This window comes from Danaus plexippus, assembly GCF_018135715.1.
Source record: "Danaus plexippus chromosome 16 unlocalized genomic scaffold, MEX_DaPlex mxdp_23, whole genome shotgun sequence".
In the NCBI taxonomy this organism is placed as follows: Eukaryota; Metazoa; Arthropoda; class Insecta; order Lepidoptera; family Nymphalidae; genus Danaus; species Danaus plexippus.
Genome location: NW_026869851.1, coordinates 1,671,961 through 1,780,222, shown reverse-complemented (window position 1 = coordinate 1,780,222; position 108,262 = coordinate 1,671,961). Strand labels below are relative to the sequence as shown.

Sequence of the window (108,262 nt, the reverse complement as noted above, 5' to 3'; positions counted from 1 at the left end):
GATTTTTTTATGGTCAAATTATATTCAATAGCGGTTGATTGATAATGAACAGATTTAGAAAAAATTACGTCTGAATGTGTAGACAGACTTTTTAGATGGCAACTCAGGACGGCTGAGATCCAATGTAAATAATCTATTAAATAAACCAAGATGACAATAATCTTGTCATTAGTTATTATCAAATTAAATTGGCGCAAAAAACACTTCGATCGTGATTTCGGCGTCCTCATTCGCGTAAATGTCATTTTTTATCTAAACGCAAATAAAATAAGAGTGGAGATGGAATGCAAGACATCAACACAATGACTATTCACGATGTCTCAATTTATCACTTGCAACGTTATAACATTACAAGAGCTATAATAAGCTCTGTAACTCCACTGATATTTGTTACTTAAGACAATTTATTGTATTTTAAAATTATGCAACGTTAAAACTTTTACTCTCTTATTTTTTCTCAATTACAATATAAATAGGGTCACTAAGAAAACGCAGCTGGGAAATACAAAATGCATCAAGCCAAAGGCATCTGGTTAGCGTGGGTGATACAGTTAACGTCTAGAACAGAGTATTTGGTGCTGAAACACGTGATTCTTAGAAACGTACGCCATACGAAACTTTTGGTTGGGCTCCAACGTACATATTATTGAAAATAATTACGATCAAGAAGACCAATATATAAATAAATATGTGTGTTTGTCGAAGTGAAGAATAATATGCTGCTTCCTGATAAATAATGAGAATTGTTTTCAGATTCTCGTGATAGATAAAAATCGATAATTTTTTTATTTATCGATTGATAAACAACACTACCATAATAAAAGCGCTACTGGTTTTGAATGTGCTTGGGAGATTTGATTAATTAATATAAATAATGTATATAACGTTAAGATAGGTAGGTATTTATCTATTTAACGTATCTAATCTTTCAGCCAGTTTAATGATATAATTAAGGATTTAAACTGCATGATGGATACTTGATAACTAGATAGAATTAAGTTATTCAGAAATATCGGTAAATTTTACTTTAATATTTATATAATAAAATGAATAATCGAAATTCGGTTGTATGTTTTGAGCATGTGACTTTTAAAAACCGTTATAATCATAAAAATCTGATAAATGTCTGCCGGCAACGTCTAGCAAAACAGCCGAATTTTATTTACTCAAAGCGTATTTTAATTCGTTTCGTTTATTTGTGTCTGCAAAATAATGTTTATCTTGATAAATTAAGAGAACGTCCTTTTTTTTTTTATTTAGAAGAGCATGTTTTAAAATATTTTAGAATTTAAATCGATGAGCTAAGGATTTTACGAGGTGTATCTAAAGTGCTCGATAGCGCATTTCACGGTACGGGTATATTACTGGAGATAAAATAAAAATAATGTATCGCTGTTGACTAATTAATTCATGGATAAGCTAAGTAATTTGCATGTCTTTAAGTGTTATTAAAAGCTTTAAGTTATTGTATATACTATATATATATATATATATATATATACACATGCCTTAGCCTGTAGGTATGTTCTAACCACGCCACGTCATCTCAATGATTTATTATATGGTAAACGGTTTGAAAGGTTTTTGGAATATAATTGTTAAAAAATAATCATGAAAATTAATTTCGAGAAATATCGTCGAAATTATTTAGAGTAAAAAAATGTACATTATCTATATATTCCCTTTTATATGATAGTACTTTTAAATTTAATTTTATATTATTTATAATAAATAATCATTTGTCATGCAAAAGGAACATAATGTGGGAGGCTAAGTCAATGTAATCTAAGTCAAGGTTAACAATAATTGATTTATTATTTATAGGTTAGATGGGATCGTTTGACGCCCTCATGAAGTGGCCTTTAGTTTTTAAATGCACGTCATTATCGTTCAAAACGATAGCGTTATCTATTTGTCTTAATATTCCGTGTCAAATGGCGAAACACAATTATGTGTTCAAGCCTTAAGTGATAGTCCTGTATGACATTTAAAATAGAACCATATTTTCTAAAATATAACGTTCAATTCTGATAAGACATGTGTACCAAGCCAAGACTTAAATCGCTCAAATATGTAGCCGGGCTCGCGATGCCAAGAATTTGGTCGAACCAACTTTACATTGCACTTGTTTACCTCGGCAAAAGCTATTTCTGGGTAGTTTGAACAATGCCGACGTACCGTTCGATATAATATTTGCACTATAACGAACTAGTTGTATATGAAATGGCTGGTAGTATTCGTTTTACAGTTAACACTTGATATGCGGCGTTAGGACGAGGATTGTTGTGTCACGGAGAACTTACAGTGTCTCCGTTAGCGTATGTTATTAAAAAAACTAGCAATGTAAAGACAAATAAGAGAATGAAACTGTGATATAATTCAGAACTATTTATAAAATAGGTACTTTAAGTGGACATTTTAAATGGAAAAATATAAATTTAGCTTTTACTTTTGTAAGGCATATGGGCGATAAATATATATTTAGTCTATCCACTGTCAGGCATCTCTGTGTTATCTGTATTGCTTATGAGATTATGGTAAAAAGTTAAGAAGGCATAGATTATGATAAAATAGTAGCATTGGCCGGATATCATAACCTCTCCCCCCACTCCTCTTAAGATTTCCGGTTATCAAAGAAAAGCAGCTGTTATAACTATTTTTAGCTTTTGGCTACGCAACATTTTCTGTGAGAGTTAAGAAACATGCTTCTAAGTAAAACTTAATCAATAATAAAGCTCTTTTTTAAAATTTGATTAATGAATCGCCATTAATAAATTCAAATCTCTCCGTAAGATCAACATTTCCGTGTATATTAACACGTTAATACTTCAACGTCTCCAATGTTAACATACAAAACAGTAGGTATTCTCTAACACGTAATTGGACATAGTGTTTTACGCTCCGTTACTAGACTTAACATAAATCCATTGAATTAATAAGCAGATTGATATCGAGTTTGATTTAGTAGTCGCTCGTAAATCAGTCTGTCCGAGGTTTCCGTTGGCACATACTAATTCCACCAAATTAGTGGCTACACACAATGTAATCAGACTGCCTCAGATTAAATCAATGTGACAACTTAGTGTTTCAAAGAGACAGGTGGATTTTATATATATATATATATATATATATATACTTCAAAGGTTAATAGGTATCACCTACAGGTTACAAAGCATGTTCTTTTATTATTATTTATTTTATTCGATTGATTCTTGTGCTATAAACATTATGGTTTTTAATTTGACTTTGAATTTTCATTTAAGCTGATATTTTATTATTTCGCTTTGGAAAATTTTTAATTAATCTATTTAAAATATTTAATATCATTAACCTTCAGGTTTGTATTTCGATGGAATAATATTGTACCTTTAACGCTAGTTTGTTTAGTCACACTACATACGTAGCGTTTTCGGTTTTTCATTCATAAACTTGTGGTAATTTTGCTATATTGATGAATACTTATTAAAACAATTTAAACATTTTTATTTTATTCATACAATTCTTCATTCTCTGAATAGTTGCAATTACTTTTTTTTTATTTATTATTTTTAAGTATAATAAAATTATAGCTACCTGATTCAAAGCTATATTTGATTACGATTTGAATTTAAATTGTCAACCATTTGGCGGGAAAAAAAAATAATTCGGGGGGAATCGGAACCAAAATATATTCTAATGCTGTTTTAAGGACAACTTGATAATAAATAATAAGGTTCTGTTTATTTTGTGAGTGACGCCATCTTTCCTTGTGCTGTGAACGTTAAACGAAAATATTTATAAAGCCCCAACACTAGGTAATAATTTTTGTATTTTTCCTTGGATATATATATAAGACAAAGTATATGTGTAATATTGATGGTATTTGTTTAATTTGCATTTTATCCTTCCTCTATAATATATTAGTATTAAATAATTCTATAAAAATATGTATATGGATCGTATGAATAATCATATTATTTTTTTATCGCATTCAATTGATTTTATCTTTACATTAGTTATTTTTAGCACAGAATAACAATATGTATAACAAACAACTAAAATCCAAATGCAGGATTGATTGGCCAGTTCATTTCTTTCAAACTTTTCTGTCTTAATGAAACTTTCTTGGACGGAATAAAAAAAAAAAGTGTTACAAAAAGTTTTTATTCTTATTTTAAATGAAAACTCCGCAAGCTTTCGTGGTCGATAACGATCAGCAATGAACAAATAGAGCTGGTGCAAACTTTGGTAAAAAAAAAAAAATTTGGTAAATGTAATTTATGATTCGACTAATAATATAGTATAATGTGTTATCTCGACGCGAAATATTGAGGCGGAATGAGTTATGGGAAATTTTAATTGTTGATAAAAATCTTTAGCCCAATTTATATTTATATAGGTACGTCTTTGAGGATTCGTGGCTACCGGAGTTATTTATTTTTTACGTGGGATGACAAAGGTACGATTAATGGTTTTTTTTTAATATATATAAACACATGCATAATACATGCAAATATGTAGCCTTCATGACATATATACACCTACAATATATATTTCATCGAAGGATTTCTTCGAGGAACTTAATTTTATTATAAAATAACACAGAATAATATATACCAATGCACTGTAATTAAGAACGCTTAAACTTATTACCATCATTACTCACGATTATTGATAATTGCCAGCTACATTATTAAATTAATCATGTATAATTCCAGTCAATAGTGGATATATTTATTCAGGGAGCGGATTAAATAACGGTAGCGTGTACGGACGATATGTAAATATTAAAAATATAGATGTATATAAGGATGAAAAATACGGATGCTTGGCATTTAAAAATAAAACAGGTAATGAATATTCGCTAAACAATACAGATAGTATTATAGCTAATATCAATGTTATGTACACATCAAAATTAAGTAATTAAAACATTTGTAAAGTTTATGTGGTTCTCGATGTCATATACGAATATTGTTGTCGTCTTAATTAGAGACGACTATGCCAGTATTTTTTTTTTAATTCGTGTGTTTTTTTTTTATTTATATGATACCAAGGATTCTTTTATTAAAGTTGGCCAAACTGTTTTCTTGAGAAATCTTTGGAAAAGCTAGAAAATCTTTGGAATCGATATTAATCTATTTTACGTGATATGTTTAGCTTACCCATTACTTCAATCTAGACTTATTATTTTAAATTGACTGGGCATAACGATAAATCTCTAACATAGTTAAACATTTTATGATATCCTATGTGTAAGTAAAAGCCTTATTAATGTATATTAATGTGATCTATAGTCAACAGTTGTATTAGTTGGGAATATACAGACTATAAAATATTCTTTCTTTTTTTTTTGGTAAATCAATGGACGTGTTGTCTGAACATCTCTGTGCGTATCACGGCTAAGGAGATCGGACAAGTAACATACTGAACACAATAAATAATTGAATATCCCCTCATCATTGTCATTCAAGATCACTGGCTAACCGACGCACTCTCAGCTTACACCGCGGTACATCTGATAGTTTGATGGAATCTTTATTATTATTAGATCAGGTTAATTTGATCATTTAACGTGTGATTTAAATTTTATATAAAATTATCATATACTGAATTTGTTATTTCAAAGATTCTCAGTTGAGTGTTGTGTGAATTGTTAAATCAATATGACAATAAGTAGATGTTTCGTATGCATATGCATTATTTATGTTCGTTATTGCCATTTGATTGTAAACTACCAAAATTATAGTAGAAAAGAAAACAGACGTTTTGTTAATTAGGGTATAATGATATTGATAGCGCGGAATTATTGTCAGTTTTTTTTAAGTGTCACAATAATGGGAGCAATTTCAGAGTTGGGTATTTAACAGCATTAACGAAGTTTAATGTTCATTAATCATTTGAACTGTAGTTTAAAATGGTGTAATTATTGAAACTATTATTTTAACAACGAAAGCTTCAAGCGTCCAAGAATTCTTGAATAGTAATACTTAAAGAATATAATTAAAGACTCTTTTCACCCTAATAGTGAAATATAAAATGTACTGAGTTGACTTTTTGTTCTAGCCTTATATAAGAATTAAATTGAAATTTATATATAAATTCAACTACAGACGGGAAAAAATAAGACAAGTGTCTATTTTTGATTGGATACTTCATATTTTTTATAGTAATTCAGTTAATGACGACCTAAATATGATCATGATATAGCGAGCAACAAATGGACACACATTTCATTACAAGTGGCGAGGGTTTAAACTTAAAATAACTAAAATGAATCCTCTGTCAAATCCTGGGACAGATTAAAAAAATCTTTTTATATTTTATAATCTTTATCATAAAGAGTAAATATTGCTTCATGTTAAAAATATTTCGTATTTAGATTTCCATACATCGATATTGTTTATTTAATTTTCTCTTCAATATCAAAGGAGCCATCGAGACAGTCGCATTGTCATAGATTCCACGTACCACAGATCGTGGAAACGCAAACGACCTTATTTACAGACGTCTACATCCGTCTTGAAGACTTTTTCTTATAAATTTCTATAACAATCCCCATATAAAGAGTTTTCATTACGATAATCCACTTTAGAACATGATATCGAATTTAACTTAATTAAGTATTAAGACCTCATTCTGTTTCAGTATCACAAATTTAATGAGCGTGAGTCAGCTGATGAGTGTTTCTCACAAGAAATCCGAGTAACGAGATTGACAATGTTATTTTAAGATCGTTATGCAATGCTGACGTCAACATTTTTTTTTTCAAATGTATTAGGTATGTTATACATAATACTGATGTTTGAAATATTTACGTGTTATCTGTTAAAAGATACAATGAAACCAATAGTATGTTTTTTTAGTATAGATATTCAATAAAATCTATTCAGGCGGTTTAGTAATCGTTTTGACATTAAAAGTGCAATCGAGCTTAAACCTTCCCTGCATCAATTAAAACAGCTGTTAGTTGTATATTATAATATCGACATTTTAATAAATTATTATTTATCGATAAATTTAAATACCAAATTCGTCGTATCAACTGGTTTCATACATTCTTAATTGATCAAACGTTTTATTACAGCTCGATGTGTACGAAGCTTTATCGATGCGGTTTTGCGACCTACCTTAATTGTGGTTGATTATTCTTTCGTCCTAACCGACCTTGTCAAAACTTGCCGACACTCGCCGGCTCGTCTGTTTACGCCGACAATTATTAACATGACTCGATTGGTCCCATACTATTTGCACCTCGAACATTTGGAGGCGTTAATAGCGGTCATTTATACAAACGTTTTTACATATTGACCGTACGCTCTATAACGTTTTTGTAAAATTAATCAACCGCCGTCGTTCATTGTGGTTTGACAGTCAATGAAACTACCGGGTGATATTAACATTATGACATATGGGAATAAACTGTATAGTGGATAAAAGTATTTAATACCTTTGTTAGTTAAAGTTATAAAGTTAAATTATTTCACTTACATTTTTAAATCAGCTGAGGCCAAACAGTTTTGTTACGACATTTTTGTTCTTGGATTTGGATATCACACAATTTATTAATTGTTTTATTTATCTAGCCAACTATGGAGAAACTTTTCAGATATTTTACATTCACGCTAGTTACATTTAGAGGCTCGCAATATTTTTAATACAATTAATCTATGAAAATATTACGTTTATCGCATTATATATAATTTTATAGCATTATCGCCGTATCACCTAAACTATAAATCCTTGTTATCAAAGTGTTGCCATTTAAGGTGCACCTTACTTTCTTTCTCGCGGATACTTTCAAACAACCGTAAGAATTTCCGTTTGAAGCAACGTAATTAAAAGTCGATATTGATAATCGGTTATTTAATATAGGAATTATATTTAAGATAAGCCTTAAATTCTTAATTCGATATTTTAGTTTCGAGTTATTTATTTGCTAAGGCGTTATTTCTTAAGAACCAGAAAACATATTAGCATAACGATAAGCTGTATAACTTATATTTCTTTTATTACAAAAAGATTATATCAACATTTCTACGTGAGAATTCGTTACTAAATATATATTAGTTAAATTTTTTTAATGAATAATTAATTTATACATAATTTATATTGTAATAAATTTAGCAATTATAATTCTAATAATAGATACGGATCTTTGAAACGAAAAATTTTGGGCTGAAATTGTATAAAGTTTTCGTTCAAAATGTTTAGCTAAAGATGGAAGTGAAAGAGAAATAGTTCTAATTGTAGGGCACATTGTGGTCACCGCTATCAGCGGGCTCGGGCTGGTTAGTGGATGGGACTTGTTTTTTTCGCTGTCGAGTGAACATCCGTGTTTGCACTACTTTTTATGTCTCGACGTCTTGTTTTTATTCCGCCTTTACGTCTGCCTGTTTTTCTGAACAGTCTCGATTGACGTCTGTCTTTGGTACTGTTTGCACGCGAACCACTTGTCTGAACAATGCTTAATGCGACGCGTAGCGCGGTAGCCGTTGCGCGTCGCGGATTCATTAGCAAAAAAAAAATGTATATAATTTAATGTCGTACAACGAACCGAATATGGAATTAAATCGCTTCTTTTTTAATAGATTCAGTATATTATATATATTCTTCGGCTTGTCTAACATCGTGTTATGTAACAAAGCTGAATATATAGTATCTGAATAGTGGTAATTGGTGGCTTTGTCTAGGCTAGACAGTCAGCCTCTGTCTAGCCGCTGCGATTTGTGAGCTCACGTTTCGGACGGGCATACTAAGTGCGTTCGACTTGACAGGGATAAAACATCTGCTAGATGTGACATTTAAATTGTTCACGTATCCGGTAATTTACTGTTTTTTGTTCGTTTAATCCGACTTATCAATGTTTTCGCTTAGGTCTCTATAACACTAGCGTTTTTGTTCCGTATAAAATAAAGTCAGTAACTTTTTGTAAATAATTTTATAGCATTATTAAAAATTATACAAATTTATTCAAATTTATAATATACAAAAAAAAAAACATCAACCTCTACGTTAGACAATTTAGCCCAAAATTTATACAGACATACCAATTATCGCGCAATAAAAACGTTTAAAATTTTATGTCCCAAAGTCAAAGTGTTAATTGGTCCGAATAGAATGATTTATACTCTTTCGATTCCTTTTAGAATATAGTTAATACGAGACGTTGATTGTGTTCTAATATACTTCTAGAAGATAGTGGAAATTAAACGTGAACGTGGGCACGTCTAGAACTCTTGATAATTTGTACATCCACAATAGTGTCTCAGATGTCTGTGTACATAGGCCCTACATATGAAGACGTTTGATTGCTTTATGTTGTCTATAGCACAATGGATGAGATGAATTATTGAAGACGATAGCAATAGAGAGAATTATTAAAAAATATATATACTTTAAAATTAATAATATACAATAAAAGTTAGATCGCTGTAAATCGTAAATATCATAACTTAATTATTATTCATGAAACAGAAAAAAATAAGCATAAATAATGCATTACGATTTCATGTAATGATTCATGTTATACATATAATGTTAAATTAATATACATATAATGTAATGATTCATGTCGAACATATAATGTTAAATTAATAAAAGCCAGCATTAAATATCGTTTATAATATAATATAAAAGCGATCCACCAAACCGAACATAAACAGCACAAAAAGAAATGCCAATAAGAAGAGAGCCCTAAAAAAGAGAGTTCCCAGCGCGGCGTAAAAGCGCGTTAAACAAGAAACTGTTACGAGAAAAAAACCGTCTGTGAAATGAAAAATAAAACATCAATCGGAGGCCATTAAAACTTTCTCCCTGCAAGTGCAGGCTGCGAGAGGGCGACCTTGACATCACCAGACTTTTAATTAAAACAACGCGTGCAGCGTTCTGTTAAATAATATTCTTTATAATACAGCTTTTGACATTACGTATCTATGATTAGTTTATATATTGTCTTTTTTTATATAAATTTTTTAATGATTTTTAACCGATAATTTTTTCTGTACCTGTTTAAATTTTGAAAATATTTTTGGTCTGTACTCACGAATTGCTTCAATTATTTCATGTTCTCATTTCGGCTTTGTTTCGGATAATATATTTTAAAAATATACTAATATGTTATTTAGTACTGTTTAATTATATACAACATTAATATAAGAAATTTTTGGAACTCTGTGTTATAAAAAGTGGATGTAAAAATACGGTCACATACATCAATTACACATCCATACATATGTACATACTTCATACATTTATCATCTCGACTATACGTCTGTTTCACTTACCTTTAGTGACTAAAGATAAGAAAAGCAAATAAGATATGAACAATCAGGGCAGCCAGGTAAAGTTGAATTGCAAGAAAATGTATTTAAATGTTCACTCTTCAAAATGTACTTAAAAAGATTTTAAAACCAATATGGCGGCATTACTCTTTAAGAATACATATTATATAAAAATGTAATTATTTAAATATAAGACTTTAGAATATAAAAGGATTTTTTTTGAAAATAGATAAGATTAACAATTCGAGAATAATTAAGTGGCCCTAAAAGATAGTCGGCTTCCGTAATGTGTAATCGATTAAAAGAAAAACAAAAGCTCGATATTTCCAAGTAAATTCAATATTATTTACCTTTTTGTTTAATTTATAAAGACCCCGCGTGTCATGGGGATGTATAAAATACTTTGGCTTTTTAATGCAAATTTACAGTCGCATAAACTTCATATTTTATAGGAATGAGATTGTATAATATTGTATATGAATGACATTGTATAATATTTCTGTGCTCACAGTGTGAACTCAGTAGTAACGTTAGTATGAATTTTATAGTCGGAAACCTTTTAGCTTTATATTTTTACTTTCTATGTAATTTAAATAATTTTAGGATTAAAAGAATTGAACATTGTGACATTGGATATTGACAGTTTGTTTTTTTTACGTATCTGTCTTATTCTATGTCTGCAACGTACGAAAGAATTACAAAGAAACATAAACAGATATTCCATTTTATATTATTAATAAATATAGATATTTTAAATTCAAATAGTTTCTATATTGATTTTGATAAATGATCATAAAGATAAAAAAAAGATTCGTTCTATTTTTTTCCACATAATTTTTTTTAACCACCTTTTTATAAAATTATAATTTAAGATTATTTCGTAAAGTAATTGCTTCATGAAAGGATTAAAGGCTTAAAAGTTTCTTAACTAACCTAACTTCCTTTTACCAACCTTGTAATTAGTTTGAAAGTAAAAAGTAATAAATAAGCGGTTTACATAAAAAAGTAATTTACGTATTATACAAAAAGTTTGTATATCAATGAATATTCTTAAAAAAAAGAAAAGATTATATAGAATATAAAAATAATAAAAAGTAAAATAATCGTAATCTAGACGTATGTTGCGCTTATAATATATGTTACTATATATGAAATTTATAAGTCAATCAGTTAAGTTATAGTTATCAATTTCATTACTTCACACCTTCGATAGTTTAATCCTAAACCATAACCATTAACCGCAAGGTTTAGAAAGGAATAAAATCATTATAACAAAGTTATAGTATAGTTCACACAGATATTGATTCCTTGGTTATGGAAAATATTAATTATTACTCACACTTCAATAATATACAGGTATTTGTCTTCATAGATCATTATGTTTAAAGTAATATTCCAACGTGAAAAAAGCAGTACTTAAACACATGTTCATTAGAGTTTGTATCCATATAAAACGTTTTACAATGACAACAAGCAACACAACACATGGTATATAGATGCGTAATAAAAATGGTTAATAATTGACCCTCTTCTTAAACGAGAGATACCATAGATATAAAAGTATAACCATGTATGAGTTTATTTTTAAATTACGCACTTGAAGCCATAAAGTGTTGTTTAAAATGTGTGCGGGTTCATGTCTTTAATCCAAACACGTGTAGATTTTATAAGAAATGTTGACGGATTCATCTTATTTTTGGAATAGATCTTTCAAATAATACTACGTTTAAACACATTGAGAGTTGTAATATCGCTTACAACTGACTTGCAGTTCACAAAAGAAAGTATACGAAATTGAAGGTCAAGTTGGGGATGTGTTGCGGCGACGTTTCGTCCTTCACACCTGTTGCAGGCGCACAGAGTAACACAGACTCACAGAGTAACAATAATATGTGTTTAGTTTACTTTAAATAAATATAATATATATATTTATATTACAACAAAAATTTTATAGTTTTGATTATATTTATCGTTATATATTTTCATATTATATCTGTAAAAAAATGGTTCATAAGTTTTAATGTAATACACCTAATAGGAAAAGTATTTGTTGTTTAAATTATTATCTATGCGCTTTAATAACGCTACGTGTTAAATTAAGAAATAAAAATGTAATAAACGTATTAAATTTAGCAATTAGACATTTCTTTGTTTATCTGTCAGCGCGGGAAAATTTAGACAGAAGTGGCAGACTGAGGTCAAGTCTCGACTCTGTTTAGTGTTCGTTACACTATATTTAGCATTTGTTTAGGCTGCGGACTTGTTTCAGAGGCGGTAAACTTGTTTTTTTCAGATTAGTAGTTTTCCGAGAAGGCATCGATGAATGAATGAAGCTATTTAATGTTAGCGGAATTCTTGCGTAATTCTAATTCATTGTTTACATTTCAAAACTACAAAGTTTGTTTATTATACTGAATAGAAGTTTAGTGTTTCTGAGTTCTTATATAACGGAATTGATTATAATCAACTGTCTTTTTAAATATAAACTATTTTCTACTTTATTATTATATACTAGTGTAATAAAATAATGATTTTTATTATAAAGTAAATAGTAAAAGGTCTGCTTTACATATGTTACAGTGCGACCGGGTCTCGTTACGGTCTGCTCGTGTTGTGTGAGCCCCGCTTTTGTTAAACCGTTTCCATTTAAAACTACGTACCAACATTATTAGTTATTTATATATTAAACTTATAGCGCTCACCGCAAAAAACTATCTTCAATTATTCTTTATTATATTTTTTATATAATGTTAAATAAAATTTAATCGTTTTGAAAAAAAAGGAGTGAGATTTTTAATTGTTGAAACCATGAAAAAGAAAACTATCATTGAAAACATCGAAAAAAAAATCATGACTTTGGTTAACCTTAAAGCTGCTCTGCCCTGATGAATTTAACATTTATCAAGCGTTCGAGTTAATTATAGGTGTAAGGGTGGGACGAGGGTCTAAGGGGGAGGGGGGCTTGCACAGGAAGCGGCGCAGACAGCGTACTCGCCGCCGACGCATAACTAATGCCCCCGGCGTCACCTGCCGACACGAGGACGCCCCGACCTTTCTCTTGGAGAGAGAGCATCCTCAAAAATTTATGAACTAGACGAAAACCAGATAATCTCGGTTCAGTTTATACATTATAATTTTTTATTAATCTAAGTACCTTAAACTGTTGGCTTATAATGAATCTGTTTTCACTTTTATTTATTCGTCTCTGTATCTTTTCTAATTTTCTTTAACTTTTATAAATTCTTTGCTGATTTTTAATATTCAAATGTTATTTATCTTAAACTTCAAACATATTATTTTATCAGGCAACGCGTAATTACTTTTCTATGTACAAAAAGTTTAGAAAGAGAATCAATAACAAACTATCAATGGCACAAAGCTATTTTTCTCGGATTTTTATTGCTGATTGCTAAGATTATTTTAATAAAAGTATACATTTAAAAGTAACTTCAGTGAAAGGTTTATTTAAAAGATACAAACTTGCCCTCGAATAACTAATTATCTCTGTACCTCCGGTGTTTAATTGGCCGCATCCTGCGTATTAAGTGTGCATAAGGAGCGCGGTTAGGATCTTTACTTCATCATGCGTGAAAGAAACCAGGGGATTACTTTACAGGCAATTTTTTATTTAAGCATTTTGCGCTATTCCATTGTACCGCATGCGAACTAAATTAATTTAATTAAACTAGGTATCGCCGAACGGTTGTTTTCAGTCATATTTTATTTTGAAGGTTAATTCTTAATAGTGAAGTATCTTAGAATAAGAAATGTCATTTTGTTTGACGTTTAGTGACAACAAACATTGAAGAATTAGGTATTTGAAATTGACAGTTGGCATATACATGAAGCACATGTCATAAGTTTGGCATCTTTATTTCAAGTAATTAATGTATTTCAAATATTTTTTTAATATTTATTTTATATATGTATAGAACTTTATGCACATTCTCCGTATAAACTTTAACTGTGCTAATTTGACGTTCATTCGTATCAGTATTTTTTTTTAACTTTTAGTTTTAATATGTAAATTTAAACATACTATGTAATTTTGTTAAAATTCTTCTTATTTAGTTCTTTCGTTAGTAAGTTAAGTTATTTTTCAGTATAGTAATTTGGATTATACGAGTATATTTACTGTATTTTAGAAACCGTTTAATTTCCTGAAAGTTTGTAAAAGAAATTACAATCCGGAGATCGTATGTGTGTTAACCACACACATAACTTAACTGAGAAGTACCTACATAAGTAATTATGTAAACAAATGAAAAAATGATTTCTCAGGACTGCTATGTAATTGCGATAATTTATTTCTTAAATTATTTTATTTGCCACAAAATCCGACATAACTCAAGTCAAGTACATGATTAAAACCTCGAGAACAAAATAACATATAATTTTTTATTTTAAAATTCAATACCAATCGCACATAATTTATGATGTGTTCTCATCACGTACAGGCCGAGATGACTGAAGAGAGTGGTAATATGCACTTATAACGATTTTTTTAGACGTGCGCCAACCGAAACAGCAATCACTAGTCGTCTTTTAAGGAATGATCAATCTGATCATAAATTACATTCGATTTTGCAAATTGCCGGTCATGCATCACGCTGAGTAACTGAAGGCGACGTGGGGTTCGGCTGCATCATCACGATCGTGAATTCAATCGTTTGATTACCAACAATTAAGAACGATGAATCGATCCTGAGATAAATCCGATTGTTTACGAGCTATGAAAACGCTAGTGACGTTCCCGACGAAATAACAACCGATTTATTGGTCAATGGCAACCAAAGTGAGCCGTAAATTCATTGAGTTGTCGACAAATTTAAATATTTTCCAGGATTCGTACCAATTTTTCCTCGTAATTATTGTGTTATGATATTCTTCTTTTATATAAATATTCCGGTATAAAACCTGTTTGCTGCTTCATTTAGACAAACAACTATAAAGAGTTCCTTTTAACTGACCACAACTATTAATAATAGCCATTAGAAGTGAATTCAAAATACACGCGATTCTATCGCTAATGACAGAGAAAAAGTTAACGTGTTCGTTGATTACAGGTGTATTTCCTACACAATTATATTTAGTTTTCCACTGAAACTATTTCGCTGTTTGTTTTTACTTTATATTTAATATCTAATTGTATATTATTATATTATTGTACTTGTAATAAAACAATATTCGTTAAAAAACAAAAGTCGATAAAAATATGTATTTGAAGGTATACAAGTAGAAGAGCAATAAAGAAGTTATTAAAACGTATTCTATAAAGATTACATCATTCTAAAATAATAATAAATATTAAGTGCCTGTAATTGAAAGGTTTAATATTTTTTTTGCTTTGATTAATTAAAATTTTTAATTTATAAAAGGACAAGGAAAACTCAGTCCGAATTGAAAATCATAATTTTGGTTTATTTAAAGTTGTTCGAAATATTAGTTAAATTCGACGTGTTTATAAAACGATGGTGTATGAATGTCTCAGGGAATTTTTAACTTTTTTTTTATATCCACTGGATAGTCTTTGACTGTCAATTGATTGACTACTTTTTATTTAAGTGCTTTTTGAGGTTTCTCAATATTTTTACATGCTGGCTGATGGTTTGTTAACTTGCCCATATCTTGAGAGTGATAATTATAATAGTATGCTATTTTAACGTCGGATGAAAAATATTTATCTGTCTAAAAGTAATATTTGAGATTTCTAAGGTTTTCTACGTCTGATTCTTGTCGGAGTGAAAAGGTAGCGAATTTTATTAAATAACATTAGCGCTGTTTAGTTTTTATGGCAATTCTCACACAAAAGATATAATTTAGTTATATTTACTTATTTTATTTTCTCTTATAAATACAAAACTGTGAGTTATTTTGATGTATTCCAAACATAATATATGTTTGTTTCGTTTGTAAATCAGACCTCTGTACAAACTTAATGACGAGTCTTAGTCTTAATTTTATTTTTTTAGAAACTACATAATCCCGACGTTTCGGCTACTATTCAGCCCGTGATCCCCGTTGCTGAAAAATTCGCGTAGTAGATCCGAAATAATATTAGTTTTATATTAATGAATACTCGCGAAAGTCTTAGTTCTCATTACGAGTATTAGACTTACGTACATACAAACACAACATACATGTACTTAACGTTATTACACAGCGAGTCAACACAAGTGGTAAACACAGCGATAGACGTTTACTATTACACACGGACATTATTTTCAATAAACTCATTAACAGTCACTCTGTGTTTGTGTTGGTCGTGATGAGAACACGCGCTTCGCCATTTTAAGTTTACGATTCGTCTTGTTACTGTTTGTCTGAATCGACTTACAAATAGTTTGTTGTTAACTTAAAAAATATGCGAAAAGTAGTATAATTCTTCATAATATCTATATATCTATATATATAAAAGTTGTGTTGATTACACTATTTATAACTTGAGAACGGCTGTAGGGATATGGTTGAAAATTGGCGGGCATAGGATATTTAATTCTGTTCGATCGAAAAATAAAATCTTAAAAAATTCCAATATCTGATTATTTACGGCCTCTAGGGTGGAATAGAGTTCGCCCGGTCAGCTATAAATATATTACTTATGCCGAAATTAACGCGGACAAAGTCGGGGACAAAAACTAGTATATTACTAAAAATGTTGGCCGTCGGAATTAGACATACGTAACAAAAATTGTAACAAGATTAAAACAAAAGGCAACTTCAAACATGTTTATTTACATCAACTGCTTATATTATAAGAGATATTTATATACATATATAATAAAATATAATACAGTTATATTACAGAGCATTGACGTAGACTTTTGTTAAGTTCATAAAAGAATAATTAATTTTTTATAACAAAAAAAAATGTTCGAAAAAATAAATAGCTATTAGTACGTATTATGCTAGTATAATAAACTTATTCAGATTCCTCTTCATCTTCGGGCTGAAAAGCCTTGGCTGGTGGTTGTAACATCTTGGTGCGTGTCGCGAGGCGGAGTGTGGCAGGTCCGAGGGATTTGGAGATCACCTTGACAGGCTCGCTGGCTGCACCCAAACCAGACTTACCTTCGTTGCTGATCATAGGAATCTGTACAGGAAATAAACTTAACGCAAAGACTATACGGAATTTATTTTTTGGCTACGAGTATGGATATTCGTTATATATATATAATCATACAATTACTGTATAATTTGCGACGTCTAGTCAAACAAACAATCATTGCCGTCTCCGTCCGTGGCGGTACTAAACGATCCAACTAAAACACGTGGCGAGCGTGAAGACATGAAAAAACAGGTAACCAACAGACCATGGAAGGCTGATATGTACTCGTCAATTACATCTAACGATAGACAGTCATTGTCTGGCCGAGAATGGTGAACCTAGATCGCAGGAAGTGCACACTTCCTGTGGCCGCTAGACGTTAATCTATGGGGTCAACATCGTTTACCACAACGATTACATATACGGAATTCTCAATGACAATTTTTACTACTGTGCCATGAATACGAATACCTACATGTTTTAAGTTATTGGCTACATATTGAAAGGTTTGACTTTAAACATTTACGTTCTGTAATTATATTGTGTTATTGCTTGACCGTAATTAACCAGGTAAAGATTTAATTTGAAAAAAAAAAAACTCATTTGCCTCATCTTGTCTTTTAAAATTTTAAATCAGCACACAAATTGGGATAATAACAATAACCCCGAAAGGCTATTGGATACAGAATCGAATAGCTTCATACAAAAATTTAATGTACTTTGTATAAACGAACTTAAAATTGCACGTTGCACCCGAATGGATGCATAAAAAGGCATCTCATAAATGAAATTGCATGAAAAATAAATGCAAAATAAAACCAGATTTGACGAGCTCTTAATTTTGATGGCCGTTTTGTGTGATACCTACGCAAACTTTATTTATACACCGGTGTTAGTCCCATAAAGGAACCGAGAAAGTTAAAAATCTTTATATGGAATTGTTTTATTATTCAGAGCCGACGGTCCAACCTACGGAATATAATTTAAAATTTTTGAGACTCGCCGTTTTCATGCAAACTAAATATGGGCATTAAGCGCATCCTATTGTCAGAGAAGGGTCGAGACATCGCTGATGGTCCCAGGTGCACATAACTTTTGATGTTCCCGATTTTGGTACAGATCTTAATTAATATGAAGTATTTATATTCCTTAACATGGGTCGTCTTGGAGAGTAGACAGTTGCAGTGGACTCAGGTGTAGAGTTTGCTCGTATATGGACAGGTAATAGTATATCGTAAGATTTAATATTTCTTACTTTATCTGTTTCCACAGATGATGCATGATTTTTGTCAGAAACTGACTGCTCTCTTTAGACTGGCTCCATTAGAGTGCTAACGTGCTCTTAATAATCTTTATACAGATCACTAAATAAAAACAACAAATCTTTTCTAATTTCCCTACGCTACGCGGACAACATATCCCTAAGTGTTCATAGACTGCAGCAGACATACGTATAAAAAATTTACCAATTCTCGGACGTCGTAAAATGATAATACTTTGTATCATCTGATGGAAACAAAAGTCGCTGATTTTCCTACAAGACGCACTAAATCATTCAATTTAAATAAATAACTCTGGTCCACCAATTATTTATCTATACTTTGTCATTATAACATTAACCTGGTGCATATAAAACGTACTTACATTTCTTTAAAAAAATATTAACAAGCAATCAATAATCGAATGATTGTTGCGAGTTTTGGTGCCACATTTGTATTATTTACAGCAATATTAATGTGTAAGGAGATATGACGTGATCGTAAGTTCCACAATTTAGCTGTGGCTGGTTCACACAAGGCTTACTGATTAATGTATGCGATAGTAGGAAATGTCTGGCGATGTCCAGAACATGAATAAAACTTAGGGCATCTAAATGACGAGCGAATCGCTGATCGACGACTAGCGAGATAACAACAGCCCTAATGAGCGTACAAATAAAACCAGGATCTTATATTAGTTAATTATAAAGTTATATTTATTTATAAAACCGAGACTGGTTGACGGAACGGTATTTTGCTAAATAACTTAAAATATTTTGAAACAATTAAGCGAGCTCAACCCACATTCTGTACATACCGACCGCCATAAATATCATAATTACTGTAAATTATAGTACAATTTAAAATTATGAAACGTGACCAAATTTTTTTTTTAAAGTTCATTTTAAATGCGACTTCTCATATACTGGAATAGTATTTAAAATTCCGTTGCATTTAAAACGGAAATTATGAGTTGATGCCATTTTTAAATTAAACAAATCGCAGGGAAATTTGAGATTTATCGACATTTGATATAGTAAAGGCGAGATCGAACGGGGACGAGGGTAGGTTATTATGGAGATATTTCAGTCTTGAAGCACGTTCTGTATCGGCGATCGTAAAGGTATAATGACGAGCAATTCGTATGCAGATGGACCATCATCAGAGCCAACAGCCAAGCAAACAGTTAGTGGTGAGTGAGAGGATGGACGGCTAAGTAAACTTATCCAAGTGTGTAGGTAGTTCTTTCAGACAATTTAAGAATATATCTTTTTATTATTTCTATATGCTTTCGACTAGTTTTATTTGGATTTTCGCAGCTTGCAAAATAAAGATCTTCTATAAAAATTTAGCCAATAACTCTTTTGTACTAAATTCTACCGATTAATAAATTTACACTTACTGCTACTGAATGTTATATTACCCTACTTATCTTCCAAAATCTTTTCTTAATATTGGCTACCACTTAGTTTATGAGCGATGGTAGCTATTTACCATTAACTGGGTCGTTTGCACGTCTGTAATTTTATTACTTATAAAAAACATTCTAAATACAGACATCCGAGGCACACGTATGTAGTCGTGAGTGAATGCGTCTAGCTCGTGTTCAGATTATGTCATAAAAAATTAGCGCAATATGTCAATATTAAGCATAAAACACACAAATAAAACAGCGTAAGATTTTTAGCGTGATTATTGTTCTTATTAAATATTATTTCATTAAAAAATTATCTATCATATGGAATTAATGTGCGATTAGTGCTAACTATATCACTTTTTTATACGGTTCTTATGTTTTCAATACAAAATATATGGAAACGAGTCAACTGCATGCTATAAAAAAAAAAAAACAAACACAGATTGTAAATTGAAACGGCTGTAACATTCCGTATGTCACAGAGCTTCGTCTAGTCAGACCGATCAAGAGCACTTTAAATGCCACGGGACAAAACTTGTAAACATGTATTTTTATACGTTGTAACGTAAACTCACTTAAATAATAACAATAAAAGTTAGATAAAACCGTCGATCGAATACGTCGAACGTTTCAAGACGTCGTTCACAGTTTACGCGTCGCCCATGAATATTATATCGATAAAGACAAACTTAAATATTCAATTTAAATGGCTGGACACGGCCTTTAACGGACCAGTTACATGGGATGATTGATGGGAAATTCGACTAAAACTAGCCACCAGTCACATGAATGGTTCCAATCGAAGTTTACTTTAGTTTCCATTGGAATACGGTTTTATTCGTTAGAGTTTGTTGAATGGCCCATGGAGACCATTTATTTTGTTCAAGGAAATAACTACAAATATTGCGTGATATCTAGTTTACTAAGATATAAAAGTCTTAGATCTTCCTTACAACTTTGCAGAAGAAGAATTAGGTTACATATGCACTGGCTAAAAGTAATATTTACTTTTATAAAATATATTCGATATTATATTATTTCCTGTGTGAATGGTCCTTAACAGTATAGTTTTATGTAAGTCCGCGATAGCGTGGCGACTGACTTGAAACATAATACAATTTTATTGAAGGGACGCGAAACGCATTCATAAAAAATACACAAATTGCGTAATATATTTTAATTTATGTGTTTTTAATTACGGCTTTTAATGTGCAATTCCGCTTACATTGTAGCGGACTTTTTCCGCATATATGTATTATTAAGTTCGTTTATATTTTTAAATATTTTGGTTATGTTAGCTTAAGTACGGCAGATAGTTTTTTTTCAATACTAAATATAAATATATATATAAATTACTGCTCATAGGAAATTTTGAAACAGTCTTTTAGGTCACAGGTGGAGGTATGTCTGATAGAAATATTTCAGTTGCAAATAATAACCAAGACTTGCTATAAACTTTCAACTTTTGTGAGATGTATGTATAAACGACGAGTTGCTATGAGTTCTTAAATTATCAGACAAAAAGTCATTCAAAATTTTCTATGATTTCTATTTTACCATTTCCGTTTTCATACTATTATTGCAAAAGCGAAGGATTGTTTTATGTATGTGTATGTTATCTAAAATTACTGAATTGATTCTGATAAAACTTTTGTATTGAGGATACGCCTAAAGCTTGATTGGTTGCTATATAAATTTATTTGTAAGCCGTCACTTGGAAAATAAACTATATTTACATAGCCGTTCCATTTCGCTGTTTTGTTAATTAATAACAATTGAATTATTCTCATTTAAATTCTCGTAAAAATCTTAAAAATATTTCATAAATATATCAAAATATATATTTATTAAAAAATAACCATTCTTCAGATTACGAAAGTTAATGTTTTGGAATTATTTATGTAAGTTTTTATAGAAAAACCGAGTAACATAGCGTTATTTTGTTGCTGTCTCCCTTTATATTAATTTAATTTTATAGTGTCAACTTTAGTGGCAGAATTTAAATTGTCATAGGCATTTTCCTCAAACTCATTCAGTGTGTAGACAGACAGAATGAATATATATATTATAATATTATAATTAAAGCGCTAACGAAATATATCATTGGTAGAGTGAATGTAGGAATATATTAGAATACAAAGAAGCAAAAAATCATATAAAATGCCGAACTTATATTGGTAATAGAATTAATAACATGATTCGCGATGTAAAATATGTGAAGACGTCTCAAGATGTGATGAGTTTGCTAAATGTTATGTGTAACTGACGCTATAAAACGTAAGATATATTATAGCTCAGTATGTTTACTCCGTGTTTTCGTCGCGTCACCAGTCACTACACACGGAGCGTTAACGGTTTTTCATTTAAAAATCTTCGTATATTTATATGGTTATTAAATAAAATTATTATTTTCGGTTTTACTCCGCGTTTTTTATTATTTTACCGACGTACTTCCGACGGACGGACGACGGACCGTTACTTGCAGCCACCGTGGACAGACGAAATGAAAAAAGGGAAAAGCTTCGTATTTAGTGACTATGCATACTTGTGTTAAGCGTACATGATTTAATTCATTTTGACTATAATGCAATTGATAATTTATAATACGTTTGATTGTCTTTATAATTTTAAAACTATGTATATTTATTGCTGAAGTAAAGAAATTAAATTTAAAGAGTGATGCGTCAGTTGAAATGCAGAGGAAGAATCGGTTCTGGCAAAATGATGAGGTGCGTGCAGAAGCTATTATCATCATGACAGCTGGATTTCCAGGTCTAAACTGAAAAGTGGTGTTAAAGTCGGTCGACCTTAGAGGAATGTATGAATCTGGCATTCGAGTAAATTTTCACTTGCAACAAAAATGTCAACAGTCAGTTCACTTCAAACGAATCTTTGATTATTTAATAGTCTCAATGTGGCAGCATCATAACATATCGCGGGATTAGGCGTAGCGCGGACCCCGATAAAAAACCGCTCCAAGTACAGGACTTTCAAAGCGCCGAGAAAAATTGTCGAAAAAGCAAAATTTTCATGGATGTTGAGCTGATCTACATTTTTTTCTGGCTTAATTTAATATCACTTATTGTTTTGATGAAAATCGCGAAAACAACGTTTGTGGGACTCAGCCTAGATTTTTTCACACAAGTTTCACATTTCATTTATAACAGAATTTCGAAACAGAGTGCACTTTTCAACGAAGTATGAGATTTTGTCATCTTGCATGTCTAGATTGATCGGATAAATTTTGCCAAAAGGATTAATATCGATTGAAAGGACGCGTTGTAAAAATATTAACTGTCTGCTGTCTGGTGTAAATTGTCCGAAATTATGACAAGACGTAACAATGTAGCGAGTATATTTCGGTCATACAATACACTTAAATTGTTGCTTACGAGAAGCACAAAAAGTGCAGCAGAATATTGGATTGAACGAAGCGCAAATCGAAGGCGTCGGAGCGGTGTGATGTAAACGATTAGTCAAATTTTTAGTATTTTATTTTTCTACCATTCCAGACGGCAAAGTGCGTTCCGTTGAGAATAAAAAAAGGGGAGTATTTTGATACCTCGCATTTTTGAACACCCAAAATAAAGTTTATTGTCAGCGGCCGTGGGATGTAGTGTGTTTTTTGTATAGGTAATGTTAACCCGGACAGGTCAATTCTTATATAAAATTGCCATCATTTCGTTTTGTTCGTGGACGAGAAAGACGTGCGACGGCTTGGCGAGTGTAAAGTGAATAGGACTTCATTGGCTCTAGGGTTGCCTGCTCCCGGTATATACCCACAAATTTATATAATTTACCCATAATATCATAAAATCAATTTTGAAAGACTGATAAACAGTATATCAATGTAATTATATTTATCTTTTCCTTATTTAAGTACTAGAAAAATGACCAAAATTCATATTACAATCATCTTCAACTAGTTAGTTGTAGGAAACCCCCTAAGGTGGGAGCCCTGCGTAAAGCATAGGTAAGTGCTGCCGAGTGGAGACGCTGTTTACTATTCACTTACTCGCATTGTCAACAGCTAATTATGCAGGCTGAAGTTAAAGGCACACACTTCCTTTGAAGTTTTTTTTTTATCTACATAAAAAAAAATCCCAGAGGGAATCCATTGATTCACGAGCTATTGATTTGAAATCACTTATCGTGAATGGTACTTGTACAGTATTTTCTTTAGAATTGCTGACGCTGGCTCTTACAAAACGCATTCTCTAGCTACCGGTTACACCTCAATAGAGGTACTCGATGTAATTGCATTGAAATCTAGTAATTCATAGTACAGCCGTTCATTCAGACGCTTTCATTGTGTGGCCGGAGCTTTGTAAGAACATAGTCTGCAAGAAACTGGATCGTGTCTTTGGCGAAGATATTTGAGACTCTTCTTATACTTTCCCTTTGTTCTCAGCTGGCTTACAATGTATGATATATATTTTCAAACACATTAACGTCAGAGCGGATATGTCGGTGTGTTGGCAAAACACTCTCCTCTGTTTGCGTTTCATACCCGACGGACAACCTCAGATAACACAATCTATATCATACTTTAAGGCTAACCAAATATATAAAACGTATTATTTATCATATATATATATATTATTTTTATTCTACAAAAAAATGTATATAGAAAAATAAAACGTAAATATTTTCAAATAAAAGCGAGATCACAACTTTTTAGGTCATGAAATTTTATGTTGAAGCTCAAATTCTCGAAATGTTTTTCACTTAAGTGTGAAATTTACTTTGTCTTTTTGTTTTTATTTAGGAAGAAACATGTTTTGTTGTCCGTATGTAGATATTTCCGAAAATATAACTTAAGCGTCCAAGTCTCCAAAAAAAAAAAAACTTACTAATTCTAAATTCCTAGGCAGATACAGTTGGTCATAGTTACAATTTCGACAGATGAAAAATTACATCGAACTTTAAAACTATTATAAGTAGTACTCACCAAATATTAAAAATTACTTGCGTAAATTTAAATGGTGATATTTAAAGCTAATGATATTTAAAGTATCGAAATGATATTTGTTTCTTATAGTTTGTATAAAGTAAAAATTATTTAAGGTCGTGACGTATCCGTCACGTGGACTGTTCTTGTAAATGGCAGTTCTAATTATGCAAAGACGTCTCGGTCCAAGGATCGCACGACTCTGCTCGCAGCCTGGACTCCATCAGGTTTGAGTGTGACTTTCATGTTTTAAATTAAATATTTATGACATTAAAATTTTTTGCTTATGTTTGATATAAAATATCAAAAGTACCAAAAAAAATTTAAGGCTCTAAACTTTCTATAGCATTTTATAATGTATATAAAACCGAATGACTAGGTGCTTTTTTCGACGTTTTAGTGTAATAGTAATTTAATGTTTCTCAACGTAGGTAAAAACTAAATTGATTTTAATGAATCTTCGTAAATGTAGATTGCTGACGAGATTTACAATTATTTTAATGTCATCAAAAAAACAACAATTCCGAGTGCATCCAATGTCTTGAATAGATTGCTTCAAATGACCGACGCAATAATAACGGCGTACAACTAATGGCGTACAGTACACCTAACAGCAATGACTAAACTTGCGAAACATGCTACATAGTGCATACATTTATGAATACATCAGGGTTGTACATTAAAAAAAATATGCTTAGAATTTTCATTAAATCCAAAGATGTTTTTCAAAAAAAAAAAATACGTAATATTATAAATATCGATAAAATTTATAAATGCTTAGCAACTAGCAATTTATGTGAGTTTGAAAGGATTTTGATAGATCAACATAAAATAAACAACTTATGACGTACGACAAATGACTAAATTGCATCCAGATAGCCAGGAATCGATCAATATGTAGCCATATAAGGAATTAATTAAGATAAAAACAAACAAATCGTGAATATTATAACTATTGCTTCATTTAAATCAAAGCGTTTCAATTAATATGTAAAGTAGAATGAAATCGACTCGTGTTACCGGTCGTGTTCTAGGTATGAGTGAATTCAATTAATATCACTGATGTATAGATAGCATTAATTATTTGTGTCATCTACGTGTATAAAATAACCGGCTTGAAATAATAGCAATATTTTGTTAGTTCTAGTCACAAATGGAAAGCGCGCATAACGCCTTATTAATATTCCAGGGATAATTTCAGTGACAGCATATCTTAAACATCGAGCAGAGCAAACATAACTCATTCCCTTCACTCAGATGTTATCAGAAACATTAAGGACTCTTGATATGAGAGACGATTTGTGAGTAGCCACAGTTTAATGATAGCAGTGCGCCAATAGTACACAATCGCACGTTGTATTAAGCTTTGACGTCCGACTATACAGACATGTTTATAGTCTGTGAACGTCACTGCATGCAGTTTCGATAAAAATCATAGCCGTTGCACGTTTTCTTTGCAATTTATAGTAATCTTTATGAATCATACATAGTTATGAAAAAAAGCACACAGCGTTTGCCTTAAAACATGTACTGATGGATCTTAACACCCACGATAAAACAAACGATCCTTTTAAGGTAAATAAATCTCTTTGAAATGCAGGCGAAATAAAATATAATATTTAACTCACTTTTTTTTTTCTTTCAACGACGATGATTACACAGTTTAAACAATACATCCGAACAAAAAAAAAATCAACAATGAATATGGCAACAAAAAATTGCAGTAAAAACATGCCCTCAACGTCACCGTCTGGCCTCAAGTTAATGGTCGTTCTTCGGGCAGGTCTAATGCGAATATAAAATATATATATAAACGCAAATTGTTTTAAATGGGCAGGTAGGGCACGCCCGGCTGACCTACAGACGGCATCATATTATAAAAAAAAAAAATAACAACTCTTTTGGGGTATCGCGGGATAAATATTATAATAATGGCAGCACTTATATATCAATTACTCGGTATATTTCCGATAAAATCGTTAAAAACTCGTAAAATACAGATTATAATGTTTATGCATATGTATATCGAATCGTACATAGTGCTTACAATTCCTTATTATGAATCGGCCGTGACATTATCGACATTATACACAGTAATTCTTTAGTATCTGTTATTGGTGTAGCAATTAACAGAAATATATTTCGCAGTTAAAATTATTTAATTATATTTAGAAGAAAAAAAATTATTGATATAAAAAAAAAATTGTTAATGATGGTCAAGGGAGATCTTAATTAAAACACCGAATAATTCCTATCATCGTGGAAATGATAAAAAAAACACGTATGAAAAAAAATTTTTTTTTTTCACCTAAAGTAAGGAACAAGTCTGTTTTATTATGTATTTCATAACATTTTTGAAAAAAATTATCAACAATTACATGTACGGAACTCTATTGAGGGCGATTCATTCACAATATTCCAGACGTTTTTAAGAGCTTACTCTTTTCAAAAAAAAATGTTAAATATCGTCAGCCGAACTAATTATTCACTTCAAACTATAATGTTCGTAATAATTCATAAGAGACGTCTACTGAAGTTCTGTTAATCTCCATACGGGGTTATAAAATCTCTCCCTGTAAACCTACCACAAGTTACACAACATCCGGAGCGTTATCAGATTTTTATTCATAAACACTAGCACATTGTAAACCTAACGTATATTATTGAATATTAAACGGGAAACGCTTCGTAGTGTGACGATGCAAACTAGTGCTAAGCATAACAGTTCCATTATCAATATTGAAATTTATAAAAATTTCTAGAATAACCGACTTTATAGACGCTAGTTAAATTATACTTCATATAGTTATATAAAGTAGACCATTAGATTTCATAGTGTTCATAGGGTTACTATGAATACTATGAAATCTATGAAATATATAGAAAAGAATTTAAAGTCTTCTCTAGAAATATTTGTAATATGACCATTTACGGCCATTATAGCTCATCAACAAAAATCTATTCTAGCATAACGAGAACCCTGGAAATACGTGAAATTTCACTTTAAACCTACATCACTTTGCAAACTAAGAGGAGCCGCGTCAAAAGCTTGTATGCTGTCTCTAACACAATCAGCTAACAATATATAGAGACCGTACGCAGAGCTAATTGGGTCATTAGTCACCGCGGTACAGGGAAGCCTAAAAAAAGATAATGGGCCGTATAATGACCGCATTTCCATGAAGGGTAAGGCCAAGACGAATCTAGAATGAAGAGTGGCCCGCTGCGGTTACAGGGCTATTTGGTTGTTTGCTGCCAGCATGAGCATGAGTTTGTCAAACTTCATATATGTAAATTAAACTAATATTTTGGGATTACTAAGCGTTATTTTTATTATTTTCTAAAACTACACACTCCCGACGTTTCTGTTACTTTGCAGCAACCGTGATCACGGGCGGACGAGATGAGATGTACTTATATGTCATAAACAAGATTTTGTTTTGCGTTTAGAACTGAAGTGTGTAATGCTGAAGTAATATTAGATATCAAAATATTTCATGAAAAATTCATAGACACGATCTGTATTCGAACCTACCACCTCCGGGAAATTTCGGTTACTTTTAGTTTTCAACTATATAAAGAATTTTAACAAAGCTTTATATACCTTATTGGCATGACGTATAGAGATCATGGTTATACAAAAAATTTATGTAAATCGCAGATAGCTCTTGCAAGGAGGCTTAGGATAATTTTATTATAGAAATTTTAAATATAATAAATAATGATAATAATAAGTCGCGAGCACTGATAGCGATTCATGGATAAACCGATTTGAACAGATAGTTTGGAGAATTTTTTCAGATAATTTGGAGAATATAAATTCCTCCAACACTAAACAGATATATCTTAGCTCAAGGAATGGACCAAAGATGAATTCAAAGGAAAAACCTTGGGGAGGTGTACTAATTTTGTCATCGAGTATTCCGAAATGTACTGGTCAAATTTCAATCAGCATGAACTTCAAGGCAGAGGTCATTAAACATAAAATAGTGGAGTGAAAAATGCAAAAATATCGATAACGAGATAGTCTGAAAGTCACAAGTCTGGACCTTCTTGTGTGGATGAACATTTCAGTTTACGTTTTCTGTATGAATTTTGATTCAAATATCAGCCAGACATTGACTTTATGTTAAAAAGATATACGTATGGATATAGGACTAACAAACAGGCATTATTCTGGAAGGCCGCTAGTAATTCCCTAGTTGCTTTGTCTTTGTTCAAAATCAGTTAGTTGCTAATCTTGAAGATTATAATGCAGAATGACGAGATATTTTTTTTGGGACGGAAATGCAAGTATCGAACCATTGTCACCGCTTATCCAACAAGTTATTCGCTTAGTTTATAAGCTTTAAGGATATATTTTTTTGCGAACGGTTCTATAGCTATAGCTAAGTTTATTTTAGACTGCTATTAGTGACAAAAAAAAATACCATAAATTAAAGTTCCCAGCATTTGGAGAGGCGACAAACAATTAAAATTTGATGATAGGAAAATTACGAGCAGAAATCCAAACTATAGGTGCTGTGAGAAAAACGTATCTCGAGAAATGTAACGAAAAAGCGGAATAAACTTACTACGTGAGCGATCTTAAATAAGATTTACATCAAAATCATGCCAGCAAGTCTCATATCTCTCGTATTTTATATAAACCTTACAACTCCTAACCAGTGCAATAGAAAATGTTGACCGTCTACTGTTGACAGTCTACTTGACTGTTTATATAAGAAAAAATAGACCTATGTTATCCAAAATGAGAATAAAAATGTTTTTTTTTTTGAAAGAAAGAAAAATTCAAATCGGAAGAAGATATTTTTCGTATAAAGAAAATGGAATTATTCAAACAATGTATCCGTACTATAGCTTGTATCCTGATATCTGACATAAATATTTTTTTATTAGTGTATAAGTTATTTTTAAAGACCTTCGGTCGTGATATATTCTATATAGCTCTCACCGGTTCCTGGTCCCCTTGAGAGTCCTTGCCGAGTCCTTCGCCCTTCGACCAGCCCATCTTCTCTAACAGCTTGAAACCCTTGTTTTCTGGTGCAATGAATCTGTAAAGATATTAAAAAACGTCACATCACATATATTTGTTGGATTTGAAGAGTTTAATTATTTGAACAATATATATATATATATATATATGGTAATTTATATGATAGGTTGTATGAACAGAAGGCTCAAGGCTCAAAAGCACTCGCATACAGCGACTTAAATACAGTTGCAAAAAAAAAGTTGTATAAACAGCCAGGAGAAAAAGTACTCTTTATCAAAACTGACCTCAGATTTGTTAGAATTTAAGGACATAGCTACATGTGTATTAAATAATGCCAAAGATTAGTGTAGTGTGGCGAGTTGAGCTCTAGTCTACATCTCGCTAGTGATGCATCACCCTTCACTCACGTGTGCACGTCACTGGCCACCGTCTTCTCGGAGTGATGTGAGGACCCGACCGTCTCCCGCCTCGTTCTGGCTCGATCGTTGTAAGCCGTCTCCTCTATGGCGAGTGGTGTTGGGGCATACTTGTTCTTTAACCTGGCCAATTCCAGCTGATACTGTTTCTGAACGCTGCAGGTCCTCGTGTACGCCACCTTCTCTTTATCTAGAGCTATAGACTTGATTAATGAGATCTAAGATTATTATTATCACGTAGCCCGTGATCACGGTTGCTGCAGAGTAACCTAAACGTAAGGAGTATGTAGTTTTTTTTTATTAACGATAAAATAACGAGAAGTCTCCGAATCCGAAAATATTAGTATCGTTTATTGATTTATTATAGAGAATTATTTTAATGGCTTCAACCTTAATAATTTGAACATTAATTAATACGTGTACAAGTTGTATTCGTTCTCTGTACTATAAAATGTTTATATGGAGATATTTGCAGTGTACTACAATTTAAATATATTTTTAGGGCACTAAAAGAGCATTCAATATGAAATTAATAAAGTTTCCGCTTGTATAAGCGAGACCTTTATAATGGATTGTATAATACATGTGGAAGGATCAGCTTAATCTCAGTTAGAGTCATTAAATTGAACATAGCTAAAAGAGATGTTCTCGTGGGAAGATATAAAATAAAATCAGTTCTGAATACTGAAATTAAGCCTTAATTGCTGAAAATCTTTGGTAAACGACATGAAAGTTTTTTTTTGACAAAATTTATATCAGGCATTGACACAAAGCCGTCATGGCTCATGAGATTGCTCGTATTACAAGAGTATATCGTGTTTGGCTTCAGAGGCTTTAGATATACACTACAAGAATATTTCACTGAATTTGTAATATTTTTAATTATCTTTATTATATTATAAAAATAAATTAAAATATATATGACATTGGATGCATATAAATTGAGATTTTATATGATAATGTTATTTTAGTGATTGCTTGTTACAGTATCGTGAAACAAAACGATAGTATGTTTGGTTAGTAAAATAATTTAATGTCGTAGTAAAGTGACATTGTCATACATTCCATCATAAGGCCAGGTTCGAAGAAACAAAATGTTAGTTATGATAATACATGTATGCAGTGAAACAATGAATGTCGTAGTAAAGTGTAATATCTTACATTCCATGATGAGGCCAGGTTCACAGTGACCGCACGTGTCGTTGCCAGGGTGGACGTGACACAACAGCTTGGTCTCGCCGAGCTGCAGAGTGCTGCCGTGGACTATCTGCAATGCAACGTGATGTTATTAAGATTCATTAAATAATGAGATCTAAGACTCTCGCGACGTTATAATGATATGTATAACTACGACTTTGTAGTTTTAAAAATAATATAATAACGCGTAGCAAAAAATAATTAACAACATGGGAAATTAATCACGAAAGGTTTAATCACCAGGAAGTCAATATTAAGATGAGTAAAAAGATCTGATGTACCTCCATCGGCTGGCTGACCGTCTGACTCTCCGACATCCGGTTCCCGTTAAGTATGGTGCCGTTCTTGGATCCCAAATCAATAGCGACGTACATTCTTCTGTTCATGTCATATTTTATATCCAGATGGTTCTGCGAACGAAAACACGTCATGTGAATGAAACCAGACACCAAGAACAAAGTTTTATATAGCTTCTTATATATATGTTAATATGATATTTGTTTTCAACCTATCTTATAAGAAAATACTATTTATAGTATGCCTAGTTTGATATTTTATTATCTAAATTTTTTGGTTACGTCAACTCTCGTAATACAAATTGGGTCCATATACCACAATTATAATAGCATCACATTTTTTTCCCCCCGTAAGCGTGTTTTAATATTTTGTTCATACGTAAAATTTTGTTTCATAACACTTAAATTACATACGTATTTATATATTTTTTAAGGACTAGAAACCAACAGTGAACAACTCATTTTTTTTTTATATAATAATTAAAAAAATCACCTAACAGCCAGCACGAAAAATATTTTTTTATATGGCAAGTTTTATATAGATAAAATATAAAATGCTTCTAAAACTAATGATATATATATAACAACATACTAACTCGGGATACGTTATGATCTCTCAGTAGGAAGGCGTGGTCACTGCCCTCGCGGCCGACACTGCCGCCATCTTTAGTGATCACAAACAGACTCCCGACTTTCAGTTTCTGTAGACTGGTCTCTCGCACTATGATACGCATACACGGAGGATGATGTTTGGCTACCGAGTCTGGAACGATATTAATAAATTAATTACAAAATATCTGTCATGTTACTACTATGATAGGGAATAAATTCCTTTACGTATATTTATGCGGTTAGGAAACCTCTTGAACTTATACCAAACATATATATTGTTCAAGAGAAATGAAGTGACAAAGACGACAAATCTTGATGGTATTGAAGCTGAGACTATCAGAAATATTGGAAACGGTAGCTCAATACTGAGAATTAAATTTTTCTTTAAAGCAGAAAAATTCACAATTCAATAATTTTCTATATATATATATATATATATTTGGATGTTATTTTACCACACATTGTCATTGACTTTTTCTTTTTTTTTCAATTGGCCTACAGAACCCAACAACACTTCAGAGTTTAAAGGACAGATAACAGCCCGTAAGACTCTTTCATTTACCATCATCACTCTGAGAGGCCGTACTCGCATCAGACTCAACATTCTCATCGTCCGAGCTCTCGCTACATTCACCATCTTCCAGGTCATCTTTCATCACGGAATCTTGTACAAAGCCATCACTTTTCCCGTTCCCATCTATATCCTTAAAGTCTTTTTGCTTAACATTTTCTTTCTTCTTACGTTTCGGCTCACTGCCTTCTTCATTGTCCTGTAATAATAGTTCTTACGTTGGTATTGCGAAGTGACTTTGTATCACAGTAATTACCTAAGGCAGGACTGCCTCGGAGTGAAACCTGATTCAATTGTTTCGTCAGGTTTTCTATACCATCAGATTTAGCTGCCTGAAAATATGTATAATATACATTAAAATTTAATATATTATGTACATATAACATTTCCATTTACAACAATTATGAAATCTCTTTGAATATACCTTTTTATGCTTCCTAGCTTTCCTCTTTTCGTGTGCTTCAAACGCGATATTGTCAGCACTTTTGTCGGGATACGAGTGAAAAACAAAGGACTTCTTCTCATCTGAATAATAATAATAGCAGCCCGTGTCAGTGTGATAATAGAGACCGAGTTCCTGTGGAAATAGTGTTAAAATACATTGAATATAATTAAATAATATTATATGTATACAAATATAGGATTTATGTGTTTAGAATCTGAATTCTAACTATCACCGGTGAAGTTCTGACAGTGTGTAAATAATTATCTGATAGTTTTTACAATTTAGTGATATGGTTCAGATTTAATCCCAAGTTATTTTAATGGGAAGTTAGTTAATATGTCTTTTATACCTTGAAAAATTCATTTTATGAACAAGAAAATTTTATTTACTTTATCAAACATTGTGTTTTAATCAATATAGCAATTTGATTCTCTTCTAAATGAGATAATTTTGAACTACACACGGTAGGGACTTCAACAATGTGTTTAATTAAAATGAATTTGATTTCAATGTTGAATATTTAAAAAAAATATTAAAATAATAAAAATTTCAATAGACTTACAGAGTTATAATAATAGCCAGTCTTATAATCATAGTACATTCCCATTGATTCAACAAATACCATCCCCGAATCTTGTAGAGCACTCTGAGCTGCTTCTTTTACTTGTTCGGCTATACTCTTCTCGCTTGTTGTATTGTCAACTGTCCAGGCAGTCGCTTCATTGCTTTCCTTACTTAATATATTCTCATCAGATGCGATTGTTTGAGTGTATGAATCTTTCATAGAGATATTTTTGTTGTTATTTGAAACTTTCTTTTTTATAGTTTCTGTGCTCGTTTGTGCATGTGAATTTTCAGTTTCGATTATTTTCTGGAAGCATGAGTATGATTACTTTAGTCATTTAAAAACACCTGAAAGAATGAAAAAGGAAAATTCCATACCTTTTCTTTAATTAAGCACTTGAACTTATTCAGTAAGACATTTTTCTTTCGTATATATTGCCTCATTTTCAATATTAATTCATAAACTTTAGGCCTATACTTTAAAGACAACCGCAATTTTCTTAAATTAAACATTTTACGTTTGTGGTGATTTCCAGAATTTTTAATTATTGTACAACCTTCATCTAGTTTCTCCATCATAATATATTTAAGTATTTTCAACTACTATTAACCTAATTCTTTGGGTAAGCATAAGAATGTATGTTTCTTTACAAGACACTAGTAACACATTTCTATGGTGAAAATAAACATTAAATACGATTTCTGATTTAGCAAAACTATTTGAAATTTTGTAATAATCACTGTCAAATTTCAATTTGTTATTTGGAATGTCAAATGTAAATTAGTGCATTCGCGTTAACCTGAAATAAAACTTTTAGTAACTTATATTTTCTCAGTTTTTTATTCACTAGAACTTTTATGAATATAAAAATATAATATTTCGCAGTGGTCGATAATATTTATATTTGTTATAATAAAATCCGACATTAAAAACTATATATTCAATAAAAAATTTAAATATAATACTAAATAAACTACATTACTTTATACTTGAATACGTTTAGGACGGAAATGTATTATTTGTGTGAATAAACACATAATAACGGGGTAGGTTAATGAGTTCATATATAAATAACCTTCTACTAAGAAATACTATATTTATGTGGAAGTATGCCGGTGTTTTGACAGAACTACTGAAGAGAAAAAGGATTTGGTTAATGTACACGGAGCCTCCATAAAAGGTATTTTAGGAATATTGTCTTTTAGAAAGAAGGGTTATTATATAACGTTTCTCCTAGAACTAGCATTTTATTCGATTCCGATTAATTGCAATACTAAGCGATCTTTATTGTATTTCAGGCATAAGTTCAAATGAAAAAGATATGAAATAAAAAATGGCAAATGTATTTGTTAATTTCAATTTAATGCATAGCGTAATGTCACAAGGGTTACTCTGTATAAATAATAAAAGAAGACGAAATACTAGACCATTTTATTAAATTAGAAATAAAACTCAATAATTACATACTCAATAATTATGTGCGTTTTCGTGTGAAGTGTAAACAAAGTAGCAGCCATAGAGATATGGAAATATAATAACATGGTTCGGTTTCCTGTGGACATTATTTAAGTACACCTACTAAGAAATAAAAATACAAAAACAAAATATAATTGAAGAAACATCAGCTAAATGAGTATACAATAGAAAAAAAATACATCCAAACATTTTTTTTTTTTAATTTTATAGCTCATTTCGTTAAATTCCCTATATTTAACATAATTTTATTAATCTTAAACCTATGGTAATAATAGACAAGTACAAAATGATATTTTATTCTTAAAAAATATCTATTCGTAACCTAAAACTAAATTCAGTTGTATAACACTTTATCATTTACACGCTTAATTCATTCGTATTATAAAAAAACGTTGCCGAGCGTGAAAGCATTTCATTTATACGGCTCTTAATAAACAAGCCCGACTCGCCGAACACACGGAGAGGAAAACCTCCAAATAAAATATAAGTCTTAACATCGTGTGCTCCTACCATGATTAACGTTGCTAGTATAGTCTGTGTCCTAACCGTCACATACACACATGCATAGCCTAGTATATCGTGTTGGAAGTACTACGCTAAAGGCTACTGTTACATTTGGATATGTTTAAATTACATAACAATTTTTTTTTTTTCAAACAATGGCACACTCAGCCAAAACACCTATGGAACTGTCCTTGGTCTAGTTATACATTGAATACATTCAGTTCGTCACGTACATATATTAGTAAAAAGCGATTTTTTTTAGAAATATTTTTGTATAACTTTATGATCTAATGTAACATCACCTACCTCGATAACAACACTAATACTTAAGATTCAAGTTCTTTACAACCCGACCGCGGCCACACTACAGCGGCCGTCACACACGAAATTCGTATCAGCTGTCATTGTGCACAATTCCTTAAACGTTCCCGTGTTAACTTAATTTTCGTAATAAATGCATTCCGTAACATCATAAACGCTCGTAAATATAATAAAACATACTTTCATATACTGATAAGTGTCGTTTGAGTACGAAGATAGTTGTCGAATAGCTGCAAGACGAATGTCGACTAGGTTTACTATATACTTTAAAAAATACACCCGTTTCTGGCACACGTCTGACGTCAATTAAAAAAAATAATTTCAACTTTGAAATACCATTCCAAATAAAAAAATACTAAAGGTAATAATATTTTTTTCTGCTAGGACATCACATTGTTTGAAGTACTAAGTTTTCATATCATATATATATAAAATTCGATGACAGCTAACTCTGAGTATAATATTATTGGTTTTATTTCTCTATATTATATTTCCTGTTTTTATTGCTTTTTTATCACGCCTATTACACGTGAGGTCCTTTAATTCAAGTAAAAACAAAATTACCTTAGATAAAGAAGTGAATCGAGATTAATTTGTCAGACAAGTGTGCGTCAGACGTTTATCATATTAGGGCGGTACGTAGGGGGGTGGTTTTCTATAAGTGGGGGTCGCTTTAGGTCGCGGGGGGGTGCGCGAGGCTGCGAAGGGCGGCGGAGGCCGGTAAGGTGCGTCTTCATTACGATAATCTGGCGTCGGCGGCAGTAAGGGTGGCTTTTCCTCTCTCATGATGACAGGACTCTTATCTCCCGGTTCAGTTTCGACTCTCTCTTCGAGTTCGTCTTGGAAGATCACAGGGATCCCTTTAGATCTGAACGCCTGACGCTCTTCTTCGTCGCCAACGCTCATTTTACCTTTGAATGTTATGTTTATATCATTATTATGACTAAATTATATGATAACATTTAGAAATACAGAATCGGCCAGAGCTGCGCGAGGTCACAGACATCGAAAAAAAAATTCCTACAGGATAACTTCAGTGTGATGTAAATGAAAAAGCTCTCGGCGCAGCTCTGAAGAATAATGAACTTATTATTTAAATGTGCATTGTGCGTATAAAACGAATGAGTGCCTAAAATTGTTCACACTTTAATAGGAAGGGCGTTATCTAAAAGTTAGTCGATGCTAGCTAAGTGTGCTAAGAATGTAATAATCACCTTTTTCGTGTCAAGAATTTGCATCCGCTACGGTTAAAACGCTTGTTAGTTATATCACATCATTTTTGTTATTAGGAATAATATGCAATCAATCTGACTTATCCGGACTCGGATTCCAAGAGCAATAAAATATTAACATACAAACAAAGTAACAAACAACGTTACATTTAAATGTGCTCACCTGTTCGCCGTCTCTTGTACAGTACGCAAGCGATGATGGCCGCTACCACGATCATGCAGATGATGACGACGGCTGGTACCACGAACGTGACCAAATAGTCCGAGTATTCGGGGGAGGCGTTAGTAGCCTTGTTCTGTAGATTCGGGCCGTGAGAGGGCGCCATTGTTTTGGGTGTCTTCGTATTCTGTTCCGCGCAAAGTCCCAATGGTATGAGCCGTATGGACATAACCTTTAAGTCTTTGTCGAATATCTGATCGACGTGCTCTTTGAGGTTTCCGCCGACAGATCCCCGTTCGTCGGCTATTATCATCCTTCGTAGCTCCTCAATTTCCCGTTTGGGACATCTGTCCATTGGCAGACTGGTGTTGTACCTGGAATGGCATTATTCATTAATATACCTGGGACAACAAATGTATCATACATATTATGTCGTATCCAGTGAAATATGAGAAGCAAAGCCGCCCCAATGGCTTAATAATGTTACTTTGATGCAACGTCAAGTGGAGTCTTCGAGCAGACATTACGAGAAGTGCAACAGTGATTATGACTGAACGTTCGAAGAAACGACATAAGGGAATCCCTTGAATTAGTTTAATATAAATAATAACAGTAAGAAAAGTTATTGACTGTAGGTAGATATCTCTCTTTGCACGATAGAAACCATAAGCCTATACTGTGTCGGAACAAAATAGTGGTCAAGAGTTTAATTTTCCCATATAATCTTAAACACTGACCATACAATAGTGGTGGGGTTGTCTGTGATGCTCTGTATGCGTATATTGTCTGTGTCGGTCTGTCCGAACAGCGCCGCCAACTTCTCGACAACCTTCCTCTTGTTGGTGGCGCTATCCGCAAGTGGCGACGGGTCCATTGTCATCTGGAACTCGACGGTCGGTCGTATGGTCGGCGCCTTAGCTACTTCCACTATGAGACTGTCGTACGCACTCTTCTTACTAGAGTCTTCCGCGATCTGAAAGTTTTATTGCATTGTGCTGAATGAGAGTTCATTATTGACTCATTAATTGATTTATTTTCAAATAAACCTACGATAGCTCTATACAGCTTATAGTTTCATATATTAAAGTAAAGTGGAATAATCGTGCTATAGTCGTTATATGTCCTACCAGCTGATAATGTACAATCTTCTCATCCCCAGGCCCGGGCAGGCCGTAGAATTCCTGGTTTCGTGCATCGAACTGCAACCAGTGGTTCGAAGGGATCTCCGAGCGGTCGCTGAACCTGAGGGACAGCTGAAGGTTGCGAGTACCACCGTCCTCCGGGTCGAAGAATGTGTCCTGGAAATATATTGTATAATGTTGATTTGAGATGTTGCAATACGTGACCTACTAAGATAATGTATTTATTAATAAATATGTAGTGATGGGAATACTAAAGTATACTTTAAGTATTATAAAAAAAAATAATAACTGCTTGACAAGATGAGTTTTAATCTTATTTTATAACTTCCAATCATAATAACAATTAAGAACAACAACAGCAGGGAAATTCTGGTTTAGTTGATTAAGTAACACTTCCGTAAGAGATGCCAATCTATGAATAGTCGAAGTGGCTACAAAGTCACTTCGACTTTTCTTAGTTAAATATGACAGTAGTAGAGGTGTTTCAGTAAAACATTATAATAGTCCTGAAGTTTTCTTCACCATACACCATACTAAGATTTTTTATGGTAACCTGTCTCGTCAAACTAACCTCTGGCACTTTATACAGTAGTAGATGTCCAACTGTAGCTGTGAGATGATCCACCTGGTTCCTAGTGACCGGGGGGTAAGTGTCGTGAGCGCGTGTGGAGGGGGGAACACATCGGCCTGCGCCCCTCCACCTCACTTCCGACACCTTCATGTCTGGGAACATCGCTCGAGACAGACTAGGGGACGGGCTGCCTGACTCCGGCTCAGATACCATTATCTGTTTGTTAATTATAAGTCCAATGAAACAAGATAAATTTTATAAACATAATATTTTATAATGTAATTGATCTGGATGTTGTTATGAGAACTTACGGTTGGAGTAAGCCTTTATAACGACAAATGCATAACATTATAGTGTTCCGTATAAAAGATATGTCAATATAAAATGCTATAATCATACGAATGTTAATAAATCGAGTAACCTTCATAAGCCTGTTGATATCATCCATGGGGCAGGCGGGATCCTTGGGCAGGGTGTCGTTGGTCCACACGAATTCATACAGATCTCCGTTCTGCGTGGTGTTCAGTACAGTGAGGTGATCCATGTCGGTGTCCCTGAACAGGTTCACGATGCCCTCCAAGGCTCGTATCTGCCAGTCCACGGCGTTGTTGTAATTCTTCTGTAACTTCATCTTCATTATGAACTGGTGGTTGATAGTTCTGCCGCTCTTGTGCTGTTGCACCGTAATGTCTAGAGGTCCCCTGGCCACGAGACCTTCGCTGTCCTGAGCTTCTACTATGAAGTTCCAGCGAGACACGTGCGCTTCTAGTGGTCTGTGAGGTTATGGTTTATTTTTATAAGAATGTATATATTACTCAGATAAAATCAAGTAAATTATTTAAGTTAGGATTGTTATTCTTATTAATTAAAAATAAATTAATTGGGTTAAGTTTATCTTCTCTTTGTCATGGTATTTTCTTCATAATATTATTATAAGTCCGTTTTAAAAATCTTATTAAAGTATACAATTAAAAATACATACATATTTATATAGAAGAAACATATAGATATATAGTTTTCTCACCTAGTTACTATTATCAAAAATAAAAAGTGTTAAAATGAATTTGTTTTTGCTTATATCCCATGACAATGACAAGACGCACACTTTAAAGCATTTTTAACAACTTTACTATGTTTCCTGTGTCAGAAATTAATCTGATTCAAATATTAAAAAATACATTTACATTTAGAATACCTAAATATAGATATTTATATTAAATGATGATATTATTTGTTATTGATTCCACCACTTACAATCCATAGACCTCTCTTTCGGATGGTAGGAACTGTATCCAGGAGTTCTTGTTAAGTGGTACATTTTCCTCTTCGTACATCCTAAACGTTAAGTTGCTGCCTTCTTCAGGATCAGTGAATAGATCGGCTGGTATAATGTATCTGTGACATTGAATATGAGAATAAAATTAGTTTTAATACATAGAAAGTTAAATTAAATAAGTCATTTGTCAGTCTATATGTTTCATATTTAATAGGATATATTATGACCGTGTGTATTTAAAATTTGTACAAAAACTGGAATACTAAACAAAAAAAAGCATGAATATAATTAAGAGTATATAATTATTGAGTGATTAGAGTCAGCTTATGGTTTTCTGTTACTAAAAAAATTAATATGTTTGAAATATTTTATATAAGTTTATACCTGAAGGCCTTTCCGGCTGTAATGGCTAGTTTTTTCATGTGATGTTTGAGTGTCGGCGGCTGATTCACCGGCATAGGGAAAGGAACGGTCTCTGTTGTTCTGCCAACTATAGTGCTGGTACGCTCCGTTGAAGTTATGGTATCCTGGTAGATTCAGAACATTATTTAGGTATTATTGTAACAATGACTATTGCCATTTATATAAAAAGCAATAAAAATAATAAATAATCAAATAAAAATATACTATTTATTGGATTGGAAATAAAACATTTGGTACATTTATAATTATAAAATAGAACTGAATTATGAATACACCTTCCCAGTGCCTTTCAAATTTCAAGATGGTGCGTATATTTTAAATATTATTCTAATTGTGAAATATTGTTGTGTAGTATGATGGTTAAGTTTTATTGTGACGTGATGGTAAAAAAAATACACTTAATCTATTTGAGTACTTACATAAACTTCAGTTTATAGCAATTCATAAATATAGCTTACGAAACTGTATTTATATCGCATGCGATAATTATGTCTCCACAGACCTGCTTGGTGACTTCCTGTGTGGTTGAATCGATTGGCGTTGTTGTTGGCGTAGTCGATGGTGACGTCAAAATTGTAATTGGTGTCGGTGTGGGCGTAGGCGTAGTCGTACTCGTCGTAGTCGACGTCGTAGACGTGGTCGTTGACGACGTCGTCTCAACAGTTGTCGGTTCAGGCGTCATAGTTGACGTCGTAGTAGACGTAGAGGATATTGGTATAGTAATCGTTTCTTCTGTAGACGACGGTGACGTCGGCGTTTCCATTGATGTCGGTAGTTCGTTGGACGCTTGTATTATAACGGTGGACTGAAAGTGTCATGCGGACGCTCACAACGTGATGTGTATACGTCGAGACGATTGTGATTTCAAACATATTTTACATCCTTTGCTCATAATGTTGTATGTTTGATATACACACACATTGTCTGAACGTTAATGATTAGTCGAATGTATTTACAGATTATATTAAGATGTGACTCTAGATGGTATTCCGTGTCTATACTACCCCGGGTTAAGAAAATCCACATCCACACAAGAAAGACAAATTAGTGAAAAAAACTTCTACGAAATGTGAGTTAGTTTTGGTATTGTGGTATAAAATACAAGTTAAATATACCTCTTCCGGTTCAGTTGTCGTCGGAATGTCTTCTGGGACAATTATTATGGGCGAATGTTCGTCTAGTCGTCTCGGTATGTTAGCCAAATGTTCCTTCGTCATCTTCACTTGAGTCGACTCGGACGCGGATTCAGAATACGGTGTGATTTTAACTTTGTGATCCTGCACGAATTAAAGTACTGTACATAAAACGATACAACAGATTTTTCTTTGTATTGCGTCAAAGGATTGCTAAGGTGTTCGAAAATAATAAATATAAAATCAAATTATCAGCATCAGCTAGCTTTTCTACCTACCGTGATGCAGCTAAGTATTATGCATAAACAACACTTGAAACACATCAAGAAGTTAAAATATAGATTCATTAATTACATGTTGAAAAAAAAAATGTTAGTGAACAAGGCATACACAGTTATGACAATGTTTCTTACAATTTAGATAAAACAATTTTTTATATCAATCAAGTAAACAAAAAATTGTTCTATATAAATGATTATATCATTCGTGATTTATTTAAAAACTCACAATTCATACAAAGGTTTCTAATATCGTCAGAAACTAAAACATGCTTATAAAACTACGTAACGCAAAAACTAAAATTACATCCAAGAAGAAAGAACGAAGAAAAACGAGTGTTCCGTTAGTATACAAACCGCACACAACCTGCCGTGCAAAGTGTGAGAGAGATAGAGATAGAAGATACGAGTCACAAAACAAAACGATCAGACAGAGAGAACACGATGTAGCATGCAATAAAAATAAAGGAAACTCGGATTAGGTCACGACAAACCTCCGTGGTATACGTATTAGTTGAGGCTGTTTCGGGGGTCTCCGTGAGCGTGTGTTCCACAAGCGTCGCGGCTGGCGTGGAGGGGATCGGGGACGCGGGGATTGGGGGTTGGGGTTCGGGGGTCGTCGGGGGTTCGGTCGGGGGTTGGGAGTCGGTTATCGCCGTGTTGTCGGTGAGCTCGGTCTGAAACGTGTCGGTGGTGGTGTGTGGCGCGAAGTCGGGCTGGCCGTGGTGGTGGCGGTGTGGGTGCGGGGGTTTTGGGGCGTCCACCTGGCGCCGCGCGGTACACGGGTTAGTACTGCCACCATTGGCAAAAGCCATGTTACCCATACTACATCCCGTTTAGATAACAAATAAAAGGAAATCTCCCGAGGCATGACAGAATAATAAGAGATAGGGAAGATAACTTATTACTGGTATAGGTAACATGACTAATATCGTAATATATATGTAATATCGTCTCCTTTAATAATTATGTTAGAATGGGCTCTAAAACTCATTAGTTAGTGCTTTTCCTTTGAGTTAGTGTTTTCAAATCATACTCATCTACACTAGTTGTGTTCAGATCTTAATCCGTAACAAAAGAAACCAAACGACTTTATAAGTATACACTAAGCAAAAAAACTCAACAAAATCTGTAAGTCAATTTAATTTAGTCGATGTGGATGATGTTTATGGTTAATGTTATTTTTATTTTAATATTTTTTATGTCACTCGCAATGTCACCTGATGGTAATGGATATGTAAAAAAAAAAATCTAAACAAAAATTATTAAAAAATCGACGCCCGATCACATTCAGGAGATTTCGAAGGATATCTAAGAAACAAATAGGACAGAACTATCATGCGAAGGTGTGATTCCGATACAGCATGACTATACTACAGAACATAAACATCTCCATTGAAAATATATTATAACGAAACAAATGTCTTGCGTTCAGTCATACTCCCACTAGTGTTCGTATTATAAGCATGCAGTTAAGAAAACATCAAAGTATTTAGTCTGTTCGCAATCGATTGATGATTTAAATAATAAATAAAAAAAATATATTATAATTAACTATCAATTAAATATCTACAAGAGGCGGATTTAACTTATGTTATTTACATTCCATGCAGTCCTGATAGTGTTGCTATGAGGAAGGCTGTGTTGGAAACATGACATTGAAGACATGACCATATACGGAATAGTACGATGAGTGTAACCTTATTTCTATTCATTCGCTTGAAATGTTAATTTAAATTTGTAAAAATGATTTAGCTGTTAAGAATATTTCTCTGTTCAAAGTTACGATTAAGTTAATCGTTTTCGTTTACACAAAATCTTACCGTTTAATGTGTTAAGAATATAACACTTTGATTGATGTGTTATAATTAAATATTACATATGTATGTATATATGTATCTTGCAAGAAATTCATTTTTAATATCAAGATGGCTGTATAAATTAATAATAACGTAAATTTTACTGAAGATTTCTATGATAAAAACTATTTTAATTCAACGAAAATGATTATAATAATGATGTTATTTACATATATTTATATGATATGACGATGAAGATGCAAAAATCTATATTAGGACTAAAAAATTCTTATATATGAATAATTTTGACTTTTTTTATTTTTTGTTAACTTAGAAGTTATTTTTGATAAAAAAAAAACATGTTGAAGCCACGATATGTTAGCCAGAAGACATAACTTAAAATATCAAAAATCATCTTAATCAAAACTTAAATAGAAAAATAAACTACTAATTCGGCACTCAAAAAACACCAATATTAGCTACGAGGTGTCACACTGATAATGTATTTGATATGATATAAGAACAAACAGCAGAAGTAATTTTTTAACTTTTTGATAGAAGAAACTGAAATTTTATCGGTCAACATTAACCTTGTCATGAAAACTGACAAGAACTCGTCGGAACGTACGTTCATACGAGCGTATTCTACGACGAGTGATTACAATACTCACGATGTCGGGAACGGCGCCTACGTCGAGTCCGGCGGCGTAGTCGTCGTCGTCGTCGTATCCGCTGTAGTCGCCTTCATCGTCGTCGTAGGTGTCGTAGGCGCCCGACCCGTCGTCCAGGTCAGACTGTTTATATTAATATATAACTAATACTGTAAACTCTATAGCATGTACTGTTTAGACGAAAGTATTAAATGTCAGCTAATCTGTTGTTATTTGACTCACGAACCATAGAGTATCTTAACTAGAAAATAATAACATAGTTTATATATTAAATAACATGTAACTTCTGACCACTAACAAGATAATAATAATAATTTCTTTATTACGAATTTGCAACTTTAGTCTTCCTAAGAATTAACAGTTAATATAGCAGTATTAATGTAGATAATTTAATGAGAAACGGGAAACGCTTAGTACGCAGTGTGAGAAGTTTAACTCATACTTAGCGACTTGATCTGTTCCACCGACCTGTCTTTTCAGCCTTGGTAGCGTCTTAACAGCAATCAGCCTCCACCCTAACACCGGGAGACGCAATATCTGATGCAGGGTCCCATCCCGGGATTGTTCCCTCAGACCGGAAACCAGGACCTTATGACGCGACCACAACCTCTCGCCACAACCAACCTGAAAGATAGATTGTATAATATACATTAATGAGATCTAAGACTTTCGCTATTATTTATTAAAATAAATACTTATATTTTGGGATTACTTCGCGTTTTTTTATTATTTTAAATACATGCTCCTTACGTTTCGGTTACTTTGCAACCGTGATAACGGGCAGAGGAGATGAAGAAAAAAACATATTTAGTACATCCGAAAATATTAGTTTTATTCATATACTACTGGTTGAGGTCATTGGTATTGTTGCACTATTTGTCTTATACAATTAGCTATGTAACAAATTAAATAATTTATGAGGCATATACTTAATGATACAAACATTCAAATAAATAGCCGTAGTAGCGTCACTCTTCCTCCGTTGCGTGGTCCCGGGCCCGCTCATCAGAACTACATGAGACTGTGCAGACTCAGCCTTATAAGGCTCCATCCAGAATTCATCCTAAAATTAATGTTGTCAAAATTAAGCTTCTAGATTATATTGCTCTTTTATTTATAGTTTATTTTAATAAAAGTGACAGCAAACGATTTATTATTTAAAATTTTTATTTTGTATTTTTCATACAATCAAATTTGTACATTTATGCTGCATGTTATTCAAGTATTTTGTATATACAAATATTAAATGTACACAATCAATAACATGAAGTTAAAAAAAAACTTTCGAATTAAAAAAAAATCACTATTGAAATCCAAATATAATTAAGGCTACCTTTACAAATATGATCAACAAAAAAAAAAAAATATATATGTTGTATGAAACTTTCAAGATATCAAATACATGCAATTTTGTATATGTTGAAAATCAGTAGCGACAGTTTTAATACAGGATTCAATTAAAGACATCCAACGAGAGTAGAATAAATGAGACGAACATTACGAGTAGTCACGGAACACGTTGCCTTTCAAATGTATATATCAACATATTGTAACTCTATACATTTGGACTAAAACAATAATTATTACGATTAATGTCGAAATATCTTAAATTTGGAATTCAGGCAGAAAGTTCTGGTATCATTGTATAGTAGACCCATCACGTTATGGTTTCTACATTTAAGAGCAAAAAAAACTTGTTTTTTTTTTTGGGAGTGCTGTGGTATATTTAATATTGCAGGGATATTGAAGCTGAGACTCGGTGATTTGTGGTACAGAAGAACTATCGACACAGGTTATATACTTACACCATCTAAAGCCATAAAACTGGCTAGTTCCATGAGAGCTCGTATCCTTTGTCGCGGCGCGATCCTGTGGAAGGCTCCGTCTATCAGGATCACCAACACCAGTCTATTTTCATTTCTGACACACGTGCCGTACTTCGATTGGGGCTTCTCCTCCGCTTTCTTCACCTGAAATATATATTTTGTTTCAACTTTTGGGCTTGGTTAAATTACGTCAATGAAGATCCCATTTTCTTGTCGTTCATTCTATATGCATTAAAATAGTAATAAATTTAAACTTTAAACCTATTACAAACTATTCGTTTGAGACCAAAGACTGTGAATTAATATTTGTATTCAAATCTTACGATAATTCCAGACATATGGACTAATAAAGGCATAAATTCATTTACCTCAACAGTGAACGTGTCTGTAGCTGTGAGACCGTGTGTTCTTCCCTGTGCTATAACAGTGAAACTATGTGCTCCGAGATCTTGTTTCTGTGGCACGCCACTGATCAGACCGTGTTTAGTATCCACAGCCAGCCAACCTGGTAAGTGACGACCGTCTTCCCTTCGTACCTTTTAATAAAACGAAATCAGATTTGATATTTCAAAAATATGTTATTTCTGTTGAAAAAGATGGTGATAAATTTAATTTGGTATAAACATTAAATAAGTATGGGAATATTTGTTATTTGTTCAAAATATTTGTTTTGATTCATGTTTCTATGAAATAGTAGTAAATGGAATAATACTTAGAAAATTCTTTATAGTTAGATGTAACGAATTTTTATACAAAACTTTATCAACATAAACGAAAAAGGTTGAAAAACGCAAACGAAGATACCTTATATGCTAAAACGTCCCCGGTGAAGGCCTCCTTTGGGATTTCCATCCTGAATAGATGTCCCACGTAGGCCGATGTGTCGGGGACGCCCCATAACCTTCTTAGGCCATTTTTCGCTATCTCAGAATGATTTGCTGTCAATTCCACCTAGAAATTCAAATAAACCCATTTACAAACCACCCACAGGAATGATAGGATGCTCACAAAATTTCGCTATATCATTTACATTACGTCCTTTTTTTTATTATTTGGCATCTATAACTTAACTATATTTAGAGGACAGTGTACGCAGATGTTATTAACATATTATTCACCTGAAATTCTTCGTTGTTGTCGAATGCGAAGTCATCATCGTGTCGGCTGAGTGCTAGAGGACTCAATAGGAGCAGCGCGCAAGCAATATAGCGCGACCCCTCCATGACATGCAGCGACTCCGTGGGTCGCGACAATCTCATAAAATCATTATGATTGTCTGTTGACAAAAGTCCAACATGTTAAAGCATACGCAAACAAAAAAAAAAACAGATTACACCCTCAACACAATGAGCAGTTAAACTGGGAATCTCATTATGAGGAAGTGGTAACAGAGCCTCATTAATTTAGACATTCAGAACCCTCGTTTGGATCCTGACATAATAAAAAAAAAATCTGTAAATATTGTCTACAAATGGGCAATAAATAGGACGGTAAGGAGGGGCGAGCAAACGGAAACGACTCGGATACAGTTATACAGTTAAAGGCGCGTGTTCATGCATAATGATCGTACACAAATAGAATGAGCTTTTATAAGATTCCGGCTTCTCTCGTGCTGTCGCGAAATCGCTTCCAAGAGAACTGTAACCGTTCCCTAAGCAATGTGAAGGATTTCCGTATTACTAGTCTTGGAAAGAGATAGAAATCTCGTTTTGTCCCATTACATCAATTAAACAGATTTATTCATCATTCAAACAGAAGAATCTCGTGAAACGCGAATATAATTCGACTAATTATCCTGGCGACTGTCCCGGTACCTGGGAACGGAATATAAAATTGTACCTTGAAGATATTTTCGTAGGAAAATTAGGTCGGGGATAAAATAACAAATGTATTGAAACGATTTCAATATACAAGTATAACAACGTAATTATTATCTTTGTGCTATTTAAATAAACTATAGGGCTCCATAAATAAATATGATATTCTGGGTGAAATATAAGAAACGCTGAATGATATATTTATGATAGCATATCAAAATAAATAACAATACAGAAATAAACGTTATATTATTTGAATTGCTTCATTTATCTAAGAAGATCTCTATTCCATTCAAGAGCTTACAACAGATGTACACTTACGAAACCATACACACAGACATGCAAACACTCACACATCGACTTACATACAAATGAGCTGGAAGCAAATATTAAACTTCTAGTTTAAACATATTAAAATTCATTAATTATACCAATATGTTGTCATGAAACAGTTTAAGAGATAAATATATTATTATATTTTCTATTATTTTTTTCTAACCAATGTCTTTCAGTTATTACGTAAAAACAAGAAAAAACTTACACGGTGGCAGCAGAAGATGTTTTGAGTGTAGCGTAACACAAATATTGGTTATAAAGTTGTCTTTAAAAACAGAGTAACTCATCTAGCGACATATGTATATATGAGACCATCTACTTGCGTTTACAGTAGAGCTTTATGAACGGTTTTTGTATTGAATCAACGTTACCATTTGAGAAAATGACGAAAATCTATATATATATATAATTATCATCAGAAAACCCGCGCAAAATGACACCTTATATGCGTAGTTATATAAACACATTTATATTAACCTAAAACCAGAGAATTTTTATGTTTAAGTTTATGTAATAATATTAAAAAATATATATGAATTATTACTAGGTCACATATTTTCTAGTTATAAGTCTAGGTTGAAGGCTAATACCGAATACTTTTGGGACTCGTGTCCTTCGTTTCGTTATATCATTAATTTAATTAAGCCTTTATTATGGCAGTCAATTAATATCGATTTAAATTCTGCTTAATTCTCTGTCTTTTGATAAAGCCGAATGTAATTAAAAAAGCATTTTCTATTTACCTTAAAAGGTATCAATTCATTAAGCATGATCCTGAATACAGTGGTAATTCATAATTCCAAAGGTATACCGAGAATTTACAAAGTACATATTTTTTGACATGGCGGCCCAATTTTGAACCTGCCTTTCCGAATCGAAGGGGGATAAGAGGGTTAGCACAAAAGACACCCCAGTCAAAATCCCTGCCAAATGTACATAGGCCCGCTATTTATGTAGACTGCTTCAATCAACAGATTACAGTTTAGGGTTCCATTTCTGTAAAATCACTTACTGGAGATGAATTGAAAAATACAGATTTATTTTTATCACCCTCTTTTTGGCCGTGAGATGTTCTTCTGATGATTTAACAGATACTTTGTTTAGTTATGAGTATAATGACGTTATGAGGAAAATAGATAATGTCTATGATATTTACTAAATATTTATGAATGGTAACGTCAATTGATATCTAGTTCCAAGGTTGTAAGTTAGAAATGAAATTACAGTAATTATTTTTATTTCCATTTTTCCTTCTACATATTTCTCTCTTAATATAATTGATGAAATTTATAAAACCTTTTTTAACTTACTATATGAAGGTTTTGTATAAAAATACAGACGTATATAGATAAACAGTAGCCGTGAACTCAATGACCAAAATGTCATTACGAAAACGTATTTATGACAATGAAAAAGCGTTAACGGAAATTCTTTGTGAGTATCAAAGTTAAATTTTAACCGACTAATGACGTCATAAAATGCGAGTTCTAATGTTAGACGGCACGTTTAATATCAGTACACAATATTCAGGTCACTTGGCAATCAGTAACATCTTACTCAAAACTGAACCAAACACAATACGAACTCCCTATATATTGAGCCACAAACTTTATAATCGCCTTCTGCATATCGGTTACTGATTACTTCTTAACATAATAAAATCGCGTTTTGAATTTCTCTATCACGAGAAGAACTTGGTAGAAGAACGAGTTTGAAAATGGTACAAGTCGAAAATAAACTGGTTTGAAAACTTTGATTAGTATTCTAGAGTTGAAAAACTCAAAACACTTTTGTTAATAAGGGAAATAATTTCAGCTTTTAAGGAAACTCATCAAGCACAAAAGTTTTTAACTTTGAAATGATGAATGATACACAAGTATCGAATTTCCGAAAATTCCTATACAGCTGTTATACTATACTAACCTTAACGTAAGTTTAAATAATCTTCTAAAAACGTAAATCTATTTTGGAAGCGGAAATCACGCGGTACAATTTCACTGGAGAGTGTAGCGCATCATAATGTCACAGCATCGCCCTATAAATATGCATGTGATCGCACTGCTGGCCTTCGATGGACCACCCAAGCTATTATTGGAACTATTTCTAAAGTGTATTGTTATTCGTAAGTGTGTAATTTTTATATGAACAGATGTTACTTTGATAGAAACAAAGGTCACTTAATTTATTTCTCATCTTTACGATCGATAGCGTTGATTATATGAATTTTATATGCCGCGTAATTGAATGGTATTTATAGCACGGTGTAAATATTCTTGGAAACATGAATAAAGTGAACGAGACTTAAGTTTTTACGATAAAAAAATCAGTTTCTTACATAATATAAAACTTTCTAGTTATCCTCTCGCATTGTGATAACACGCTTGATATGATTGCTATAAGAAAAATATTGTCTCTATTCAGTGAAGCAAAACGAGCGTTGGCGTAGATTAATAAATAATTAAGTATATGTATTTTCATATTATTAACATCAGACTATAGAATTATTACAATGAAACATATTATAAACATTTAACTTCCTTGACTATTGTTAGATTTATATAATAAATATAAGTATAAAGAACAGTTAAATCTAAACCAAATACCAACCCCGTAACCGACTAAGCTATTCCCAGCTCGAATGCCAGATCAAACAGGTGATATCAGAGCGATAAATGACTCACATCAGTAACTAGGTTTGGCAAGCCGTTATTCTATTCTGAGAGAAAACAATTGTCGAGACCCAAATTTATTACTCTTCCATGTCAAAACCGCCTCTATTTTACAGCCTGTATAAAAAATCGTATAGTCTATAGCCTGTTCTTTTATAAAAAAAAAAAATACATATATATTTTTGGTGAAGCACTCTTTCATAACAACATTAGAATGTTCGCATTTTAGTTTAACTTTTCTAAATGTTCTGCGTACCTAAGTTATAATGTTAGCGAATATAATCCACGTTACGCATTATGTAGCCCCTAAACAGGGGGTGATGAATAGTTACCTGTTAGAAAAAGCAACTTAGAGGACGTTGACGTTTATACAATTGTGAAATGTGAAGAGACTTTTTTGTAAGTTCTTTGTCTTTAATAAGGTCGTTGATATTACTTAGTTTGGAACTCGAACTGTTTAATTGGCGAACATGAAAAACGCAATAGGTCACATCGAAACAGATTTTTAGTTAAAATTATTAATTTTTAAGCTTGAAAATTTAATACCGATTTTTTGTTTTTATTTTAAAAAAATGATCAACTAAAATTGAATAAAACTGTAATTTATTTTCGTATATAAAACTGATATATCTAAAGGTCGGTTCATGTTACAAAAAGCAATCAGCGAATTGAAAATAGACCATTTCTAAGCTTGTGAGTTGAACATATTTCCTCTTCAAAATATAAATATTAAATTGAGAGCATTTAAAACTTTATAATTAATATGTTTGATAACGAATGGATATTATAAGTTAAAAGTAAAGATGGGAGAATATACTATATAATTTTATACAGACCACACCCTTACAAAGTGACGTATAGAATAGGAAAAAATATACTAAAAATAGAAATATAAAATAATTGGCACGACAACAAAATATACAAGTCCTGAGCTCTGAAAAGCTTACAAATAACAACGAACATTTGACAAAAAAAAAATACATTTGGAGGTATATAGAATTGAAACTAAAATTTCAATACTATATTCGATATGAAAAAAATACGTTTGGAATTTTTGGATGTTAATGATTGAAAAATAAACACGTTTTAAATCGATCGAGAAAAAAATCTTCGCATATTAAAGTATTAACGTGGAAAATTGAATCAGAAACGATGCAAACTCGTGAAAACGTATTGATTAATAAAAAACTATACAGAGTCTTAGAGACAAAAAAAAATACCATATCTCAGTCCCGTTGGGGAGAATATGAGACATAAAAAGACAACGTTCATTTGTTATTTATTCTCTTGTTACAAATATGCCATGTTTCTGATATAAAACTATATGCAATAAAAATATATAGAATTGTAAATAATGAGCTACTGACATGTTTTATCGATTTCAGTGTACGACTTATTTGCTTCGTAGCGGTTAATTTAATACTATACAGAGGTACTTTTATTAGGATTAAGAAAGACAAACAAAACTAAATCGGCTCCTGCCATCGAATTTTTACTACGTGAAATATATAAAACGTAAGTCAAAATCAATTAAGCCAAGTTTGCGCTACCTCTTTTTTCATTGACGTCCTTTCAAAAATGCCGTGAATATCAGTTTTAAAGTGACATTTTTGAAGATTCAATTCAATGTAGGAATTCATTTGAATATCATTTTTAAATAAAATGCTCTTTTTTTCGTCGCTGCCAAGTAGAAAGCTAGCGACTTCGAAAAGACGTGCCAAGTTTATGTTAAATAAAAGTATGTCTTACAAAATACTACATTCAAAAGGCCAGTTTAATTGCAAAATGCTTTTTAAGAATGATAGAAACTTCGGAAGTGTAAAATAAATATTATTATAAAAACCGAAAACATATAAATATAAAAAACAGTGTCGTTAAATGAAAAAATTCTTAGTATTCAAATTAAATTTTAATCGAAATATAGTGATTTATACACATCTGACAATTGAATACTTATTCTTGCTCGATATCAATATTAAAGTCAATTGTCATAAAAATTATTTTCCCTTAAAGTACTTCCCCTTATTCGCTTTAAATAGTTCACGGTGTACCAATATAACATATGAACTCATACTATCAATATTTCGCAGCAGTGGAAAGAAACATTGCATTACTATTTAAGTCATCAACCAGACTTTGAACTTAGATATTAAAAATCTGATAAATATAACTTTTCTTTAGACGATATTGTCAGTATCTTAGTATAAGTTTCTGAGTATTTCGAAAATCACGAAAGGTGAGCTCGATATTTAGCATAGTTTCCGTTAAACTTTAATAAGAAAGTAAATCGTCGCACGACATTTATTGTTTCCGTACGTTTATTAAAATTAAGATAATTCTATAAAAAATCACAAAGTTGACTTGAATAATGTAGCTAAATAGATATTTTTTACTATCTGTTTCATAGATAAAGCCTGTTTAACGTTTGCGGTGCAAGGTTCAATGTTTTGTTTACACTAATACGTATGCGTGCTACGATCTCGTTGGCTGACTTCACTAATAGCTTAATGAGTTATGGCCATTGTGCCTCGGGGTGAGCTATCAATTAGAGCAGCGCTTAGATTTAGTAGAGCTTTAAATTTATAGGATAAATTTTAAGCGATTACAACTTGATCTGTTTATAATAAATAGTACCTGTTCACTAGGCGCGTCGTGAGCTTAGAGAGGGCGTAAGCAAAGAGTCTGTACGTTTGATCGGTGAAGTGTAAAAGCTTGCCGACGGATCTCGTTGAGGATTGTATGGAAATCGTTGCAACTGTGGGTGGATTCGGATCCAGACACATAAATTACATTGGATCCGTGCTGTTTCGCTTCCAATTCGCCCATGTTGTTTCATACAATATTTCAGTCTATTCGTCTTGTTTACACATAGCGTACTATATGATAAATTATTTTAATTCTGAATATTGTCATGTCAATATAGTACTCCCTATGTGAGTTTGTTCGGAAAGGATACTAGCTTCCGCTGCGTTTTATGAATGACTATAGGCAGCGCTAAAACCCCGTTTTTGAAATTTCCAATGAAACACAGAATGACGGAATGATTTAAACAAAGATCTAAACTTGAATATGTGTAACCACTTAATGATTACGTATTCATAATTTATAATTGTACATCAAAATTATTGTAATCGACTTTAAATACATACACAGAAATTTTAATAGCATTGAATAATATTGTTAACAAAAATAATATCATGTAGGCCAAAGGTCAGGGCAACATTTATTTCATTACAATGAAATAAGTAATTACATTCCATTTGTACGTTGATATTGATCGTTTAAAACTATTGAAACCAATATTATTATTGTAAAATTATTGTAATACAATAATTCCTATTAAAAATTTAATACGTGTATTGTGGTGTGTAATAAAAAAAAATATTTTGCCTTCATTAATACTTAAAGTACGAGCATTTATTCCAAATGATATTTTATTAATATCAAGTAATTACTTTCTATCAATAAATTCATGGATTCTAGAAAGTATTAGGTACATTATCGAATTTAAGTTAAGGAAAAGTATACTTTGAAGATACTAAGTTCATCGTATTTTGGCATTGCGTCGGCTTTTACATGGAAATGCATGCTATCCGAGTGGCAGATGCCCGGGCGACAACTTGGACAACTCTGAGTTTTATAACCCAACAAATAGAGTACATTTTGCTACCAACATATAAGAACTTTAACCGCAGCGTAAAAGTTGAACGTATTATATATTGTTCGCATTGAATCCTTTAATATACGATGTATCAGACGGCTTTGTTAGCATTAAATAAAAGCTTGATATATGTCTTTCCTTAAATACTAAAAACTCGTAGTTAGCATGTTTAAAAACATATTCACAATACTCTAACGTCGCCGGAGGGAAGCCAAGTATTCCACAAGTTCAATAGCTCCGTACTTGTTATGATTTAATGTATCGAACACATTTGTTATTGATAAAACTCGCATTTGGTGTAGACGTTAGTACGCTTCATAGCACATTATAGAGATATTACTCCGATATAAAATATTACGAGAGGGTTGTGGAGTAATATATTTAAAAAACGTTATAGAAGCTGTTTTACGAGTATGTGCATAGTATGCAAATGTGGCTGTAACCCGCTGATGCTTGCTTTTATATTTATATTGCAGAAGATTACTGAGGCTGGAGATATCTGATGGAATTAAAACGAAAACTGAATGGCTTGTAGTTATAGGAATTGATAAGAATCTTTTTCGGTATAATAATTTTATGCTACCTTTGATGACGTCAATAAAACCGAGTCTCGGTACGACAATATTTTAATAAACAGTAATTGTGTAGAATACTTCTAAAATTTCCATAAAAATGTTAACATGCCACAATATATACCATCATTAGAAACTAAATCGTATGAAAATTTATTTATTTTCACGGTTGAATTTTTTTTATCTAATTCCTAACTTAAATTATGTTCCCTTGTGAGTAAATAGAAAATTACAGCTAGGTATATATTATTCATAAAACTTACATATTTATTTCGAAGTTTCAGCGAACAATGCGAGAGGAACTTGGACACCTGCAATAAAATTTTATATTTTAAACATTATAATAAAAATCAGAAAGCATAAAGCTCTAATAATCTGTTACCATAATTTTCATTTGGTATTATGGAAATGATATGAAAAACAAACAATTTTACTATGTCCGGTTTAGTAATGGAAAATGAATGTATTGATATTGGAAACTATTGAATTCATATAAAATATTATCACATTATTTCCGTACAACAGTCAGTGAAGTCAACAGTCGAGCCTTGTTCCGTCTGAACTTCGTCCTACCGTCGTGACCCATTTTACTCAGCTTCTGAGTTGCAGCGTATAAAATGAGCAGAGACATAGCGATATATTAAACCGGCGATATATGACAAGCTTTATATACGACTAGAAATCTCATATAGCACTATGTTTATCGATTTCAATTGCGTTCTCAATCATATAATATGCTTACAATTGTTTTGTCCGCATATCAATTCCAATATGTTATTTTTTTTTACCTATTTACTTATGTCCCATATTATTTTATATTCCACATAATAACCATCGCTTTTCATGTACATGGAGAACGCTTTTTACTTTAATATAAACACATCTATTCTAGTGTATTGTATGACGTGCTTGCCGCTAAATCGACGAGCAACACGCAGTAGCGTTTCATGAAACACAATTTGCTTCCATCGTTGGTTATTTTTTTAATATTTGTTTGTAATACAGATGCATACATTATACAGGTAAACGTGAATCATGTTAAATAAAATAAATGATTTAAACATAATCCAGAGATGCGTTTGTTTGTTTTATACCGAAATATTTCATGTCTCATTGATGTATAAAATTAATAGGTTATTTTATATTACATTTATATATGGACGATTAAATGATTTTTCTTGGAATAAAAAAAAATTATAATATTAGTTGGTTTAAAATCACCACCGACGTTTCTTCGCGCTTATATCAAAACGACTTCACGAATTTACGTATTATTTCTTATACATTACAAGATAATTTTATTTAAAGAATATATTAAAATACTCAACATAATAATGAGTTAAGTTTAAAGTTGTGATAAATAGTAAAGGAATTGGTGATACCAACGATAGATGGCTCGTTATAAAATGTTTAAACCAAGAAATTTACGCTCGATAAATCTATTTATTAAAGTAACATTATTTGTATTAAAGTAACATTTTCTTTCTCTTCCCTTTAGAAGAATGGCACGCACATTCTGCTTATGATAATTTACGAATAATATATTTACATGTTTCCCTGTAAACATTTTAACTGCTTTAGAAAATGCAATCGATACATTTTAGCTTATAATCTGGCTTCGAAATAGCTTTAAGTTTAGCAGACAGAAATTTAAACTGTCTTTTAGAACTTAATCCTCGGCTTAAGAAAGTTTTTACCAGACACATGTACTTGTAAATTTAAACCAAGCAGTCATACGGTATAAGGGTATCCTTTGTCGTAATCCCTCATTCTTTAGACTATTGAATATTATCATTTGTTAGCGTATTCGTTGACAAATCACATTAGGTTTTATTTATTTCATAATTTTGTATATCAATATAGATCTGTTGAAAACCATGTTACTGTAAGTTGGCGGTCACAGTACAGTGGAGATAACTTATAGTAGAGATGTTCTACAATAAATGTCTTATAAAGTAATCTAATGATATTTATTAACAAAATTATATATAAAATTTTCGTTTTTGTTAATTTTTTAAATTAAGGAATTATTGAAATTCTTAGGAACGAATGTCTGACTGACATTTGTTTTTTTATATATAATCAAGAATATTTAACAACTAAGTTTGACTAAATAAGATGAATTCCTATACTTAATTTAGATATCCGAATTTAGGTTCAGATAGAGAGAAAAATTGTATATATATGTACGGAGCGCATAAATCGTTCGGAGTTTGCTTATCACCGCAGCCAGCTACAACTAACGTTTAAAAGCTTTGCGCATATTCATTTCGGAAGTTTCGTAATTCCCTTTGGTTCAGACCCATGAGAAATTCACGCTGAAATGTTTTTAAACTTCAACTCCTGAATAACGGTTAACTTTTAAATGCTGTTAAGACATTTTATACGACTTTCGTTTTCATTGAATTTATTATGAGCCAGGAGTTGCATAACAAGTATGAGAAGAAATTAAAATTAAACTTTAGGCCCAAAATAGCACCTTGATGTTGTTTTATTTTCTTGTTTATTACATTGTTTTTTGGTGTTATTGTTACTTTATTGCAGCGCTTTAATATTTTCGTCTACTTAACGTATGTCATGTTACAGGGAACATGGCCGCGCCGGCTTGAGGTAGCTGTACGTGTGACAATACTGCTTTTTATCAAGGTCGCATCGTTTTCTTGAAAATTTAGGATATTGGACAACGATTGAAATAAACATTGAGGTCACTCTCTGACTTGCTCCTTTCTGTACTAAGTTATAGTTGGATATCTGATCTCCGACTTATTCCCTACACCGCTTTCATTTAGTAATTACTAAGATTACGAAAGCACGACTTCAACGCAAATTTTGTAACCGTCCTGAATCAAAAAAAGAAATTCAACTTACATCGCAAATTCATAAAAGCACACTATAATTTTTTATATTCTGTTCAGAGTCCAAAATGTATGTAAGCTTTAAATAAAACCTAAATAGTTCTTTAATATTATTTATTTAATAATAATGTAATAAATGAGTTTTAATAAAAGGGCTTATCAAGGAATGACAGTATTCAGTATGACGGAACATGAGATCATTATAATTATGAATCAGACTTAATTTAAAACTACATTTTAAATGCAAAATAATACATGCACATTAAAAAAAAAAATATTCCAAAACATTACGATAAAGTGATTTTTATATAATAAGAAGAATTAAATCTCTTTACTTCTCGAACCAACTACTAGTACAAATACATATAACATGATAAACAAAAATTCGAATTTAATTAAATGAAGCCTAGATTCACGACTAAAGTAGGTATTTCCGTATTTTAAAATGAACAGTTTTTATGGAGGATTTTCTGAATTGCCGAAACGAGAAAGGGTTTATTCGACCAATCCATTACAATTAATTGTTTTACTATTAAAACGCGATAATTTTTTTTTTTTTTATCAAACGTTTAATTGGATCGTAAATCGATAGCAGCTGTTACTGAAATTAATTTGGGGACCAATTTGGAACGAATTGAAATAGGGGATGTTATTGGGCATGAGGTTTGTTTGATTGGTTTCATATTTGTTAGATTAGTTTACTAATTATTATTAGTTAACAGTTTTAGGGGCTCTAGATTGACTCGTCTGAGAGGGAGTGAGAAAATTAAGAATCAGTTGCTTGTTTTGTCCGAACAATGGCATATTATGAATTTGATATTTATCAATATTACTATGAAATATATGTTACCAGGCTATGTGTCTGAGTATGACATGAACTTAAACAGTTTTTAAGTCCGTGGAGAATGATAATTTAATATGGGAGCGGTCAAAATGTTTTATGTTCCACGGTTACACCATCGGTTTAACGCCTTATGGAGGTCGTGTGATGTCATCTGCCGCTGACTATTGCCCTGAGAGTATCGCCACTTATCATAATTACTGAAATAGGTGTAACGTGTTTTGAAGGATTAAAACAGAAATAACCCAAGTTTAACTAAGTAATTTCGCCTAGACAGACATATTTGTTAATTTTTTCTAGTGTCAACGAATGAATTTGTTGAAAATTGTTTTGGAGAAGGAAAAACTACTTTACGTCTCGAGATCAAAGTAGCTCATGAAAGCTCGTAGTTCTTTATAAATATTTTAGTACAAGAAAAAGTGTTATTTGTAAAATATGTTTTTTGTAGGTCTATTGCTGCAGATGTATTAGTCGTCTTTACACACTTTTGTGTTGTGAAGAGACGCTTTCTATTTAGCTATAAAGACCCCTATCGTAAACTACATAATACTACCGGCAGTCGTTCGCAGAGCTCATTTATTGCGTGACGAATCAATTGCATGAATAGATTAAATAAACTTAGACGTCAGGGCAATGTCATTCCTTAGTCACCGAGACACACTTTCTTGGATCGGTAAGGTATCACGCGGAATGCAATTTTATTTTGTTTCATACAATATTTATACTTGCAGTGCAAATACAATTAAAGTAAATTAATATGTAGCTGAGACTTCGTAATTTCGTATGTAACATTATATATTAATATAGTCTAAACACATCAGAAGTCGCCCTAAGTTTGAACAAAGAATTATCGTTCAGAACGATGTAAATATAATTTTAAATTTCGTGCCTTTAAAAATATGGACGTATAAACAAATGCTATTGAAATAAAGGATTTATTTACGGTTTATTTCTCGAAGTCTAGTTCCTATAATTTTTTTGTTATAATGGATGCATGAAATTGGATAAAGACAAATAAAAAAGATCTCTCGTACTAAGGAAACAGATATATTATAATCCAAAGCGAAAACAGTATGAATCCGTCAAGACTTTCATCTAATATTATAGGCACACGTGAAAGCGTGTTTCTTTATTTGTACGTATAACAGCTAGATGTATTTTCACGCTGTCTATTGACGTGTGAAGATTAATTCCCGGAAACATCCGTAACAGAGCCGAACAAAAAATATTTAAGGCGTCTTACGCTTTCATAAAATCGCAAAACATGCGATTAATTATGTTGTATTTATGTACAAGAATAAGATCATTAAACGAAAAAACATTTTTTTTGTTTTACAAAATTTTACATTCTGTATATTTATTTATCAACGTTCACGTATGTTGCACAAATATTATTATAAAAATTTATTACGACAGCACACACATGAATGATAGGATAAATTATTAGTACTATAATTTGTTACCCGTGTAAAATGCATTTATATTATTATAACTCATTTACTAAATGCAATTCTATGTTCAATTCCCGGAAGTTAACTTAATTTTCCGTAGTCGGGTGAAGCTCAATCTGTTGCTGTATCTGAGGTCACGTAAGCCTCCAGAGCCTCACTTCCGATACAAGTTTACCATTGCCACTTTATATATTACATTACACTAAGTATATAATGCAATTATATATTAAACTATATGTTCCCATTGTTTTAAGTATCTAGAAATAATATCGAATTTACATAAAAATGGATTTATTAAGTAAACACGTATCGTTATTGAATTAATAATTATATATTTTCTAAGAATTCTAGACTAGGTACATTATTCACGTATCAGTATATATTATTAGAAAAGCCTTTTGAAATAAAGTATAAGTTCAATTATTTTTAAATTACCAAATCCGTAAGACTAAATATATTTCCATGCATCATATACAACTTCTTCTAAAAGACGGTGTAGGAACTAATAACATCAATATAATAATCAATTCAAATGTTCTGTAATAATGAAAACATGATCTCAACAGCAGTACGGTTCGCATATTCCTGGTTAAATGGTCACAAGATATAGGACAATCACTGCTGGTAATATCTACCGGCCAACTGCCAACAGCCTTGCCAATGGCTGTAACAAAGCCACGTTGGAACCATTACCCTCATATCTGACTCCCCTGATATAATCACCGGTTTTATACTTTAAAATCTAAAGTTTTTTTTTATTACATCTAATGAAAATATTTTATTCATAAGCCTTATTGTTTAACTTTAAGTATTTCTATAGAATATGGGATGTACATTTAAACATACAAAGTTATTACATAGTTGACACTCTGATGAGTTACATGAAAACCCAGTAAGAATTAACATAGATTCTTTACTGCCATGAATTTATAACATCAGAAACAACCCTCCCGTAATGAACCACGAACCCAATTCATTTCATGCTTCGAAGACTGACGTGAGTCGGTAAGGATTCCATTTACTTTCCCTCGGAGCCTAGAATCGTGGATAACGTACGAGATAAATCTCCAGAAGAATGTTAATTCTAAAACAGTAATTTCAAGAAATTCTAATGACTTAAATAGACATTTAATAGACGAAGCCATTGCTTGTATCGACACATAACTAATCTGAATATTGCATTTATATAACTTCATGTAATACTTTTTTTTTGCAAAGTTACGTACATTATAGTTGGTTAGTGTGAATGTATTTTTTAAGAGCATGCAATAACTTAAGAATAATAAATTTTTATAATAAAAAAATAGATTAGAACATTTTAAAATCACAATCGTAAATAACGTATAAAATGTTAATGTGTTATATAAAAATATTGTTTAATGTGTAAAACACTTAACGTGTTGTAATCTTAGATTAGTGGACAATAAATTTCTCAAATCGTTATTTTTTGTATTTTTATTAATTATTATGTTTTAGTTTTAGAAAAAACAACACGCAATTACGTTATAAGTGCAATGCCTTCTTACAAATCATCACATTATATATATCTGTGCGACGCTCCAACCTGGCAGACTTCTCGGCTGTTTTCGCAACAATAGTCACTTATAGAAAAACTACAAAGGTGTTAAGGGTACGTGGGATGCTATCGTGCTATATTCTGACCCTTATTTCTTTACGTAAGAGACTAAATTCCAATATTTTAACATTTCAAGTCAAAGGGTGCGTTAGTTTTGAAGTTTCACTGTTACGCTTCGCAAGTGCGTAGTTTATAAGTGGTGTCAGACTTTCGAGTGCTTTCAAAGGGGGAGTAATTATCTGGGATTTTGCTTTCGGGGAAAATGTAGCTTCTTGTGTCGAGAATGGAAGGATAAAAGGTTTCAGGCGATGTGATCATGACGCTGATTCTGAAATGTATTCCAACTCGGTAGCTTCCTGAAGAACTTACGACGTTCACTGCTTCGTATATTGAGGAACTCAAAGTCATTTTAATTTCACGAAAAAAACTTTGTGTGGATAATATATATGTTTAAAAAAGAAAGTATTATAATATTTTGCGGATTAATTTCTTAGCGTTAAATTCCGGAAACGATAGTGACGAGGGTTTAACGTGGTCGGTGTAATTAAGGAAACCACGCATTCATAGAAAGTCATTTGGAAAAAGTATTAATTAGAAAATACGACAGTATGTATTACCAACGATTACTACACGTAAGTAACTTCGTTTCATACCGTCATAGAAGTTCTGATTAGCTTGCACTTATCGTGGGAGGGAATCATAGCTATTGTCTCAGCAATGTGAGGATAATGTTTGTGATGATAAACGTTCTTCTACCCTCAAAATACGGAATAAATAAGAGTGTAATTACCGTGAGTTGCAACTGGTTTTGTTTCCTTTAAAACTTCGAACCTTATTACCAATTTGGTGAATTGAATCAGTGACATATAATATGGGAGTTCTTACAAACTGATAACATATAGTTTTGTAACTCATTTTAAATAGGAAGAATGTTAATTAAGTCCTACGACAAAAATATTAACAGCAGTTTGTGAGGAAATCGTAAGAATAAAAAACCGTTTCTTAACATATAGCATCATTAAAAATAATACATTCATTATATTTTATTCAATATAACATCAAAACTTTTTGCCATATTTGGTCATTAAATATGTTAAGTTTACCGAAATTTAAATTCGTCGAGACATTATTATTATCCAATTACAAGAAATTTTACATATTACTAATGAACCAACTATTGGTTAGATTAAAAACGTCCTATTATCAGTCGACTCGCTCCGTCGTCGACTTCTTGTGAGATAACGAAGTGTAACTTTTTATGTTCCTGACGGATCGCGTGCTTAATATTGTTGGCTTCGAGATGACAATTATAACATAAATCACAAGATACATTACAAAGACGTTTTTATTCTCGACAACTTGGAAATTAATTACCATATCCATCTAAAATCGTTACCACTTTTTTTTTTTAAATTTTAATGTAAAGTGAAATAAGTTAATCTATAAATGTTAATTTCTTTGTAATGAAATGTCAATATGATGTTAGTTTTGTGTGTCCTTATCTTGTATACCAAACGATTATCGCAGTTTTTTCAATTCATTTCTTTGATCACTTCACATGTTTTAATTTACGATTTCAAACAAAAATGTTTTGATTTGTCAACCCTATTATGAATCAAAATTTCGGCATGAAAAAAGCGAATGTAAAAAGGCTTGTTTAATATTTTTATTTATATTCTCACAGGATTGAATTTCGGCCCCCAGGCGTCTGCTACCCTACTAACAAAACAGAATGGTGCGGGGTACTTTTCGATGCGTGAATTTTATTAGGGGCACAAATCAATAGACCACACATTTCTTCCCCTAAATTATAACAGCCACAATGAAGCTTATAAATAAGTAAGATCTAAAATCTTACTGCATTCAGACGCCAAAGCGTTATTCGAACGTAACATGAATTGAATCTCAAACATAAGTTACGTACCGAATGAAATTAATGTAAAATCCAACACGGTTTAAATAAACAGCACAACACAAATATACTCTTATAGTTCACCGATATCGACACAGACAATGACACGGAACGTCTTACTCGAACGACACTTGGAAGGCGACTGCACTATACTCTATGATATCTGAAGTTATCCCCTCCCTAGCAAGTCTCCCCAGAGATTAGCAGAGTCCTTATTAAACTTACCATCCGTACATGTCATCATCATTATTTATATTTATGACAATAACGTCATTACCAATACTTTTGATACTGATAAATTCCTTTTCTAAATATAATACTTTCTATATATAATCATTTATTTTTAGTGTTCCTTAATCTGTCTCTTAGTGATACCGCTTAAGTATATGTAAATATATTTCGTTGAAAGGAGGCTTGTTTGACTGTTGACTTTTTAAACATTTTAATTTAAAATGAATATTAATCGATATCTCAAAATTCGAAAATTAGGTAAATGTACTTGGCAAGATTGCATAACCACGATAAAATCGAGACATTTTTAATTAAACTTAATTTTCGTATGACAATTTGAATATTTCTTCATATTTATAGGATTAACGAGCTATCGGCATTATATGCTCGAGTATACTACAATTCATGAACTCTTTTCTAAGAGTCATTCCTGCCACATGATCAATCACTGTCGGAGAAAGGAAAACTCGATCCTTCCAATAAAACTTAACCGTTGGCTGGATTTACTTTATTTTCGATAGATATTACGTTTAGAATATATCGAAGTTAATTATGTTTTTTTTTATTATGTTTTCGCAAAGACGTGCCACTGTTTCAAGCTAACGTTCCGATCAGTTTTTGTTATATATCGTATAGAAGCGTATCGACGAAGATTTATGAAGGATAAACCTTTATACTTTCGGTTTTTACTTTGCCGGTGTCAAATATTATAAACGATGATTATAAAAAGTGGCACCTTTTTTTCGCTCTATAATCTCTATCAATATCAATGCGTCCGATAACTTATGTGTAAAATAGTATAAACTAGTATTATATTGACGAGATATTATATTTATTACGAACGATAAATAATACGAAACAATAAATAAACCAGCAGACGTTAATCGTTTGAGATTTTTTTTTTTAAATCTGAAGTCACATTAAAGAAAGCTCAGAATTATGTAAGAGCGTTTCATAAATGTGTATATTCAGGTGAAGCTGGTAAGGTGCCAGCTTGTAATAAATTCAGCACACAGTGATTACAAAAAGTAACAAGCGGTCCCCAGCGAACGTACGAGTGAAATTACCGAGCGAGAGACGGAACATTTCAATATAAACTTGGAAATTTAGGTCAGACGACGCAAAACAAACAAGAAACTGAGGTATTACTTGACGAATCTCTTTCTGCCGGCTTGAATTTTTATTAGTGAACCACATTGTTAGGAATATCCAAATTAAATACCATGGAAATAAACTCGCGATATTTATATTAATTGGTAATATTTTTTTAATACAATATATATATAAACTATAAGGAGTTTTAAAGTTAGTGACAAAATGATAATAGTGTTAATTGTTGTCGGTTAAAGAAAGTTGTGAAAATGATACGTAGAGAGTAACGCGAGCTCTAACAAAGGACTCATTTAACTTCAATATTAAGAGGTACGCAACAGGTCGTGGACGTGGTCAAAACTGTAATTACATACCCCTGTTTTCTTAATATGAAACACAATAGTCTGAGGCTCGCGGTTCCCCAGATAACATTATCATTTAATACAAAAGGCCAATTAGAAAGTAGTATTAAATGAGTTCAATTACATTATAAGATATTTTACATCTTAAGAAACTAGTTTTTCCTTGGCGCAATGCTTCTGAGATCGTCTGATCCTTGTTGCGAAAAAAACTCCCTTGATATGATGACATAAAAAAATATATTCCTATAGCATTTTTCAAGTAACTGGGTAACAAAATATTATTAACATTTATGGGAACAACAGTGTTATATATATGAAATTTTATGACAATAAACTTGAACTATTTAAAAAAGGAGCTGTAAGGAATGAATCTTAAAAGCACTAAGGAAAAACTAATTCAATATCAGTAATAAAATTATGAAATGAAGGAAAAGAAGCTCACAAATGATTAAGCCTTCAATATACAAATTGGTTTCTCTAAAGAAATGAACAAATCGATATTGCATCGCTTGGCGTCTGAATCAGATGAACAAAGTCACAATGGCCGACCTGTTTGTTCAGCTACTGTTAAATTGACTATTATCAGCAAACATATGGGCATGGCTTTATTAGTATATTAAATAGATCGTTAAGCTAATTAGCTGTTTCTTTATTCTCTATTTTGTTTAATATACAATTCTGTTTTGTTAAACATTATTCAAATAGGCTTCTCGATAGCAAAAAATTGGAGCTCGCCTCATAAATAATGCCAAAGTAAATTAAATGCTACCCCCGTACATCAAAAGGTAAAAAGCTAGATTAAAGTAATTTAAATTTCAAGTGTGTGTGCTATTATGATTTTAATTAAATAGTATTGGAGCTGAACTTTAAGTAAGACTTCACTTGAATTTGCATAAAGCAAACTTTAGAATTGAATAACTTCCTAAGTATTAAAATCTTATTATCGTTGTAGCTTTTGAATGTAAATAAATAAGTAATTCAATAACACAAGCTTGAATTGATTAATTGGTAAACTTAAATTAAACTGTCGTTTACATAAGCACGTTAAAACTACTGGCAAAACTAACCGAGCCTTTCAATTAAAAGCAAACATTCGTTTCATAATGTTATATAATAATTGACAAAAATACATACATATATGAACTAATTACTTAAAGAAACATACTAAAGAAATTGTGTATAAAAAATATATATAATAGAATAAACTATAAAATATAAGCAATATTCAGATACATTTATCTGAATCCTGGAATCTTATACAAGGGAACTTTTTCCCGGGAGCCAAATCAATACTTGTGGGGCAACCGAAAACGACCTTTACCCTAAAGTTAGAATACGGGCCCTTTTAAATAATTCAAAATCTATTAAAATTTCGTTATTAAGTATAATATTACTTTAGTATTATACTTACAAACAATAACAAAAATTTATGTGTTCTGAACGCTAACAAATATTTTTGAAGATGTATTTTTTTAAGGTTCTCAAAATCTACTATAATTATTTGTTTATATTCAAATAACACGAGGGTCAGAAGTTCAGTAGAAGCCGGCTTTTGTTTTGAACACAATGAATAAAAAAACATTTGATTCATGTAATTAGAACAATCACCTTATATAATTATAATATTGTTTAAGCCAGTCAAACATTTTCAATAAAAAAAACCAGATTGTATGAATGAAATTCACAAAAAAACAATGCCCCTAGTTATTAATGGCAGAATGTAACAAGCACTGGAGCTAATCAAATCTGTAGAGATCACATTCATTATACCACAACGTACTATGGATGATCCCGTTTTATTTGTGTCCATTACTAGAATGTGATACATCTCGTGATGCACACAAAAACAGGTCAATGTATCGTCCAAAATAGATCGCGTTGGTCCTGACGCTGGCCTATGTCTTTCAACGTGTACAATCACTGGACATATATCTGTCAAACAATATATATGTTTTTTAAGGTTTTGAAGACATCGTGTCACATAAACCAAATTAATAATCTCAAGATGAAATTTTCCTTGAATCTCACAATTACTAAGTTGCATATAATCTCAGTTCAATGACCTACATGTTTCAACACAATGTACGTTGATAACAGCTACTCAGACTATTTTCTAGCAATGTAACGCTTTTATTATTTTTTTATTTTATTTTCGATTCACAATTGCGGAGTAAATATCCGTTTTAAAATATTCAAGTCAAAATTTCATGATGGATACGTTTTATGAACAGACCTCGCAATGTTTAACATTCGTTTAATAGCGGTAAAAATTATAGTTCTTCAAAACATCCCCGTGTGTCGTGTTTAAAATATATTTTTATCCGCTAAAGAGCACTAACGGAATTTTATAATATAAATGACATTAAAATGAAGAGTTTTCTCTTTATGCTTATTTTTTTTTTCATTTCCACAAACTTTTTACCTTCGCTTATTCTAAATAATTGAACAAATTTATAAGTATATTGCGAACAGTTGAATTAAATGCATTGTGTTTATAAAATCAATGGAATAAAATTTTTAAATGTACTAATCTGATATTAAAATCATTAATATTAATAATTTAAAAGAATACACTAAACGACAATACTAAGAATAAAAAAAAACAATTTAAAGATATCTCCTTTAAAACAAAAACGGGTTATTAAAATCCGGCTTTTGTTGCAAATTCGAGTATGTCAACGTTCTACACTCACTGTGACACAGTTTTGTATATTTTTAAGTATCGACCTTCACATATGCGGTAATCAAATGTGATCTCATTTAGGCACAGTGTAAACAACACAGGCAATATATTAAATGTTATCTAGACAGTATGTCTATATCCCACTTCATCACTGTCACTGCCGGAGTCTCAGAATTAACGAAAGTCTGTTCATTCAGCGCGACCGTTTTGGCATATGTGACTTAAGCCGAAATTGTATGGAAATTAAATCGCTTTCAATTCAATATCTCATTTCATACATTTCTCATACAACATTTACGTATACATGCCTTTGATGAGAATGAATTGAATAAGTCAATCCTAATATGAATTCAGTAATAAAATATGACTTGTTCTAAAACAAATGTACTCATGGGGAGTAACAAAATTGTATGTACATTAAAAAGTCTTTTCTATGAACACAAACGCAAATACAAAATCATTAAGCAAAAATACCGAGAGGCCGTAAGAATGAATATTGTCTGAATGGTTTCCTGTATACCAGCTGGTCTGATATGAAACACGAGAGACTTGCATATGCTGGTTACAGAATAGCGGCATTGTCCGAACATGAATGGGCCCATTAGCCATAATGTTGTTTAGTGTAAGCAATTGACGCCGGACAATTAACGGTGTAACAATAATGCACACATGTTGACTGCAATTTTGTCGGCGCGGAATATCCGCGACAATATACAACCTTTCCTCATATATCGCCTTTACTTTGACACTCAGAGGCCACGGTTACCGAATAATGGCCGTCTGGTGAAAATAAAAAATCCGTCTTCGTAACACTTCCTGTGTGATACAGTCGGCGGAATCGGCTGTTTATTTTGAAACAAACGATTATTTAAATGAAACTCTCCGTTTTGGATGTTTATGTTACAATGATATTATCGTCAATTGCATTAAATGTTCGGATTGTTTATTTCTATTCTCCTGCCTCGTGAGTTTGGAGCGTCGAGTGGTTCTTCAGACAGTGTACGTCGGAATAAGTTGGCACTTTTACATTCCTAACTAGATGTTCCTCGGATCACTCTTTGTTCGGTTTGTATGCGTCATTGTTTCTTTTTCACGATTTCCTCTTTTGTCGATCGTAATCACACCATTTTGAATACTAACTCGCCTGTCATAAAAGCACAGTTACAGTCAGATACTAGACTATGTGCATTGACACAAAAACCGACGCGAGCATTAACTTATTCATACCCCATCAACGAGTTTATTGTAGGTACTTTTTCAAAAATTTCACCTCGTCCCTAAATAGTAACATCCTGCTTCACCTAAATATGTTCACTCTTCCGTGAGTTTGAATTCGATGAATGTGAAAAATTGTCACGTGACTCTGAAGTGAAATGTGGTGTTCTGGGCTTATATGGCCGGAGCACGGTACATCCCGTCCCATCCGTTCATAACCGGTTATTGTATGCAAACTATGAGACGTTCAGTCCGATTCGAGACAATAATGTTATCAGATTTGCGATTTGACAGTTTTATTACAACTTTTTTAAAATTCAAGTAGCGCTGTTATAAATGATATAAACATCGTCGAATAAATAATGTTTTTTTAGTCCTAGTCATATGTCTCACCCCTTTCTATAAAACAGTAGCCGTCGAACTTACGATACGAAAGAAACATAGCTAATGTAGCGTGCATTGATATTTCTTTCATTGGAAAAAACCATAATAATGTTTTGTAATTACATATTATGATATTATTCATGAAAATTTCTAATATGGTCAGATGGTTAATGAGCTGGGCCAGTCGTTTATATTATGAAGAATGCGTATCTAGTTTGGAGTCGATGACCTCGAGTGGACGCGATCAAATTGATTAAGCGATATAACTTCACGCACGTTCACTGTGCCGATTCTGTTTAATTGGTCTTAATTGCCAACCCACTGCACCACGCCGGGCCAGGATAGAAACTCGCTTCATGTCACAGGAACGGACCGACGTTTTAACAGTACAAAGCTCGAGAACTTGATGCATTCACCAGTTACCCTCCGATGTTATGGTATCTGTTTGTAACTCTGATGAAATAGACAAATAAATTTGAAATTACATCATAGATATTGAATGTCAGATTATAACACCTTCAGGCGGAAATCGAAAGGTGAACCGAGAAATTAATGATTTTATCTTAAGAATAGTATAATAAAAGTTATGAGAATAGTTCTAGCGTAAAAGAGTCAAAAATATTGAATATAATTAGTAATCGTGTTGCATGCGTTCAGCAGTAAGACGCTCACACATCAAACAGCTTAAAATAGCTGCTGACTCACAAACAGAACCTCTGTGCGTTGGCGTTCGAAAACAAATCTCATTTTGCTTCGTTGGTGGACCGGGTCTTGCATTGTTGTATTAAAAGAAACTACACTTTAGTACTACACTTGTTATATATTGCTTACCTAATCATTTGCTATGATATCGAAAATATAAAAAATAATGACAATTAAATACGTACACCTTATTAAGAGAGCGACAAATCAAAGCCGGAATCTATCTTAAATGGTAGTATAGCTAGCTATAAAGGAGTCAGGAACCGCCGAGGTCTACCACCTTGTGTAATAAAAACTAACGACTACCCTGTTATGCAGTTCTCACTATCTATGGAAGTAGAATCGATGCAAAGGATTCGCTATAATCGGAACATAGGAAAAGATATCCGTTAATTGGTCAATTATTGTGTTCAATTGTTGATGTCACTAATTGCTATAGAAAGCGTATTATATTCCGGTTAAAAGAAAAACTAGAATATAATGAAAATCGTCAGCCGTTAGCGACTCACTTCGTGTTTCATTAGATCGCTATACCGTTAACAACACAATACTGGACTCTGAATGCATTTTCACTCTATAACCGTAAAATCAATGTGTAGAGATAATGATACAATATCACTTTACTGATAATTTCAATAATCAAATTCAGTGCTGACCTTGACCAAAAGGACTTATATGCAATATTTTTTAGCACTGTACCATCTAGAAATACTGACTCATACAGCAAGCCGCTAATCAGTAAGTATTAGCTAAAATCTTGGTTTTACGTATACAAAACATTTCTTACGAAGGATATTTTTCTTTCAATATCCATAAATGGGCATTATTATCTTGCCTGCATTGTAATTCGCATAAAAACTACATAATTTTAAAGTATCATTAGAAGCTTTTGAGTGATTTTAACTCGCTTTTTTTGCTGAGAATGTTCAGTCGTCCATACCGAGATTGTTTGGCATTAATATTTTATGTTAGTTACTGTGAGATTGTTTAATCACTGACTCAGTCAAAGTCGCTCTGTATTCGTTCCAATCTTGTTCCTCATATCTATATAGGGTTACTCTGTTCCGCTTATCTTACGTTACGTAGTATTGTATAATGTATGTGAATATAAATAAATACAACCCTATTCACTCATGACCTTTGCTAAAAATATATATCACATCAATATAATTTTGTATCAAATCAATAATCATCTACGTCTCTATAGTATTATGTCTTTAAATATTAAATTTATTATACGTAAAATTTTACTAGGCGCTATACATTATATAAGCTGGCATTTTGATAGAATTTTATAGTAGGTCATGCATGGTTTACAACAAAGGACTTTTGTTGTAACTTTTATTATTGAAAATATCACTAACCTATCGGCTTTCAACATTCTGTAGTATATATGATGTGGGTCTTATATAAATAGTCAATGTTAAAATAAACTTAACAAATACGTGTTTTAAGTAACGAGGTCATACGAATGACGCTGTCTTAAACAAGCATTGCATAATGATGACAGTTAACTTTACATTACATTATGTGTTGACGTCGTACCCTATCGTCTTCCTGTGGACGTACACATGTATATACAGAGTTATCGATCTTGAGACTGGACGGTGATATTTCCGGCGCCGACGCATTAAATACACTATAACAAATGTCACACCAAAATAAATTTTGATTTGTTTGCATGAACAATGAACCAACAAACATTTTGTCTATCAATTGGATCGCGATTAATACCGCTTCCTCTGGTCAGATTTGTATTAAGCAACATTATCATTAACATTCATAATATCGTCATAAAACTGAGCTACATATACGTAACAATACACATAATATAAAACTATTTATGCTGATAATTAATGCGATATAAAAATTAAATTTTATTATAAAGAAATTCAATAGTAAAATATATTTTTTATTGTACATCAAACACGTAACTGTACTCCTCGCCTTGGATAACATCGAGAGGAAGCTGGCATCTTTATCGGGTTTTTGTTATGTCAAGAGTGAGTTGGTTGTTTAAAGTGAATTAGTCTCGTATTAAGAGCTTTCAGAGATTCAATCCGATTAGCTCAAAGTTTTCAATGCGAAATGACATTTATATATTTTCTTCGGAACGGTAAATACGTTATGCATTAACTGGAAGTCCATAAAAACTATGATATTATATCAAAACTAGTTGAAATCAGTGACTTCGGCCGCATGTTTTAGTTTTTTTAAACAATAAATGTTGACAAACTTGTTGTTCTTGAAACTCTGATAACTCTGATAACTAAGATTAGAAGATGGTATTGAAATCTTTCGAGTAGATTACCATACTGTGCACACAACTACAGACCTCTCTCATTTTCGATAAATTATGTACAATAGAATTTGTTACATATAATTTTTGTTGAGTCCAGTATGCTTAGTCTAAGTTTGAATCATCCTACAACGTACGAAGCGTTTTCTCGTTCCTGATCCAATAACCTACTTTAATACTATAATGTTCGAACATATACCAATAAAAAAATGTTAATATTGTACGTAAATACAGTTCACTGCAATGTATACGTTTCGATGTAACAGATGATGTGCAACATATTTTTATATGTCGTAAAAATATTTAAAGCTACAATAGCGTTTGTTGAAAGTCATAAATCTTAATAAAGTTTTAACGAACTGCACTCGTTTCTAACGGTCCAATGAAACAAGACAACGTCGGATTGTTTGAAATAAACAAAGGGAAATGTGAATCATTAAATTATTAACAAAAAAAACTATAAACGACTTTAAGCCAACAAAAAAAAAACATTCCCTTATTAATACTAATACGACAATAGTCTGTTTCTGTTGGAAAAGGGACTTTGCTTAGGAATTAAAAATAAATCAACCTAGAATATCTCTTACCTTAGAGAATTTCTATTAAGGTTGTCACAATCTGAAAAATAAATATTACATTAATTTCGTGACATTTCAATATTGTTAGTGTTTCGGATTAATATTTTTTATATACGAGTTAAATATATTAAAATTTACGAATAATTGAACACTGCTCCCTTGATATTAGTTCAGCGTTAGCTTCATACTTTTGCGTAAGAATCATTTATTTATTAGTAAAAAAAATGTAAATTAACGTACATATAAAAATATAATCCCAAAAGTATATATATATTTTTTTCTATTTATAATATATGTATGTGGGAAATTTAAAGAAATATCATCGTGTTGCTATTATAAGGAAAGCCATATTATATATTATTTTTTTATTTATCATGGGAAACACAGCATATTAAATCATACAGAATTCGGTACAATTAACTAAACCTAATGCCAACAAAGTTACGACTATTGAGTAATCAAGAAGAACTACTATTAACAATACAAAATATTATAAGTATAAAATTCTACGTCCTTCAATCGGCAAAACAAATCCATTGACTTTATTCATGATTGTCAAAAGTAATATACACGAAGTCACCCTTATCATAAGCTTGGATACAAAGCCGTACTATAAAATTCAAGTAATTTATATGTTAAGGTCACATCACATGTACCCCAAGGGAGGAACTTCGTCCTCCACGACTAATTCATATCCTTGTAAAGTTTACAAGTAACAATATTTTACAATAGCTAATAGCTATAATATACAATTTCAATGCAGAATTTATTAAAAAGTAAGACAAATAAAATTGTGTTCTATAAATACGAATACAAAAAGATAGTTATTTAGTGAGAATTGAATAAGACAAAATGCTTTTAGCGATAGACGTCTTTCGTTAGTGTTCGAGGGTGCGAGCTGGTAGTCAGTTAGTGTTGTGATTATAAATGATGCAGTCCACCCGACTTGAAAACCGGAAGATTCAGAGCTCCCCGAAGTGCGAGAATCGTAAATCGTACCCTCTGAATATTTCCATGTAATTTTCTATATTACATTGCACACTATTTTATTTTGCATATCAAGCAACATTTTATTTTAGTGTCTCGTACCATAAGCTGAAATGTGATTGAGGGAATCGAATATTAATTAAATATGAAACTACAAATTTTAATGAATACATTATGCTATGGTAACTAGTGTATCTATACATATAATGTGTAAATGTATGTCACACTTTGTAATGTAAGTTGATATTCGAAGGAACTGGAACATTTTAATAAACCTATTCTCATGAAGATCTACTCGGTGCAATATCATGCGATTCGTGTATAAACATTAAGTAGAAATTAAATTAACTATCATTAAAAAAAGTAAAGTATATATGACAATATTTTTTTTAATTTTTATTATAGCTTATATAAAGAAATACGCGAGCGTATACGCGAGGAACAACTAGTTTTGTAATAAATTAATCGAAATACATACGCCGAATACATGACACAATATCGAATCGGTTCACGTACACATTGAGATTTATTAGTGTTTAAGCAAACGAGTAAATTGTATGATGATGAATTAAATGTAAGCATTCTCGATATCAACACTGGCATATGTTAACTCGTTACATACAACTACATATAGTTTCTTATTACGTCGACCTGTTTCGGATTTCGATATGTTTATGCTAAGGTAAACAAGTCTTTGACTCTTTGTCGTCAAGCTGCCGGTATAATTATCCCTAACTAAGAATAATTTCTTTCCACATGTATGATATATAAGTGTATTGAACGTAATTGTAATTTAAAATTAAATACATTCTTATATTGCTATGATATTGATTAGCTATTAAATTTTCTATAAAATTACAAACATACTGTATACAATATGTTTGTAATGTATACATGAAAATCATTTATTTATGATCCAAATAAAATTTTTAAATAGAATGTCATTATGCATTGATACCACAACAAATGACCCGTGAACGCAGACAACAGATTGCCCTGTAATTAATATTTGTATATAATAATATAATAGCAGACAATCAAATATAGTTAGTGTATGAAATAGAAACATTTTAATTAATGCCTGTAGACATTGAAATAAAAGACCCTATTATAATAAGAGCCGGGATTCATAATTGCGACCTTCATTAGAACAGAACAGGAGAAATTATGCTTCTTATAACATTAATGGTTGGTAAAATTAAATTAAGATTGTCTTGTGTTATGAAAAGAGTACATTTTTCTTGAAATATATAAATTCAATATAAGTCGTTAAAAATTATCGGGTTTAATAAAATTATGTTCGTACTTATATATATGAAATTGATGATAAATATTGAAAGTTAAAACAAGCCTTTATTCGTGTCATTTTTTCAAACCCTTTCAATTGATATACATACATATATTAGGAATACATTAAATATATCTGATCCGCCATCTTGGGTCTTCCGCTATTATAGATCTAAGATGACGTCACACTTTGCCATATATGGTCATCTAAAGTCTAAACTAATACTGTATATAAAATTTTAGCGTAATCGATCTTCTTCACAATGGAGTTTGCTTGTGTCAAAATTTATTTCTAACTCTTTTTTTCAGTCAGTGCGAACGTCGCCTATCTCTCTCTCTTCTCGTCTCAATATAAAGTCCATATTTAACAACAAGCTCTTGTCTATTCATACCACAATTCATCAAAAGATTAGGTGATTCAAACAACCATTTTCTCATTTATGTAATAAATAATCTTCATACAACTCTTTTAAAGGAATTACAGCTATATTATTAAGTTCATAGCAACATCATATAAAAAAGAGATATGTTTTTGTTAATATCAAAAGAAATAAAAACATTGCTGTAATTAAATAACGTCTGCTTTGAATTTTTTATATTTACATGAAAAATTTATTATGTCTACAATTAAAACCGTACTCATTGAGCTCATTTCAACGAACTACGAAAGTGTCACAGTACAAAACTCATTTTCTTGTTGCTATTTAATCTCAAAATGCCACATAGCATATTTCTGGTCACACCTAGTTACTAAATTGTTAATCTATACTATACCAACTGTGTAGTTTTCATGATAATGTTATGCAAACTTAGAGGATAGGATTTATGAAATGCATTTGGTTTTTAGGAAGTTATTTGAGACGAATTTGTCGCTTGAATACCAGTCTATCAATAATCCAGCATCTAGTGTAGGTAATATATCTACAGTATTAGATTAGCGAGTAAAAGAAGGCTTTTGAGTAAATTACTAACTGTTCCGCTCCGATTAGATCGCTATCTGTGTAAGTGGGTCACACAAAGCCTTGTTTGAACACGCGATGGGAAAACTTTGCTATGTTCTTGCCACGTCTCACCCTCGATATTGGTATACGTGTATGTATTTTCAGAGTTTTTATTGCTAGAATTTGTATAAATAATCGATTGGTGAAATAAAATGCTTTGTTAATGTGGTTTTAAATATTAATCGTGGTTCTGCGGACGCGGTGCGCCGCCGTCGCTTAGCAATTTGAATAATTGCTATAATACACGGTATAATACAAATGACGGATATAAGTAAAAAAAAAAAATATATAATTCTCCAGAGGTTTTATATTAAGGTAATCTTAATCACAAGCAATGACCTTACGTAGTACGATTTTGGTATTTTTTTGGACTAGGACATAAATGGGTCCTTAATAATATTGTTTAGATAATAAAAGGGTCTGTTAATGGAGGTTAAGGTTTTTACGGCCTAGCTTACAGAATTTTTTAAATACATGATAAATTTCCTACAAACTTTTTCTAAAGCGATAACTTCTGCATCAGATCAGCTGACTCCTACAAAGTATTGAATAAATCTACTTGTCTCCGCTGTACAAACATGTATTTGGGAAATATTCTGTGCGCGTGTAAGGACTGGAGAAATCCATAATCAAGGAACTGAGTTCAACTAAATCTACACTTTGCTAGTATTTAGGGAAGGTATATTGTAAATAACATTATCTTCGGCATTTCCGTTATATTAAAATCTCCCAAACGCTGTGTTTTGAGTTATATGAAGTGATAATTGTTCATGACACGAGATAATGCCTACTAAAGTACTGTATTTATAGTAGAATAAAGTAGAAAAGTGTAAAAATTAAACAAATCATGAAATAACTTATTAAATTTACTAAATATAAGTTAACATATGTTTGTGCATATGTATATAAGGTCTTTACAAACGAATCTCACCAACCATAGCCATGTTAATCACCCAATCACCAAAATGACCAATCCATAAACGCTAAAATGGAATCATTCCATAACGCTCGCACTGACTCATCACCGCGTGTGGTCCATAAACAATATGAAAGTCAACCTTTATCTCGGTTACCAAATATTTGCTAGCAATATATCCGTCTACCTGAGACATTGATATATAAATTCGCTTACAGACTTCACTACATCAAATGTAAACAGTTCTATAACTATTTGTAGGACTTCTAATTTTTTCTTTTCTATAATTTTTATCTTCACGTATTAAGATTTTTTTGGAAGATTTTTGAAAATATTTATAGTATTCATAAATTGATTACAATAAAAACTTAACGATTTTAGGTAACAATGACATGGTGATAATGGGCATAACTAGAAAAAATATCTTAATGAAAGTTTTAATGTAAAATTTTTCGACACCAGCAGGATTAATGCGGATGAATTTTACGTTTCATTTTATCTACTCATATTTACATGAGAGCATTTATTTCAACACAATTATATTATTAAAAGTATCATAATATATAGGTTTTTTTTTATATAATAATATATACAGAAATTTATTTTACAAAACCATAAAGTATTCTTGACGAGAGTATTATAAAAAATATTAATGATGTCTGGTTTTACCAGGCGGGAGCTGATGGGGCAGAGAACAAACAAAACAAAATGAACGACTACAGATTTATGTCAATGTCAAACACATGTGGTAACAAACATTACGAGAAACAAACAAAATAAGGACACAACTAATATAGTATAAAAATAAAACTATAGCAATGTGTTATGATACTTATTATGAGGAAAAATAAAATCAAAAAATTTTAGAGTATTTTAACACGACTTAAAAGAACGTTGAATTTCTATGAAAAAAAAAATATTAAAAGAAAACTCTGTAGCCGAGACTGTAATTGAAGTCTTAAAACATTTGATGTATGACGTAATCACTTCCTGTATACTTTATCATCACCAAACAATCATGCACGAGGACTAAACTTGAGATAACATGAAAAAAATAAGTGAGCAAGTTGATACCTTGTCACATTAAATGGAATGAAAGCAAAGTGATTGTTTTACTGCAAAGGGTTACTGTAATTTTTTTACCTTAATTCGAAAAAATACTTGATTGTCCAAACTTATACTGATATTTTACTGACAGTTAATTTGGAAAATTCGTATTTTTAAATACACTTTTGGATAAGAGGATCTCTGCCTTATATTATACATTAATCTTTACAATAAAACATAGCTTTGTTTGTTAATACTTTAATATCAATAATAATATTCTATAGATCACTTTGTGAATTTTTTTATATCTCAAAGTTATTTTTATACAAGATCCACAACTTCGGAATGCTGTTTCTATTGAATAATTTAATTTTTACCTTATATCAAGGCTTTTGAAATAGTAATTAGAGGAAAATTTTTAAATTTAAACGTTGAGAAATTAAGTTATAAATGAAATTGATAACGAAGACAGTCTAAGAATGAGAAAAAAAAAAAGAAAAAATTACTAAACAACGAGAAAAGACGCCAAAAATAAGGGTCGCGACTAATTACAATCACATTAATTAAATAAAATTAATTACCTAATGAAAGTATAAAAACAAATTTACATCTGTAGCGAAGGGGAAAAGTTTGTTCCTGTGATTAAGGTTCTGTACAATCCAGGTGATTATAAACATCCTGTAAATCGATGGAACGGGTTCTTACAGGGCCATTAAGTATATTCGATTATCTGTTACTAATAATAAATTAAACAAAATAACGTCAGCTTCATACTAACATCTATCTACGTTATATATCTCAATTATTATATAAAATAGACTTAGGAGTGATTTTTATACCAATAAATAAAACTAGCTAGCTTTTGGACATTCTAAAAATCGATTAATTACAGGAAACTAATACTATATTTCTCTGAATGCATCCAACGAAGCAAGATAAATTTTGTAAATACACTATAATTCTATCAATGTTTTGACAGCTGTCACTGAAACATTATTTCTCTAAGTACAATACTTAGTAAATGGTAAATGTATAAAGTTATTTTTAAATAAATAGCGTTTACAGTAAGATAAATTTATATTAAGTAATGTGAATTATAGGTCCTAAAAATAATAGAAACGGGCATTTATTACTAGATGACATTTAATTATCTTAATGACGAATCAAAATATATATGTTGATGGCACAATTCTTTTTTAAAGTCGATATCCGTATCAAGATCGTTTGTTCAGATCTAGATACAAGTCAATGAATATTATTCTTTTCTATACATAAAAAGTAAACCCACTAAGAGAGTTAAAGGTTTTAGCGCAATAGGATCCCTAAGCGGATGAGAAGGGTTAAATGCGAACTAAGCTGATTCTGGCTTCGTATGTGCAGTAATAAACAGGCATGAAAAGGATTCAGTCATATATATATTGGACAGTTTCGTGTTTGACTTAATTAGTTTACATATAAACTTTATTTACTATAAATATGTGTGTAATGTTTTTTTGTTTTTTTTTTTTGTACTTAATAAATATCACAATAGTTTATATTAAGGCTCATTAAGTTGGAAATATTCCCAATACATATTCTCCACGTGCAGTGGTTGACAAAAAGAATTCTGATTTAGTTTAAAACGAGGCAATAATGTATTCGTAAAATTGTCAAATCGTTTATTATAATAAAACATGTATAGAGTAATTGCTAAATGACTTCTTTGGTAACTCAATTATTGATAATCATTAAAAATAAGTTTTTGAAGTAAATGCAATTAGGAAGTTGTCCTACAGTTTACGCTAAGCGATAACTTTATTTTTTTATTTGATTTTTGCAATATTGACAACAGTATGCTCATTCTAAGTTGTCATAATGACTACATACGTAGAGTTAACGGTTAATCATTCCTAAATATTAGCGCAACCTACACCTGAGTCGCAAGTCCCAGGCATTGTTGAAGCTCGTCTCCCTCCAACGCGATGGACTCGACACCCGCACAGTGAATCCATGAAATGATGAGAAGTTTCGTCTCATTTAACGCAGGTTAATGTACGAGAAACGGGAAACGCTTGGTTTGTAGTGTTTCGATTCAAACTTTTAATAAATTTACAGTATGCCTTACTGAAACTTATTACTTTACGTGATATTACGTTACGTTACGTTACGTGATATTATTCGTACAAACATACGAACAATATTATGACTATTTAGAAACTCATCATATGGACATACTCAATAAATAAGAAACGTTTTTTAAGACATCAAGATATTAATTTCGTTGAAATCAAAACAAACTGATAACACATCATTAGCAAAACAACATATCTATTACTTTATTGTATTCGAGTTCTGACGCTATCAGACGTCAAATCATCACTGTATTCGGTTACGTTTGAATAACGTAATAGCGCATTACGATTAAATATTTATTCAAAAATATTATTTAATTGCTGGAATGTTTATATTGAGACATCTTGAAAGTTTAAGTGTGATAAACTCTACATTTACAAGTAATGCTACATATTGCAGTGGAAGAAATCTGGTCCGCGTGGGCGATCTAGATCTGGCGAGTTGTATAAGAGGCGACAAACCTTTGGATTTAAGATAAATTGGTCATATAGCTTTTAAATGCCTAATATAATATTAAATTCAAAATTGGCATGTGTGTCTGTTTGTTACTCAATTAGTAATGAACCACATCTTGTATTTCGGTAAATTTAGAGCTAGAATCGTCGAGTCTTCTTTCAATCGAGCAATTTTGTTTATTCGATAGGAAAATTGAAACAGTCAGCTGAGCCTACAGTAAATTCTTATTAATTATGCTCGATTTGTATCTGCCATGTGGATGTACATTTTTAAAACCATTCATATAAAAATAATATTTTTTTTTACCTTTGACGTGAATAAACAGTTCAACTTAACGCTTCAACTGCTCCTAGGGTTCGTTCAACTCTATTCAACAGCGGAGATGTAAAGTAAAGTACAATTTCAGTAATTACCACAAGTTTACATCTTTAAACTGAATACGCAACGTTATCAGTTTATTTACGTCGAAACTGTCACGTGTGGGGTTTTATATAATGAAACCTGGTAACGCCTCACATTAACTTTGCCGACACAAACACGCAGTAGAGCTACATGTATTAAAGTTTCTAGCCCGATTCAATTCAAGCCACAAAGGATACGCGACATACAAAACATTTGTAATTTAAATACATCATAAATGAATGACGCAAGCCTCGTATTGGCCTTAATTCTGAATGGATTGTTGGAGCACATTTCTGTTCCAAATTAATCACAAGCAGACACAATCCTGTGCCTGGGTTCGGTGCTATTATCATAAGTGGAGCGAGTCTTGACCCATGCACAAAAATATTAATAGTCTCATAATAGTATAGATTTATAGTTTAGGCAACCGTTGCTAACGCGATGTATACAAGAATATATTTATATACGGTATATAAGCAAAATATTATTTTATTACAGTCCTTGTCTTCGTTGTTTCTGTCAAGTCTTTAATATAGCTGGACCGATTTTTATTTGATTTTTACCAACATAAATGCAGACGTAGTCTCGAAAGTAGCCTTTATGAAAATAAGACTTAAATGTTATAATATATTATATATTGATGCACAATAACGTGTATTCGTATCTGTTCATTGAGTCATCAGAATTCATGACAGCTTATTTTTTATTTGTACACATTACATATACTAAGATTTATGACTAATGCACAGCACAGAATAAATTTAATGCTGGTTGTTAGTCTGTTTGGGCTGTTACGAGCTCTTTCCGCTGACGTCACCTCACCTTTGATGGATTTAGATCGGATTTATCGGAACCTATGCGGCCGATTTATTTTCGTCCGACTGTATTCTGTCAATGAACTTTTAATAGATTCTATAGAAAAAACATATTCTACGAAACTCATTGTCATTGAAGTAACTAATTAATGATAGAATAATAATGTATTTGGCATTTATATTTTAAATATCTGTTATATTATTATAGAGAAAAATCAAGATGTATAAGTGGTCAGTAAAAATAAATAATATATCATAAAAAATTAAAAATATATATACATACTAGGTACTAACCCCGGCTTTGCACGGGCTCTTTACAAAAAATATAAAATGGCCTATTTAATTTTGAGAATTATTAAACTTCTATTATGATAACCTTCAAATGGTTCGTCCGATTTAAATGATTTAAAAAGTAATTTACAGATACTGATGTAGGCTTGAAAACGAAGACTTCAAAAGATATCGTCAATGTACACACAAGTAAATACAAAACTTAATAACTTATATACTAAAACCTTCCTCAGGAATCACGCTATCGAGTGGTGATAACTGTTTGATAAACGGTGCAGTAGTTTTTCCGTTTATCGCGAACAGACAGACAGACAGACAAGGCAAGGCACTTTGTGTTATAACATGTATAGATGTGAACGTACGTTTGTTATTGTATGTAGAAATACAGAACTTAAGTCAATGAACACTGGGTACGTTTGTAGTACTCCAATAAAACTAACTATGAATTATAACAGTAAGCTATAAACACGCAGACGAAACCGCGTGTATAATCTAGTAGTCTAGATATAAGAATATTCATACATTTTATAAAACCAAGTGCGTGTAAAATCATTATTTAATTATTTATCTATTACCAACGGCGCCATTAAACATATTAGTAATACTTTTAACGTAACTATAATATTACTACCGACTTCGCTTGTAAATACAACTCTTAAATTCAAATAAGTAACTAAGTTTATATAAAATTGAAGGAAAACGTTCGTTTTGATTAATCAATATATAGTGCACACAAATCAAACTTTGTCCCAATTTCAACTCGCGTTGTTCGAGCAAACAATTCAAATAATTTTGAACAATACTAAGCATTTTTTTTCATACATAAAATTTATACATAATGTAATATTTTTATAAAATTATCTCGAATTTATATATTCTGATAGTTTATTTGCTTATTATAATATAAACACGACATAATGTTTAACATTGTGTTCGTACGGATAAGGTAAGCTTGATGCATAGGCGCCTCAAGTCTTGACCTTGTTGGAACAGACGATAAAAAAATGTCTTTCATGTAACCAACTACTTATAAAAATACATAATACATTAATATTATACAACATATTTACTTTTATTAAGAAAATATGTCATAGAATAATATGCATTGCATTTTAATAAAGTTTTGAGTAAGCAGTTTGATGCAATTACTATGCGATGAATTGCACAAAATTAAATCATTGCTAAATATTTATTATTTGCAACTTTTAACTTATGCGAGGTCTATTGACTTTTGGCCATGTTGCATAGGAATGAGTCCAGGAGAAGAGATAGAAACTGTGCCAGAGAAAGTATACACCTGTGGAATTATTTTACTGATAAATCTATATTGCTCCTTAATCTCAGTGGAAGCTTGTATCCTTATCATAACACGAACAGTTACAACGACGATTCTCGAATCTACTAGTGTCTCGGTACATAACGAAAACTAGTATTAGGGTGTTACTGCACGCGGTTACAACAATCTCGTGTTTTCTAACCATAACCCAGGTAATTAAGACGTGTATCTTGTTCAATATTATTAAATAATCTAAAACCCTGGATGCAACTTTTATAACTAATCAGTTAAGCTGAGTACACAACTACGGGTCAGCGAGCACAAAGAACAACAAACACGCCATCTTAAAATACTCAGAATATTTATAGACCAGCTTCTACTTAATTTTTAAGGCTTTAGAATGCGGTAATTTACTGATATAAAGTTTCGTATATTTAAAAGATCAAGTCTTGTAGTGATCCAAACGTTTGTGTTCAAAAAAAGTCACAGAAATTGTGATTTAGCTATGGGCTTCATATATTTCTAATTAAATATTAAAACAAGAGTTTTTTTTTAATTTATTAGGAGTTTGAAATCGTAATAAAGTATACAAACTATGTCAATACTAAATGTAAATTCCAAATATGAAATCTTTGATGTAACTGTTGTTTTTCTAAATATAATGCAAAAAGTTTGAATCTATTTGAATGTTACTGGCATGTCAGCCGAGTCTTCTGGTTTTTAAAGTTTGCAGACATTACTTTTACTCTATGAAACAAAGGCCCTTGTTTTAATAGCTTTAAGTACACGGTTGAAATAAGTTATTTTAATGTACTATAAATAGTTGCCACAGACATTTTTATAAACAAAAAAAAAAACAAACCACAGTCATTCTGACAATGTAAATGTTTATAAAAAAAAAAATGTTAACTCTGTAAAAAAATTGTCATTTTTAAAGGTGTTTTTTTTTATGAATATTTGGTAAAGAATTAAAATTACATATTATATTTTCTCTATTCACAGTTATTAATGAGGCTTATTTTACAGTACAAACTGTTTCATAATATTGTCAGGGCTCCGGTTACATAAGCCATGATGCAAATGAAAGTATCTGGGTTAATTTGCTCTCAAGTGATATGATATGCAGACGAATAGGATATGTTACAAATCATTTAATTAAGATGACCCTTGAGCTATCTCATAATGTTAGTTCAACAAACGGTCATTACAATTAATAGCTTGTGAAAGCTTTTACTGACAATGTTTTGTGAATTTCATTCACTGATAAAACATGTGAGGTAATTTTTGTTATTTTATTAACGTTTTTGTACTCATTTATGAGGTCTGTGTTTGTTTATTTGTACATTTAGGTATGGCTTAATCCATACAAATGAGAAATTTAGATCATGGAGTTATAATTAGTGTAATTTCTACAACACATGTATCTTTAGGTACATAATAAATTGTAATATTTTATTATTGTATAGTTTGTCACTTAGCAAAAGCAGTTAATAATTAGGATTAGTGAAAAGTAAAATATAAAGTAAGTAAGTAAGAAATATATATACATCCTACTTATTACATTTTTATTGATGGAAAAAATAAATACATATATTGCTTTCTATAATTAAAATTTTACATTAAATTGTTAGAAATGGTTACGAAATTACTATCTATTTGTATAAATAATTAAAAAATCCAACAATCATAGTAAGTAATAGTATAATAACAAACAATAATGAATTATTTTTTTTATGAAAAATTAAGTTTTTTTTTTAAACATTGTCAATGACCCATTTCTAATACAAGATTAAAATAAAGAGATGCTATATAATTTTCAGTATTTGTAAACTTCGATAAAATATATTTTATATTTTTGTGAAAATAACAGAATGGATATTATCAATTTATTAATGAGAAAACAAATAATTTTATTTAGAATCTAAAATTATTAAGGTATCTTGATAATTTATCATTGTTATTCATCTTTTTAAAACATTTTGAAAATTAATATTATTCAATATACAATTGTAAAGTTATACGAAAATCAAAAACTTTTATACACATAATAAGAAACAATAAAAAGATAAACCTAACAGGTATGGATTGCTACTCATACAAAATAAAGTGTAAGTCACGTGAATCTGTATAGCTTTAAAATTAAACTTTATTTCATAGTAAAAAGAATTATTTGACCAGAAGTTAATTTCATTAACAGTATTTACATACTTTGTGGTCCATTCATGTTTCATTAAACTACATTCGCTATTACAAATATGTTTGAAGATAAACAATTATGACTTACCGTTAGCTGCTAAAGTTTTGAAACGTTAAAAGATGGAGAAAAATTATGATTTTAGTTCATAATAAAAAGCACAACACCAATTAAACACACACAACATAGGAACACTATCTTCCTGGCCGGTCGTTACTCCCAATCTCCCTAGTCCCGGATTCGGAATGCAATCCACTAGCGGCTGACAAATGACAGCGATGGCACGAGCTTGTCCATTCGGGTCATTCGCTCACAACACAGATTAACAATTACGTGGGAGACGCCCATGTTTTTTTTTTCAACTGGCAATGCTATATTGTAAATATATTGGTTTTATATTGTAAAAACAGTAGTATTTTATGTAATACTTGGTATATCAAATTCAAAACATTTTTTTTTTGGAAAGTTTGGATAAATATTACGCCACCTATATTTTAAATTTAAAAATGATTGTTTTTGTTTCGTTTATAATAATTTTGTACTGTTAGTTGGCAAGCCAAAACCTAGATGTCACTTATTGTTTCTAATATTACGACATCTAATGGTATAAAAACGTATCACAGTTTAAATTTTTCACCGATAGATGCCTTTTTAAACGTTCTTTGCTACTGGCTACTAGAGGTCGCTTTAACGAAAATGTTATTTACATATATGGTTACCTACTGTCGAATTTGCCTTTATATTTTTTACGTAGTGGTTCGTTCTCAAGAAAAACTATTTAATGAAATAATGGATAGTATGTCATAATTGTGTTGATAGGATCTTATACAACAAAATTAACATTTGAACAATGTAATGAAGACCTTTGTAATTATGCAAAGACAAAAACGAAATAATGTGAAGTCTTGAATTCTTACCTAAACATTAATAGTTTCATTATTATTCTTTGTTATAAATTAGGCATATTAGCCTTACTTAAATGTAAATCTAAATTTGTTTAAAAGAAAAACAAATCCTCTCTTAAATAATTGCATATTCTGATGAAGAACTGCATAACATTATTTATTATGAAGATATTAAGTCGAATCAATAAATTAAACTTTATATTAAAATTATTTCAAATAACTAACATTATAAGAAGTTTATAATAATTGTAATTAAATTAATATAATTTGTATATTCTAAGAAAACTCGTAAGAAAATTTTATACATATTGCCTGCTTATGTGCATTTAAATGTTAGTCACAATTAAAAATTCCAATGAAGATAACGTTAAATTGAAAACGTATTTATGTCATTCGTAATAAAATAAGTCTGTAATAACTATGAAAAGAACCCCTTCGAATCGCTCTTTTAGTATGGGGTACATTATAAATTGGGTAGCACAAGGTTTAAAACCGTATGCCAGCATATGGTATGTATGGTTATTATAATTAAGCTATAAAAAATATAATTAAAAAATATATTTTAATGACAGTTCGCAAAATAAAAATCGTATATAAATTTAATACGCTTCCCTCGCATTATTGTACCGAGTTTATCGCATGACTTAACGATATGTCAAACGTCATTTAGGAATAGTGCACACAATTACTGTTTTTACAGCCACATGCTTGTATTCCCAGGGATGTAATCCTGTTTTTAACAACCTGTCATACAGTTGTGACAGGCGGACGAAGACACTGTATCTGCAACTCCAATCTATTTAGGAACATCTCATTATTTCCGTTGTTCTGTCATTGTTAACAGATTTAAATCTTGACAAACTTTCTATCGTGATTATGATTTATGCAAATTAAGTACATGTTTATGATGTTGAAAATTTAATATGAATGATTTTTAAGAATAGATTTTATTTTTGTTCTTCAATGTCTCTACAATTGTTAATGTCTAATTTTTTTTAATGTATTATATGCAAGTTTCAGAACTATTTTTCTATAATGTTCTTCACTTCTTGTTTAATTTTTCAATTCTATACGAATAGTTACGAATAGGTTTAGGACAATATTAATAAGTAAGTTATTATTCTTTCTGGTTTGGATAAACGCAAAAAAAACTGTATGCGTACGAGTACAGTGTTCACAGCTTTATTCCAAAATTGAATTGAAATAAATTAAACGTACCGAAAACAAAAATCTCAAATTAATTATATATAATTCACATTGTATAACACGTTTTCAGAAGTCATGTGACCGCTTACGAATAATTCTAAGTAAAAAACTTCCTTTGTATAAACACGAGTCGCGAAACATTTCTGTATTCTCGTAAAGAAAAACAAAAGCTACCTACCGTTCAAAGTGTTGTAAGGTTGTAAACTTGGACAAACAGTAATATTATTGAAGCTTTCAAAGGGATTCAAAGCAATTTAGATATAAATAAAATTAAATCGTGCAGCGGAACGCTATGAATTTGACTAAGCGTCGTGACAGGCGTGTATTTACATTTGCATTATACCGTCACCGGTTCATTGGGGCAGAAAACTTACAATTAATATTAAAACATGCGCAATAAAATAAAGCCAAGCAGTCGGAAAGTATTCGCGTCACTCGAGCAGTGCTTTTGACATGGCTATTATATCGCTTCACGGAGTAAATGACGTAGATACGTATAATAGTACTATCAGTTTTATGCCTTATAATAAAAGAAATTAAGATTATTGTCGCTTAAACAAGTAGTCGTAGGATGATGAAAATGTTTATTGTATCCTAGGCGATGAACAGAAGGATGCAAATGATGAGAGAAATCGGTTTTGTTATACAGAGTATAATATGGTTGTGAGCTACAAGTCAGTTGAGTGATATAAATATATATAGTAATATTTAGATATTCATTATGTAAATAAACTATCCAAACATATAGTTTTATTCATGTTTAGTAATATCTTTAAGTAACTTAACTAAATAAAACAAAACGATACCCTGGAGAGCAATCTCATCTTAAAATGAGCAGCCGTCATGGCACCTTTATTTCAAAGACAAAATGGCCGCTGCAATCAAAGCGAGTGCATGCATCAGTCCGGCCGTATGTAAATGTACGGAGTGAGATTTCTAATGTAATTGACGGAAACAAGATTGTTTCGACCATCTTCCTATCTACATACCCTCTGATTTAACTTGATTCGCAGGGGAATGTTAATCATATCGATTTTAGGTATTCCGATTACGAAATAGCGACTGTTTCGATTTTAAACATGACTCGGTATATAACTATTTATAATTTTATATCATAAACTAAATAGATTTAAAATCTTCACGACGAAAAGAGAATGAATTGATATATTTATGCAATATACAAATTATTTTTCTTCTTGATTATGAAATATATAATTATGAGCAATATCATTAAAAATAATTATTACCTAATTTGTTTGACAATGTTATTAAGCCATTGTTATGTTATATTTTAACATTTTCCAGCGAACAAACGGCGAAAGCATATAAAAACATTTATTACACAGTAATTTTAACTATAATAATTAATTAATGGTGAACGTAGGTTTTATAAATATTAGCCACGCTATTTCCCTTATTTGGTTGATTATAATTTCAATGACGAAAATATTTTTATAAAATTAAATCAAATATAAAAGGTTATTTTTTTTTTAAGTATAATCTATACTCATCTTGTTTTAAGGTTCGCATTATATTCATTATATACTTAGAGCACAGAAAAGACATTAGTTGTTTCATAAATAGAGTGTTATTATCAAAAACTATTTCTTATAAGAGGCATTTATATAATTTTAAATACGTAAGCAAATAACAATAGTACCTATGTTTGCCTCGAAATTGCATTGATACGTCACACTACATACGCGTTGTAGCTAGGCGTTTGTTCATCAATCTTCACGCATTAATATTAACTTTGCTTATTGAATGGGAAACGGTAAACGCTCTGAACGTCGTGCGACAATAAAAACTTATAAGCAGACTAAACTCTAAACTTCGATTTGCATAGATTAAAAATTTAAACTGTCAAAAAGAAACTGTCAGAATGTAGAAGAAATAAATGAAAACAAAATTAAATGAAATCAAATAATTAGGACTTCATCTAACTAAAAATATCGTAATGATTTTGATTCAGTTATAAGTTGAACTCAATAGTTCCTATACGTAACACGCCTTGTGATAAGTATTATTATTGAATAAAAGAAGAAAGCATCAGGGACATTTATAGTCATTGAAACTACTAAATTGTTTTCCTAACAAAAGAAAATACTCGGTTAACCAAGGGATATTGTTAAATGCGTAATTGTGTAATATATTTGATGCTAGAGTCGGTTGTTAGCTGCAGTTCCATGATAATAATTTTTGTCGACGCCCTTATCTAGTGTTTTATGAACGGGGAAGTGTCAGTCCCCTTTATTAAATAGATCGTTTGACTTAACGATATCATTTATTTGGACAAGTGTTTTGTAAATATTAAAAAACATATAATTTTCTGTTTTTTTGTTTTTGTTTTTATTGATTTTTTAATTCGCGTCTCACTGCTTTAACGTTATTTCATTCATTCATCGAGATCTTTGACGTGCATGCATAAATAGTGAATGAGTTTGCATTCGAATTGACATTTATGTTCAAATGTCAATTCAAAAAGATGTTCTGAATTCAGATGTTTCGAAGGCGATGAATAAGCTGTATGTAAATAAGTAATTTCTTTCAAATCTGTTTAACTTTTGTTACAATGGTCTCTTTAATTAGCCATCAGAACAAAGCATTAATTTTTATATTTCTAAGATTGGTTTTACCTTGGATAACAATATGGCAGAAAGTTTTTGTAAGATGTCAAGCCCTCATTGTTTCAGCGTGAAACTAAATTTCAAAATGGTTGAATAAAGCTATTTCCCTTTATTCAACGTTTTCAGTCAATAGAAGGGTAGTGTTTCGTGACTGTTACGTATTTGTAAGGTTTAACGCGTTGTAAATCAATGTGTAAAAAAATACAATGTTGCCGTCACTTTTGTTTTCAATTTCCTTACATTCTTGCCTTTCGGTTCTAAATTGAAAGAACACTGTTAAAGCGTTATGTGACTTGATCTTACGCTGACAACATTTACTTCTTCGTATTACCCAGTCTCTATACATAGTAGCATATAGTATAATTTTGTTGTTCCTATATTCATTATACATATATTTAATTTTGAATACCAAACTTTAAACTAATGATTAATACCTACAAAGCAAGGATTTAAAGTGTCAATTTACAAATAGGCTTATTATTAAGCCCTAGTTAAAATTCTGAGAAAGGAACATCGCTAAAGAAGATTATTCAACGAAATTTACAAAGGCATAACTACAACTTTTATTAGAGCGATAAAATATAATATTTCATGAAGTAACAAAAGGAGTTTACTTTGGTTTAATAGATCGTTTTGAAAGGCTAAAGGGCGATTTACAATCAATCTTTAGATGAACATTGGAGCAGGCCTAACAGTTTTTTTGTGTAGGTGTTAATCTTAATGTACATTTACGAGTTTTCTACACGTGTTCTAAGTTATGAGATCGAGCGAATGAAAGCAAATAGAGTATTAAATTTACAATATTTTGATTATTTACAAATACATACAAAACATTTTAATACATTTTGAAGTCACAGCCGCCGCTTTTAAATCGAAAATTAATTTGCTATATCTAATTAAATTTCTTGCAAATGTTGTTTAAGTTTTGATATCGAACTTAACGAATTAAATTAGTGATATAAACATTGGTACGCCATTTTGAAAAATTGTTTCTTTTAGACGTACGAGTTACAGTTATGACCAGTAAAACAACACTTTTAAGGGCATCGTGAAATTTTAACGTCCTCTCCGGTCAAGATTTAAGACGGCGTCAGATCAAGCAACTTGGACTTTATTCATATTTCGTTAAGAACTATTTAAATACAGGCAGCTTCGATAATTAAAAACAATATTGAGACTTATATTGTTACATATATATTCATCTATATAAATTTTATTTGATTTACATTTAAATTCATGCTTTTAAAATAAATAAAATTATTTTTAAACATCAGATAAGTAGTCTATACCAACTCATACACATACAACATAAAATGTACAGAAATGCGAAAAATATGAAAAAAAAATTATAAGTCATTTGTTAAAAAAAAAAAACAATAACATCAATTACATACATTTTTTTCGTGTTGTTGGATAAATTTATATGTTATTATAAATAATAACATATTGTTATTAGGTCGTCATGCTATAAAATCGATATCCATAAAAAAACAAAATCGATTTGATTCGAAGTTAATGTTTTTTGTTATAAGTGGAAAATATTTGTAATAGAATGCTTTTGAAGGATAAATTTGTTCTCATTGTGTTATGTCTGATTGAATTAGAAATGAATCAATGCACAGGTGGCTTTATAATTTATGGTTTTTTAAAAATATTATTTTAAATTTTTACTTTATTAAATTTGGTTACGTTAGGTCAAACTGCAAAGAATATAAAATTCAGGTACGTTTAATAAAAGACACGTGACATTTCTTCGCCTTGCGTACAGTAATTATTTTTATGACAACTTTGTTAGGAAACAAGAAGAATTGCGTGCGAACAGCGAAAAGATGAAAAAATTAATTATAAAGAATGACAAGATGAGTGCTCGTCAAAATTTAATAAAACTGAAAGATAAGTAAGTTGGATCTAATTAACACTTAATTGTGTATCCCGCTTTATTACGAGGATTATATTTTTTATAACATCTGTCTTTCGTTTCAGGAAACAACAGGGCACTACCCAATATCCGAATGCACTGCGACAAGGAAATTTAAAACAGTCAGTTTTATAAATAAGTTTAAGTTAAAACATTCTATGTAACATGTGATTCACATTATAAAAAATATTGTGTTTTATGTCAAATGCTATGCTGCTAATTTGTCAATGTATATTTCAAATATAGGTCTAATATATTTATCGGTTAATATATTGTATAAAGTTATTATGATTGATATAATTTACCTATTTTAGTATACCACGAGTGACCAAAATGGATATGTTTCAAGATTATAGCGACCCAACGTAAGCGGTGCTGTGGTGCATTAAGAATCAATCAATACATATATAGATTACATTTGTTAAATTTATATTTTTGTTTTAGAAGTCCTCCCTCAGCGTTCGCAGACAATTATATTTCTCGAACATTTAGCTCATACAATGTTAGTAGAAAGAAACATACATACATACACACATTATATATTATATTTATCTTATATTATTGATGTTTCAGTTGAAGCAACAACTGACAAGTATAGCTCAAGAAATACCTAATGCAAATATAACGATCGAAGTCATAGGTAGGACTCTGGAATACCAAGACATATTGATGCTCAGGATATCAGAAAATACTGGCCACAGATACTTTAGGGCAGATGATCAAAAATACGCTGAAGAACTGCCGGAGAAGAAGATAATATTTATAGTTCACGGTCTCAAAGTCATGGGAATGAGAGATATACCTTGCTTATCAACGACAGGATCGTTCCGGGTACTACTGTCATACTACACATCGCATTTAGATAAATTTAACATATTTTTAATACCTATGGCGAACCCGGACGGCTATACCTATATACGGTCAACATACAATGAGGTAATTTTGGAAGCGTCCAATTCATGTATTAACTTATGCATAATTAAGTATGGGCTTGTTTGTGTATAATATTTTTTCGTTGTTATTGCTTCTGGCAGAGTTCCAGCGTTGGTTTTAATATTAAAATTGTTAGGCTGTGAGCACTAATATGTGTTTATCCTGAAACTGGAAGATATTGATCGGATTTTATTGTAATTTTGACTATTAGACAGAGTTTTTTCTAGCAAGATTTAAGACTTTATATCTATAAATCACGTAATTGTTAGGTAAAGGGCCATTGTACCCAAAATGATCAAACAGTATAGTCTTTATCAAATTCGTGTCATGCACTACTAGTGAATATAAATTGACTTTAAGATAGTCAACTCTTTTATGCGCTTTTCATCCATTCTCTGCCTTCCACCTTTCCGAAGACACCAAATCATTCTGTAGGAACTGGTTTGGCTTAAACGTGGAATTAATTTTATGAGGTATTAATTCCATTATCTAAAGATTGGGAAATCAAAATAAAAGAAAATTACCCACAAATCATTTAAATAATCAAAAATTATTATTTTATTTATTTATTTCATATGTTAATATTATCAAACATTTCTTAGTTTTGGGATAAAAACGTGGCCCCGCAGTCAGACTGTCCCGGAGTAGCTTTGGACAGAAACTTTGACGTTGCCTGGAGTCCAAACCGTACGATCAGTTCGTGCAGTCAGGAGTACCCTGGCGAGGTGCCCTTCTCAGAGGCAGAGACGAGGGCTGTGAGAGACATCTTCCACAAATATGGCCATAAAATTGTAGCTTTCTTTAACGTGCATGCTGGCTCATATCATAGTTCGGTTTTCAGGGTACGAACTAAATAATAATAATAAAATAATACAATTAAATTAATTATCCATTTTATATTTTGAAAAAAAGCTTGTTTAGAAGGCAAAATTATTGTTTACAAGTTATTTTATGTACATAGGCCTTGCATTTTTAGGTTTTAATTAAATTGCGATAAAATTGACCCGAAAACGGAAAACCCATCTTATTTAACATTCTATGAAATACTAAGAAAAATATTATAGGAATCATTTTGTGTTCTACAAAATATTAAATTAGAATATTGTAATCAACAATTAAATATTTATCATCTTATACTAATGCAATTATGTTGTTTTATTTACAGGGCGATGCTGTACTCTATCCGAAGGGTTACAGCGACACGGCGATAGACGATGATAAATATATTGATTTGAAAGGAGAGATTGACGAAGTCATTAGGAATGCAAGCTTCCAAGTGTATTCGGTTACTGTTGATACTTTGTACAACTGGTACGGGCTTGTCAAAGGTTCCAGCGTGGACTACGCCTCAACGGTGTGTAAAATATTCATATACTATATGTAACATACTCAATCTTGGTGACTTCTTAAAATACGTTGGGCGAAGGTTCAAATCGAATGCACCACTCCGTTTGTTTATCATTTTATATAAATATTTAAAAATAACGTCATTCAAACTTTGAATATATTTGAAAATTCTGAATAGTCGTTGTTAATTTAAGACATATTGTTTTTATCCTTCCGTCAGAAACCTCAATCAACCAGTTGGGAATTTAATCATCTTAATGATCACCGTACCGGTATTTTAAATAATATGTGTTATTCTTTAAGGTTTATGGGATACCTTATTCCATGGAATTAGTGATGCAGGGATATGATGAAGAGGGGAATTACTATGATGAAGACTACTCGTATCTTGCTCTAAATGAAGTCTGGTCAAAGGTCATTGACGTCATTATGTCATACATATGGAAATCTATACATGGAAACGATACAAAATGATGAATAAATATTTGAAGGAATATATTTTATTTAGTTTTAACCTAAAGTATTAACAAGTAAACTAAACATTTCCACATACAGCACCACTTTCACCCATTGCGGGTTTTGGTTAAGCACGGCAATCATTAGTAACTGCCGTAATCGATTTCTAATCGATTTACATAATACATTGCCTGTTACCAATATATACTACTTCAAACGTAGTTCGTATTAACCGTAATGTAAATAAAAATCTCACTGTTATATATAATCGTTTGTAATGAAGTGGGTCAATTTTGTTGTTGTTTGTATATCGCGCATACAAAAGAAGTTTGGGGAAAAGAAAGTGAATGTACGTTTTGGTGTCGTTAATTTTGGTAAATCCCGTTACTATCCTTGTCACATATGAATCTAGCACGAAATTGTGAACTTCTCCGTTTTATATATAATGGTATTGGAATACAGATTTCGTATTTATTGGTCTCCGTACGCCGCAGTGTTGCAAGTGGAAAGAGAAATAACATGTGGATGTAACACAAAGATGGCAACACAGAAAGAAATCCTGTTACCAAACAAAAAGGACGCATGTTTTCAAACTCGTTTTGGAAGCTAATTCCATTTAAATGAACGCATAACCAATGTAATGATGCCGTACGGCAACTGCCCTCTATTCTTATTCTCGCACCAACAATAACAGACCGTTAGTTGGGTTCCGTGGACGTGTTTGATTTGCACGTATATATATATATATATATATATATATATATATATATATATATATATATATATATATATATATATATATAATTCGTAATATATATGTATAAATAATTTATATATATTTTTTATTACAATTAATGTAACATGTTATTTGATTGTTTCTATTCGACTTTATTAAATTTTATATCATAGCAAACATCCACCGATCTCGCCTTTTGTACTCTTGATTTAATTAACGTATAAATATTCTATATAAGTTGTAAAGAATCTCGCGACACCGTATTTCAATCAGTGTCATTAGTTCATTAAACCCGAGATACATGTGGTCGCTCTTCTAGTTTAGTTGTCAATATCTACACAAGATTTATTACAAGTCATTTATATGTACAGCCTTAGTTCTTGTAGTGTACAAACCTTATCAATCATTAATTTGAATTGAAAACCATGAATCATTTGTAACAAAGGAAATTTTACAGTATAAAGCTCAATCTCTTTCAAATCATGTATACGGTATATGGTTAGGCTTATCTAAATAAAAAAACGTTTGAATTATGGCACTGTAACGAATTAATTTGCCCACGCCTTGTAAATATAATTGAAACATAAACTCTGTATGTATAAAATTAAATAAATCATAATCATTTGAAGTTGTAGATACGTGTTTTGTGCGTTAGGATATTATCCGCAAGGCTAAAGACCTCAAGCGAGCCCTTCTCGTTTTTGATTTTTGTTTGAGCAGTTTGGGATATTATCTTCGCTAAATATCGGCGCGAACAGTGCGCTGTTGAACGGAGAAAGGAGCGCACGACTGCGCTTGCGCCGTTTATATACGTATACGTTATATTTAATATTTAAAATCCAATAAAAATTGTGATCATGTACATTCGGATAGTATTTATATTTGGTAAGTATTTATTATATTTGCAGTTTTTATAATTTAAAACAACAAAGGGTTTTTCTTGTTTGAATACAATTAGGATAGAAGCGGTGTATCAGGACATGTGAATGTGCTAGTGTTGAGAAAGCCTTATAAATTCTTCCTTCACAAATAACAACTTTTCACTGGTCACATAAATAAAGCACTTTCTCTGATCCAGCGCGAGTAGGGAGTTTCGAGTCGGCCAAGTATCACTGCTTTTGAATTCTAATTACACATATTTCTTTGGTAAAATAACATTAATCATAATTGTATTTTTAAATTTACCGTGTAATAGGGGGGATTACTGTATTAGCAGCAAAATTTGTTTAAGAAAAATCCAGGTGATAGGCGTAAGAGAACTTTGTAACGGAAATGGTTAAAATAAAAATTATATCTACGCATATATATACAATAATTGCTATCAGCGCTGTCGTTGCCCTTAATTGAAAGATTTGGGTTATATTGTTAAAGCGCATTAAATTTACATTAGAGGAAATTTTATTGGAAACAAAATAAAAGCAGTTAAATTGATCCGATCAGAGAACATGTTTAAATCAAATGTATTATTAAATATAGACAGAAATTCTTAAGGTTTATTTTGTATGATGAAATAAAAGAAAAGTAATGATCGTTATATTTGCATTTTTTTTACTGATAATCTTATCTTTGGTTGCGTTCTGTTATTTCAAAGTCATCAAGTCGTTGGAGTTTTTAATGATTTCCTTCATTTTTTTCCCCGTAATTAATATCACGTATTACGATAAACATTGTCTCTACTTATAATTATCCTACATATCGCAAAATTATTTAAAATTTATTATCATAACATTTGTTTTTAAAATATAATCGTACGAATGTAACCTATTTTTTATTTCGTCTCAATGGTAACTTAAATACTAAATTTCTTTTGAAACCGATCGGCAGATATTTACTGATTGTGTGACAAAATCTAATCATTATGGTATTTGATTTATTGCTTGTATATCATACAAACGAGATCAGAGATATTGGTGGTATGATATAAATAATAAACATCATCATTACATATTGGATAAATTTAAACTGGAACAATTAATTTTGTACCATGTTCTTTTCTGTATTCCTGGCTTCGCTACTTTTAATTCGTTTATATTAAAATGAGAGAAATCTCATCAATTACTAAATGTAATATAAAAAAGGAATATATCTATGAAATATAAATGTTACAGATAATCAAGAATTTAATATAAAATTTCTCCGAACAAAACTGATATCAAATTATATAGTAATATTCAATCAAAGGACCGGCTTGGCTTCGTTCCTTAGAGCGGTGCAGTTCATTTCAATCGAAAAATTCCCGCTTTTATTAAATTAAAATTATCGGGGATTCAGGCGATCAAAGAGACTTTCTAATAACATCAATTGCTTTGGAATTGGTCCACGGAAGAAGCCAGATCTACTGCGCCGTTGTAAGGAAAGCTCAATTACACGAAGCCAAAGAAACACGATAAATGTCACCACAAATTAAAGAATCGCTCCACGCAAATACTGCTTTAGAAATTTAAGTAGGAAGCATTCCTTTCCCGGCTCTTAATGGTGGGTTTAGCAACCTTCGATTCCGCGGCCCATTAGAGGGATTCAACAGATTTACTTCATTTATTTTCGTATGTTCATTGAAGTTTTTCTATACTTCGTCGTTAAAGTAATTTGTTCATATAGAAATATTTGCGATCTATAAAGTGCTATAAGGAACGAAAATGTTACATAATTAAATACAGTTTAATAAACCGTATTTCCAAGAGTTATTGAAAGAAAATCTTATTCATCTTTTCTAATCATCATATAACATACTTTCGTCATAAAAATAACTCAAAAGGATATTTATTTTAAGCTTCTAATGCAAACTAATTGGACATTTATTTCGTAATGTTGGATGTGGGATCTTTGTTATAGAAATCTATTCTGGTTTCAGTGTTGGTGGGCGTTTGGCGAGTGGGGTGCAGGGAGAATAAATACGATAAGTATGTTACCTTAGCATGTTTAATATTATGCGTCTAGATAAATAATATGTGTGCGAATAACGATATTTTTAAATATTACCATTGAATATTTAAATTGCATTTTTAGTTACACACTGGTGAAGCTGTTTCCGTCAAGGACTGAACAAATAAAAGCACTTAATATTTTAGAACAACCGAATGAAGGTATCGAAATTTTAAAGAAATCTAGAAGTCTCAATGACAGCACTGACGTCCTGGTGCCTCCGAACGAATTGAGATTCGTTGAAGATATTATAAAAAAGGAAGATATCCTTTACGAAATAAAGAGCCACTATGGAAGGTCTGTTATAAATCAGTTTGAATGATTTAGTGATCAAAATGAATTCGATAATTTAAGGATTTGAAATTTCATAGCTTTCTATCAATTTATTTAAAACATTCAAGTCTTATATTTTCTTTTAATATTTTAGGTCATTCGAAAATTGGGACAGGACGCCTAAAAGGAGGTTTATGCGAAGCTTCAGTATATTCGAGTATCACAGCTACAACGCGGTTAGTTTCCCTTTTATTTTTATTAAAACGAAAGTCCTGTGACACAACTGTGTTAAGGTGTAAAACAATTAAATTTATACGATTTCACAGATTCAAGAATTTATAGAAAGTACTGCAAAGCGCCATCCGGAGCTGGTGAGATTGCAGAACTTAGGAACAAGTTACCAAGGCAGGCGGATGAAGCTCGTTAAAGTATCGTTGGATCCCAGTGCTTGCAACCCGATTATATTCATAGACGCTGGTTAGTGTTACGCTGATTATTTCATAAATAACTATATGTTAAAGGTGTTTAATGTCCACGTGTTCGTTAGACTAAAACTGTTCGCGACTTGCGAATAAAATTTGCTTTCAACACTATGAACAATAACTTGAAGTAATACGAGACAAGAGACAAATGCTGAGACAGACCATAGAAAACAAATACACATTCCTATAATAACTTTAGATAATTCATATGCTTTTACATAAATATTTTTTTTAATAAGATATTATACATTGGAAGTGGATTTTGAAAACGGTCCTAAGTAACAAGAGCGATTGATTTCATGATTTTTTTATATTATCAGGTATCCATGCCAGGGAATGGGCGGCACCAGCGATGGCGTTATATCTCATCCACAGACTAGTTAATGATCCTGACGCCAGGAAGGAGCTCGATGGAGTCGACTGGTACATCCTTCCAGTTGTTAATCCCGATGGATACGAATACACGAGAAGCAATCGAGCGGTATGTTGTAGTGACATAACTTTATATAATGACGTACACATTTTTATTATTATTATTAAGAAAAAAATAATTATATAATTTGTTACACATTCTTGATTGGCCATACAGCTTTTAGTATCTCAGAGAGTTCATTAAAATCGCTATAAGCATGAAGAGATAAATAAATAATTAAAAGAAAAAATTAAATCGGACTGCGGCGTTAGAAAATCTTAGGGTTAATGAGCAGAAAGGATTTAGGGTACAAGGAAATAACAATTAAAATTTAATTTAAAAATTAACGGTTAAAACCGTTGGTCAAAAATAATACCGTAATTTATCAGAGAGTTAAATAAATGAACTCCGAATGCATAAACGTAATCTTAAGCGATAAGGATATTACTTGCTCGAATGTTAAATTTTTTCTCTTCTTCACGCTTGAAATATAATAACTAATAACGCCAAATAACTAATAATATATGGTACATTATTATAAAATATTTATTCACATTTTAAATTACGTTAAAATAAAACTTAAATCAGGTTTTTTTAATAATCCTTTGAAAAATATATTTTTTTAATTTGTAATGTGAATATGAAATTCACATGAAAGTATCGTTTTTGAATTGTATTTAGTTTAAAGTGAAAAAGTTTTAATTGATCAAAATTTTATAAAATAAAAATTCTACAGAATCGTCTATGGAGGAAGACCAGGTCAAAGAATTCTGTTTTTGACTGTTTTGGGGTAGATGGAAACCGAAATTATGGTTTTAAATGGGCAGTCAGTGGTGTGTCCAAGAATCCTTGTGACAAAGAGACATATGCCGGTCCGAAACCTTTCTCAGAGGTTGAGACCCAATACGTCAGGAACATCATGATGGAAAATAGTAAACGATAAAATTATACGTATCTCTGCACTCCTACGGCCAATATTTGGTATATCCGTGGGGATACACAGGAGATTATTTACCAAAGGAATGGAAAAGATTGGATTCTTTAGCTAGAACGGTCTCAGATGCTGTTCAGAGAGCAGGTGGAGAGCCATTCAAGGTTTTGAGCGCTGGAAAATGGTACCCAGCTGCCGGAGGTAGCGATGATTACGCATTTGGTGCGGTGGGAGTTCCATACTCCTATACAATGGAGCTGACTGATGGTTACGAATTCATATACCCTGAGAGGCTCCTTAAGAACGTGTTGCCACAGTATTACGAGGGTTTTAAAGTATTTGCAGCCCAGATTAGAAAGGAATTTCCAGCGTCCTGTTCCAACAGGAGATATTTACCTGAAGTGATCGAAATTACCAACTGATAGATTTAATCGTATTTAATATACTTTAATAAACTAAACTAAAAATAAGAATATCTTTTATTTTCTTTTGCAGCGTATTAAACATATCTGAGACTAGAATATGATTCAAAACAAAATATTAACAATAATAAGATAATATTATATTTGTGAATCTGTTTCCTTCAATATATTAAATATTGCATGAGCCAACAAAAATGTTACGCTTTTCTATATCTCGAGGTCCTTATAACGACTGAATATTGCACATTCAATATGTGACAGATATTTCAAAGATATTCAGATATACGTGCATTTAATTTTCTAACTGAATAAACATTGGATACGAGGATTGTATTATAAATTAAACTATCTATCACTCATCATCATAGTTTCATAAGCAGTACTTACAAACGATCTCAGCGCAACATTTTAATAAACATCCTAACATTTTTATATAATATAGCGAAAGCAATAAATATAACAAAATCTGTGCAGTTTTATAGCGAAAAATATTGAGCAAGTGGATTTAATAAAATGAAATTTAGTAGCGAATGCATTTGTGTGCTGGATTTAGGTTCAACGTAATATTTTTAGATATTTAAATTTCAGCAGTACATTTGACCTGATGGCCGGAATGTAGAATAGATTATATTATTGAAAATTTAAATCTAGTGATGTCTGAAAAGTGTATAACAGCCGTGATAGTTGTTGTGTTAACAGGTACATTATATTTGAAGTACTAAAGATTATACTGGCGTAGTTGCATGAGAATTAAAATTTTAAACGTAGAGAAAATCTTACTAATAGTTATTACTTTAATTTTCGTTAATTTAAACTTTTAGAGGCCGATTATTTTGAGGATTTCCTTATTGTACAAATGGCTCCTTCTGAAATGGTTCTTTAAAGATGTATTGCATCTCATAATTACTACTTTTTTAAATTAACTTATTAAATAGGAACTTTAAAATAATAAGTTACGGTTCGATGTTTTATTATTCCGTTAGAACATTTAGTTAAATCGTTCTTTAAATTATGCGATTTCAATTTATTTAACAGTTTAAATTTCTGTGCCACCAATAAAGTTAAAAGAATTAAAATTGATACATAAGTTAATAATTCCAGTTTAGCAAATACTTTTCTGTGTTTTAAATTAAAGTTTGTGTTATTTTGGTTGTTGTAAATAATGTTTTTATTTTAGTATTAATCTGCGAGGAGCGCGCAGATTATTGTGGGTAAGTAATGTTCTGTTATAGAAAAGTAATATAAAAAAAATTACAAGCTAGTTCCCACATTTCACTCTTAATACTATGTATGAGAAACACATCAAGGAATAATTTTCTAAAATAAGAGAATTACTTTATGCTTCGTAGTAAAACCACTACTAAATATACATTTACATTAATATATCTAGCTTTATATATAATATTTTAGTAGATAAGGTACTTTTTTTCAGTTGCAAAACTGTTAGACCCTGCTATAAGAGGATGCTGGATGAACTACTAGGAGAGGACGAAGATGCTTGTATTGAAAATGTAGCTATTGGCGCGAGTACTGTGAGTGGAAAACATTTATAGTTGTTTTTATATCACGATAAAAAACGATTCAAATACGGAAAGTTATTAAGAAATACTAAATTGGTATAAATTAAAAAATTACTCATTTATTCCATTTAAAGTTCATACATTTTCATGAAAATAATTATTATATATAAAGTATGTACTCAATTGTAAACTTTACTGCCACATTAATGATTTTTTTATTGATATATTCCCAGCAAACATTTTTCATTATAGGCTAATGTTTTAAAGTCTATTTTTAAACTTTGTTTGTGTACCTCAGTGCACTTCACTGTACCAAATTGAATGTTATGAGTATTAAATGTAACTCTAAAACAAAAATCAAGTTTGAAAGATAAAAAAAAACAGAAGATTACGTTATTTTATTTCTATCAATTTGTTGGCAAAATCATTTTTCATTATATGGGATAAGAGTATAAGTATTATAAATAAAAAAATCTAATCTTTAGACGCAAGCTCCAAAGTGTTTTAAATGAAATTTTTATATTAATAACCAAAATATTAAACTAGTTGGTAACCGTGTCGTTTATTTCAAAGTACAGGATAAAACAGTGTTTGAGTAAAAATTTTGAAATTATTAGTATTTCATAATTTACTACTATTTACGTAGAAATTGACTACTATGTAGAAAAATCACTTAATACTACACGTCTTTAGATCTACTTGAAGTTTTTTTTCAGGTGACAATATTTCTTAAAGCCATCAGTACATATTGCGATAAGTTTATTAAATTGTACGATACTGCAACAACTTACGAAGGAAAAATATTATATGAGGTGAGAGGACTGTAAATATTACAAGAGCTGATTATTTTTCCCAATACCTTCAAGTCGTGAATAATTCAAGACATTCATAAATAATTTTTGACAATATTTATACCAAAGTTTATTGAGAACAGAAACGAGATTAAGATTTTTGAGTAATAAAAAAACAGCAAAGAGCATTACTTGTAAACTAATATTGCCTTAATTTGTATAAAATTATTTATATACAGAATAAAATCTGTATAAAAAAAAAATCAATCATTGTATTAATTAAACATTGTTCTGCTGATTTGTAATAGGTTGCAATGAGTCGGTACGTAAATGAGGAAATTGAGAAAGTCACTAACGGTAGTAAAATAAAACCAGTGATATTACTTGATGCTGGGCAGGACGCTGGTTCAGAGACAGTTGGGTTTGCTCTGTACATCATAGAACAGCTGGCGGCGTGTGTCGAGAACAAGGACATGATAAGGAACTTCTTATGGATCATTCTGCCATCAACCAATCCCGATGGACAAGAATATTCCAGAGGTGTAAGTTAAAAAAAAAATAAGGTTAGCTTAGTGTTACTAGTGGCGCCATCCGTGCTATACTAATTATATTATACTATAATCCTTAGAATTATTTTTATCACCGATTTTGATGAATTATAATACTGAGCCAATGTAATTTTATAATAGCAACACTTAAGTTTAAACCTGTATATGAAAACTACAAGAACCGGCTTCAGCCATTTTGTAGGAAATTACTGAAAGTAACGTTGAACATTGAGATACCCCGCACATTGGATATGACTAATTCTAACATATATTCTTCTGTACTCTGCAGAGTTTTGAAAGATGGCAGAAAAACTATCGCTCTATAATGGATTATGAAGCCACCGGTGTTGATATTACAAGAAATTTTGACGACTTTTTTACCGAATGTTTTCGCGTTGAAAACAAATTTTCACAGAATTACCAAGGACCTCATCCGAACTCTGAAAATGAAACTAAATTTATAACCAATGTCATGAAGAAATATAAGAGTGGTATAAAAACTTATATCTCCTTTAGACGTAATGGTCACGCTATTCTTTATCCGTTTGCTTCAAGAAACGTGTCTTTGGATAATATGCAAAAGACGAAGATGAAATCCGATGAGATCGCTAAGAAGGTAAATCAACGCGCTGGTGTCATACAATGGTTTGTCAGCCAGAGTATTTACGACATGAATGGCGAGGCCCATTGTGGTCATAGTGTTGATTACGCATACAATAAAATGGATGTACATAACTCGTTCGAAATGCGTATTTTTCCGGAAACAGATAACGATATAATGTCCAAATTTCAATCGTTGCCTAAAGGTTACGATGTCTCTCTAAGAACTGGATATTTTAGCGGAATTAGAGAGTTATACAACTTGCTCGTGGCTGAAAATCATATGGAAAAATTAAAATTGTAATAAAGTAAAATTTTGTTGCATAAACGATTTCTTTTCGATAGTAGATCCTGTTCAGGGATTTCATAATGAAGACCCATCCTATCCTGCTACGTAGTGGTCATGATTATCCAAGTTTCTCACAAGCGAATCGAACGTAAAAATGATAAATTGGGTCAAAATTATGTACTCAAGCTTGGCATCTATTATGATACAATATTTATTTACTACATAATGGTATATCTACGTTGTAGGAGTCACTTTTCCACTTTTCGGTAGGATGTTGGTCATGCGCTGTGATGGTCGCTGAACGCGCCTGCGCCAGGGGTGGGGCCCGAGGCCGTACAGCCCGCTACCACTCTGTAGTCAGCCGCGGCGGCGGTGACGCGTCTTCTGCAAACTCCTCTCAACATCTGCAATCCTAGTACCGCGATAACTCAGCCGCCGCTCTAAGTCGACTTTTAAATCTTTCGTTCGTTTTTTTTCCATTTATATTTGATTTGCTGGTCCTTTATAATTTTCATAGTGATGATTTCCTATTTTTAAATTTATTTTCTTAAACGAAATTTCAAATATTCTTTAAGTTTATTATATTTTAATTTTGTGAACAAACTTTTGCCGTCCCTGCCGATGGTCAGAACGTGAAACATCAAAAGGTAAGGCATACCGATAAGTTTCAGTAAGTCCGGTGAGTATCTCCAAGGCTACGAGTTGAAGTTTTCCTCACTTCGATTCTCGTAAACTTCAACGTTCACGTGAAAAAGGTTGCTAGCGATGGGCGGAAGGCGTGCCGTCGGCAACAGGTTGCAAGGCTTTGCAGGAGTCGGGAACACCCTCGTCATTATTTTATAAACTACTTGTAAAAATTCTAAAAAGCAAATTTCTTTGCACTTTCGTTTCACCTCCGGCTCGAAACTTTTAAATCTTCTTTTCAACTCCTATTTCTCTTTACATATTTTTATAAAAAAAAGTTGAATATATTGATGAAATACATTATAATATTTAGGAAATAGTAAAATGAAAAAAAATAATATCACGGTTGTTTTTAATGTCAAAACAAATAATATAAGTTAAAGATTAAGAAAAAAATGGAAATCGATATAATTATGAAGACAATTTTCACGTAAAAGATATCAGCAAAAAAATATAAAAAAAAAGTTATTTGACGAAAGCAGTCATTCAGAACAAAGAGGAGTTATAAAGTTATTTGAAAGATACTTTTGAGTATTATTGGGTGAAATTAGCGAAAAAAAAATTATGTGATAAATAAAATGAAGGCTTTCCGTCGGTAGCATATGTTATAAATATATAAGAATAAATTGTTGAAAAAGTTGAAAACAAAACGATTGCTTCGTTTCATGATAAAAAAAGGTTCAAGATTTTTAGTTAGTTTTAAAACAACGGCCTCATCCTTCGTTTACGAAGAAAATTGGGAATCACGTATTTAATGAAATTGACATAACATTTAAAGTTTCATAACTTTGAAGGTAATGAAATTTAAACTCGTGTGGATGGTCGAAAGAACTTGTAAAAATTAATCTGATTACAAATAAATAAAAATTAAAATGAATTCAATTTATCTTGTTTACCGTTTGCAGTAATAAAGGTTCACAACTTTCATAACTAAAGTTTGGAGTGGTGATAACAAAATCGATCGGCGCTGTTACAGATAACAGCATGCGGGTGCTTACTAGGCACTGACATTTATTTTATACACTTACGTTAAAAATGTTACGTATCGCTCGGTTCGGCATACAAAGTATTTAATGTCTATATTATGAAATACTATTAGTTGGGTCCGATGATTGTGATATTGAGACATTTCGCACTAAATTCGACCTAAAATATAGCAAAATAGATTCCAAACTCATAAATCTATCTTTATATATTTGATTGAATGCAGAAAAAAAAATGTGTCACCGTAATAATTTAAAAATATATGTAATTTTGTTAAATCTAAAGTAGATTTCGTTGCTTCCAAATAGTTTGATGAGAAAATTACACCTTAAGATTCTTCTTTATCGAGACAACATGAGCTAGTTTTTTTTCAAATTGACAGAACTTGTTTTGAAATTTAAGTATAAAA

The 108,262-nt window shown here is 31.4% G+C and overlaps 5 protein-coding genes across 16 annotated transcripts; 3 read left to right on the top strand and 2 right to left on the bottom strand.

Annotated features, from left to right (window-relative positions):
• Nucleotides 1-16,977: 16,977 nt before the first annotated feature.
• LOC116771824 (angiogenic factor with G patch and FHA domains 1) lies at nucleotides 16,978-34,776 on the bottom strand. 2 transcript variants are annotated; one of them, XM_032663800.2, is made up of 11 exons: nucleotides 34,413-34,775; nucleotides 34,033-34,341; nucleotides 33,450-33,602; nucleotides 33,310-33,357; nucleotides 33,017-33,224; nucleotides 32,439-32,605; nucleotides 31,828-31,956; nucleotides 31,511-31,616; nucleotides 30,341-30,545; nucleotides 29,892-29,991; nucleotides 16,978-17,355 (listed from the first exon to the last, which is right to left on the bottom strand). In XM_032663800.2, the coding sequence occupies exons 1-11, from the start codon at nucleotides 34,611-34,613 to the stop codon at nucleotides 17,185-17,187; spliced, it is 1,797 nt and encodes a 598-aa protein (XP_032519691.2). In that variant the 5' UTR covers nucleotides 34,614-34,775; the 3' UTR covers nucleotides 16,978-17,184. The 2 variants fall into 2 exon arrangements, with proteins under 2 accessions (XP_032519691.2, XP_032519692.2); XM_032663801.2 differs by lacking the exon at nucleotides 33,017-33,224 and having other exon boundaries at nucleotides 33,282-33,357; nucleotides 34,413-34,776.
• Nucleotides 34,777-35,451: 675 nt separating this feature from the next.
• Nucleotides 35,452-87,143, bottom strand: LOC116772179 (dystroglycan 1). 9 transcript variants are annotated; one of them, XM_032664267.2, is made up of 21 exons: nucleotides 86,958-87,143; nucleotides 74,093-74,123; nucleotides 56,166-56,213; nucleotides 47,966-48,123; nucleotides 47,652-47,798; nucleotides 47,216-47,383; nucleotides 46,827-46,991; nucleotides 45,965-46,084; nucleotides 45,490-45,645; nucleotides 45,022-45,144; nucleotides 43,046-43,315; nucleotides 42,256-42,417; nucleotides 41,643-41,945; nucleotides 41,102-41,244; nucleotides 40,696-40,836; nucleotides 39,863-40,214; nucleotides 39,442-39,657; nucleotides 38,856-39,026; nucleotides 38,466-38,701; nucleotides 37,732-38,102; nucleotides 35,452-37,247 (listed from the first exon to the last, which is right to left on the bottom strand). In XM_032664267.2, the coding sequence occupies exons 4-21, from the start codon at nucleotides 48,104-48,106 to the stop codon at nucleotides 36,964-36,966; spliced, it is 3,669 nt and encodes a 1,222-aa protein (XP_032520158.2). In that variant the 5' UTR covers nucleotides 48,107-48,123; nucleotides 56,166-56,213; nucleotides 74,093-74,123; nucleotides 86,958-87,143; the 3' UTR covers nucleotides 35,452-36,963. The 9 variants fall into 9 exon arrangements, with proteins under 9 accessions (XP_032520158.2, XP_032520164.2, XP_032520161.2 ...); XM_032664273.2 differs by having other exon boundaries at nucleotides 43,046-43,228; XM_032664270.2 differs by lacking the exon at nucleotides 56,166-56,213.
• Nucleotides 87,144-93,074: 5,931 nt separating this feature from the next.
• Nucleotides 93,075-96,299, top strand: LOC116772180 (carboxypeptidase B-like). 3 transcript variants are annotated; one of them, XM_061528199.1, is made up of 10 exons: nucleotides 93,075-93,227; nucleotides 93,300-93,327; nucleotides 93,401-93,502; nucleotides 93,589-93,645; nucleotides 93,838-93,888; nucleotides 93,971-94,025; nucleotides 94,097-94,459; nucleotides 95,059-95,298; nucleotides 95,622-95,810; nucleotides 96,107-96,299. In XM_061528199.1, exons 1-10 carry the CDS (start codon nucleotides 93,158-93,160, stop codon nucleotides 96,275-96,277), a joined length of 1,326 nt encoding a protein of 441 aa, XP_061384183.1. In that variant the 5' UTR covers nucleotides 93,075-93,157; the 3' UTR covers nucleotides 96,278-96,299. The 3 variants fall into 3 exon arrangements, with proteins under 3 accessions (XP_061384183.1, XP_061384184.1, XP_061384182.1); XM_061528198.1 differs by having other exon boundaries at nucleotides 93,076-93,227; nucleotides 93,968-94,025; XM_061528200.1 differs by lacking the exon at nucleotides 93,838-93,888 and having other exon boundaries at nucleotides 93,968-94,025.
• A 1,301-nt stretch (nucleotides 96,300-97,600) lies between these two features.
• LOC116772129 (carboxypeptidase B-like) lies at nucleotides 97,601-102,488 on the top strand. Its single transcript, XM_032664178.2, is given in 8 exon segments — nucleotides 97,601-97,880; nucleotides 99,847-99,895; nucleotides 100,002-100,214; nucleotides 100,345-100,426; nucleotides 100,517-100,667; nucleotides 100,993-101,153; nucleotides 101,821-102,022; nucleotides 102,025-102,488. Coding segments are annotated over 8 exon segments (1,299 nt in total). The 5' UTR covers nucleotides 97,601-97,852; the 3' UTR covers nucleotides 102,438-102,488.
• Nucleotides 102,489-102,911: 423 nt separating this feature from the next.
• Nucleotides 102,912-106,224, top strand: LOC116772131 (zinc carboxypeptidase A 1-like). Its single transcript, XM_032664179.2, has 6 exons — nucleotides 102,912-103,136; nucleotides 103,615-103,648; nucleotides 103,870-103,969; nucleotides 104,674-104,769; nucleotides 105,057-105,290; nucleotides 105,586-106,224. Exons 1-6 carry the CDS (start codon nucleotides 103,091-103,093, stop codon nucleotides 106,198-106,200), a joined length of 1,125 nt encoding a protein of 374 aa, XP_032520070.2. The 5' UTR covers nucleotides 102,912-103,090; the 3' UTR covers nucleotides 106,201-106,224.
• Nucleotides 106,225-108,262: the final 2,038 nt, after the last annotated feature.

Bases quoted from the DNA above. Each gene is read 5' to 3' on its own strand.
- LOC116772179 (XM_032664267.2), bottom strand. From the start codon at position 48,106: ATGAGATTGTCGCGACCCACGGAGTCGCTGCATGTCATGGAGGGGTCG. The intron at 40,215-40,695 runs GTAAGTGGTGGA...ATAACCTCACAG, and splicing joins GAAAGAGAGGTCTATGGATT to ACCACTAGAAGCGCACGTGT. The intron at 37,248-37,731 runs GTGAGCACATTT...TAACATTCAAAG, and splicing joins GTACAAGAGACGGCGAACAG to GTAAAATGAGCGTTGGCGAC.
- LOC116772180 (XM_061528198.1), top strand. From the start codon at position 93,158: ATGCTTTTGAAGGATAAATTTGTTCTCATTGTGTTATGTCTGATTGAA. The intron at 93,503-93,588 runs GTAAGTTGGATC...CTTTCGTTTCAG, and splicing joins TTAATAAAACTGAAAGATAA to GAAACAACAGGGCACTACCC. The intron at 93,646-93,837 runs GTCAGTTTTATA...TACCTATTTTAG, and splicing joins CGACAAGGAAATTTAAAACA to TATACCACGAGTGACCAAAA.
- LOC116772131 (XM_032664179.2), top strand. From the start codon at position 103,091: ATGTCTGAAAAGTGTATAACAGCCGTGATAGTTGTTGTGTTAACAG. The intron at 103,137-103,614 runs GTACATTATATT...TTTTTATTTTAG, and splicing joins GATAGTTGTTGTGTTAACAG to TATTAATCTGCGAGGAGCGC. The intron at 104,770-105,056 runs GTGAGAGGACTG...GATTTGTAATAG, and splicing joins AAGGAAAAATATTATATGAG to GTTGCAATGAGTCGGTACGT.
- LOC116771824 (XM_032663800.2), bottom strand. From the start codon at position 34,613: ATGATGGAGAAACTAGATGAAGGTTGTACAATAATTAAAAATTCTGGA. The intron at 33,225-33,309 runs GTTTCACTCCGA...CTATTATTACAG, and splicing joins TGACGAAACAATTGAATCAG to GACAATGAAGAAGGCAGTGA. The intron at 29,992-30,340 runs GTGAGTGAAGGG...ATATCTTTACAG, and splicing joins GTGGCCAGTGACGTGCACAC to ATTCATTGCACCAGAAAACA.